Here is a 144,179-nt window from a genome sequence, read left to right on the forward strand (position 1 = left end):
TAAAACAGCCTTTCTGTGCAATTGGGAAACATTTCTGGGAGAACTGAACACATGATTTTCCCTCTTCCTTCCAAGAGCCTCCATTTTGGTTTGAATGACAAAATGAAGAACGAAACTAAATTGGAGCCAGAGCTAGAGTTAGTACTACACAGTAATCCCGGAGACTGTCGGTGTAGGGGGCTGCAGGTGGGGGCTGCTTCACACGCTGTGTCTTGACTGTATTTTTACACTGGTACCAATGAAAACAGTTCCAGCAGAGCTTGTTCAGAAATGGTAACTGATAACCGCTAATAAATCCACCCATTACTGAGACGAGAAACAGAGCCAAAACAGCTGTCGCTGTTAGTTGTTCATAGCTTGCTGCAAGTGCCCTTTCCTCATCCCGGCAACTGAACTGTGTGTGCCATAGTATTGCATTTTTCTTTTGTGACTGGGTGGTTTACTTGCACGGTCAGCCAGGCTGAGGCAGGTCTAACGCTCCATACTGCCACCAGCTCTCCTAGAGACGATGGTCACAGATTATCGTGTTGATTGAAGAAACGATTACAACGCTCGTAGGGCGAGAGTGGGAACAGGCAAAAAAATCTCTTCTTGAATAGCTACAGCAGCTAGAGATTACAAGCAGCAGGCGCAGAAACAGTGGACAGAGAGCACAGAGATGATAATGATGCCATACCACATTAGTGCTGCATTAGCAGATAAGACAATGGGGCAGCTTGCTTGACAGTATTTCTCAGTTCAGTTGACATCTCTTTTTTGTTATTAGTTGGTGGAAAATGAGTAGATAGCCCATCTCAAAAGAGTAGGGGGCAGAGCAATGATGTCAGGCGGACAAAATAAGCTTTTCATTCTGTCTGCATTTGCAAAGATACACACTGTGAATATTTTCCAGGGCATTATTTTTTTTTTAAGCTCCTCACAATGGTACATTTTTATTCACACCTGTGTGATACTGTGTGGAAAGAAGTGGGAGAATTACAAAGTGTAAATAGTTCATTGTAATAGTAGTTAACAGCATGTGCTGCAGCCATTTCATCACCAGGAAGTCATTTTAGTAGCCCAGGCTGATTTTTGTTGAGGTAATACTCAAATATTCCAGGAATGGGTCAACACTCCCCCCCTCCATCTGCCTCCCAAACAGGGGCTTTGCAATCCATTCTACACCAAAGGTTTTTTCTGTCATCCTTTCCATTAAGGCATGCTGGAAGCTGTGTGTTGCTTTCAGGACAGATGAAACCAAATCTCGGCTATATAGACCCTACAAAGACCACACTGACAGAGCTGGAGATAGAAAAGGATGTTGCTTGTCCTGAACCCAGGGGTGACTGTTGGCCCGTGTTCAGCTCAGCTGCTTAGACTGTGTGCAAATCACAATGGCAAGGAGTAGATGTCCTGATTATTATTGTCCAGGGACCAGAGAAAGCACTCTGAGGTCAAACATATTAGCAACTTTCCTGGAATGCAAACACTATACATGTGTGCATAGAATGAATTTACTGTTTGATAAATTCAGGCAAGGTTGATATTAGCTTTTGCTGTCATTTCCCAAGGAAGGGTTCCGCTTGTTGTTTGAATTCACTTGCAGACTATAAAGTTGAGCTTGCTCACAAGGCTGTATGGATTCTGGTTTAAGCCCATATATCTAGGGCTTGTCCAGATTAATATGAAATGCTGCAACTTCTGTGCAACTAGACTGAAGCTAACGAAGCGGATGAAGGTTGTAACACAAACTAGGGGTTTCCTCAGGCTGTTTCCTTGGTGACTTTCACCTGTAAATGATGTCAGTGCATCCTGTTCAGGCAAAAGGCCTTAAGAGGCATGTGCGATGGAGGAGTAGGTAACAGAAATATGCTGAGCGGAGCCAGGCCGGTATAAATCTTTCTCCTCCATGGCAAAGCAGAGTCCCACAGAGAAGTGTTTTCCCATGCACTGTTAGAACTCAGGCCATTACTCATTTGGATGAATTAAGCAGCCTGCCCACAAAATGTAGTGACTGTGTATCTACTGAGATGTTGTTACACTGTGTTTTTTAAAATACAGCTAAAAAACCCTAAAATACACATTTGAGAAGTTTGCTATTAAGGAAAAACTAGCTTATTTAACTCTCAGATGCACAAAACTAAAATGTCTGGACAACACCTTTGTGAAATACAGTTCTGCTGAAGAGAATGTCAGGCTCAGCAGGTGGAGGGCTATTGAGGGCAAAAGAGAGAATATCTTTCCCGGGTTACTACAGGTTATCATTGCTAGTGACAAATCGGTGGCAGCCCACCTCTGCAGCTCCACAGAAAAAAAGCCTTTTGAAAACATCCTGGTCCGGTGAAGCAATGGTCTGCTCCTGTCCCCAGCATTACGAAGGACTCAAGTGCTGAAGCAGTAGGTTCAACAGAGAAACCTAGCAAGAAAAGAACCAAATTGACAGTTGGCTTGAAGAAGAAAGCAAGGAGTATAAAACACCTCACCTCTTTGAATGGTTAGGCTTATGATGTGAGTTCTTCTCTATGTCAGGTCAATCCAGATGTGAGGAAGGGCTTGTGTGCAGGCAAACTTGTCAGTTTCATTTTCAACTACAGCAGTTATATATAATAAAAGCAAAAGTTTTTCCTGCAAATTTTTCTTACTTGCGTCTGCAGATGAGTACAGTTATAATGGATCTTACCATCTCTCCAAAATTAAATCTTCCTTTTCCATCCTGAATACCAGCCTTGGCTACCAGCTAGCTGACTTTGATTCTGCAGAGATGTGGCAAGGAGAAGCCTTGCATCTACAAACCCCCTGCGAAACCCATGGGATGTTTCAGGCCTGTAGAGCTCAGCCTGACACCAAGGCCAGTTTCATTGTGTTATTCTCTCTAGGTTCTTCTGCTCTAGTCATCACTAGAACATGGGAGAGCCCTTCAGCTCTTCACCCAGACAACATGATTCACATCTGTTACATGCTGGCTTTTAGGCTCTCCCCATGGGTTTAAGCATATGTGGTAGAGTGTCATGATTTGTTATGTTCCTTTGAAATATGTATGTAGCTGTGCTCCTCTGCTTGAGAAGGCAAGGTCAAACCAAGTGCTTTACACATGGAGTGGAAAGTGGTAAATTTTGCAATGTTCCTTGCTTCCTGCGCAAGTTTGTGCTACAGAGTCATACTGGTTCTCAGTAAGGCTGTGTCCAGCGGAGAGAGCTTATTCATCTAGTAGAGAACTCAGCTGTGCCAAGATTTCCATCCTGCAGCATTAGGTAGCCTTGCAAATGTCTTGGGCTGACATGATTGAGCACCCTAAAGCCAAAAGGCTGAGAACTGAGTTTGATTCCTAAGTTTTAGTTAGGACCACTGATTGCTCAGAGAGGAACAGGTACTTTCTTAAGCCCAACAGTATCTCAAAACGTACTATATACGTACTATCTTTTGTAATTATATTTTTATATATACATACAAATATATATTTATATATATATACGCATACCCATATGTGGTTGGTCATGACTCATCAATTGATTATGCAGCGGAAGAGAATTATACCAAAGAGTTGGCCTTTCCAAATCAAACATATATATCTTTGATAATTGTCACCCTCTCCAGGAAGTTAAGAATTGCAGCTGGGACTTGAGTCAAATTATGACATTTGAGTTACTGGCAAAGAATTTTCTTCTGGCTTCTGTAAATTTATAATCTGAAGTTTGAGGTTGTCTTCTTTTACAAATGCTTCTTAGATTAGAAGGTTACATGCAGTACCCCAGTGACTATATGCATTCTTACCTATGCCTGAAGTGATGATGAGTGAAAAATGTTCTAAGAAGAATTTTTCTCAGTATCTTCTAAGGACATATCCTCCAATGTGAATCATGAACGACTGCAGCTTTGCATTTTTATCACATACTCTATTAGTGCTCTCCCTTTCACTCATCTTGGGCAATGAAACTAGATTACTCATCTCCAGTTTTATTAGCTGTCGGTTTCTCATTTTTGTGTTGTACTGCAACCCTGCAAGTTTTGGAAAGCACTTATTCCAGGGGAATGATATATCTTGTATAACTTATGAGCTGAATATAAACTTCCTGAGATCATGGGACCTTTGCTAAAGCGAATTTACACAGCCATATACACCAGAAGGTCATTGCAATTTTATAATTTTAAAATACTTCTGAGGTTGTACATTTATCCAGTAGTGGCTCTTTTTGCATTTAAAAGGATCAGGAAAAATTTCTGCTTCTGACCAAAACAATGATGAGTGTGATGCAGAGACATCATGAGAAGCAGTGAGACTGAAGTTCGCAATCTGGTTCCCACTGAACCCCATGGAAAAAGCAATTTTCTGGGACAAGAGAGTATTGTTGCAGAAGAAAAGGAACTGCAGAATGTTACAAAGTCAGTTTTATTTCCTCAAACTGTGGGAGGTATAAGCTCAGTCAGGCATTGTTAGTAAATAAGATCTAGAGCACTTAAAAGAAGGATCCAATCACAAATTCAATTGGTCCATTAACTACATGTAATATTATTTACCTAAGTGGCCCTTCTGGACTATTTAATAACTCAGGTTTATAACCTTTTTAAAAAAGATCAATATTACTGAGCACACAGCCTCTGAGCATGCTGAAAGAGTCAGGCCATTTTAGCAGTTATGGTCCATGGTTTGCAGACCTGAAGTCCAGATTAGAAATGCAAAATGAAGAAAATACTCTGCCTGAAATACGAAAAGGAAAAAATAGCCTTGAAAAGAAGGATGGAGCGAAGCAGGGAAGTAAGATGTGTTGCAAGAGATCAGTTCTTTTATTGGGCTGATACAACTAGAAAATACAGGCAGGTTTTCCAGCACATAAACCCTTCTGCAGATACGAGAAAGAAGATGTAGTGACATTTAAAGCCACACACACAGTTTTGCCAACATGTGTCAGAGTGAATCTCCAGTAGGAGGGAACAACCAACCGCTCTATTTGCAGCTTGGCAGATGGGGTGTTTTGTTGTCTGCCCTAATGTGTGATGTGAGTTGGCTGTGTACTGAGTCCCATCGAGTGGGAAAGGAAAGGTACCTCTTGTCTATTGATCTTGTGTTCAAGACCCAGTACTTGATCTGTTCCTCAGGTAGTCAGATGCTCACATCAGCTGTGAGCGATGAGGTCCTATGTCTTAATTCAATACCCCTACAAGTCTCTGCTGCTTCCATTACACAGGGAGCTCAGCAGTCAGGAGCAAAGGTGCTTTTCTACCTCTTAATCAGCATCATGAAAAGTCAGATGATGATGAAAGCAAATAAAAGCCAGGAAGGTTCTGTTTTATAATGGGCCTAGTGACTACATGGATGTAAACTGGCATTGGCTCCTACCCTGTCACTTATCCCATTTCATACAGGTCATTCTGATTCCCGTGAGACCATGGCATGTGGGAGTGTATACTGTGTGTAAAGTGGGAAACAAGGGGTGGTTCAACTGCCAACACATCCTAAAAAAATTTGTAGTAAAAAGTCATGGAATTTTTAGTGGCAAAAAGCAGTGCTGCTGAGTGACCTTTGACTGTCTATCTTCATTAACCACGTCTCTAACTAATGGCTACTATTCAGTGCTGCTCCCCCGCCCTTCTTTATCCTTCCTCTCTCCTCGCTGATTCTTACACATTGCTCAGGCTGCCCCCCTTGCCTTTTCCCGTGCTGCCACACATCACTCCAAACTTTGTGCAATTTTTGTGATGTTCTCTCTCTGATGAGAAACATTGGAAAGAAAAGCTAATTTGTTCTCTCTGTTGTCTCGTCACCCTCGGTGCTGAAGCAATCTCTGGTTCACCTGGGCGTGATACATCAGTGTGATGAACTGATCGTTTGGTATCAAGTTGTGATCCAGAGTGAGAGACACGCAGGAGTGTTGAGGACAGTGCAGTGTCTGTAGAGAGTGCTGACTGTAGACTTCTTACAGACGGTGACATGTATAAAGCCACTTCTTAGTTTTCAGCAAAAGCCATTGTTTTCAGCCCTCGACTGAAGTAATACCATTCCCTTGTGTCCATCCCAGGAGTCCAGTCCAAAAGCAGGCAGCAGGAGAACCGAACAAACCCATCTGTAGCAGCTGTGGTGCCATTTCACTCTTCTGAGTGAAAAAGGTGGCCCTGTTGGTACAGGGGATAGATATGTCTGAACTGAGTGTTGGAAGATGCAGATAAATTTTTTGCAGGGATAGCAAAACCATTTTGTGTTATTAGACAAAGTAATGTGGCTGGAAACCTTCCTTCCCCAAATCAGACAAGCTGTTTCTGCCAGGTACAGCTGCTTTTTATGGGCTAAAGCTCTCATGTTTGTGCCAGGCAACATAGAAGTGGTGTCAGGCTGAAATGGCTTGAAGATTTGGACTAATAGTTCAGGGATAAGTGTGACCCAACTGGAGAGAGGTGATAGAGTCCAAATTGAGTGGTAAGTCCCTTTCCCCTTATCTTGTGTAGTTTGTTATGCGGTTCTCTTAGTTTTTCTACACCTGTCTGTGCTGCAGGTATCACCACTGCATTAGCCAGTCATTGGATATTGTCTGATGCATCTGCAATCAGGCATAGACTGGAAAAAAATTTCATTGCCCCAAATATTAACTCAAGTAGCAGAAAATGCCTCTCTGTGAAGAGAATTCATATGGAAAATGTGTATTTTCAGGCTCTCTGCGCAGATTCCAAAATTTTAATGTGGCCATGTTTCTGGTTTTGACACCTTTCAAGTACTTCATTGTTTCTTCTCTAGGCACATATGAATTGCCTACCCCTTCTCTTACATTCTCTCATCAGCATTTTTGTCATTTTTTAACTGTTTAGCAGGGGACAGTACCATTCTGGGACAAACAAGTGGTCTACCAGCATTGTCTGTTTCTTTCATCAAGAGATGCTGCCTCCAGGAGATTGGTGGTATTGGGACGCCACAGCTATGGAGCAGTGATCCGTGGGCTCATTCATTCCATCCACATGTTTGACTGATGCTCTGTTAGCCAGTTTTGGAAGAGAAAGACATCACGTTTGGAAGGTCCATCTGTAATTGTGCTGGATCTAGGCTGAGGGGTGGCTCTGCAGCTAAAGGTTTTGCTGAAATCTTTCTTTCATGTAATACAGGCAGACGTATATTTGTTTTGATACTGCATGCTTTCATTTCAAAACCCAGTCAGCAGTGTGTGATTGTTGGGCTATGCTGATAATGGCATGAGAATAATTCAGGGCAAATGATTCATTTTGTGAGTCTTTCCTGTTTGGTTTTATTGCAACTTCTTATGTGCTCAAAGTATTAACAAAATGCTTTCTTGGACTGGGGTTGTACTGGGAGATGAGATCTCACCGAGAAGTTAAGATATCTGAAGCTTTCTTTTCTTTCTACAAAATTGTTGGAAAGGAAAGGGATCCAATTCTGGCATGATGTTTCATAAGGTGACATTTGTTATAACTCATTGCAAATGTTACTCACCATCTACAAAACATTCAATTAAACTGAAGAGCAATGAAAAATACCCAGTTCCACTTTAGCAGCTGCACTTGTCACCAGAATCCCTCAGGTTTTTTGGAGCCAACAGATTCCCCCCTGGAGATGTCCACACAGTGGCTACTGTCCTCTGCCACCAGTCCCACTGCTTGCTGTTCCCTGCTCCTGTGAGCTTGATTGTCACACGAGGACAAAATTTCCCTTCCCATTTGGGCTTATCCAAAAGATCTCTTTGGTCCTTACTTGTTATCAGACCTGTTCTGTTTCCTTTTGTGTCTTGTCAGTATTTCAGTGGGAATTGGCCGGATCCCACAGGGATAACATTTTCAAAAACAAAATTTGAAAAATTACCCGTGATGCTTAGTCCTTTTGAAAAATGGAGTAGTTGGTTATATATGTAGTATATTGAGACTTCAAGCTCCTAAGTCACTCAAGATTGTTCCTTAGTTCTAAATGTTTTAGTGGCACAACGTTTCCATAGAAAATAAGCCAATATATTTATGATAGCTTCTATCCAGATCATAGGTCCTTTTGCCTCTATCACTTTTGTGTGTGTCTTCAGGTTGAAACATATGTGCAGAGAGCTGTAACTCTGGAAATACAACAAACAAAAACTTTTCTCTTACTTGTAGGAAAACAGGGTACTAAGAGAGCACATCTTTTGAGATGCCAAAACTCGTTGTTACAGATCTCGGGCTCCCCAGGAAATTCGCAGATGTAACTTTGCTGTGTGCTACAACCACCCACTGTTTTGTAGTGTCAGCTGGGCTGGAGCTCAGATCCACCCACTCCCGCCGCGCCGGGCCCATTACACTGGAGCTGAAGGCAAAATGCAAATTGGCTCTGCTGAACGTGGTTGCCTTATGGCATGCAGTGGGACGGTAAAAAAAGAACCCATGGCGACTCACTCCCCTTTCGGCACCTGAACGACAAGATCCCCTTTCTCATTATCGCTTTATCAAAACCTCATCTTTCCCCTGCATAGGGCACTAAAATGGAAGAAAACTCTGGCTAATTTGCTGCAGGAAACCATTCAGCTTTGGGCAAGGAGATCGAATAAGTCATCCAATTAGTTACAGCTGTTGGTGTCCAGTGGTCCTGAGTTGATGTGGTTTATTGATGCCAAGCAGAGGTAAATAAGCATTTTTCCTTACGTGTGAATACCTGTCCAGCCCATGTTACCTACGACTCCAGTCACCTGCGAGGCTCTTTAAGCTGCAGGAAGGAAGAGTAATTCATTCCAGGGCAGGACTTACTTCTCATTTTCCTAGACCATAAACAACATCACTGCCTCTGGAGAGCAAGGGTGGTGGCTTTCAACATCAGCCTGTCTTCAGGTCCTATTTATAAATGAGGAGAGTGAGAAAATATGTTTAAAAACATGCAAGCTTTAAAAATAAAACTATGACCTAGTCAAAGAATAAACATTAAGGAAAAATAAAAACCTATTTTAAGAGATGGAAGCAGAGAAGAAGCAGCAAAACCAATCAGAATATATCATGTTACTGTAAATAGGAGGGTGCAAATCAGCAGCTCCCATCACTGACAGTTCAGAGATGCTGAGGACCTGGCTTAGCAGTTAAAAAGGAGGGAAGTGAAAAAAACGTTGAGCGGGAAATAAAGCAAAGATGAGAAATCCACCTATTTGCACATGTGATAGATTATCCATAAACAGCAAGATCATGCTTCTGACCAGATAAAAGAAATCAATGGTATAGTCTTTAAACCAGACTTAAAAATATACTGAGTGTCTGTAATTCTGTGTACCTCTTCTGAGCAGTAGTGTAACCTTTATTTTTTCAGATAGCCTTTTACTGTGGGGTTGCTCAGGGGGTGTTACAGTCACTGCATTGAGAATAAAACAGCTTAAAAAGGGATTGGAAGTTTTTACCATGATGGACCTTTGGAAATTTGTCCCCTGTGAGGAGCAGATTGCTCATCGGTTTTATCACATATGCATCCTTCTTCTTCCCCCATAGGTTGCCCGGTCACTATGAACAATGGCCCAGCTATACTACAAAAAGGTAAACTATTCACCGTACAGAGATCGGATCCCATTACAGATCGTGCGAGCAGAGGCAGAGCTCTCAGCGGAAGAGAAGGCCTACCTCAGCGCTGTGGAGAAGGGGGACTATGCCAGTGTGAAACATGCCTTGCAAGAGGCAGAGATCTACTACAACATCAATATTAACTGTATGGATCCTCTTGGTCGCAGTGCCCTTTTAATAGCCATAGAGAATGAAAATCTGGAGATCATGGAGTTGCTTTTGAGCCACAGTGTGTATGTGGGAGATGCTCTGCTGTATGCAATACGGAAAGAGGTGGTGGGAGCTGTGGAGCTGCTGCTGAATTACAGGAAGCCGAGTGGTGAAAAACAGGTTAGTCGAGTGTTCCAGTTCAGTTTTAAACTATTATTCTGTGTTAGGAAAGTGGTACTGCACAGAGAGGTGCTGTGCAGGAGTCATGAAACAAAGTCCTTAATGTAGATCCATTGCTTTAAATGCCCAGAGTAGACGTGGGCAGTCCTATTTGGATGATAACTTTCCAGTCTGAGCAAACATGTTCTGCCTGACTTAAATACTCAGCATTTTCAATTTCACTCAGTGTTCTTTTCAGTCTTACAGTGCTTGTGAACATACTGATTTATAGGTTGATTTATATACGTGTACTTTGTAAAGGAATTTGGGGCTGTCTGAAATTATATTACAATCTATAAATATGAACTATTGCCATGCTGTTGTACTGATGCTAAGTGGAATTGCTTTTAATAAGTAAATCCTGAAAACACACAAGCTTATAAATAACTGTAAGCAAGCAAACAGTCTGCTAGGTTTCAGTACTTAGCCATAGTACAGACATATCATCTTGGTCTCCATCTCCAGAGAGCTCTAGTTCAGAAATGCTGAGGCAGTACGTAACGTTACAGCAGGAGCTAAGCTGCTATATATCTGAGCAATGAACAACTATGACTTGTAGGAAGGGGCCTTAGCTACAAAGCCATCAGTAAGTTACATAAGGATCTTTGTGAAAACCCAAAGTCTGAGTCCTGTCACTTCAAGTGTCACATATCACACTATCCCTAACTTTTCTTTTTTTTTCTTTTTTGCTTCTTTTCATTTGCAAGTACTACTGCCAGTAACAGTAGTTTATATACTTTACTGACCACTGACAATTTTTGCATGTTCACTGCTTAGAAAGGAACATTCAAACCTTGAGTAATCCTTATATATCAAGCCTTGTTTTTGAAGTCTACGTGAACACATCCCTCTGTGTGTGAAAGAAGAAAATGATTAATACCAGTCAATCATAGAAGAAAATGTTTTTAATGGATAGGCCCCTTAGTACATAGTTTTTCAATAGTAATTTTATGTAGCCAAAGCAAACAATAAGGATCAACTCTGACAACATTCAAGAGTGCTCAACTTAATACTTAGCAGCATTCTGCATGCTGTAGCAACGTGATTCTATGGTGTGGTTTGAGCACTAGAGAGATGAAGAATCTCTTCTATGAGACCTAAAAATTGAAATGTTAGTACTAGGTTTTAGTCTCACAAAATGTAAGTAGCAAAATACAGACCATACGTGGAGAATGAACCATTTTTATCTTGGTCTTCTAGAAAGTTTGACAATCCTATAGGCCAACAGGACAGAAACTACAATAGAAGAAAGGTATTTTAAGTAGCATGAGGAACTGCCAGTAATTTTTGCACAAGTTTCTCCTGAAATGTCATGGAAAGCAAGTGGTGGGATTCACATGGATTTCTATAAGATCTCTTGAGTACCAGAACTTGTGTCCACTTGAATTCACAGCCTTGCTGGCTTAACTGGACAGAGGTCCATGAAATAAGGTTGATATATTGCAGCTGAAATTCAGCTCCATTTCTAGTTCGGTGATACGTTTCATAGTAGGTCTGCTTCATTTTTCTTCATCTCTGTGCGAGTGTGCAGCTATCCTTCTGTAGCTAGGTTTGCATCTGCTGTGAAGTTTACAACTTGAAGGAGAACATGTGTGTGGGAGAAGAGATGCAGTGCCAGTTTCAGTTTTATTTACAAGGTTTGTTACAGGGCCAGATTTCATCAGTACATTTTAAACTAGTACTGGCTTGATGCAAGATCCTATGTACAAACTAGGATTAATTTCCCTGGCTGTGGTTCGGGCTCGTCTGTAGACCGCAGGAAGTGTTTGCCAGTAGAGGGCTGCAGGACTGGACTTCCAATTCAGCAGTTCACTGATTGTTCATGCAGTGATGGTAATTAACATTTATTTCATGTGTAGTGATATAACATTAAATGGAAAGAAGTGCTTAGTTAAGCAAAGTTGGGATAAAGTCGGTTAGCTTGTCAAATCACAAAGCTAATACAGGAAGGGTTCCTGATGCTCGTTCCACAGCAGTATCGATACACGTTCAGTAATTACCTTTGCTGGGCTCTGTCTCAGAATGTCCTTTGGGAATCCCATACCTAATTGCTTTCACAAAAAGCACCTGATAAATCAGATTAGCACAGCTTTGTCCTAATCAACTACTTGTATGTTCTAAAACATATAGAAAACCAGCTTCTTCTGGTTGAGTAGTAACAAAAATTCACACTTCATAGAACGGTTTCTGTCTGGCTGAGAAATTTGTAAGATAGTGTCACAGTACTTCTTTTATATAAGGTTTAGTATAATCTCGTCATTAAATGTACACAAGGTTCCATTTGCCTGAACAAACCTGTGTGAAGGCAGCTCCTTGGCTTACATGTAGCAGCCTATTTCCAATTAGGGGCTGTCTGTCTTTGCTGCGCTCCAGGCAAAGGTGCAGGAGAAGCATCTTCTGATTGCTCTCTCTTAAATGTTCTATACATCACCTTCGTTCATCTGAGTCTGGGGTCTGTGAAAACCTTCTAGTTCCTGTTTTCCTGCTGTCTGCCTCTGAGAGGTTATTATTTGACTCTATACCAAAGTCTTGTTCTCTGTCTGCCAGGCATGAAGACCTGTTCCTATTTGCGTCTGTTCACATCAGCTCAGTTAATTGTTTGCATCTCAAAAGCACCTGAGTAGCATCGTTCAGCATAATCCATTTTATGGGCATGTATCTTTGCTCATTCCCACAACCTTATCATTGTACCACAGTCCTGACTGAAAATGTTACAGTTTGCATTATGCCACTCTTGTGGGGTTACAGTGACTGCATCTAGTTAGCAAAAGATAAACCCAAAACAAGGCAGAAAACAGTGGCCTCTTACAGACTTGACCTGCAAAGCAGTTTCGCTCACCAGCCACCGTCTCTAAAAGGTGATGTGTCCTGGGTGCTCCATACCTCTCTCTTGAGAGCTGCCCGAGGGGAAGAGCTCTGCTTTTCCCCTGTATGATGACCTTTCCAAGGAGCAGAAGTAAGAAAACTTTCAAATATAAGAAGTGACCTTTCTTGTGTTCCTTATGTAAGAGAGTCATGGTCTCATTCACGATGTAAGGGACAGGGAGAAATGGATGAAGAGGTTGGGCAGCAGAGATGCTTGTGTCCTGTTATTAAGTGAACGCAGGCAGCCGTTATTCTGCAAACCTCTGCTAGACTGCTGTTTAAGTGCCATTTACTGAAAATACCATGACAATGGCAGGGGTAAGTCATAGCCAGTAACTATAACAACACTCTTCTCCCACACTGCAGCCGTGCGTGTAAGGGGTGTCTCGGGAGAGGAAGAAATTACTCTGTTTACATGTGGAGCGTATGAGAGCCAGGAGCATGAACCACCTCTCTCTAAAGGCTGCTACAAAGCACATGATAGATGAGTGTGCTGAACAGTGATGTGTTTAAGTAAATGTATTTCCTTTTAGGTTTACCTCCAAGCACGGTTCATGGGCTATTTTAAGAACTTAACATTTCTCCCCAAGTCTGTTCTGCCCGGTCCTGACAACTTAAGCCACTGTTTTGTGTACTGCTCTGTGAGTCTCTTGATAAAGCTGGGGAGAAGACTTCACCAGTTACAGCCAGAATAACTCTATTGCTAATAAAGTTACAGCTGTTTTGAAAGATACTGTCACCTATGGGAGATTTTGGGTTCAGTGAGAGAGTCGTCATAGTGCAAGCATCTTACTTTGATACCATGGGAAGACCATAGAGGTGTGCTGATGTGCTTCGCTCTCAGCAAAGAACAAAGCCCAGGCTTTAAATGACCCATTCTCTTCTTCAGATCAGAGCTAACCTTTCCTCAAATATGCCACACCATGCTCTGAGGTGCACTCTCACTTTTATTTTTACTGTCAGTGTGCAAGTGTGGTCCAGAGCGCAATGGGAGATGCCTGTGTGCAGAGCATGTGGTGCTGCAGGCTGCCCACCCTGCCCACCCACCGCAGCAGAGGTGGGAGCTTTGGTGACCTCAGTGGGACGTGGTCTGGACCCGGCACAGCCCTAAGAGCTGAATTCTCAGGGAAATAAAGGAAAATTCAATTATCTACTCAAAATAGATTAAGTAACAAAAGAGCTTTTCTAGTTCTGTGATTTTTACAAGTTCACTTGCTATTTCCAAACGTTATGTAATTTATTCCAATTAATCCTCCGAGCTTTTTTTTTAAACCATAGTTCACTTTGGTCAGTCACTTTGTATTGCTGATTGGTCACTTAAATTGTAGGATACTTTGTTTTTCCCTAAATAGATGACGGACATTTGGAAAGCAAGCAGCCTATTCATGAATATTAAGAGGAACAACAAAACAGACTAACATTCCTGGAACCTGGAGGGTATGCAAGTGTTGCTTTTCCTGCAGAGATTTGTAGTCAGTGAATATGCATTCTCCAGGAAATAAAAGTGAGCCTAATCTGGTGCTGTGATAGTTATTGTTTGGTTTTCAGGACAGTGAAGGGGCTGATATTGTACTGCATAGAGCCAAAAGAGTAGTATATGTGCTGCATAAAGCCGAAAGAGTAGTATATGTGTACTGCAGACTGCTTGGCATGGCAAATCCATAGTCAGGTCTTCCACACGATGATTGTCATGTTATTTAAATAAAACAACAAACCACTGAATAATCATCAGAAAGAGTGGGGCTAGGATACAAGTAGTGAAAAACAGCACACACAGATGCAGTATTGACTTTGTCCCAGGCTTGTTGAATCAGGTGGCTCATCTCTTTTGGGGTTGGAATGCTAAGCTGCACAGTTGTCTGTGCACAGGACAGGTCCAGTACCTACAATGGCAAAAGAAGATTTTTTGTACTGTTCTATAGGTACGCATCAAAACCAGATCTGGCTGTGGTCCCATGGAGTTGGAATTAACAGGGAACTTGAAATTGCTTCTTTCATTTTTTTGATTCACTACTACTGTAGGAGCAAGGGAATGTATATATGAAGCCTGTTGAACAAATTCTCTTTTACAGTAAAGTCTTCTGTCTACCAACCTATTAGATCTTCGAGTTTTGTCAGAGTTTTTTTCCTAAAAGTCATATCAGAAATTTTTTTAACTATACAAACATAAATACAGTGGGTTATGTTTTCAGCCAGGCTGGAGTCCGCACCTAAACTACACCAGCAAAGAGCAGGAAATATATGTCTGAAAATTCACATTTTCCTATATATTTGATTCACTTTCAGTTTATCATTAGTAGTAGTTGTATTTCCAGACATTTTGAAGCCCACTGAAATCAGTACAAATTTTCCCTTTGACTCCAGATGAGGTCTTCAGGGGCATTTTCTTAATGGCCTCCTGTGTGAATCCTGTGAAGTGGTCCTGGTTCTCCACTAAACATGCATCATAGCTTGCAGGGTAGCGCTCTCAGTTTGCACAGATCTTGCACCGTTTTTTGCCTTGCCACAATGAACGTGTGTGCACGATACCAGACACGGTCTCTGCTGACTGCTGAGCCCTCCTTCGGTTCTTTAAGAACCTATAATCAGCCATCTGAATTACTACATGTTCATAGTGTAGCCATAAGCACCTTTACGGGTAGCTGTTTTCTTCACAACAATCAGAGCTGACATCAAATGTTTACATAAGGATGATACTAGCATCTCTCTGGTATCTGCCAAAATTAGCAATTTGCTCACGGCAGATGGCTCCAAATTAATCTGGTTCACAGATGGGAGTACAAATACAATTCCTCAATAATGAGAATAAAAAGAAAAGGGATCTCAGTATTTATGACCGTGATTCAGTTTGTTTCGATGGTCCAAAGGCTTTCTGAATCAATGAGATCTCAACAGATACCTATCCATATGTCTTCCAAAAGAAGGAGCTTTACAGAAATAAATCCCAGAAGAATATGGCTGTGAAGAGGAGAGAAAAAGGCAGGTTTTCAGTCTGAGTTGCTAACCCTCAGATACCTGCTGCTGGTAGGTTGCTACACTTGATAGTATTAGCGAACTTAAAATTTGACCTCAAAAATCCTCTTTCAGATGAGCTGATGAGTGAAAATCTGCCTTAATCTTTGTGTAAATATCATAGATCAACAGCCTAGAGACAATCTTTTGTGAACCAGAAATTATGTGTTGTGTTAAACCATTTTATTCTTGCCCAAATCCAGTAGCTTTCTTGATACAATGTGGTTTAACTTAATTTTCCTATTCACATAGGGTTCTTTGCCCTGGATGCAGAGTCCAGTGCAAAGTTTAGCTCTTACCACGCATGGCCCTTGATTTGTGCACTTACTGATACTTATTTGATGTACAAGCTCATGGCTGGCATTGTCAGCCCTGTGCTATCACTGACAGGGCTTTTTAAGTCAAAGGAAGCAGATCAGTTGTCAGATATCTCATGACATAAAAGCTAAATTCTGCAGGCAATTAGAAAGAGAAGAGTTTTAGAAGGAGCTGGTGTTCCTCATGCCCTGGCTGAAGAGGTTGCTGTGGATCTGTCTCACCTGCAGGCAACGTGCACAGAGGTACCCTGTGGCAGGACCACAGGATCCGGGGTTTGTGGCTGTGAAAAATGTTATCCTGCTTCCTTCAGTAAAAGGTTTATGTTTCTTTTAGAGGTAGAGACTTGTGGACTTTCAGCTAAAATTGCTAAGCCTTGCAGCACTAGCTCCTAACCTATAAGCTGAGGATGGATGTGGGGAGATCGCTCACATGCAGACTGAACAAAGAAGTCTTGCTTAGTGGTGGTAAAAGATATTCTGGGTGCATGCACTGTTTTTTTATAGAACATCACAGACAAGGCCAGTGGCAGCAAGCATGAAGCGTTACAAAGGTGTGAAGTATAACAAAGTGATCAAAGCAAGCCCAAAGTGCAAGCAGATCTGTGTAGCTGTAGCCTTTCTGCAGCGTTAACCATTGCATACCAGCAGTGTTTGTGTTCTTCTTTGAGTTTAAATCAGTTAGGTCAGGAAGGTGTTGCTGGGCATCTGTATCAAGGAAGTCTATAGGCATGACCGGTTCTCATTGAGTTCTTGCTATTGAGCACTGTAACAGAGAGGGTAACAGGCTGATTGGTACGACTCAGTACAGATACTGTGCCTTTCGGTGTGACTCAAACCAGCCATCTCCATTTTAATATGAGAGTCCCAAAGTGACAAGGGAAGACTGAACCTGGTTAGATACACTCTGAGCAAGAGCAGGTTCTGAAGAACAGAAGCAGTTGAGAAGAACTCGCCACGAGTTCTTAGTATGAAAATATTTGAAAGGCACAATAAGGAAGAAAGATTGTGTCTGAAAACAGAAAACTAGCTGTTACTGCTCCAAAGCCTAATGGCTCTGCTAGCATCCAAGCTTTTCATTATTTTTATTGATGCAGTAATAATTCACAGCTATAGTTAACGTGCCTTTGACATTGGTGGCTGCCTTCGAAATTGGTGGCTGCCTTCGAAACGAATTCCATCTAATTAAACTAAACAACAGAGAAATCAAAGACTACTTCAGTTAATGATTACATTTAACTGGGAACTTCTTCCCTCCCTCCCCACTACCTTCCTCCCCACATAATCTTAAATCTATGAGAAGGAGGTGTGGAGCAAAACAAAGAACTTGGTGATATATTGCATAGACCTAATGAGTAGCATCGGGGATAGGGCTTGCAGGCTGCAGTGCCAGCTACATCTGACAGTGGCAGATAAGTCACTAGCTCCTTCTCCCAGGCCAACATAAAGTCTGTTATTAGTTCCTAGGAGAGTTGGTGGGGTCAGGCCAGGAACTGCATCACAGCACACACAAACATGTCGTGCTTGTAATTTAACATATAGACAGGTGGAAAAGTCGGGAATGCGCTGTTATACGAGATGCTTCCCAGGGAATTATCTTTATTAATTTGTGGGAGTGATCTTAGCACTTGCCTGTGTTCAGCTCACTGTACAGTGTATTTTCAGTCAGGAGCGGGGGGTGCATGGGATTCAGCTGGGTAGACCGCCTGGAACAACCTATTTGTAGGGGGAAAAAAAATCCTGTTTGTCTTCTTACGCAAGGAAACTTTTGGTCTCTCTATAGATCTGTTGATTAAGGAGTTAATTTTCAAAAAAATATATTTCATTACCTATCCAGCCTCCATGAATGTGCCCAGTTTACTCACCACCCTTTGCTCATGAGCCCCAATTACAGCATTCGCTGCTCCTTTACCTCAGCCCCCAGACATCACATAACACATGATTTGCCTCTGGTCTGTATGACTTCTGAAGCCCAGAAGGGGCTTTTGACATGGCTATCTAGATTCATGGATACGAATACGCAGGAGAGTCCGCCTGGTGCAACAGTTGCAACACATTTCCCAAGGGAAGCTTCTTTGTATGGGGATACTGAACGTAACAAATTACAGGCTCCTCCGCTACAAAGCTCTGGGATCTATAAAGAACTGCAGGATGGTTTAGTAATAGTAGACTAGGAGTCCCCTAGTCCTTGTCTGTCTGTTGAACAGAAATGTGCTTGGGTTTGCAAAGTAGAATGGCACCTTTATGGCTTGTTTATCCCTGTGATGGGAAGTCTTTTGGTGGCAACAAGATGCGGAGGGGAATCAAAAAGGCATTGACTGAAAACAATATTCTCCCTGCTCGTCTCCGCATTGTTACAGCAAGGGAATGCTGTAATTCAAGGTCTGTGCTCTGTCATTGGGAGAACATGTTGGAAAACCACTCAAGCACGAGGTTCAGGGTCACGTGCACTGTTGGTACTTAATTCATGGCAGTGCGAGAGGGCTTGTGTGCTCCACTTAAATACTCTTCAGGCAGACAGATGATGAGTTAGAGGCAGTCTCTGAAGCATGAGGAGCATATCATTAGCGAGATGTTTTGAACTACCTAACATTAGAAATAATAAAGGAAGACATTGCCTAAGTGGTAAAAAAGGAAGATCACAACAACACAGATTTTATTCTCACGTGAGACCCTGCCGCCTGTCTAGATTGTCATTTCTTTGCTACTACAAACACTGGGGTCTTTTTCAGAAGCCACAGTATTTTCTTGGTTAGTACAATAACAATGCCAAAAGCACAGCTTAATAGTCAAAACGGGAAGAAACGCTGCCTCCTGCTTTGTGAGCATCAAGACGTGTTTTGTGCAACATCATACAGCGCTGGGCTGGCACCAGATGCAGTCACTCGCTCCTCGCTGTGATGTCCTCTTATGATTGAATCTGATTCTTTTCTTTTTTTTTTTTTTTTTTTAAAGGAACATGATTGACTCAGAACACAACCCCATCTCTCCCAAGCAAAAAGCCCTCCGTTTTCAAGCCCTGTTAGCAATGTATTACCTCACCTAAACTTAATGAAACATCTCTCATACGCACACAATAATAAATTACAGGAAATAGGGACATTTTATGTACAAAGATGACACAAAAAGCTATAGATAGCATGATTATTAGCCTATATTAGCACATCTTGTCCTTGTTACCACTAAGAATAGGAAATACAGAGGCCAGATAAAATTAATTAAAAAGCTGGACAACTCTTCCCTCCCAGAATAAATCCTGGAAAATTTTAGAAAAAGAGTAGCCGTAATAAAACAAAGATTACCTTGAAGACAGAGCCTGCAGATTTCCAGATAACCGTGGACTGGTTTTATTTCAGCATGATTAGGGTCAGGGGAAAGCTCATCCACAAAATTAAAACACATCTAAGGCGCAGCGATGTTCCAAGGCCTTTAGTGTAGTTAAGTAATTTACAGGACTGGATTAAGTAAGCTCTTTAACAAAATTAATTTCTAAACTTAAAAACAACGTTAAAAATTGTTAAGGTTTAGTCTGTATTTTTACCCAAAACAGCTGCTCCTATCACAGAGTAACTCTTAAAATGGTAATGAAGAAAGGTGAAAAAATGAACAAACAGCATTTTATGTTTCCAAATGGGGAAAATAACCAGCTTCAGGCATATATGAACTAGTCTGCCTATCCAAACGTCCAGAGGCAACTCCATTTACTGTCATGCCAGCAATACTAGGCTGAGTTGGTATCAGAGGGTCTCGGGAAACAGATCTAGTGGGCAGCCAGGGAATGTCTACATTCTGGCAAGGCATTGGTAGATCCATAACATGCTGGGAGCCAGGTCCTGATGTCACTTATGACACTTTTTCTCTAGCAGCTTCATTAACGTCTGGATTTGTAACAGTCCCAAACTTATGTCCCTTTTTTGTTTTAACTGGACAAGTGTCATTATTCGGTTGGCCCCAGGCTATGTAAGCTTATGATAAAACTTATGATAGCTGGTCAGATCATAGAGATAACGTGACATAACATGCCAGTTGTCATTACAATGAACTTCTCAAGCATTCTTACACAGCTGAGACGTCATAACCAGGAGAGGGTGCAATTGCTCATGGCACAACACTGGTCTTATTTCTCTAAACAACGGCAGGCACTCGCTAGCTCCTCTTGCTGCTGGATTCAGTAGTTCTTAGCTGGAGCAAGACATGGGAACTCAGGGCAAAGCAGACCTCGAGACTGCACTTCATTTAAATACAAGAGGTTTAAACGCAAGCTAACTCCCTAACAGCATCCCTCTGTGACTTGGAGAATAAACTCCACACTGACTGCACTCTTTCTTCATTTCACCATCAGCTGCCTCATCTTATTTCCTCCATCTGCATCAGAAAGGGAGAGTGGCTTAGAGGAGAGAGTGCTCTGTCTGGAATAAATTGCCATAGGCCATTTAAATGCATATTTGCAAAATCCTTTCCTTCTGAAGGCTTCTCCCTGTATTCCTCTTTTGTAATCCCCAACAAAAGAGAAGTTATGTAGTATCCGCCACAAATGATGACATCCTTTGACAATCTTTCTGGCTGTGGTGCATTTCCTAAACACATGGCTGAACACAACAAGCTCTGATGCAGTTCTGCCACTATCAAATACACTAGGTTTCCATTTAGCTCTGAAAACTAATCCCTTGGGTCTACCTCCATTTTTAAACACATGGATAAGAAGCCAAATTAAAACTTGAAGAATCTACCGCAGATATATCCGGATTAATGTATTTTGCTTTTTGGTTGCAGAGAAAGAAGTTAGTTATGCAAAAATCATAAATGTAATTTTTCACATTATTTCAGTAGTAATTTTTTTTTTGTTGAAAGTTACATACTTCACTGTTAATATCTACCATCTAGTAACCTTTTATCAGCATTTCGCTTTCTACAAGGCACCAAAAGGTACTGATTTTCTCTGTTTTGCAGTATCAGTCTGAAGGGGAAAGACTTTATTTGGCTTTACAGGCATGTAAGTCACTGTGCAGATTTTAGACCAGAAGGAGCCTTTTCTTCAGCTGGATATTCTGGCACAGCTGTATTGAAATCACTGGAATACTTCAATAACAACAGCAGAGCTTGCCTAAAAGTACATCTACAACCATGGGTCCTTTATACCAGAGTTAAGAACTTGTTCATAACCAGTACAAAAGCCCTTGAAGTACATTACTTCTGTTATCAGTTTGCGTTGTTCATTATATTTCATTAACCAAATTACATCGTATTATTCAATGAATTGCTCTTCAGAGAAAAACTATCCTCCCTATTGATATAGATATTGTCATCACTCTGATGCAAGATGTCTCTCAAGGCATCTCTGATTAGATATTCAGTTATTGAAGGCGGCACCACTGCATCACCTAAAGTGAATGCTTAAATTTATAGACACATGCAACATTTTTCCAGAGTCCCACATAAGGAAACAAATGCCCATGGGGTTCCATCAATGAAAGAATTTGTTTATGGATTTAGGCAAGGAGCAGGATTCAATTGGTCATGCCAGTCACAATGTGTATTTTTTTCAAGACTCTTTTGCTGGTAACATGGCTGATCTGCAGTCTAGCAACACTGACTCTGTCTCTCATTCTCTATTTATAGAGCTGCAGCTAGAATTACCACAGGACTGCGATTCTGAACAAAATCACAGTCACTGCTAAAGCTCCTTTGACCGCTGAGCCTTGCACTAAATTGATGTAGTACAAAATCTTCTTTTTAGAATGACAGAAATTGGCTGTGCCTCTTACCATGCTTGTGGATGGCATAGGCACTTCCCCCATAGGGCTGCATGCAGAAAAACAGACTAGAAATAGGAAATCCTTGCTCAATAAGTTACCCAAGCTTTCATTTTAACAAGTGTTACATTTGAAGTTTTCCAGTGAAGTTGCATGAGTTTGTTTTCTTTAGCAAAACATTGTTTTTTGGCAATTGGAAAATCTTTTATAACGTATAGTTGTATCAAAAAGTTATGCAAGCTGAAAGTAATGCAGATTAATAAATTTACAGTTTGTCATGATTATACTTACAGTTCATTACACTGGTCCAGGTGAGGTGCTATTTTATGGAATGGAGATGGCTTGAAAATGTGGCAATTTCATCTGTACGAGGTAAAAGTATTATTAGTTATTTTGAAAGTAGCGGCATTCTCCATGCCAGACAGGATGCCTATATAGACTGTCTGTGACCTGAGAAGGTAACAATTATAGATTAACAAAACTAAGAAATTAAAGGATTTTGTGGTTAGGCTTTGCTTTACTTTCTAGATATTCTTGTTTCAGTTCAGATCTGAAGCACTGAAGGGTTATCCAGGGAGACTGCAGCTGTGAGCATCAGTGAAGGGGAATCCTGAGGCGAGACCTCAACATGGAGACTAGTGTCTGGTAGGGTTACCAGACCATAATCAGGAGGACTGTCAATAGAGAGGGGCAGAAAAGCATAAGATACAGATAGAAACAGAAAACCACCTCAAATAGGCATTAGACAGAGGCAGGCCCTTTTCTCAGAGTTCAAGATTTTGCACTTGACTGGCAAGTTCCTTTGCTGCAGAACAGCCTTTTTTTCACCTAGTTACCCTTTTTTTACATGCATAGATAGATGACAGAAGCTGTAGAAACACTGTAGCTTGCTTTGAAGTCTTCAGGTGTTTAAACCTGCATATTAGCTCCCATGGTCTTTAAAAGGCAAAAGATGCATTCATAGTAGTCTTTCAGTTTGGTTGAGGAGCATGCATTTGGGGTGTACCTGCTTAACCTCCCCATTAACTGCTCTTCGGTTCACATTACTGAGCGGACTAGATTAAGTCCAAAGTAAAAGTCCTAAGAGACCTACAACAAGGCCATTGGGTCTTCAGTGCCAGGTTATTGGGTTTTTTTGCTCTGTAGTTCTCTTCTTACACTGTACTAGTTACTAACGTAAGCAGAGGTTCTTGCTCTTCCTATTCAGAGCTTCTTTCCAGCAGTGCACTATTTACTGGAAAAGTTGTTTTTCTGTTCAGAGGAGAGCTTAGCTATACTCAACAGTGCTTTTATGTGAGCTAATCCTCCATTTTCTTCTCCTCTAATGAATTAAGCTTGTTTCTCCCCCTGCCTTTTTAAATAAAGGAGATTTTTCACTCACTGTAGTATTGTTCAGACCAGCAGTGGTACAGTGGTAAGCAGCCTACCTTTATGAGGATTAAGTCTAGAAAGATGGTAACAAGATTCAATCACTTGTTGTTAATGGTAGCGTTAATTTCTTAAGCGAATGTTGCCAAGATGAAGTACAGACGAGGCACATGCTCCTATGCAAGTAGTGACAATAAGGTTCTGAAGGACTCAGCTTAACAGCTTGTGTCAGGTGATGAGGTTAATGGAAAAGAATTTCTTATTCAGGTCACTTAATGAAAATAACCTTGGAAGGGCTTAGCAGAGCCCATGAGGTAGAATAATTTATTCCTCTTCTGCTTCCATCACTGTAAGTTAACCCAAAACATAGAAGAAGCTGATCTAAACATGACCTCAACCTGTCAGAGCAGTGCAGGAGGAACATCAGCAATTACAATGCATTGCTGTAATCTCTGCTGCCCACCCAATGATAATACACAGAATACAGCCTTCAAAGCAGAGGCTTGATTTGCATAGCCCCATCTTTAAAACAAGACTGTTTGTTAAGATACAGGTTATTGAAACACTGTGCAAGACAACAAAAATATGCACCACAAGACATAGAATTCTTAGCCCATGCATGGTCTTTGGATCAGCCAAGCATAGAAAAGAGAAAGGCCACAGCAGCCATCATTCGTGCTATTCCTGTTCTGTGTTTTGGTGGTTTGTTTTACTGCTCAGCTATAATCAGAAATGAGCTTCAGCCCTGTGATTTGAGGCCTTTCACTGATCTGCCCCCAGACCCCAGAGAGCCTGTATGTCTCTGCACCACCATTTCCCTTCTTATCCCTTAATTAAAGTGCTGCACGCTGCCTGCGAAAACATGCCTTCCACAGAGCACCTGCCTGAATCCTGACAAAGTAGTGCTCCACTCCTGGGGTGAGGGCTTGCAATATGAACCAGAATAACAGATGAGAGATCCTGATTTGATCCCAAACCTTGGGACAACCATTTTAAGAGCCCTAGATCCAGATTTAGAAAACCTCAGGAGTAGTCAGAAGCAGACAAGATTAGCACTGTCCCCACCTGTAACATTACTACCTCGTCGGCAAGTGTCCATTTCATATTCTGAGCAACATGAATACCTCATCTGTGTAAAACTGAAAATCCTTTTCACAGCCCTGGGTACAATAACTTCCATATAGGAAAAACAAGATCAAACTTGACAGTAATAGGAGTGATAGAGGGGGAAACCATTATTCCTTTGAGGCAGAGGCTGTGAATACAGCAGCCAGTGACTGGCTGAAAAAGGAGGAGAAGAAAGATAAATGCAGTTATTCAAGCATCAGGGCTTAAAAAAAATGCTTCTAAGAGAGAGAAAAAAGAAAAACCCGCACCTTTCTCTTGACATTTAACAAACTACCTAAACGAGCTAAGCAAAGGAAAAGAAAGTAAGTCAAAGACCTTACAAAGAGAGCTCCTTTCAGCTGTTTGTTACTAGATATCTTAAAGGACATTTATCCAGCCTTACTAAGAGCCACCCAGCCCTCCATGACCCACAGCAAATTCTCACTGCCATTCTCTCTTCTTCCCATGAGCCATATTTACAGGCTCTCTCCTGGCTGCCTCTGTAGGGACCAGCCTTGTTAGCAAAGCCTCTTTACACCTGTGTGTCTGTAGGCTGCCGGAGATTTAACGCCTTGTGTTCTGCATCCAGGGTAGCAGACTTGTATTATTCCCAAAAATGCCTCTATCCAGCCAGTGAGCCCCGGGTCCAGTAAATGACCCAGCACCTTGGCATGGTGCCGACCTTTGGGAGAGTGTCGTGTATTGTGAACAGGCTCTTGTCCTGCTGTTGGCTGCCTTACATAGTGGTTTATCAATCAACCACAGCTCAGGAGTCTTCAGCTCTTTAGTGCTATAGAGGCACTTAACTCCCGGGGCACTTGGATTCCAGTGGTTAGAGGTTCACTGTCTCACAACCACTCTTAGGTGTATCCTACAGAAGGATTTCTAACTGGTTGCGTCATGCTACTTTATCGCGGCTTTACTTTTGGATTTTTACAGACTGAGTAATGTTTCCTGTCATTAGTACTCTTTGACAATAGTTACGCCTTTGACATTTGCAAGGGGAAGCAGGCCTGCTGTTCACCAAAACCTGCAATCACCCCTCGAGCAGCAGGATGCCAACTGCCAGGGCAGGAGCGGTGGGCACACGAAGTACAGTATGCTTGAGTAATGATTAACATACAACAAAGAGAGCTGCCTGTGCTGCAAATGGAAACACACTGCGTGCTTGGGATGTAAGAGCATTTTGGTCTAATTTTGCAGTCTGCATATAGTAATAAGACACAACAGGGTGTGCATTAAGCTCATCTTTTGAGAAGTGCAACAGTAGCTGAATAATGCACACCCTGCAGTGTCTTATTTGTAGTGGACTATGGCTCATTAATTTTACATTTAAATTTTTTCAGACCCATTAAAAAAAAAAACAAATCTATTCTGATGGCAGTTATGTAATGTATCCTTCCACTGAAAAGTATTTTCAAATAAAAACAGTAGGGAAAAGGTGAGGAAGAGCTTTGCAGACCAGTGTTTGCTTTGTTTGTGTAGGGCCTGCTACGAGCAGGTTCTTGGCCTGCTAATGCAGGCATATAATGCAAATAATGATAGTTACTTAAATCTATTCAGCGTTCACTCTTTTCTAGACTTTCTTTTCTTTTTTTGTGTGATTATCTGGGCCTTTTGTCTTCCTTTTTTCCTGCAAAAGTCCACCTTTTGGTATATGAACCGATACCCATTTCAGAACAGGTTCACATATAGAGCGTTCAGATGGGGATGTGACTGACTTTTACACCAGACTGGGAACTGAATGGTCACAGGTTCCTGCTTATGAGGCAGGCAAGCACAATTTGCAGGAAGATGGTTTCACCAGAATGGCAGTGTGTGTGTGTGTGTGCGCGCGCGTGTGTGTTCATGGATACAGTAGGATTTTAAGAGCAGTGGGTGTTATAAAAACTCTGGTTTGTCATGACATCACTTCAAAAGTATGAAGGAGGGACATGCGATTTCTGCTGTTCCACATGAAATATGACTATTGTTTATCCCTTTATATAGGTTCCAACCTTGATGATGGACACACAGTTTTCAGAATTCACTCCAGATATCACCCCAATAATGCTGGCGGCTCACACCAACAACTATGAAATCATCAAACTGCTTGTCCAAAGACGGGTAACAATTCCACGCCCACACCAGATCAGATGCAACTGTGTGGAATGTGTCTCCAGTTCAGAGGTAGACAGCCTGAGGCATTCCAGGTCAAGGCTGAACATCTACAAAGCCTTAGCCAGCCCATCGTTGATTGCCTTATCAAGCGAGGACCCCATCTTGACGGCCTTCCGACTGGGCTGGGAGTTGAAGGAGCTCAGCAAAGTGGAAAATGAGTTCAAGGCTGAATATGAAGAGCTTTCACAGCAGTGCAAGCGTTTTGCTAAGGACCTTTTGGATCAAGCACGGAGTTCCCGAGAATTGGAGATCATTCTCAATCACAGAGATGATCAAAGCGAAGAGTTGGATCCACAAAAATGTCATGATTTGGCAAAGCTAAAGGTAGCAATAAAGTATCACCAGAAAGAGGTAAGAGTCATCTAAATGCGAAGGTGTGTGAAGGCTTCATGTATTGGGTAAAATGATTCATTTCTCTAGTCCCCATGGGTTTGTTCAGGGTTAGTAGCTGAGAGCCAGCAGGGGTGAGTTTGGATTGAGTGGAGAACCGTGTGCAAATGGGTTAGTCACAAACCAGGAGGTTCAGTGTGCCTTGATGACAGCATGAATCTGATGACAGTTGAGGGCAACAGGGCTGGGACTTGCTGCAGTGGGTTATGGCTTCTACGGCACCAACACTTTCCGTTTTAAGGATACTTGAATCCCATTTCATTGTAACCCATCCCCCTGCAAAGAACAGCCTTCAGAGACTTCCAGGTTTGGTAGCTCCGAAAGCTTTTCCTGGTCACCGCTTTTATACAGGAACCAAAAGCTAGAAGGGGTTGCTTGATTCATAAAGGTCTTGACCACAGGAAATAATGTAATATACAATTCACTTCCTCCAGGCACCAAACACTTCCTAGCACCCATTCAACACTAACTCATAAGGGCCAGAGAAATGACAGCAGTAAAAGAGAGCACTCTCACTGTCACAGGTCTCCACGTTACCAGCAATTTTGTTAGGTGAAGATGCTCATGTGATGCTAGGAAGTGGATCACGTCATGCTAATACTTCTTCACACCTGAGACACCTCAGGTTGATTCTTGCTCCTTGATTCATCCATGCTTTAGGAACTGAGAAGCAATTCCCAGAAATTCAAACTCCTGCCCGTAGTACCAGAAAGGAAAGACATACTTCAGCTAAAGGGCACAGAGCCTTTCAGAAGCCCTGCAAATCCAGAGATTTATAAGCTGATTCAATAAAGGCCATGAACCCAAGGAGAATGATGGCAACAGTTTCATTAGTTGGCTCTGGGTCTTCTTTCTCTTTCCAAACCTGGACAGAATTTAGTAGATGATATATTACTGTTGGCCAGTGATGTTCCAGGTTATCTGAAGGAGGAATTTAGCTTGCTTGGTTGAGGAACTGAATTGCAATGTCTATTACATTCTTCTGCATCCAGAGGGTGACAAGAGTGGCAGAAGAGCCTGCCACATTGCTCTTTTCACTGTCTTCCCCACATTTGATGCTTTGTTTTATGCATTGACGCAGATGAGGACAGCCTGATACGATACATTGCACCTCCCTTAATGGCTGCTCGTGTCATCTGAGGTAAAATAGTCGAGAAGTGAAAGATGCAGATTTTCTTTTCTTCCCTTTGGTCTGTTGCGCCTCCTGGGTACCAGCCCCTTGATGCAACAAGCTGGAGCCAAAGCCTTGAGCTTTCTGGGATCTAACACGTGGTCACTTACTGCTCTTACTGGGCTACTGCAGGGAAGTGTCCGGCTCACCGGCCTTCATGTCAGGTTGTGGTTTTTATTCTAGCTGACAGGGTTAGGTAACACCACAAGTGCTTTAGGGACACGAATAAATAGTGAAGAATTTGTCTGGAGAAGGGTAATACAGTATATCAGGTCAAATGTTCCTTGAATCTAAGAAGGGCCAGAAACTCTACTTCTGGGGTTTTTTTACTGGCCTGAGAGCCACAGACGCTGCATCCCCATACACCCTTCAGCAGCCAGGACACCACTGGCACTGCTGTGTGTAGATCACTGCTGATTTTGATGTCTTGCCACAGTTCAGGCTCACTATTGACATTCAAGCATAAATCTGTGGCTATGCCTTATCTTGTGTTCACGTTAAGAAACTGCAAGCCTGAAGGAGCTCACTATATGTGAAATGTAGTGCTGAACAGTCCTGAAACTCTTTTATTTTAAAGTAACAAATTTTTAATCTTTGCTTGCTTGCTCGACAGTTTTTATCTCTTTTTTTAGGCATATTTGGCTGAATTCCAAGCATATGGACAAATTCCATGTTTTGTGACATATTCATGACAGTTCCAGCATATAAATGATAGCAAATACGCTCTGTGTTGCCAGCTAAAGGCAGTGCTATTTCCAGGTAGAATACTAGTGGGGAGGGACAGAATGAATGAGTTTGGGAAACCAGCACTACTGAACCCCCTCATCCTACCTGGTTATTCACAAATACCCAATGCATCCTGCAGGATGGTGTTTGTACGCAACAAAATATTTTCTTATCATGATAATTAGTCAAATACAAAACACCAAGCAGGATACAAAAGTCATTGCCAGCTTCTGAAAAAAATGAGTAGGAACATTTGTCAGGGAGACACTGAGAAATGCCTTTTAATCATGATTGAAGAGAATTTTTGTGGGGAACAGGAAGGAAAATAGAAACAAGTTTGGTTTTGTGAGAGACAGTTCTGCAGAGAGAAACAGCAGACACTTAAAAAGTAGATCTTCTTGTTCTGATGAAGCTTTTTATGTCTTAACACTATATGGGATTGGATGGAGAAGCTTTTTATATCTTAACATTGACAAAGTTACAAGTCAAATCTCTAGTAGCCTAAGCTGAAAATCCAAAGTGGACCTTAGTTATTTTCTGGTGCTGTAAATCGTTACCGCAGTTGTTAGTTCTTTATATTCAACATAAAGAATGCATAATCTTACATCGATTTTAGACTAACTGCTAGACAAATTTCCTGCAGCTTTTTTTCTTTTTGATTGAAATAAACCTCAAAAATTTCCCCAAAATATGAAATTATTCCATTTCAGCTTAATTGGGCAGATACATTCAACTTCGAGATTCCTTCTAGAGAAGTTGTGTAGAGGGTATTGGCAAAGACATCATTGCCTTTGGATGGAGGAGGGGCAGCACTGTGGGTTTTGGGTTGGGAGTAGATCTTAAAGTTACTTTTTTCTTTGTAACAGCATAAGCAATCTGGGAATTCAAGAGTACTCTTCACCAGACACGTTATTCAGTATTCTTTTCTCCAAGGCATTTCAGATGAACCCACCATGCCTTTTTTTTTCCTTCCCATTGCACTCCCGTACTGAAGAGTAGGTGCTGCTTTGTTTCAGGTACAGAAAAGTAACAGCATTCAGATTTCTAGTGCAAGTTGATGATCTCTGGCAGTGAACACACAGGACTGAAAAAAATCCAAATAGGAAAAGCTAGACATCTAGGGGCAGCGCTTGCTCCAAACTGGGCCATTGGAGGAAAGCTTTTAAAGCTAGTTAGGTTGCTAAATATGCAGGTAAGTAGACAGTAAATTTTTAAACAGAGTATAATCTGGCTAAGCTCCTAAATCCTGTTGGAGATTAGACACTTATCTTGCTGAGGCAATTTGAAATTACACTATGGAATTAGCTGCATTTTTTGGCACCTAGCTACTGGAGAAAAATCTGATCTTGTACGTCAAGTTTTAGCAAACAATCAGCAATCATCACCACCACAGACACAAATCCCTGTTCCCCACACTGAATCCAGTAAACATCCTCATGGTATACACAGCTTCATCTTGTGATCTGGCCTGAGTGCCTCAATCTTCAGCAACCTGGACAAGGGCCAGATTAGCGACAGCGGACATTTCAGTTCAGTCCTACCTCCGGAGAAATACTGGCCTCACCACAAAGGCTCCACCTCAGTCTGCATCCCCAGGTCAATCCCACTGCAGTGCAGTTCTGCCTCATGATGCAGACACGGGTTTCGTCTTTACAAGGGTAGAAAAATCTCCCGTTCTTTCTTTTTTTTTTCAACAAAAAAGCCTGGGAGGTACAAGTTTTGATTTCTCCCAAACATTACATGGTTCAATATTTTATAAGCTGACAAATGTGTCACTCATGAGGAAGAAGACATTTTTCCTTTGGTAGAGGGCCAAAACAATGGAGAAGAAATTTCTTGCTTTTCATGTTTGTTTTTAATAAGCCCATATATCCTACAAGGTAAATTACTGTTTACACAGAAAGAAAAATTTCAATTACACAGGAAAGATTAAAATGTGCCCTAAGGTAGCTTTGTAGCATATTTTATGGTAGGAAATACTAAAACCATGCTATGTGATGTTCACAAGCTCCGTCTCCATCTCATCATAAATATAGAATGGTTGCGTCCTCACTTTTGAATTACAAAAGGCCCTGATCATTTCTGTAGAAGATAGGAAGGATTTAGTAGTTGTGATCACTGTTCGCATGTCAGTCGCAAAATATTAGAAAAAAATTAGGACAGCTCTAGTACACTGCAAAACATGATGAGTTAGATCCAGCACAGACATGTCAGTTTTCTCAGATTACTTTCTAAAGGAATTGTTTTCATAGGATCACGGGAATTCATAGTCTAAGAGACAAGCAGGCTTTTCATAAGTGCTCTGTAGTATATGGCATTTGTCTTCATATGATTACTTTTCAAATTCTTTTATTCATGACTAATTTTGGAAGGAGAAAGGTGCTGAAGACTTAATAAGAAAAAGGACAGCTCAGCTGTTGGGGACCAATCTTTGCTATGCTGTTCTGGCACCAAATTAGCTCTGCATTTGTTAATATGTTTGCATTTCTAAGAAAAGATAGGGAAAAGTCATCTCTTAGGGTCTTGCCAGTCATGTAAAGCACAGTTGTATGTACAGTGTACCTTTACTGTATTGGAGAACCAGAGTATAGGCTGAATGCAAATATAATTTTTGTGTCCTTTAAGGTTTTTTTACATTGCCAAATTAATGTAAAGGAACCATAGCATAGCAGTGAATCGGGTCTAAAAGGGCAGATTTCTCCTTGTATATAACATTCTGCTAAACCACAAGAACAGTAATATGCGTTCAGCCTATTCCTGCTTTCCTGCTCTCCATCATAGGTCATTCACATCTTCAAAATGAAGTAAAACATCACAGTAGTGGGTTTATAGTGCTTTGCATTTTTCTGGTACTGGTAATTGCAAATGGCTGTGCAGGTTTAGTTTATATGTCTGTAAGAAATGCGCACAATACAAGGCACTCAGAAAAAAAATTATTTTGCTTATGACTATATTGCTTAGCACTTTCACTGAATTAGATCAAAGGAGTGTATGAAATTCCCTCTCAGAAACCTTAACCTTAGTCTCTCTTACTCCACTCTAATCAATGACAGAAAAGGAGAGAAGTAGAATTGTTTGCTTTTCTAATTTAGAAACAGTGCTCTTTTTACTGTTTTCTCTTCAGGATGAAGCTTCAAAAGTTTTAGGTCTTTTTTTTTCAAGACATTTTACATAGACAGGTACCTCCTGAGATACAGTACTGGAGTGAATGAATAATCATTCCTGCCATGCTACATATTTTTCAGCTGTGTCTTGACTCTTGTCAACTGTGTGGCTGCAGTTAGAAGCACAGCATCATTCTCCAGGGATTATGCATAAATCTGGCAAATTTCTAATGGCACTTCAGTTAGTGTATAAAAAGAGCTTTTAAAAATATCAGAGATGCATGAAAAATGAAGTGCGAGGTCTGTGAAAATCAAAGCTCATCTACTGCACCTTGTTTACCTGTTTTGAAAGCCATTCAGGTATCTTGATGGATAGCCACAGATCTTTCTTTGCTTGCAAGCAGGGCTAAGTTATTCTCCCATGGTTTTGTCTGTTTTCTTGCCACACTGCCTGGAGGTATAATGATACAGGGCTGAATATTTGTATTGTGCTGTTTAAAGGCACAATGAAAAGCTAGCTTTTCGGTGAGCCTGCACAGCTCAGGAGATTAATAAACGGGCTTTTACTTTCATGTTTCCAGAATGAAATACCATGTCATGAAAAGATCTTTATTAGGACTAGGTGGGGAAAGCAGAGCTGCTCCTTGTGGAAGCTTTTTTTCCTTTCTAGTGACCTGGAACATCTGTATCCCTTAGGATATTAGATGGTGGGGATGGTGTGGTTACACTAGATCTGTCCTACACCACAAATCTGAATGTAAGTTTAGGGATTTCAAAAGCTCTGAATGTCCAAATGTCACCTTTCATTTTCCAACAGCATTCATTTATTCATTATTGTATGCAACAAAGTTACTGTCTGATGTGTGAACAGTGGCCTATGCTCAACGAAACTGATTTTTCTCAAACTCAATCCCAGCAGGCAGATGACCATATTACAAAATCTTCCATGTGTGTGGTACTCACTGAGCTGTTATCAACAGCCTCAGCGGCTGGACCTTGGGGTGGCAGGGGCGGGCACTTATCTGCATTTGCACCCTTAGAACAACCTTTCCTGCTGATCGCTGGTGGGGCAGCAGCGTGAGTGGTGCATGTCTTGGAGCCCCTACTCTGTGGGTTTGTGCAGTTGCCAGATCTATTTATTCAGGTTTGGAAATTAGCATCTGACAGTTGCATTGTGTTACAAAAATTAGGACAAGTGGCATTTATTTAAGTGTGACTTTTCTGCAAACTTGGAAGAAGAATAAGAAACGTTCAGAGAGCTGATGGTTCATTGGTTTGACAAAGTGGACTTGAATGTTTATTTGAGGAAACAGTATTATTTGGTATATTATTCACGTAACACCAAAATGTTCTAACTTGATGAAGGTTAGCCACATATTGCAGCTGTCACAGAACAGAACTGCATAAGACTATCTTTTGACAGCAAAATCATCTCTGACTAATCTTGCCATGCACAAATTTGAAAAAAACAACATAAGACTGTTATGTCAGTCAAGGACAAGGACTCGGCTTGTGTTAGTGTAATGTGTAGCTGAAAGTAAATGCCTGGATCATTCTTTAAGTAATTTTTTGGTGCCTCGTGCCTCTGACTTAAATGATCTCTTGGACAAAGACAGGAAATATGTTGAAAGCTAAAGGGATTGCCACTGTTCTAAGAACATTCAGGAATGATTTAGTGAGTTCGTCAGTTCCCTTAACTTCATGTATCCCATCAGTCTTCTTGTCAGCAAGAGAAGAGGCTTGGGAAGGTAAGTTAAAGTACAGGACGTGATTGATTGGCTTTCTGTAGACAACAGAAACTAGAAAGAAGTGACGCCTTGTATGTTGTATAAGCCAAGTGTTCAGTCTTACCGCATCTGAAGCTCTACAGTGCCTTTCGGAGTCAGCTTTACATCAGTAGTGAAGTGTATAATACGTTATTTCATACTTCACTTTGAACAATACCCTGAAATAACAAACTCTGTGGAAAAGAATATTGCTGTGGATTCTCCCTTTTGGATATAGAAGTGTTCATTGTTATTTACCTGATTTCTGTGAATTTCAGCTTTACTTGTCTCACTTAGTGAAAAGTGTTATGAAACTCTATAAAGAAAAGAACTGAGATTCCACTCCCCTTACACCTCTTATGTAGCTGTAAGGGATCCATCATCATCCAGGCGAGCCATTTAGGTGTCTCATGATTGAGAACGTAGTTACCTCATAGTTCTTCACTCCAAGAAAAATAAGATGGATAGATGGGTTAATCATAATCCCCTCAAACTAAGATGTTGTGCAGAACGGCATTTGAAAGCTGTAACTGCAGTTTTTGTGTTCTTGTTCTTTCTCTACAAACCCCAGCTGGCTGATAAACATCCTTCAATGAAGCATATGTCCTCCTCATCCTGCAACGGTGATATTGCTCAGAAGCAGAGGTAGCCTTTAGAGGTTCCCAAAAATCTGAGAAGTGTTTATAGTGTACTGTCTGTTCTTTCCTGGATTTTGGAGTAAATTTACTCATTCAAGAGAAGGTAAGGTAGAAAGAAAAAAGAAACCGAAATTAAACAGATATTTCTCAGAAAGGAAGCAAATGAAAAAGATTTTTAGAGCTTTTTATTAACACTAATAGGGTAAAGTAGATATGTATTTAAAAATACTTGTGAATGACTTTTAAAATTCTCGTGTTTGCTTTACTTATCACTTATTTAATGTAAATGTTAGAAATCCACTAGGGAGAATAAACCCAGCCTTTTACTTAAAAGTCAATACCTTCTCCACTTCAGCTAAAGCCTGTGAGAGCTCCAGGTATTCATTTGCAAGATCTGTAACTCTTGAAGTGCTGCCTGCAAGAGGACTTAGGAAACTCTGCAAGATTTGTCTTTAAACAGTTTTTAGCCTGAGTGTTTTTTCAGTGCTCCTGTAGGATGTGTCCGATATCCCCTGTTCAGCTCTTGGAAGCCAGTTAGTGTGTTGTGAATTAACTGACTCTCTCTTAGGTATATCACTCATATTTGGCACTTGCTCGTACTGCAGCACTCTGCCTTTGGAAACACAGCCTGTACCTACTTAATCTTTTTAACAGAACTGTATCCTGGAATGTTTGCTGAAATACTTCCTAAAGGAATTTATTTCTCAACTGTAGTCTGCTGTCTGCTGAAATAAATGTTGAAAAGTTTTGCTTATGTCTGGACTCTTGCTCAGGGTCTGACCCAGACGAAGCGTGTTCTGGTGGGGTGTTTGTTAGCAGAGGATGACCTCCAGAAGTACTGTTCAGCAACTTGCCTTTATTCAATGCAGAATTTATGCCTGCACTTAAATCCTAATGACACAGGCCATAAATACAAACCCATAGCTAAACACACATTTAAGCACTCTGAGTAGAGATGGATTTAATTTCAAGCTTAAATACTTTGTTAATTGCTTCTTCCATGGGTAGGTAACCAGGGATTGCAATCCTCTACTTTTGTCCTAGAACATGTGGGACGTCTTTTATTTAAATATTTAGCCAATCCAACATAAATTTGTGAAAACTATGACTCCTATGGAACTGTAGCAGGCTTTTAGAGTCTTTCATTTTGCCAGCATTCGCATCACTGGTGAATTTGCAATTATTACTGCTTAAGCTGAGTTCATGTCTGCTACCATCAAGAGATGTGTTATGGAGACCTTTAGTTAAGGTTCATGTTTCATCATCACTTAAAATATTTTAAGAACAGATTAGACAAAATTCTGTATAATTTGAGGCCGTATGTTCATCTGAGGAGGATCTGGAGTTTGTTTTATTCACCAGCAGAGGGACTGAGCAATTTGGGTAGCACCTGGTTTTCTTGAAGGAGGCTTCCAGCTCAGCTAATGAGCTTCTTAATGGGAAGAATAACTGCCATTTGGATTTGCACCAGTGCTTCACTGTTAGTAGTAACAGGCATGTGAGTAGCAGCTGTGTTTTTGATTGGATATTCATCCTATATTTTCCTGAGAAGAAACTATTATTTCTTGGAAGTGCCTGATGAGGAATGTTGAGTTGTAGTCCCTTTTCCCTGAGTTATACAGCCTCCTCTCCAACTTCTTTGTCTCATTTCTTCCTTTTTTTCCTGTTACAGAAAGTACTTAATTAACAGGATGAACAACCATTAGGTGTTTACCCTCTGCAACTCACACTTCAACAACAGAATGTAAATAACCTTGCAGTCATTAACAAGGTTGAACTTTAAAAAGAAACGTGCTACAAAAGAGGATTTTCTTACTCATCTCACTGTTTGCAACACTGCAAACTTGAGGAGACTGGTATTTCTTATGTAGAATATCTGATCTCATAGGGCTTATTGGCTTACTGCAGCAGACATGAAATTAGGCCACAGATAGTTTCTCTCTTCTGTCTTGGGCTAATTTAGAAATGTAGCTCTTTGAGTATTGCCCACTGGAATTGCCTTTAAGAGCAATCAAACTGATAGAACAACCGCATTTCCTTTCATGCTCAGAAGCTCCTGTCCTGGTCAGGAAGTGGAGGCAGAGTAGTTTGTCTATTGCACTGGAAGCGTGTTGCGCTACTTGGTTCTGAGCAGTAGCATCTGCAGGATTTGGGACTGCAGGAAGAGGATGGATTTTAAAAGTTCATTTCTTTACATGACATTTCATGTTCCTGAAGTCAGAGTTAAAGAGGATCCTTCATTGCACGCGGTGATCCATATGCCTGTTGACGTTGTGCCAAGTGTTATAGCTTGTGTGGGCTATTGGACAGTGTGTATTAAGCTTTGTGTGTTAAGACATGAAGATTTGGCATTGATTGATAAACGCAAGCCTGTGGTAGGACTGACAGTGTAGGAGTTTCCTATATCTTCATGGGAGGAAGGAAATTCTAGCCAATTGATTCTGAACATTCAAGTATGAAAGGCTGTGCTCTTCCCAGTCCATCTGCAGTTGTATTGGGTGGGGTGGGGTGGGGGGGGAGTAGGTACTTCCATGCCTGGGTACGTCACCCTGTTAGTGACCTGGGATGAAGAGAGGCACAGACCTGCTGCCCCCAGCCCTGCCTGGCCACGCTCTGCTCGCCAGCACTGGGGGGAGATGTGTGTCATCAGAGACATCTCCCTTCAATCTGCCAGAGAGTGGGTGCAAGGCAGTACCTCCGCAGGATGGGACCTAGCTTTCTAGTGAGTGGAGAATGGCAATGGCATTTATCCTCTTCATGGTAGAAGTGGATTCACAGGAAATCTACATTCTTTACAGATCTAGCTAGAATATATATGTATGCTACTACATCAGACACTGCAGTTGCCTGATTGTCACGCAGACTGCAAAATCTATCTCACTTCACGTGAAAATCTGCCTTTCCCAAGCCAAAATAGCTTTTAATTGTAGACCTTGCAGGTATTCAGCTGACATGTTTTACATACTGTGGGATACAGTGCTGTTGGTGAGATCTAACCTATTGAAATGAGTGTCAGACAGAGGAACTAAAGTTAATTTCATGGCTCCCATGCCACATTTGGCTCTCAATGGTAACCTCATTGGGAGCTGATGTAGTTGACTGATAGAAGAACTCAGTCCTGCTTATTAACACAGGGCTCAGCAGTTACAAATTAGTGCTTATTCATCTATGAAGAGCATTCACAATCACCATCCGCAACAAGAGTACAGAAAAGAACTCCAACAAACTCCAAACAGAAGAGAATGTTGGCAGCCATCATGATAATCAGAATAAATGCAGAGAGCTACTGTGCTCAGCCCCTGTGATGTCTATCAGGGAGCTATTTCGGTTGCTCCCCGAGGCATTCACATCTCAGCCCATCTGTGTCTGATCCTAAATTACTTATGACTGTGAGAGATAAGGGATTTCCCCATAGATAAGGGGAGGGGGGGGTGGAACATAATTTCTGTTTGATATTTATATTAATGGCACAGCATGCAGAAAGCATTTAATTCCCCAGAAGTAGAATTTAGGTGACATAAAAATATCAGTAAAGATTAGATATTAAGAAAAAGATACTCCATCCAGCAGCTGCTTTTTTCCCTTAAAAATTTTCCCGTTGATAGAGGATCGGGTGACAATGAGTATGATGAACATTGAAAATGAAATTCTCTAATAGCATAATCCAGCTGCAAGCCAAATGTTACACAAAGACCCTGGCAAGACTGAAAGAAGAAAGAGAGAACATAAAAGACTTTGTATTGCAGTAGTCTGTACCCTTAAAGTGCTTCCCAACCATGACCGAAGTTGCTGATCTCACTTCTTGGAAGGGCAAAGATACTTATCCCCGTTCTCAGAAGCCAGGACACTGAGCATCTTGCCCATCAGTGACACAGTGATGTTGTCCTCACGAAAAAGTACTCTGCGTTGCATTTTATCTCCTAGTCATTACGTATCTTCAGCTAGGGACAGGTTCTGCTCAACAGGTAATGGAGAAGGAGCTTGATCTTTGGATTACCTCCACCAGAAATACATCTACAGGCTTTGTCTACAGGTAGGGACAATCCTGGACTATGTTATGGCAGCACTACCACAACACTAATAGCACTGAATGTTTAGTTCATACATGAGCTGAATTGAGTATAAATGCTACCTTTTGGAAGCATTTCTTTTCATTAATGCAGCTGTCAAAACATTCTGCATCTGTCTGCGGAATGATGTCTTGTGCTGCCATTTGTAATAGAGATTGGAGGCTCCCATAATGCAGCAGTCCTGGAAAAAAATGCTTGATACCATGCTTGCTATATACTGGAGAAATACACTGCTTGCAAGTCATATGCTCATCTTCTTAAACAAATAGAGAGCTTCTGGTACGGTACATCTGCCTCTGATTCTGGACCACCTACAAAACCGGGACAATATGCGTTTTTTTAAATGATCACGATCTCTCCTTTTCACTGTGCAGAAACTTTAACTGATACCAAATCCTGTCACATACAGTACGTTCATGTGAAATTATAAGAGACTGTGATATACACATGCACTATTTCTATCTATGGCAAATGAAAGGCTTTGCAAAAAGGTGAAAAAACATATTTGGGACCCTACTTAGGTGGAAATTGAACCTGTACTCAGGAAATGCCTTGGCATAAGTAGTGCTGGAGAAGTCAATTTGCTTTTCCAGATCTCAGTTGTGTCTATTCGCAAAGTAGAAATAAGATTGTTCCCTTAACTTTATGAAGAAATTTGAAATTATGGATGATAACAAAAGTTCCACAATATTATTACAGTTTCAGGCTACTTCATACCTAAAAGGGCTAAAGCACAGCTTTTTCATGTTATTGTATTTTATGTGCATTGATTTAGCAGTATGAATCCTAGACAATCTTTATGAGTTGAGCATTCAGGGTTTAGTCTAGTCAATTAATTTGATGGTTTAACACCTAGAAGCAAAGATGAGGCTGACGTTCACAGGACTACTTCGGGAAATAGCTAGTTTCTGTGTTCTTTCATGTTAACACAAAGTTACTGAAAAGCAATTGGTTCTTTAGGCAGCACACCAAGGGCTTAGTTGACTTCTTCATTATAATTGAGAATTTCAGTGTTTCTGCACACTGGAAATTTTGGTTTTCAGCCAGCTGTAGTCTTTGCATGACTTGAGTTCTAAGCGGCAGTATTTACTAATTTGAAATCAGTGATTAATAAATTGGACTAACATGAGTTAGTAAAAGCCTACGTAGGTAAGTGCTTAGCCTTACCTTTGATAAAGACAGCATTTCGTGGTTTGTGACATTAGGGAGAGTTTCTTTCCGTGGTGTGCTTAAATTTCCCTTAGGCCATGTTCAGTGAGGTTGGGATGGGCTTGACTGGAAAATTTAATGGCTTTTTCCATTTCCATTCCCTTTTGACAAGCTGGTCTTTAAAGCTGCTCTTTCATGATGCATGAATTTCTCTCCGTTTGAAAAACTAACATCACATCAGATACAACCCAGAAAGCAGATTTTAGAAATGAGCTATTAGGCAGAGAAGAGGCACTTTTAAGATGCTTGCAAGTTGCACAGCAACCACAGGAACATATAGTCATTTGATTTCTCAAATGACTCTGACTTTGACTCAAGGGAAAAACAGTTTTATTCTCCCCTTAGAGCTTTCTATCATATGTGATAAAGTGAAAATGTGTTTATGCATTTTCCCCCTAAAAAAAAAAAAAAAGTTGTACCTCATCTCTGAGAAACAGCAGTACCCATTACCATGTAAATTACTGCAGAACACATCCGGTCACAGCTCCTGTTTGTGATCTTAAGTGAGAAAATATAGCAGTGTAACCTTCCGTTTCTTCTAGCTTTTAGACATAACGCACTGACCCTTCTGAAATCATAGATTAAAAACCAACCAAGCAAATGACAATCGATGCTTGCCATTTTTTCAGTTTCTGTAGAATTGTTTCTTTCATCACTGTCACCAGGCTTGGAATTTTACAATAACATTTTCTGATCCTTACAGGCAATAGGTCTTGTCTTTTTCTGGATATCATCATCGTATCAACTGTTGTCCAGTTTCTGCTGCGTGCATGTGTAGATCCATTCCAAATCAAATGCATTTCTGATTTTCTTTTCTGATGTCCTCTGGAGCACAGTGTCACTTGTACGTTACACTCAGCTGTCACGTTTATTATAGTAATAACACATAAACGTCCAGCTTCATAAATACCAGATATTCCTCTTGGAGACGTTATTTTCACTACTGATTTTGGTCAGTTCATATATTTGAAGTACCCAGGCCAAAAATGGTCTGCTTCCGATATAAACAGCCTGTTATAGCATATAAAATACATTCACAAAATCTAAAAATACCTACAGAAATTAATGACTTTATCAGACTGACCAACTAATTTTTCCTTTTGCTTGACCTTGGTTTAGTCATTTTGAACATGGCAGTGATAGTCCTCTGCTGGTATAGAGCATGCTGAGAGCAGAGCATGAATAGTCCTCCCAATATTGGACTGGTTTGGTGGTGAACGAATATTTAAAAGATATGGATGCGTGCTAAAGCTTTTATTAAGAAATTGTCTCTTTCACATTGAATCTGATCTCCTGGTGACTAAGACCTATGGGAAGTTCTAGGTACAAACGCTTTAGACATGATGAGAAGCTGTCTCATAAACGCACATATGATGGCTGATTCAGTATTAACCCAGGCCATGTCTGCACGGAGTGCAGTAGTGTCTACAGAGGAGCTTCTGCCAGGGTTGAAAAAGTCATCCCAATTTGGAATAGCAAAACAATAAGATGGGTACTCCTGTATTCATAAGCCTGTTCCTTTGCTACCATGGCACAGTCCTTCCAAGAGCTGCTTTAAATTGTAGTGGTGAAAGAGTGCTTTGCCTGATAATATCTTCCCTGAGGGGGAAGAAGATCGTGGTGGCACTACATCCCTCCCAGACATCGCTTTTAGATAAAGACAAATGTAAACAGTACTGTCATCTTCAGGTTACTGACTGCTTTGAGTCTCCTTTATAAGAGAGGTCCTTGATAAATGCTGCTAGTACTACTGTGTCCCCTGGAAGCGTGACTCTTTCTGATAAAGCTGTGACTGATCATAGATGTGGTTATATTGTTACAGGAATGTGTTTATTGATAACTGTACCCGTGCTAGGACAGTTTTTCTGATTTAATCACACCAAAATAAGTATAACAGGCAACCTCAGAACGATAGTTGAGATTTTCTTTTGAACTTGCAGAGCCCAGTGAGAAATCCGAATTTAGTAGATCAGAAGTATAGCTTCAACAAGATGGATTAGAAGTCAAATACATAAGGAAACACACAGATGTCTTGGTCTTGCAGACATCTCTAATTAGATATGGGTCTGAAAAGGTTTGAAAACCGTGGGGCTGTCCAGGTATAATCAGGAACATAAAGTCTTTTGGCATAGACCAGAAATATTTTGGCTTGACTGTGAAATTCCAAGGGCTGTTAGGTATTAAACAGTCTGAAGTAGCAACCTGAGCATGTCTGGTATGGAGTCTCTGAGATGCAATAAATCACCATCATAATGCTATTTTTTACAGAGTGAAAGTAAACTTTCAAGTGTCACTTTTGGTACTGTGATCAAAGGTTTCTTTTTTCCTCTGCTTAATCTCTTACATTTTACAACTTCTCTCTTCCTTAATAGCGAGGCACGTTTACAAATGTGCTGTCCTGCTTCCCAACAGATGTCACCTGGCTGAACTTTACATTACTGCATGCTGTCTCATGCCCAGCCCAGCCCACACACACATATGCTGGCCTCCTTGCACAAAACCACGTGCGGCACCCCACACACTTCTGGAGACATTCTCTCTCCCTCTCTCTCACACACACACTCTCAGAGCTTTACACCTTTTCCCTCTTATCTCATCTTTTAGTCACCTCTTAAAGATGCTGACAGTGATTTGAGACAGTCAAAACCTGAAACATTCTGAAAAAAACCATGTTGAAACAGAAACACATGGGAAGAGAAGAGCTCGTAGTAACTTCTGTTGTATCACTTTTGCACGAGGCTTCATGTGTGGTGAAGTGACTGATCTACATAAGGATGCTTCGAATAGAAAAGACCTCATAGAGGAAATCTTAAATGCTGTGTAGAAAAACAAGAGTGAAATCTTCCTCCTTTCTTCCCTCTGTCTCCAAAATATGCTTTCCCACCCCACAGCCAGCCCCAAACTTAATATGAGGGGCTGTGTGGGCTCTAACACATACGTGAGGGGGAGTGCACATGAAGTACCAGTCAGTAATAATCTTTCTTATTTTTTCCTCCTCAGTTTGTTGCTCAGCCAAACTGCCAGCAGCTACTAGCAACACTTTGGTATGATGGTTTTCCAGGATGGAGGCGGAAACACTGGGCAGTAAAACTCTTGACCTGTGTCACCATTGGACTGCTATTTCCTCTGCTATCCGTGGCATATCTGATTGCACCGAAGAGCAGGCTGGGACTGTTCATTAAAAAGCCATTTATAAAGTTTATCTGCCACACCGGCTCTTACCTAACCTTCCTCTTCATGCTTCTGCTGGCATCGCAGCACATCGTCAGGACTGACCTTCACATGCAGGGACCACCTCCCACCATCGTGGAGTGGATGATCCTGCCCTGGGTTCTAGGTAAATCAGAAACACAGAAATGCCTGACTCACACCCATGGCAACTGTGTGGAGACTCATTCCTGATCTCAGTATCATCAGCATGTAAAGAGATTTGGCATCCAGCTTCAGTAACTGCGTAAAACAGCTGGGCTCCTTCTGGAACAACAGATCCTGTTGGCCTAAGGCTTTTCTGCTGTTCATATTGCAGTCTGACGTGCCTTTAGACATGAACCTGAGTAAACTGCAAGAGACACAGCCCTCTCCCTGCTTCCCCCATGCTCCGTGTGAGGAACGGGTTAGGAATTAGCTTCTGGGTCATACTAGTAACAAATACTGTCACTTCTCATGCTGGTTTAGTTCTGTTGGCTGGTACATGCCAGGAGGCAGTGCCGAGAGCCTGCCTGTTCTTCCACCTTCTCACCGATCTGGTTCTAGAGCCAGTGAGCAGGTACCAGGCCTGTTTATTCCTGGGCTCCCAGACAGCCTACAGGAAGGCAGAAAAGGGAAGATAAATCTCACTCTGCCTTATGCCTCTCTGCTGATAAACACTGACCAAGTCAATATTGAGAGCTCTAATATAAGCAGGAGAAGGATGGAGTATTTATTATCAGACAGCTAAACATAAGGCTTTTATTCTGATCTGGCTTGGGCAACCACAGCTGTGAAGAGAGAGAGATGTCTATGTTCCTGAGGGCAGGATGTACGGGTGAGGTAGTGAGACGGGGTGGGAGAAAGCAGATAGAGCAACTGAGGGAGAAGAGCAGAGAAGCATAATTGGATCTATTTTTGACGAGAGAGAAGTATTTATCCTTTCAAACTGAGCTCCAGGATACCTGCGAGTGAAAACCTGTGGGTTCCACTAGAAGCGTGATCTCTCCTCTAATTAAGCTCCCATCTCCCTTGCTGTGCCATTAACATGTAGCACCATTGTGAGCTGGTTTGTAACTAGGAGCCTACTCACAGGCAATGACTTTCACACCTTTCTAGCTTCTGTCTATACAGCCCTGGACATTTCAGTGCAAAACCCCAAAGTCAGGTAACAGTGAATTGCCACTCTCTAGTAGGGGGTCAGTGTCTGGAAAGCCACACTGATGCTTTGTGAGGACACCTCTCCCAAACCTCAATCTTTGGAGCTCACCTTCCGGCTCCTCAGTGCTTCTCACAGGTCCACCTCTGCTTTCCTGTGCCTGCTGGCTCCCCTCTCCTGGTAACACAGCTCCTCCTTTCTGTAGCGGCTCTGGATCAGGCTGGTTCTGTGCTGAACAACCCTAGCTGTTCCCTGTGCCAAACCTAAAATTGCTGGTGGAAAATGAGGAAAGCAAGTAAGAGTTGCAAACGTTCACAAATCACTTTCCATTGTGACCGATGCATATGCTCCCTGCATTGCTCTGCCACAATTTACAAATGGTAACTCAAGCCTCGTTATCTCGTTAAACTGATTTATGGCATTGAAATGCATGTGTTAGAAGAAACTTCAGAATGAGCTAAGAAGGTTAAATGTCTTTTCTGAGTTTAGGTGATCTTTCACTTCATCCTTAACTTCATGGTTAAAATTGAGGGAAATGGTAGGCATTTCAGCAAAGTTGATTTGCAGATGAAAGAAGGCTAATCCATTAAAAAAACGCCTTTGTTTCAGATAAACAGGGATATTGTGGGACTGTTTATTAAATGGAGAAATTAGAACAGTTTCACCAGATTAAAGGTTATTATTTAAGAAATATCTTCCACTATAAAAGGAGAGAACAGGCATGCACAGCATTGCTGTAACTATAGTAACCAGCAATGATAACTCACTATAAATACAGTGTATGAGTTCTTCAACAGGCTCCTCTCCATTGATTTGTTTTATTTTATGTTTTTGTGTGCACGCAAAGATTTGGAGGCAGCTGTAATAAAATTACCTTATTAACCTTGACGTTATGCTTGCCTGACCATTGACCTGCTGGCCGGCAGCTGAAGAGCTAAGATTGGTATTTGGATACTTGCAGCAGTTAATTTCAACATTATCTGCTCTTCAGATTGAACTTTCAGGTCCTAAAACTTGAGTTGCAAGTAGCATTTCAGTGACCACTGCAGTATCCTGTGGTTAGGTATGGGCAGCAATTTGGGTAACTATAATGCTAATGCACCTGGAGGTGTATTTTGTTAGTTTTTCTTTTCACATGTTTCAGGTCTTCATTCATGTAAATTGAGTAATTCAAAATATCTGTAGACTCTAGAGACATTCTCAGAAGCATGTAGATGATGAAGGAGCCTAGCTGCCATTTGCTTCTTAATGATGCTTAGGCTCTCAAAAACACTTAAACAGTCAACAATAAACTTACTTAAAATTAGAATTGTGTGCCAGGTGAGTTTAGCAGTCTGATAATGAACTTTAGAAGCTGCCCCTCACCCCTCCAGCTGCTAGAAGGTATAGTGAAGGTTAGCAAGTGCCAAAGATTATTACCAGAAGGCATTTCAGAGTTGAGATCATGGGCTCATATCCTTGGGAACAAATATTCACCTCGCTAAACCCATACCCATATTTGACATTAGGTGAGTCATTGCTGAGAGATGCGATGCCAGGCTGCAGTGCCCTTTTTCATGCTGAGTCCTGCCTTTTTTCACAAATAGTCCCTATGGGCTTTTTGGGCAGCAAGATGCATAAATACAGTGACTGAGCATAGAGAATGAATTTACTTCTTCCTTCTTTGGTGTGATATTTCCAGGTCAGGGAGGAAATGTACTGGCACGCTGAAGCTGGTACTGGTGTTGCATGTTCTGCAGAGAAAGTCAGGAAAAATCAGTTCCGTCCAGCTGAGCAATGAATTACTTATAGTTTCTATGAGAGCAGACAATCTATTAGAAACTATACCAAATACAGTTGCTTAAATAGTTTATTCATGTACAACAAATTTAATCTGAGCCAATCCACTCATACTAGTTATAATTAACATATGTTTCAAGCAGTCTCCTTCTGTGTATATCTGGAGCCCTGGATATGAAACCTTGGACTTTTTCATATCTCTCTAGACTACATTCCCCACAGAGTTGTAAAATATCTCATAATCGGCAGTATTATACTTTGTAGAAGACAGGAGGGATGAGACATTTTCTCCAAGCTGTTAATTTAGAATTGTCTTTCACTACATCAGATATACACAGTGCTTTAATGGCAAATAATACCTCATCATGACAATTATCTCTTTTTCTTTCTACAGGTTTTATCTGGGGAGAAATCAAGGAAATGTGGGATGGTGGATTCAATGAGTATGTACATGACTGGTGGAATCTGATGGATTTTGCAATGAACTCGCTCTATCTTGCAACTATCTCCCTTAAAATTGTTGCCTATGTAAAGGTACAGTGACTTAGGAGAGAGAATTTGTAACTTGCTTGTGAGAACTGTAGTACACAGGGTAGAAACTGCCAAAATCAAAATTGCAGATTAAAGAGAATAGCTGCTTTTCAAGCAGTCCAGTTTTGAAAACTCATATGGAAAGTTTATTAATTTGTTTAGAGAATGATAATCCTTCTCATCCTGACTCTTTGATTAAGACTGAAGTAGATTGTTTGGGCACTGGATAGAAATTTACAGACTTGCTGTCCATTTTGTAGCTACTCAGTTGCCCAAGATACGTTTTGTTTTCCATACTGATGCTGGACCTCTTTCAACAATGCTAGGCATAATGAAAACATGATTTTTAAATAGAACAGTAAATGAAAAACAAGAATAAGGTTATCTGAAAGCATTGTCAGCCAAGATTTATAATCTGTAGTCCTACAGACCTGTAGATTACTATTCATAAGTTTGGGAAAAGTCTACTAAGAAAAGCAAGCCATCTAGTAAGAAGCTTCCATCCAATATAAAGGAATCAACTTATTCTCTTCAATATATAAGTTTAAACTGTAGGCAAGGAAATGACAAAGGACCATGCTGGAGCTTTGACACCATGTAGATTCTTCACTGTCATGTTCCAGTTATGGTGAGAATGCACATCAGAGCTCCTCCTCAAAAACACCTTTGACATTTATAAACTTCTGATGCTCCAAGTTAGCATATGCACGTGTTTTGAACCCAGAGGATGGCCTGAAGCACTTTCCTTCTGTCTCTCTTTTTCAAAGACGCAGACAAGACACAGATGGCCTCCTGCAAACTTCCTTATGCAGTGGCTCTCTTTGACTTCGGTCGGAGCTGCGTGCTTGGCCCAATTCTTTTCTTGGTGTACTCAGCAGTAAATTCACTATAGTTTGTGTAATTACACAGGTGTAAATCAAGTAACTGGAGACTGCTCCTTGGCCACTTATGCGCTTTCTAGTTTTGCTGTGCTGCTGTGTTGGGTTTCCCCTGGTAGAAGAGTACTACTTCTTTTAGCCCAGCTCCTAATAACCAGGACAAGCACTTCCCCAAAGCAACCTTGTTTAGTCTCACCCTAGCGTGTGTGCAGGCAGAGAGTTTCCTCTGAGAAAGAAGGAGAGGAGAAAATTTCACAAAGCTCATTGACTCCAAAATGGCAAGGCTTTTATAAAAAAAACTCTTTAGCAAGCAGTTCTGCTATGGGGCCTTTTTAAAATCCAAAAGGCTGCATAGTGGTAAGTTAGTTTTTCAAAGGGAAAAGCTTTAAGATAGTTGCTGCTCCCTGAAGAGGCAGCTCAGTAACAGCATCAAAGCAGGAACAGATTACATCTTTTTTCTCCCAACATTCAGAATCTGTGAGGAAATTAGAGACTTGAAAGGTTGGTCTTCAAACTGTGAGCAATACAAAAAAAAAAGGCTGGAAATAGTAAGATTCACGAACAATTCTTAAAATGTTAACAATCTCATTCCTTCTCTTTCTCACACACAAATTACTAGAAGAGCTGTGCATCCACAGATTTATACATCCACATACTGAGATTTAAACTCATGAGCAAACCACACCTACAAAGGAAGTACAGCTTTGTTTATATACTCTGTAAGAACTACAGAAACTTGCAGGCTAACTACAAAGACCTATATGGCAGCACACAAAATAGGAATATATCTGTTAGAGTATAGATTAGACCCACTTGGATTAAACCTGACTGATCTAATAAGGTCTGCTCTTGACGAGGACCAATGTCAGACAATTCTCAGAGGTGCGTAAAGTCTTACATATGAGTAGTTCTGAAACAGCATGCTCACAGAAATTTCCTTCTGACCTCTGTCACTTAGAGGTTGCAGTATGCTCTGAAACACAAGGATTTATAACATTGATAATGGCTTCAAAACCTTTTGCAACATGACTTGTAAACGTTTTTGTTATTTATAGAACAGCCCCGAGCTGGAAAAGGCTGGTATATATGCCAATATACCATATTCTAACACTTCTTAGAACTTCAAAGGATTACATGGACATTTAGCTTTCTGCCAAATATCAGAAAAATAAATGGCATCCTGACACTAATGTTTTCCATCCTTGTTTTTACGTGGAGACTTTTTTTTCTTGATTTGACTGGTTCCAAGACCTGACCTTAATATTGTCCAATACCAAGGAAATCTTCAGGTTAATTATAGGGTAAAAATACTTTGGTAATCAGTTTTCATTTGCTGCATTTAATTATCTTGTAATGAGGAGGGGTAAATGTGACTGCCTGCTGTAACTATCCTGTATACATCTCTGCTGTGTTTCATCTTTATCTTCTGATGCCTAACCCAAACAACTCCAGCCTTCCCAGATACCCAGCTTCATTAAATATCTCTAAAATTTTCTGTGATGCTAGGCTGCTCCAAAGAGGCTACTGTTTTCCAAGAAAGAATATACCATCGGTTTATAGAGGGCCAAAATATGACCCTAACAAGTTGCTTTAAAAATAGATGTGAGATGAAGGAGACCTTTTCACATACCTTTACATGCAGTCAGTGCTAAACCCTAGCGGAGAGCCCCTGGGCTGCTGTGTCCAGCCAGCATGCAGAAGAGAATCGCCAACAACTGTGCAAATCTGCTCTCTAGGCAGGAGAGGCTTTCTGATCACAACCGTCCGCCCCTGCTGCTGGATACTGGCAAAAAGTTAATGTGTCTGCCTGTTTGTAAACATTTTAAGACCCATCTCCAAATCAAGCTAACCGACTCAGGTCATGATGTTCATGGAGTAAAGAACAGTTGGGAAATGTCAGAAGCAATCAGAGGTCATGCTGAAATGCCTTTGTATCATATCTCAGCTCCATACAGAGGAATAGTTTGAAATACCAACTTGCTTTTAGCTGAGTCCTTGGAAAAATTGTAAGCTCGTGTATTGGACCTTCAGATTTAAATAGAATGCCCCTGCAAACTCATGTGTTCAGTATGATATTGATACCATTTCCTTTTAAAAGGTACAAAAATTATTTTAGGAGTCCTAAACACACTGGCTACACTATTAGCTATGTTATTCTAAGTACATTTTTGCCTTTTTATACATGTTAAATGAGCAGAGACAAATGTTAAGAGGACAATTATTCCTTGATGTTAAAATGTCTTTGACTCCATTCTGTTGTGCCGGTGTGCCAGAGCAGTTACATTTATATAGCCAGCTCTTTTGTGTTACCTATTTGCATCTGGCTGCACTTTGCGCAGAAAATGCTTCTGCTTTTACAGTTACATTACAAAGCAAGTTAATGTTATAATTGATGCACTCAAACGTATCCAGTGTTTCAGTTGTAATTATGACCTCTGCGTTAGCAACCCTCCTAAAATTGCCATGACAAATTAACTAATAAGAAAATTAATATGAAGAAAGCATTTTGGTTCTGGGCTGTTGGCACTTTTTTGGAGATTACTAGGGAAGTAAAGCATCCACTTCTTATGCTCAATAGTTCATTGCTTTCCTTCTTCCCTCCCTTCTCCCTGCCTCGCGTTCTTCCTGGAATGTGCAGTGATTTGAATGTGCAGTCATATTTAGGAGGAAGAAATAAAAAAGGTAACTGGAAATTTCTGGCCTGAACCTGCTAAAGGGCATTCTGAACCCCTTTAAATGTTGAAAGAGAAGATTGTGTATGTACCTGTGGACTTGAAGAACCCGCAAACAGTGAACTCAAAATTCAAAAGGCCTGTTTTCTGAATTTAGGCTAAGAACAGCCAACATAACAGAAGCCTCTAAAGAAAGGCCGGTCCCATAGCTACCCATATCAGAGGGTCATAGTCTACTAGGGAGAGTTCATAAGAAGGCATCATTAAACCTAAGTTTCTGCCCTGATCAAGTCAGCTTCAATCCTGAATCCCAAATGTTAGTCTGACAGTAGCTGAGAATTAAGATTTTGAAAGTATTTCTTGTGTCACCAGTACCTGGTTAGTATATATGTGAAGCATTAGTATTAGCAGGTGTGACTCAGAGTAATTACAACATAATTCACTTTTATACCCTTGTTATTTCTTTCAGTATAACGGTTCTCGTCCAAGGGAGGAATGGGAAATGTGGCACCCGACTCTCATTGCAGAAGCCCTCTTTGCAATATCCAACATTTTAAGTTCCTTGCGTCTCATATCCCTGTTTACAGCAAATTCACACCTGGGACCCTTGCAGATTTCTCTGGGACGCATGCTGCTAGACATCCTTAAATTCCTTTTTATCTACTGTCTGGTGCTTCTGGCTTTCGCCAATGGACTGAACCAGCTTTATTTTTATTATGAGACCAGTGCCTCGGAGGAACCCAACAACTGCAAGGGGATCCGATGTGAGAAACAGAACAATGCCTTCTCCACGTAAGACGTCCTTTTCTTTCTGTTTTTAAGGTTGACTTCCAGTGTCCCCTGTCTTACCTGCCTTTCCCTGTTGTCTGTCACTACACTCAAAGTGCCTTTATTTATTCATTCGCAAATATCAGGTGAGCTGGTTGACTATGCGGGAAAGGTGTGAGTTAACTGGGGCAGACATTCTGCTGAGCTTTGCTGTCATAAAGACTCTTAGATAGGTCTGGAAGTGGGAGACAATTGCTTTAGTTCTGGACCAAAAACTCTCCCTACACGATCCTGCAACTTAAGTTTTATTATGGCTGCATCCAATTTCAGTATATTTGAGAAAGCAAGTATTCTTTTGCCATAATAAATGTTTTGTCTGATTCCAGAGGAAAGGAGGGGAAGCTAAACAAAATGTAGAAAACAAGGGATAAACTTATGAAAAAAAGGTATTAATAAATAATGTGATACAGCAACAACAACAAACTCACCTAGGCCATTTTTATGCATATATGATGTTGCAGGCTTCTCTGATTTCTTTGCAGTTGGGTGAGACTAAAATCCCAGCAAAATCCTTTTTGCTGGAAATGCTGGTACTTTACTGAGATGTTGGCATGGAAATTGCCGTGATGACAGCTGGCAGGGCTGAAAGAGATAGCACATGCTGAAAAATAACATGAATTGTCTTTCTGATGTATTTGTTTTAATTACTAATAGTGGAAATAATTATAATAATCAGCCCCCACCCAATTGTTCTTGCTGCTTGCACAGTACTTAAAACACAATGTGAAGAGAAATAAATAAAGCACGGTCTAGAAAAAGGCCTACACCCTGCAAACAAGCAAAACAAAACTGTTGTCCACCACTTTATGCTAAATTAAATAAAACTTGTCATAATGCCCAATAATTCTCCACCCTTCCTCAGCTGAAGGCTTGAGGTTAAGAAAGGATTTGTGACATATTTGCACTGTTATCAAAAGCAGATGATGGCTGATGGAAGAGGAGACTCCAACATTGTCCTGCAGGCTCCCTCCTTAAAAGAAGTGGGGGATTTTCATGGGATAGGGTCCAGCCTTACAAGAGCATCATGACCTGGTAGACCAGACGTGCTGCCGTTTTCCACTGCAGAGCAGGAACACCATAGGCTTGATTAATTTTCTCATTAAACCCATCTATATCTGGAGGAAGTGAATGGAACTGCACTGTGCTAATGAAAAACAGAATTAAAGACTTCTGTCTTTTTTCTATTTTAATTGCTTTGCATGCCCCAGAAATGCGTTGTGCTGCCCTTGCAAAGGAATTAAATAACAAATACTATTCCTTGATCTATGTCCATATTGGTGCAGCAGCCAGAGGGAGAAATGTTTGGCAAGTACAATGTTTGTTAAGTGGCAACTTTTAGCTCATGAAGGGTCAAAACCACAAAGTTTGGGACTAGAGCCTGCCTTTCCCTGGAGCTACAGATGTATTCAGTTCTGCATTCTGGTTTGGACCTGTCTCCATTGCAAACCAGTTGCTTTCCAGATTTCACTGTCAGCAGGTTAGCGGAGAACACAACAGCAGGACTGGACGAAAGAGAAAGAGCGTTGGGTCAGCAGGGAAAAAAAAAGATCCTTAAGTCTGTAAGAAGGTATAATATCTTGGGAACTAGAAATTATACAGAACCACTTAACAGAAAGTGTGCAGATCAGCTTAAATACAGACCACAATTTCTCCCACCCTAACATTCAGTTTAAACCCCCTGCCAAGGAGAATGTAGCACAGAAAGGAAATTGAGGGGGCTCAGCCTTTATGGCAATGGTTTGTTTAAAACAAAGTCACAGTGGGAGGGGATCCATTAGGACTGAGGTCTCCTGGCAGGGGACAGAATGCTCTGCAGTTACTTTTTGTTTGAGGCTTGCTTAAGAAATTTATTTAGCGTGTTCTTAAAAGTTTAAATAGTCGTTATTAACACCCCCAGTACAAGCTGACATTTGGCCCTTGAGCAGATGCACAGCATGGGTGACTGGCTAAGAACGAGCAACCTGCAAAACACAAAATTACGTTGTTGGGCTGAGGAGAGCAAGCGTGGCTGGAGTGAATTCAAGTCAGAGCTGGTGTTACCTCAAGTTTGCTCATAGTTCATCCCTAATGAAAGAACAAATGTAAAGAGCTTTCAATCAGTACCCTTTGATTCCTACCAGCATTTCTGAGCAGTCACACAATAAGATCTAATTTTGTAAGGGAAGGAAAAGCAGGACGCCGCTCATGTTTCTACAGCTTGTTTAAAATGTGACACCTATTTACTGGTGCATTATTTCCTATTACTCCCAAAGGATGGGTTTAATATTTTCTTGGTGAGGAAATTTTCTGCATCGCAAACACAGATCATGGAAAAGTAATATTCCTTTGTGACAGCAATGAGGTGAAGTCATGAATAATTTAAGGTTTTATGCTTTGGCCTCACCATCCCTTAGAAAGCAGAGTGTCTACTGCTTAGGCAAACAATTTGAAAATATGTTTATTATTGTGGTTCTGGCAACTGGAGGAGGGAGAAGAGAGACTGGAAGAGGAGAAGGGGATGGAGGAAGGCATACCTTACTGCCTGCTGTGTTGTTCTCACTGGAGGGTCACACTGGTCGCTGGGGCCATTTCTCCAGCGGCTGCAGGAGGTCTCTAAGCTGCTGTGGAGAGTGGTGGAGCTTTGAAATTTCTCTTGTTTGCTTAAGATCCAAAATACGTTCGGCAGGAGGGCATAGTCTCTCAATCACAATTTCCAAAATTCTTTTTTAGAGTTGCTTCTCTGAAGTAGCGTGAGCCCCACCTGAAACACTGTGAAAAGAGATTGTGGTTCTGGCTTGTCATTAAACACTGAGGAAAGAGTAACTAAGGCTTACTTCTATGTAAAGTTGCAGAAACCAGTTGCTTACTTTTTCAAGGGGGACTACATGTCCACATGAGAATGTATTTCCCTTAGTCTGGGCCCAAATTATTGGTACTTTTACTGCTAATAGTTAAAATAAGTTAAAAAATAGCTAGCTCTCCACCATTTTTTAGTAGAATGCTTAGCATTCTTTGGTTAATCCTTGTTTTAGCACCTCACTTATTAAGTAAATCTAACAAACAACCTGACTTTTGGGAGAAAGGATTTTTGCTTTAAAGAGTCTTCATAATTTTGGCCAGTGAAAAACATGAGATACATCCACAAAATATGAAGAAACTAAATTCCCATATAAAGCATGGGGGTACATATGGAACAGATGCCTGGAGAAGCCGGGAGAACAGATTCCTGGTATGTCAAGTGAAGTATCTGAATTATTTGTACTGATTTTTTTAGTAGAAGCATTTGAAAATACCTACTGACCTCAGACCAAAATGGAAACTCTTAAACAAGTATATAAATGTCATATTTTGATGATATGTCATTTATGCCATATTTTGGACAGCCAAAACAAAGATGCCCAAATAGAGCAATTATTTAGATTGCTGATTATGTATTTGACGTGATTGCGAAAGGTCACTTGTCTCCGGCTGAAGCAAATAGAGACCTGGGATGATCTCATCAGCTGTAAAGCACAGTGAGGTCAGGTCTAGTTCATCTATGGAAAGAAGACTTCAGAAGAAGAAAACCTCTCCAGCTGAATTAATGTGATGACTCTCTTTCATCTGAGTCATTACTGATCAATTGTTGCAGCATGCTATTGAGGGCACTGCTCTGTGGTGGGTGGGAGCTGCTGCACAAACAAGCCACAGCCACCAGCATTTCTGGCCACGTGCATTGCTAACAGACGGGGTCTTAGCACACTGTCCTCGTCCACCTGCAGCCACAGTGATTGCAAGCTCTCAGCGTTTTTTAGAGCAAAGGGGTCAAGCAGACGTGATTTCTTGCATCTCCTACCTCGTGGTGGCTCACTGTTGTGCACTATTTAATTACTACGGTCGTGCTGTACTTGGGGATGGGTTCCCTTGAACATTTAGCCTGCAAACATGTTAACGATGCAGGCGCTGATTAAACAGGAGAATTTATAGATAACAGCAGTATCACAGCATGGCAATTTTAGTTAGAGGGAATATATTGTGGCTGTTCTTTGCATGTGTGTAGAGTGGAAAAGGGAGCCTTGGGTTCCCTGAGGGCAGTTAGGCTCGTTGCATCTCACAAGGATGTGGACAGGGTTCTCTGACAGGTAGCAAATGTTGTTGATGTGACACAATTCTCACAGGCGTCGGCCAATGGGTCACTGTGGCTGGAATGCAGACTGCTTCCCGGGGAGAATAAACGGCTGTACTGAGCAGCCGCTCTGTGGTGTTCCAGGCTCCCGATGTCTATGTGCTCCCCACCTGAACACCACCTGAACCAGGCATTGTTTTCCATTCCCCAGAGTCAGGTAGCCAAGTAAAAATCTGGTTTTATTTGCAGACTTTTCGAGACCCTCCAGTCACTCTTCTGGTCTGTGTTCGGTCTGCTGAATCTCTACGTCACCAACGTGAAAGCCAGACATGAGTTCACAGAATTTGTTGGGGCCACTATGTTTGGGACCTACAACGTCATCTCCCTTGTTGTGTTGCTGAACATGCTCATAGCCATGATGAACAACTCCTACCAGCTCATTGCCGTAAGTTATCTCATTCTCTCTTTTTTCTTTTATTTTTCTCCACGTGCCTCATCTGTTTAGCTTACAGCAAGTGTGTACCTTCTGGGATGCTGGAGACTGCTGCCTCCAGTTTTTGAAAAGCAGATAGCTGGGATTTCTACTCACTAGCCTGAATCATGCTTGCGGAGGAGGTTTTGCTCTGTTTGTAATGCTTCTTAGCTGGAAAAGGCTTATCAGCTGTCATCTGCCCTTGTCTTCTGAAGAGTAACCTCACTGATCACCTTGTCATTAGCAGCTGATTTACTTTGTAGCAGAGAGGGTATATAAAGGGAAGCCTTCCCACTGCTTCCTGATGTTTGGTTTTAACCTGGGGGGTGGGTGTTGTGCTTTTTTTTTTCCTTTCTTCTGTTACTGTTTTCTCGTTGGAAACTGTGTGTGTCGAGACCCAGTCCTGTAATTTCTTATTCCACAGTCTTCCCACTGAAATTAGATCATTTCCATCTGTAACACCAGCCAGTCTCCTGGCAGCTGACTCTGTAGACCCCTCATCTCAGATTTCTGAGTAACCTCGGTGCAGGATGGATCTGAGCTGAGGCAGCCCAGGGCTGCCAGTTGGCTGTAGAGCCAGTTTCAAACTTAATCTTCATTTGAATGTTCAAAACTGGTCTCTCTACTGTAATCTCATTCTGTGTACCTAAAAACCAATCTGTACATTGATGATTAAATTTGTCAACAGATTGAAAACTAACGCAGCATGGCTTTGCGTTTTAAGGCTCTTCAGGTAAACTACACAGAAACAGTATGGAAGGAAACTAAATGTTGTGTGCACAGTACTTAAGGTAAACCAGCGGGCAAGTTGCTTTCCAGTTCTGATGCCAAACATGATAGGTTTAGAGATAGTGAGGTGATGAAGCGTTGCATCCTCTGTGATCAGAAACAGGAGTTTGTGTCCTCAGCTGGTCATTCAGAATTACAAGGCAGAGGAGAGACTTCCTTCTCTGCTTTGGGTGACTCTTGGATTTACTTTAGAAGACGAAGGCTAAAACAGAGAAAAAAAAGAACCAGCACCAGCTCTTCTGTTATTTCCATTCCCAGCGTCCTGGACAAATCTCTGGGGAAATGTATGGGTGAGCTCCCTTCTTGGCTAAAGCACACAAAGAAGAGTATTGAGTTGTCTGCATGAATAGGTTCTACAACTGCTGTTTATCATCTGTTGATTCAAGTGGCTCCTAAATTTTGTTATCCAGTCAAACTGAGCATAGACCCAGTCAAATCGGTGATACTTCCAGACATCTGATCTTTATCACGTTAAAAAGTATGAGAAAAACTGGACCATTGACCTTCCAAATGAGCAGAAAAGCAGCTTATCAGAAAGGAATCGCTGCTTTATCAGTCTGTTTCAATGCTTCAAGTGTTTTCTCTTTGTGCAGTGCTACTCCTCACATTCCAGGGAGACTGGAATGAGGGGCAGAAAACAAAGATAGTCTCCTTGGCCATTTTCTTCCGTTCCCCTTCCTTTATTGTCATCAAATAGGCTTGTCACTGACACAAAGCCCAAACTTAAGATTGGCATAAGAATAGCAGCATTTGCTATTCACTGGGATACAAACCACTCATCATTCTTTTCCCTGAATAATTTGAGTGATGCAATGACACATTACAAACAATCCCATGTGACTTAGAGAGACCATCATAACAATTAACTGAAGTGAATGGTCCAGAGCGGACTGTTGTATTAATGTTTTTGTAGATGGAGCAGTTGGGAACAGTGAATTGCTCCATCAGAAAGTATGGTTGTGAGAGACCTGAGGGTAAAGGACTGAACTCAGCAGATAACCTAGGCATAACACATAATTCAGCATGTGCCCCCTACTCAGAAGAATGACAGTGGAAATGGTACAGGATACTTCTTTGTCACTTACGCTGTCATATTGCAAATGCTACTGAGAGCAGTGACATTTCTTGGGAAGGCAAGAGGCAGTCACTTCCAGCCTCTTCTGCAGTGCACGCAGCTTGTTCTTTGAAGCTAATATTTCTGCATGCTCACAGCATTCTCTCAGGGACAGTTTTCTTCATGAGTCTTCTAAGGGCAAATATCAATTAATCTCTTCCCCGAAGAAAACAACTCATTAATAACTGCTGAGCTTTACAACTGTGGGTCATTTTTTAACCTCCTGTAATCGAGTCTACCCCTTTCTGAATCACAGTACACTGGTTGCTAGACTGGGCATTTCTTCCTCCTGGTATTTATATTACATTGAATGTGCGTGGAATGACAGCATTCCAGAGATGGAGGAAGAGAAAGGACGCAGAAGCCCTTGGAGTGGGGTGGAGGTCTTCTTCTCAAATACATCAGTAGGAAATCTTGTGCCATGTGCGTGACTGCAGAGAAATAAAATGAGCTAGACATCAGGGATGAGAGTGCATCTCTGCTCGTTGATTTCCCTGCAGTGGAGTGGTCAGGACATTTTAATTAATTCCACTTGTTAATGAGCCAGAGTGGCACTGCTGCAATGCAAACAGTCTTTCTCCCCTTCTTCCAGGGACAAATATGTTTATGTGTTTGTAGCAGTTATTCTTCAGGTTAGCTTTTCTCCATTGTCGCCTATATACATGAATTTCTGCGGTGAGGTCAGAGAAAGGAGAATCCAAGCTGCTCTTTCTTCACTCTTCCTTGCGTCTCCCCAGTATGGGGTTTAGGGCTTGGTCGTTAATTAAGCACCCACCGTAGGCACACAGCATGAAACCACAGGGTATCTGCGGAAGACAAAGCAAGGCAAGCAAAGAGTAAAACCTCCGCACAGCTTTGAGTGATTCCTGACTCACAGAAGGAAGAATTTTTCTGCCATAATTTTGTTGGTTTTTTACTAAGCTATTTCAGACTTCAATAAATACATTTTTCTAGGGGTACCCTGAAGCAGTTTCAATCTTGATTTTTTTCATACAGTCCATTTTTCTCTTTTGCCAAACCATTGTCAAGAGCTGGTTACGGGAGACACTATGTTTCACTGACAAAGCACACAAAATCCAAATGCACACCGAAATTTCCATATGCTTTGCGCTGTTTCAATATGTGAAGATCAGAATGTTCTATACAAGCAGCACAGAATGCAACTGGATGTTATGCACTGCCGGGTCTCTCATCTCAAAACCTTCCCGGACATGACAGAAGTGCCATCACCTGATGAATAGAAGAGGAATGTCACGATGACAAGAGGAAGGACAGTGGAACTTATCTGAGAGTAGCCAGGTGGCTCCATCATTTGTAAGTGGCAGAAAGTAACAGAGTGGGTAATGAGGACACTTTATGTGATAGGCTATTTCTCATGGGATTGCCACTTGGCTGCATCTGAAGTTATACAATCCTTCTGCCAGTTTGTAATTTTTTCAAAACAATGTGATAGTGGGTGTTACTGGGGGTCCTAGGGTGCAGGTGCATTTTGGCCTTTCTGGTGCCCTAGGGTGCAGGTACATTTTGCAGGGAATTAGCAATATATGCATATTTTCTGAAAGCATGTTCCTTATGGACACATCTGTGATATTCTGGGAAGTCATGCAGGTATTAGTCACTGAAACTGTACCAACAGTTCTGACTCTGCAGCCACAGGACAATGGGAAGCAGCAACTAAGACCCATCTGCAAGAGGAAAACCATAGGGCTGCGAACTTGTAATCTGAGTTCCAGACGAGTTAGAGCGATAAATGGTGCTCAATGGCACTGCAGCACTAGGCATCCCACTGACATATTAAGGAGAGATGTAAGCACTTAGAGCTTTCTGATCTTTTAGGAAAGTACAGCAATGCTTAATACCTCAGGAATAGCATCGCACCAAACTAGGTCTGAGAAAAATTATCTCTAACTACTGTGCATGAAAGCGAAGGTGTTACAGCTTCGAGTGTGTCGTACATGGTGTACGTGTGATGTTGGACTAATGACTTCATGATAGCAGTATGTATTAAGTTATGAAATTGTTTTGTATGTTGTGTTTTGTATCCTTCTGTCAGTTTTTACGTCTATTATTTCAAGCTAGTTCATCTCAGACAGCTGTCACTGCAAAAGACAGCTGCATGTTTAATTTTTTTAAGGGCATCTCTGTGAGTAGTGTGTATGACCAAACTGAAGCAGAGTTGCCAGTGTTCAGATTGGAGAAATTAGGGCATTGGACACCAAACTAGGAGTGCAGTTTTAAATGATGGAATGAAATAGAGTGGATTAGCACATATTGTGCAGGACAAGAATGCAAATGATAAATATTTTGCATAGCAAAACAAAAGCCGTACAGTAAACAGAAGCAGTTGGTATGTGCAGCTAAAAATAAGTGATCATTAAGTGTAGGGATGTTGTACGTGGAATTTAAAAATTAAAGCACAGCGGAATATAAAGATTTTTCACCTCCCTATTACATTGTTTCCAAGATGACTTTGGATTTCCCCTAGGAAGTAGTATGAAACTTTTCTTGATCTACAATGAGCAAGAACTCCTCTAGTTTTCTGCACCAACTGAACTCCCTCAGCACCATGGCAGTAATCGCTACCCAGTTTAATTCACAACAGCAGCAGAAATTCTCTTTCCCACTGAGATCTACGACCCTTAGGACTGTCAAAAAAATGTTGCACCTCCTCTGCTTGCATGGCCTGCATACGGTTATTACTTTGTGGTTTTGCTAAGAAAGAATTTTACGAATCAATAAACTTAGTTCAAAATAGACAGCTGGACAGTCCCCGCATGTGGCAGGATTTGGGGTGGTAGATTGTCCCCCTGTAGAAGTAAGGCCAGCTCCAAAGCCTGGACTCAAATCTAAGCTACTGTAAAGCATCAGGAAATATTCATCTCACAAGCCCCATTTCAGGATCATTAATTTGAACTTCTTAGGAGAAACTGAGATGTGTCTGTTTTTTAACTCTGTCATACAGCAGGAAATGAAATTATGCTTGTTATACACTTGTTGCCAATATGAGCAATGTCTCTTGAAGATTTTTATGGTGTAGCAAAATAACTAGGATCTAGAAAGGGGGTTAAATGGCTCTTTGGTTTGCTGACTGAATGAAGTATCACTGTTTGTCCCCCAGTTTTCTGTCCCTCAGGGGCTCCAGCTGACCAGAACACACATCCTGCTGGTCACTGCCCCCGTGCAGACCCCGTGTTCTGGGTGCAGGTAGTACGCTCAGGTCTTTTCTTCATTCTATAATGCAACTGTAATTACCCAAATCTCAATTACTGTGCTCCCAAAACTCATCTGTGTCATTAGTAATAATTAATTGAAATCGCAAATTCTCCTGAACTCGGTGCCTTTTGTGACATTTGGACAGGCAGAGTTCTGTTACATTTCCCCATGGAGTGTGATACATGTGAAGAAACGCCGGACCCCTGCTCTCTAGTTCCCTCCCGGGTAGCTGCAGCACATCTTTAGAGGAGTGGGATTGATTCCCAAGGCTGGGTGCTCTCTCTGGAGCTTGTGACTGGACGCGGGGGACTCCCAGCAGATTTTTATTTGAAAGTGAAGGGAAGTATGTTGCAGCAGTGGTGTGCTGTGATGCTACCATACAGCAAATGGCCTGTGTGTGAAATTAGCCCTGCAGCCTCGCTCTAGACTGGCAGGCAGCTTAATTGCTTTTTGTTAGCAAGCTAAAGTATTCATTTGAAGGTGTAGAACTGTTTGTCTTTTTGCTGGCTTTAGTCTAATTACATATAACCCATGGACTTGAATCAAGTTGTTAATATTCATCTGATGTTTGCAGAGCCTCTAAACGGAAGCACTCGATGTGCTCTGACTTCACATGCCGCATCTTTTTCTGTTGTTAGACTAGACAAAGCTAATTCTCCTTCCTAGGGCCCAATCCTGCAACCCCTTGCTCAGACGAGTATTGTCAGCAGAATCAGAACATTAATCCTTTCTGTTGTTTTTAATCTTTGAAAACCCAGATATTTATCTGACCCTGAGTACCACCATGGCCAAACCACTCCAGGGATTATTCAGAGGAGCAGAAACATTACATTTAAGAAAAAACCAAGATGAGCTAGCAATCTGTATGTGACACCTGGCTGGTTTAAGATATTACAGGGAATTTTCTGGCATTTATACGGGTGGGTTTGGTTTTCTTTGGTGTAGTTAACACGCCAGTGCCCCGCATGACAGGTCAATAATTCTCTGCCCATTACGTGCAAAGCAGCACAGCAAGGTTTGCTCTTGCTACATGATAGAAGTTGATGTATCCAGATGGAACCACATAGGTTGCAGCCCCCTGCGTTATCCCATCTTTTATTTAGGCCTGACAAGCTCAATTAGCATTATCTTCTACTTCTGCATCGAGGGGACTTTTGTTAAAAAGGCAGAAGAAAAGAGGAAAAGCAAAAGAGAAAGAAAAAACATTACTGAGGAAAAAGCAGTGAAAAACTAAAAGGGGTTTATCTGGGAAGAGCTTTCACCTGATATTGAGCAATGGGAACAGCTATATTAAGAATCCTCTGAAACGTGACTTTTTAGATGCCAGTGCTTCACAGATTTGCTTTTCAGCACGCTGCCATCTAGCAAATAAGCTGATGCTGATTATATAGGTGAAACAGGATACCTACAACTCCATCCAATTAAATGGGAAGATGTCTAATAACCTGGATGCTGTGCTGTGGCTCCTCATCTGCGTTTCTGTTCTCTGGTCCGGTCCCCCACAGCTCCTCAGCTGCAAATCCTGCTCTCAGAATCTGGGGAAGAAACAGGGGCTTCAACTCCTGAACCACTGCTATCTGCACAGCTCAGGATTCACTTAGAGACTTGAGCGATCTCATACATTTATAATGGTTTCCTTTCTTTTGGCTCAAGGATGTATTTAAATGATGGGGATGTTGAGCTCAGATTTTTTCTTTTTGAACAATTTTTCAATTTTTGGCAGCTAAGCTCATGCACTGCATTTAAGCGACTATGCAAACAGGCTGACTTCCAGAGGTGTCAGGCCCCTGCTTCTCCCACTGGTGCTAAGACCTTTACAGACTCAGTGAACAACAGTTCAGCTCCGTTCCTTCGCTGAGGAAAGGCAATTTATGGCTAGTCATAAAAGAGAAAAGTATTAAAGCATTTGGTACCTGAATACATGTACACGGTTTTATTGCTTAACTATGGAAGTTTGGGAATTATAATTTTATTTTTTTGGTTACTTGAGGAAGGGATATAAGGGCTGTGTATATACGTGCATAAAAAAAATGTAAAGCCTAAGGAGATATAGTGAGGCTCAGAGCTTTAATTCAGGGAAATTGCAGCAACGCATGAAACCAGCTCCCAGGGTCAGCCCAGTAATGAATTTACTGTATTACTACCCTTCAGGTCAGCTCGATGTGACCAGATATTCTGGTAAACATTTCTGTAGCGTAGGAGTGGCAAAAACCATCAAATGTGCTTTGTGATTATTCATACTCAGAGCTCAGATCTAAGAGTTATAAATGGCCCTAAATAACACATTAAATAAACTGTTTCCCAGCTGAAATCACATCCTTTTAATGGCACAGACTGGATCCTGGGATCTGAAATTCACATGTGGATCCAAACTGGAATTTTTCTTGGGGGAAAAAAAAAAAAAGAAACAGGAAATAAATAAAAAGGGGTACAGAGAAGTACCTGATTCTCCTTCGTATCTGGCTCCCACCAGTCCAGCAATAAATTTTAAGACATTTCTTCTTCCTTGGAAGGGTCGAGTCTCAGGCTGACCAGCTATGCAGAAAAAATCAAAAATAATATCCTGTAAAAAGTGCAAGTAGAAATCAGTCAAAGTCCATTTTCTTTTTTTGCCATGGTACTAACAGAGTCATCAACACTCTGTGTTGGACATACCTTCAGCCCACCATTTCTCTAGGGGTACGTGTGAATTACTTGATTTTGACCTGGCTGGAGGTAGTTAACATTATCGGCACAGATGCACCTTATCTCTCTGACTTTCAGCATGAAAAGGGGCTCTTATCGGGCAGTGATAAAGGAGAGAGAATGGATGGCAGGAAGAACAAAGCCTTAGTGATATCTTTCTCATTGTTTCTTCCTGCTGAGGCTTTTTTAGAGAACTGTTTGTCTGCATGACCTTCCTACTGCGCTGATTTATTTGATTATTAAAATAAAAACTAAACTTTGCTGGAATGTGAGTGAAGAAAAAGGTGCTAGTTCAAATAATTTAACTGCACTAAAACCAGCACAGTCCGCAGTTCTCTGTGTTTTCTCAAATATAATATTCCCCGGCCTTCTCATTAGCTATCATTGTTTCCATCCAATGTGCTGGTGGGAGATGAAAGGTAATTGATATATATAACCTAAATACATTGTGGAATGTAGTGCATTGCAAGCTATAATAAAAATTTTAATTACGAATATATTCTGCACATGGAAGATATAAATAGCAGAGATGCTAAAGCATGCATTTTCCAAGTACAAACAAACTGATTCCCCAGAGCTGGGAAAATCATCCAGCTTGCAGTAAGGAGGTCCGTTTTGGGGACGCGATGGCCAGTGCAACAGCTCATCTAATAGCTCTGCTGTGGTGTCACTCGGGAGTGAATGCCCGTGCTCTTTGCTTGACCTTATGTATTCAGAAACCATTAGTGGTTTTCTTTTCCACTGCAACCAGTGACCTGCCCCATTTCCATAATTTCTGAGCCTTTCTGGCTATGCGTCCTTTGTTTCAGTGGCCAGTCTGGCCCAAACCACGACACTATGCTCCAAAGACGGAGTCCTTTATCCACCTTATTATAAAACGCAGTCGCCATGCCATATGTCATGTTGACACTGAACTGGCCATTCCTTTCATCTGTTTGAATTCACGAACCTTGGACACTGCAAAATTAAGGAAGCTTTTCCTAATTTCCTCTATTGCAGTGTGTTCTTTTATGGGCTCTACCATGACTGGGATCTTCATCCAGCTTTCAAGTTTTTAAGGCTTGCAATCCCATTGATGGCTTATCTGAAATGTCTGCTATGTCAAAATTTAGATTTTGAGTTTTTTCTCCCTTGTGCTCTGTTTGTTTTCCTCACCTGGGGGCCTTGCTACCTTTTACCAGATAAGGATAGCTCTTTTCTGAAATCAAGTCTTTACCTGTATCCTGGCCCAAGAATTTGGTTTTCTCGTATCCCAGAGCTAGTATTTATTTATGAGTATTTCTTCAGGACCTGCCTATGCTTGAATGTCCTTTTCCTTTCCTGTGCTGGAGCCAGAAGAGTTTCTGCACCCCCGGCTGAGCTGCTGCCCAGGGAGCAGCTCTCCCTTCCCGTGCCTGTTTGCCTGTGTTGCGTGCTCGTGCACGGGGTTTGCTTTGCGGCTCTCCGGGCATGTCTTCCCTCACATCAGGGCACTCTGTTGCTTTGTGTGTGTTGGTTTGCATCTGCCGTGGGCTTTGTTCTCCCCAGAGCACGGCCACGCGCTCCTCTTCAAAGCCGTGTGTGGGTGGCGTGGGGCCACTGCAGCTTCCCTGGTGTGAACGTCTTGTTGCAGGTCAGGACTCCCTTTGCTTTACCAGTGCAGCGGGTGATTTTGTGCTAGACAGTACTTTGATCTCTTCTCTGGCTGCCTCATTCCCTAACTGTTCTAATTGCTTTTTCTAATGCTAGATTGTCCTCCTTTAGTATTTTTTCTTGTATTATTTTTGAGATTGATCCTATTAAGTTCTTATCCTTCAGTATGTCATCCCCAGCTTTGAAAGCAAAGTCATTTGTTGTCAGCTGCAGCTGAATTACCTATGCATTAATTGCCTTTGTAGGTCCCTGATTTTTCTCACAGACTTTTTTTTCTGTTCTATAACATATTTTTCTTTGAAAAATATTAAGCATCATTTACCTCAAAAAGCCTGCTTGGATTTTTGCTGCTTGCTTCTCTGAGCTCATCATTAAACCCCCAAGCTTTGCTGATGCTATTACCAGTTTGCCCAACACATATTACAAAATTAACAGCTTTGAAACTGCACAAGAGTTGTCTGTGTCGGGTTCTGTAAAGATTAACTTTCTACTGACCCTCTTTCTTCAATGCTTTCTGTTCAGGTCACATAAGGGTACATACATTTCTTGTGCTAGCCTGCTTGAAGGCCATTGCTGATGTATTTTCTGTGCTGTTTTCCCTGCTCTGGGTTTAGCAAAGAGCAATAAAGAGGCACGTGAGAGAGAAATATACCAAACAAAGTTTAACGACTTGTATACTTTGCAGCACAGCTAATTACACAGCAAAAAAGCACCTTTGAAGTTCCTGTGCCATTCAGACAAGGAGCCTGCCTTACTCAATACGCTGCAAATAAGATGTGTCAGTGAGCACCTTGTAAAGGTGAATGCTGCGTCTGCTCTTCCTTCCTAGAGCAAAGTGCTGCAGCTTGGGCACTTCCTAATCTTGCGGGGCTGCTGCTGGCACCTTCTAGGACAGCAGCAGAGAGCAGTTCTGCTACTCCTGATGCAGACATCACGCCGGCTTCTGCCAGTGTTGCCTGCACAACGGGAAAGCTTCCCGTGCCTCCTTCCGAGGCACTCAGCCACGGCCAGCCAGCCTGGTCCCGAGGGCATTGTCACAGCCATCTATATCTGCATCTGACAGGCAGCAGCCTGATTGCCAGCTTAGCCCACTGACTGTTGTATAATAAAACACAAGAAAGGCATACACAGCCCTTTTTGTGACAGCTAGAAAGACACTAGCGATCTTTATATATTATTCCTACCAAATGGGCGTGGGGAGGATTTGCATCCCAGGAACACACTTCTTGGAGGAAAGAGCAGAAGCCCTTGGGCACCTCTGCGTAGCATAGAGGACCTTAAATAGATTATCTTGTGATTGTTTTACAGTGGAAAAGTTTGAAGGTCTCAGAGGCTGCCAAGTGTTACCATCATCTCAGAGTTATGTTTTAGCCGAGCGTTTGTACCATGGGTCTACTCCAGCCTAACCCAGAGCTAACCACGGTGTGGAACAGCAGAGTGCAGGGAGCTGCCATAATCCATTTCAGCCTACTAGTCCCGAGCTGATGTAAATCCCAGTGCTTTCAGGGATGCTGATTCAAGAGTCACAAGATCGGTCTCCCATGCCCTGATTTGCCACAGGCTTCCCACGGGACAGCCCTGTGCTTCAGCTCCTATCTGCTAACTTAAATGTAACAGCATCTTCCTCCATCGGCTTTCCAGCCACAAGGGAGCCAAAATACTAACCACATGAAGAGGCTGAGGAACCTAGAGGCTGCGGCAGTGGTAGCCATCTCATACAGAGAACTGAAACAGTCTCCCATTGCTGGGGCTCTGCTGGCTGGTCAGTACCAGCTGAGAAGCTGGCTGTTATTTGGCAAAGTATGATCTAAACCATATGGCCCAGCAAGGAGATGGTGACGGAAATCTTTACAGAGAACATTTCACAAAATGTAAACAACAGATTTTCTACACAGAGGCAGAGATGGAGATTAATGCTTGAATTATCCTGGATAATTAGTGTAGCAGGTAATTATTTATAATCTGGCACATCTGTGAATACATTACTTTGACTGAATTAGAAAATCCTCGCAACTGCTACGGTAAGATGGCTTCAGCAATCCCATGGGGAAATCTTTATGGGAGATTGATTCTTACTTCAAATGGCAGAGATTTGCAAGAGGATTATATGGCCAGTATCACACATTCGCATTGTGATAGTAAGCGATACAGTTTCTTTTCCCACAGAGAAGCCGAGTGCTGGTTTCTTTGAGTTTATGTGTTCTTTGAGCTTGAGGGCTCGGCCCTCTTAAGAAGTAGAGTGTTTTATAGCTGAAATGATGAGCAGTGCTTGAAAGAAAATGGTGACAAGAACAAGGGCAAGAGCAACAGAAGCTCAAAAAGAGGACAGTGAAATCCAAACTTGGATTTGAATTCCTAAAGCAACAAGGTCACACTTGAAAAGCTACTAGATATGTTTCTTTAGGTTATTATAAATGTTACCAATAATTGTCACCTAAGAACATTGTATAAAACAGCACAGTTGTGTGAGGATCCTGTCCTCACTCCGCAGAGGGCCCGCTCGAAGCTCCCTGCCACGGTGGAGCGCTGCAGGTGTGCATCCTCTGACAGTGCTCCCTGTGGAGGGGCAGAGCTCCTGGGCTCCCTCCTGTCCTCCCTCGTAGGAGACCCACGTCTGCTGAAGCGTCCCAGGGTTACGTCCGCGCTGGCCGTCCCTGGGAGTGGGCTCCAACGTGCCGTCTCCTGTGACCCACCTCTGTAAATCAGCAGCTAGTGCAGCACCGCTGCAGGTGGCACTGAACCTTCCAGCAGCAGGTCTGGGCTCGCCCGCGGCTGCATAGCTTTGCAGGGTGCATGGTGGCCAGGCGCAGGGAAGGGCCCTTGGGTTGGACTCTCGCTGTATTGGTACTCAGGAGCTCACTTTGAGTGCTCACCTACATGCAACCTTTGCAACAGCTTTGATGCAAAGCAGGCTCAGACTCAAGCAGCCCTCAAAAATGTAAATCTTGCCCAGTGGCCTGCAGTCACTGGGGAGACACACCAAAACCCTGGAACATGTCTGGTGGTCCACTGGGCCACATTCACATTCATGCAATGACTGGCTGTAACTCACAAGTGCTTCAGGTATGAATTGGGTATCGAACGATTGCTGAAGCATGGTACTCTTGGTACTCAGCACAGGGAGGAGAGTTGGGAAAGCTGTAGTTTTGTGTGCAGATTTCACTGCTTACAGCACTAAAGAGAGCTCTAACCGAGAAAATGGTGGTTTCCTGGCACACAAAGACATTCTCAGTAAAATTGAAACGTCTCTTTCCAATATTTGCAACACAAAACTGCTGCCAGGAGCTCTCATCTGAATTGCTCAGGTTCTCAAAACATCATGGTGAATAATTGAGACAGTCTGAGTTCGTAAACCCCGCGGAATTCACAGCAATAGAAAAGAGGAAGAAAAGATACTCTAAGCTTTGTACATAGGGTCTGTCTTTTAAGGGAGGTTATATCGCACTTGTTGACTGAGACTGCACAGGAAGAAATACAGGTGGGGCTGAGGCCAGCATCCACCAGCCTCACGCACAGACACATTTACATCAACAGGGATTCGTTCAGACCAACCACAGAACTTTCCCAATGAGAAACTCCAGCTAAGTCTCACAGCAGCGCCCTGCACCTGCATTCAAGCCCCTAGTCAAGCCCATGTAGTCCCCTTAAACTGTTTTAAAATGAAAGAACAAAAAGAAAACACTTTGTGCTGAAAAACTCTTTTAGCCCTTCTCTTCCTTTCCCAGAAACTAATTTGCAATCCCCAAGCTATAGATTTGCCTTATCCTCCTCTACAAACAGCATCCAACATCCACTGCTAAATCACAGCTGCCCAGGACATGCCCTTTTTTTTAACGTGCTGAAGGAAATTGCTGCCAAGTCACCACACCTGATCCCACCCCGCCACTGACACTGGACCTTTGTAAAGGGTCCAAACGTCTTGTTCAAACTACCTTCTCCCTTCTGAGTCCTCAATAGGACATTTACACCTACCTCTGTATTGACTAAGAACTTAAAATATACGTCTCTATCAAAAAATAACAGTCTTTGCACTCTCCTTCAGCTGCTGCCTTACCCTGAACTCCCCAGCTGCCCCCGACAGTGCTATCAGTATTGCCAGGTGTCTGTAGTTCCTGCACACCCTGAGAAAAGCTTACTCGCAGCAGGGATGAATAACTCAGTGCTGGTCTCGTGCAGCCATTCCCCTAAAAATGCTTTAGATGCTTGAACCAGCAATGCCACTCTTCTCTACAGCCTTTCAAGATGCAGTCACCACTGGGTTTTCCCCTGGTACTGAATATGTCCAGGTAGAGCATGGGGAGCTGCCAAGAGAGATCTGATCTCCTGCCTTCCCCACGGGTAGCACGCCCTCCCCAGTGGCCCCTTGCCTCACCTGGCGTGTGATGCCGATCATTTGTTGTCCTTCCGAAGACTGTTTCAACTGAAATTGCCCAGACCAGGAAACGTTCAGGTAGAAAGATGTAAGCCTTTAGGACCGAGCAGGAAGCAGCCAGCCCTGCTTCTGGAAGAGGCTGGGACAGCTTTGCCTTGAACTGTGAGCAGTTATCAGGCAGGAGTTGTCCTGTGGGCTGGTTGTGGAGCTCAGAGCACTAACCCGGAGTCTGGGAAGGAGGAACAGCAACTGCATGGCACTAGCTTCTTCTGCGCCCCTCTAGCTCTGCTGAGCTTGCTGCAGCCTGCAGGTAGAGATAAATGCAGAAAAAGTGAGCAGGACTTTTTTTTTTTCTGGTGGTAATTATTTCTATTGCTGCAAACTTACTTTTTAACTACCTAGAACTTAATTTCCACCAGCATCAGCTTTTAATACTTCATTGTGATGCTGCAGTTTCCCTGCTTACAGGGTCTGATAATGTGTGAGGCTAAAAGGGGCATGGCAGGCAGCTTCTCTACCTATGGCTTGAAAACAGCCCTTTCAGTAAGTTGGCAGGGGATAGTAGTGTTCTGGGCTGATTCAGACCATCTGCAGAGACTAATGTGCCACTGGGCCACCGAGGCAGTTATTTCAAATCAAGAGCTGCATGTAACTTGAATACGCTGCTAAAATGGAGTTCAGCTGTGCCTCACTGTCAAAATGTGAGCGTATTTTACCCATGTCAGAGCACTGGAGCGTAGCCATAAAGCCAGTGTAGTAATTTTTTGGGCATGATGTTCAGCCATATTTTATTAAACTCCCTGTCCTACTCTTCACGGCGTGTTGCTAAGAGGGCTGCTTGTTCCAACCTGGTTGAAATCGCCTCATAAACTTAAAATCCCATATTGTCCTTTTCTCCTACCTTGCACTGTTCCTTAGGCTAGATAATCACAGCTTTGGTTTAATCTCATGTCAGATACTGTTAACCTAAGTGGTGAACAGCTAAAATGTCGTAACCATCAGCTTAGCACTATGCTTTGCAATGATAACGATACACAAATTTACCATTTAAATTCAGCACACTATGTCACTGCTTGGCTTGAAGGCTTCAAACTATGTCCTTCCTTTTCTGTCTAATGTCAGAATTTCTGCAGAACATACAAAACAGTGACATTTTTTAACTTTAAAACTAGCACAAAACAGCGTGAAATCTGTTTTGAATAGCTGCAGTATCTATCTCTCTGAATCCAGGCTGTAGGTAGATGTCTCTGCCCTGATGTGGAAGGGAATATGCAGTTTGTTACTGGGCAGAACAGCCAGTTGACTCCATGGACTAGATTGCAAATAGCTTGATTTGGGGCTCGCTGTTTTGCAGTCTGTAAGGTCAGTGTCTTGCATAGACTCAGTATTCCTTTCCTGGTGACTGTATGGACCGTGTGCCTATTTGTGCAGCTGTAAAAGGATGCTATTAACTTTCCACCTTTACTTTGTTGGGATCAAAAACACTAGAGCACAGCAAGCTAGCATGGTGATAATATAAATGAAAAAAAAACAAACCAAAAAACCAAACAGTAAAATGTCTCCTGTTTTGTGTAAGAATAATGCAGAGACAAGATGTAAAATACGGCATGCATAAAATGTGTCACTTCCTTGTAGGAGCTGAATTAATGGATGCTATAAAAACCAAACAAATCAAAAAACACTATGAAAGACCTTTTTCCAGGGAAGACTGTGAGAATTCATTGGATTTGGACGTGAAAAACAATGGCTTGTGATAATAAAAGTGCTAGCAAAAAGCAAAGAGAAATGTGTTTTCTTACTTCTTGTATTGGCAAACTAATAAGCATAACCTCTAAAGGACAGAGCCAGACTTTAGCATGTGAAGTTACTTTTGCTGAATATTGCTATCATCTCATTTCTCAGCGGTTGGTATTTTACACTCCACCTATATTTCACACTGCATTTTTTTATGTGCACCCCCAGCGACGGAGATGGAAGAAGCGATACTGCTTTGCCTGCAGCTGGAGAAATCCTTTATTGCTCACATCAACTCCTCAGCCGCTGGCATTTGCTCCAGGAAAGCCTGCCTGAAGCTGCTGATCGTCTCTTTCCTTCTCTCATAGGACCACGCAGATATCGAGTGGAAGTTTGCACGGACGAAGCTCTGGATGAGTTACTTTGATGAAGGTGCCACTCTGCCCCCTCCTTTTAACATTGTCCCAAGTCCCAAGTCAGTCTGGTACCTTTGCAAGTGGATTCACAATCAGCTGTGCCCAGGCAACGACTCTGACAATGAACAGAAGAGGCATGAAAACCTCAAAACATTCACAGTAAGGAGCTGCATAGTTTTATACTTCATTTTGTGAGGGTGCTTGTGCATGTTCAGGATCACGAGGGCCACTGCTCTGCTGGTGCAGAAGGTTGCTGGATCATCACTTGCTACGAGCCATCAGGAGCTCTAAAGACAGGACTAAATAGGTAACATATCCGTGCCTTTCTCTTTCCAGGAACGTCACGCTGACAACCTGATTCAGAATCAACATTACCAGGTAAACTCTTCAGCACACAAAGCTTTTACTTGCTGTTTCTTCTTCCTGCTCACTCTCTATTACCACGATTCTTGCTTGCTTCTAGAATATATTTTGATAAGCGTAGATCCTCTTAAGAGAATTTTGCTTACCATGGATTAAAACATTCCCTCATAAGCAATGAGATGGTTCTGTAAATCCCTCCTAGCCTTTCACCCCCTCTGAAGTAGCGGAAAACTTGCCCGGTGTCAGTCTGACTGCTGAAGTCAAAGGTGACATCCCCACTGCCATCAGAGGTACTAGGCTGTCACACCATCCTGATTAAAACTGTTTCGGCAGCATTTTTACACACTTCTGAATCATTCCTCTTCTGCTCTTTTTTTGTAAAGCATCCCTAACTCAAACAGCGGCTGGGATTTTCTTTTGTTTTGGACAGCTCAGGAAGGAGGAATAGTTCCTTTGGTGAATTTTGCTTGTTTTGTTTATTGTCAGCCTGCCCGTCATCAAGTACTCATTATAAGTCAACCTATAAAAGGATGAAACTGCATTAAAAACACCAGCTTCAGTACCGGAATTCAGTGTGATGTATTATGCCAGCATGCTGGAAGGAAAAAAAATTCTCCAGAATGTTTGGTGGTATGTTAGGCTATACTGTCAAAAGCCAGTAGTAATTTGTCTTACTTAAGAGATCTCCTGCTTTTTGAAGAATATTTTAATCTGAAGTTGATATTTAACATAAATAGTCACCTCTGACAACAGACATTTGGTACTTTCTGACCGCAGCACAGCTTACGGGTACAGTCGGTTCTCTTAAAAAACCTCACAGTAAAACTTTGGTATGGAGACCATCTTCATGCTTGGTGTTGCTCAGACTTGTTATCCCTATGTATGAAATGGGGAGATGAAGGGAAGGTTTGGAGTAGCGTCTTCCGTGTGTAGAGAACAACCTCTGCTTACGTTGGCCAGCACAGATAAACATACAAGCTCCAAGTACCAGTTTGCTTATGTAAAGCCAGCAAGGAGGTAAACAAACACAGAACAAAATGGATCTCATCCTACCAAAAATCTGTACTGTAACAAACAGCCTGGGTAACACAGAGGAGCAAGAGCCCTTGGAGAAGTCACTGAGGGTGTGATTCAGTCCTTCCAGCATTGTCCACAGACACTGCAACAGCCTTGAAAGGAGTTTCTGACCTGCCATTAGGGAAGGCCCAGGCAGCTGGCAGATGTCGTTTAACGTGAACATGCGTTGCCCCGCGGAGTCCCAGCTCTTCTTCAGATTATTTGTTGTCAACATGCCCTCCTTGGCTTTCAAATACTTGATAAACAATCTTCAAATGGCAAGCTTAGCCTATCAGGGTACACAGCATACACACACGAGATCAGTAATCTTAAAAATTTCAGCAGCTGAGATTAAATGGCTTGAGGACATATAAGAACATCAAGAATTTTTTCTCAACAACTTTTACCTATATAAAACAAGTACAAAATACCTGTTCATCATAGTTGACAACTGAGCATTCAAGATGGAAAGTATATAACGCTTTCCAAAGGTCTGTTCTGTTTAGAAGAAAGTGTGCTAACAGTAAGTGATTTTCTTTTTAGACAGCAGAGTCAGGATAGCCGCTGTTGGTAAGAACTCAGTGAAGTGCAGTAGGAACAGAGTTTGGTCTGAGCCAGCCACTGAATCACTTGTATTGTTTCCTGTTCCAGGAAGTGATAAGAAATCTTGTGAAAAGATATGTTGCAGCAATGATAAGAACTTCCAAAACCAACGAAGGTTTAACTGAAGAAAATTTCAAGGTAATTTATTATTCCTTAATAATAATTTATTATATTAATTCAAGTAGCCACTTGCAGAGTTCGCACTAAGTTGTCAATGTGATTTGTAACCTGCTGTGGAAATAGGACTATTACCAGAGCTGCGAATACATATGATGCGTATGGGGGGTTTTGAGCAGAGAATATTCTTATCCAGGTGTCTTCTCATATGATCACCTCCCAGATTTTAATATACCGTATGTTATGTAGACAAAAGCTTTGGAAATAGCAGGAATGAAGTACCTGATCTGAGTCAGTATCACATTCCTAATCCTAACCCAGAGAGAACGAAAGAATGAACCTGGGTTAATGGATACGAAGAACACTTACCAACAAAGTTAAAGTTGGGCCTATCAACTAAACAGGATTCCTGCCATATTTTTAAATTTCAGCAGTGTTTCCTCTCTTCTATAACCGTCTTATTTGACTTTTCTTTTTTTGGGGAGGAGGTGGTGGTGGGGTAGGCAGAGGGAGTTGGTCAAGAGGCTGGTCCCACAGCCTTTGGAGAGAAAGATCTTAGGAGGTCTCCAATTCTCAGGATTACCAATACATTCTTTTTGTGCGTCACTGAATAATGAAGATGCATGCGGTATTCTTCTAAGTGTGATTTGGTATCAGTCATTTGCATATCTCTGAACAGTTCTCCCAAGGGAATGTGATCATTCTTTCATGTCACAGATAAAGCTGCTGTTAACTCATTTCTCCTCTTGCCCTAGGAATTAAAACAGGACATCTCAAGTTTTCGCTATGAAGTTCTTGACCTCTTGGGAAATAGGAAGCCCCAGAGGAGAAGTTACTCTACCAGCAGCACCGAGGTGTCCCAAAAGGATGAAGCAAATGAAGATGGTGCTGGAGAAAAATCCAAAGCCAAGAGTGTGTCTTTCAATGTAGCCAACAAAAAAAAGGACTTCAATGTATCTGCTCTAATTAAAACTATGTCCGGGATCAATATGGTGGAAGAGAAGCCAAAAAGCAATGGGATCAGTAAGCGCTCCTTTGTCCGAAATGGAAATAGAGTTCAGAGACTTTCCAGCTCCAAGAAGGAGTCCTTTAAGAGACTGGGCCTGCTTTTCTCCAAGATGAATGGACACGTACCTGAACCAAATTCAGAACCCATGTACACTATTTCAGATGGAATTATTCAGCCACACTACATGTGGAAAGACATTAAATATTCTCAGATTGATAAAGAGAGAGAAGAGAATTGTTCCAAAAGTGAAATTAACCTCAATGAGGTGGACTACAGTGGGAACACAAGACTTACAGGACAGAGCAAGGAGTGCCCTGTGGTTTGTACCAGCTCCCTTCACTGTGCTTCCAGTATTTGTTCCTCTAATTCCAAACTTATAGACTCGTCAGAGGATGTGTTTGATTCATGGGGAGAGGCTTGTGACTTGTTTATAAACCAGTGGAAAGATGGGCAGGAGGATCACGTTACAACTCGGCTATAAGTAAAGCTATCTTAACACTCGCTGGAAAACTTAGCCAATTATTTGTAATTGTTTGCTCTCATCTGATTCAGCGTTACTATTTCCTTTCTATCCACAGGTGAAAAAAAAAAAGTGTAAAACTACTTATGTTAGCCTATTTTATAGCCATCTGCACCTTTTTTAATTTACTTTTTTCTACACTCACAAGTACTAAACTAAAGCTTTCACCATTTATAAGGTCACCATAAACCACAGGAATCCCCTTGGATGCAGTCTTAGTCTTAAAACCCCACAGACTTCAGACACACTGGTGGCCGAGTAAAGGATTTCTCCAGTGCTCTCATCGTCATCCCACTGCCGCTGGGTTATCACTGCTGCTCTCCAACGTGATCGGCTCTGTGTCCTGCTCGATCTTCCTCATCGACCCAACCAGCTGGTGAGCAGTGGCTTAGCAGGAGGCTGAGAATCATACTTAAAATCATTTTAGAAATGGTTTCAACTTATAACTGGCTTTTTGTTTCCCTTAAGCAATATGACCTCTGATTCTTTCAGTCGTGTGTGTTTTTTCAGGTTGTTTGTTATAGTAATATTGTAAACCGGTACTGAATAAGAGATCCCTTTGATCATCCAGCTAGATTATGTTATGATTTGCTTATTTACCTAATTCCCACAAGAAATTCCCCCTGTAGGGAGCAGAATGACTTTCCAGTTAGGCTGACAGTAGAAGCCAGCCCCTGGCGCCACTACCAACTTCTACATAGATGAACTGACCCAAACCCAGCTGCGGCTGCTTGAAACATAAACCTCAGGGTGGTTCTCGTATTTCTAATGGGCTGAACCGAAACCTAGCCCTGAGCCATGCCCTTACACCACACCCCTCGAGCTGTATCTGGCTTGTGTAATTCCTAATCTCACTTCCACGGCTGCATTTGCGTTTTGCTGCCTCTCTGATGGATGTCAGGCTTTAGGAAGAAAACCATCCTCCCGGTATACAGCAAATGCTAAGAGAGATCCTGGGCCCGTGAGCTGCATTTCTGAAAAGCAACAGCAGCTCAAACTGTATCTGGCAGCCTGTAAAGTCTCTGCAGTTCCTTTTCTAAGGTGCAACAAAAAGGAGTGTGGAAGTAGATGTTGTCTTTTATTTCCCCAGTTGTGGTAGTGTCTGGACAGGGCCTAGCAATGTCACTGCTTCTGTCCTAAGGAGCATCAGAGAGGGGAGAAGACAACCCCCATGAAGGGCAAAATGGCTGAATTTTTAACAGTGATTTTTTTTTTCCTTTAAAAATGTTATACTTGAACTCTCTTCTACGGTGTTGCTAAGAAACACAGATGATTGGCATGCACTTACCGCCACTTCAAAGCTGTTATTAGCTGCTTTCTTGAAGGAAGCAAGTCCTGACCAGGAGTTCAGAAATGGCCTTCCCATATGACAGAGCTTCATTACTGCACTCACACAGTCATGCTTAAGGCTCTGTTTCCAGGAGAGGTTACACAAGCTGGAGCATATCCCAAGGGTGGTTGCCAAAAATCACCTCTTCTGTAAATTGGGTTGTGAATTCCATTTGTAAAAGCATAATGCTGGCAAATCTACACCTACCTTCATCTACACACTGGTCAGATTTTACCAGCGAGGGGCAGGAGCAGCTCCCATGGCAGGACAGAGGGTGAGGAGGAGAGGGATTCCCATCCATGAAAACATTCAAGGTCAGAGGCCCATCCAACCTGAGCAACCTGATCTAGTTGAAGATGTCCCTGCTCATTGCAGGGGGGTTGGACTAGATGGCCTTTAAAGGTCTCTTCCAACCCAGACTATTCTGTGATTCTGTATTTTCTCACAGAAGAGATGCTGGGACACCTGCAGCTGAATACTCCAAGTTTTGAACCTGGCTCCCTCCTCTTGTTAAGGAAAACCACCTTGTTGGGGTTTCCCTTTGGGCACCTATACAGCATTACCTAAAGGTCATGATGGAGCACACCTACATCAGAGAGATAAACGGGAGCAATGCAGCCAGCTCCTGTAGCAGCATTGCAGATGCCAACGCACCAGACTCATGGGAAGTTTTCAATACAGACTTCAAGGTGGAGACCGTGGCTCTAGGCCAGTTCTGGTGTCATGAAAAATTAGCAACTAGGAGCAGTGACTCAAAAATGTTTCTGTATTCCTTGCTTATAAATGACACCAGCCTTGTTACCAGCATGCGATATGAAGCCTAAGATATTTAAGCCTCTAGATGTGTTAGTTAAGACAGAGTGAAAAGCATGTTTGTATCAACAGATTTCAGGCTTTCACACTAATTGCAGGGTTAGAGTTGTCTTTGAAACTGCATCTCCTCTTCCTTTATGAAAGGCTGAGCCAACTGACATTGGCGCTACGCAAGGAGACTTGCAAAGTCTGAGGGTCAGAAGCAGCTTGCTGATCATTCGTGAAGAAATCCTGCACCCCTGTCTTTGAAGAGGCAAAGCCATCGATAGGCGAGAGCTGCAGTCAGAACCAACCGAAAATAATTCTCAAAGCAGCTGACAATAAAAGCGCCACAGTTTAATAAACCAAACCAAGCACATTTCTGGAAAGATGAACATTAGCAAGAGCTGCTACAGGGGGATGAAGGAAAGGGTTTGAATCATTTTATGCCTCACTAACCACACTGCAGTTTATGAACTCTACTTGACATGTGGCCAGCAAATCTTTGTGGTATTTCCTGTGTAACGAGTAAGAATGAAAGCAATTCAAGTACGGTTATGCAGATTACATCAACTGAGTTTGAGGCTGGGACAGAAGCAGGTTCATATCCTTGGACAATAGAAGGGCTTTTAAGTTTTCCGCGAGAGCAAGCACACTGCTGCTGGTGATGATTATATTGTGTCATTCAAATACAGCACTACGTAACAGGTACAAATAACAAAGCGAAACGCAATTAACTCTGCAGTGGTGCCCCAAAAAATGTAGAAATGACACTGGGCAACGCAAATCCCTTCTCTGCAAACTGCGTGAGTCATGTTCCCCTGCTGTGTCCTGAAAGGGCGAGGGTAGGAACTGCCACATTGGAGTGGCACGATGGATAATGCAGTCTGCAAAAATCTCTCGATAATGTTATGTTATAGGCAAGAGGTACGTCACATGGCTGCCTGGCTGCGGCTCCCCTGGGATTTGCTTCATGACTCAGATACTTCCTAGCTCCCAGCTATGAGCTAGTTTGAGCTGACTTTGGAATTTAAGACAAATATTTGATTTGGCTGTGATTAATACATGTGTCCAGAGTTTGCAAAACTGTCAGACTGGTCCCCCCAAAGGCAAAATTCTGTTTGACTGCATCTATGCATCCCCTTTGGTAGCAATAGACTTTATAGGAGCTGATGAATTATTATTACTACTCTAAACCAGGAGCTTCAGGGGAGGGAAATTAAAGTATCTTGTGAAAAATACATTTGATAAGCAAAACCTGTTTTTTTTAATTCACTTGCAGTCACAGTATTTGGGATTTCACTAGCATTGCTCAAAAACAAAGTAAGTTTTCGTGAAAGCTATTCTTTCCTTCAGAGAAATCGGTGAACTACCCCTGGGCTGTCTGTGCAAGCGACCAGGGGAGGGGCTGATGGGACACTTCGAGCTTCTCATGTGAGGAGTTAAACTTTTCCTTGGCTTGGGTTCAAGATGCACAGCTGTGCTCCAACTGCCTGGCCTTTATTCTGTGGGCTTCAATAATAATGCTTATATATATGCAAGGAATTTAGAATTAGGAATAATAGAAAACTTGACAGCTTGCCCTTTCTTTAGGTTTCTTGCTTTTGAAGTTGCTTTATTTCTCGCCTCCCATCCCCAGTGTCATTTTCGCCTGGCTTTTTAAAGCAGCACACCTAGAAATGATCACCAACTAAAAAGTTAACAAATAACATCCAGGGTTAAGAATATCAAATAGAGACAGGAAGTGTTCGTTCTCAGGTCAGAGATTAAAGAAGTTGTTTCAGAAACATGAAATTAACTGACATATCTCTGCAGGTTATTTGGATAATTGCATTTGTATAGTATTCACTTACTGGTAAATATGTAAATACTGAAGTATTTGTATATGTGGTCCCTCCAAAGGAAGCATGCACAGCGGTTAGAGCCAGGATTAGAGAACGGGACTTATGCGGGCTAGTCCCAGCTCTGCCACTGACTCACCCGTGACCTTGGGCAAGTCACTTAGCCTCTCTAATGCCTCAGTTTCCCCATCTGTAAAATAGGGATAATAATACTTACCTACCTCGCAGGGGGGGTTAGTTCATTATTTATAAGCACTTTCAGATCTTTAAATTAAAGGCGCTATATACAGTAAGTAATTAATATTCGTAGCAGTAGTATGTACTTTTATTTTCTTACAACTAATTCAGGTTAGGATTTAACTCTATGTCCGTTACAATAGTTTTCCACGTAGAAAACTAGCATGGTTTCCCACGAAGGGAATTTAGGGGACTTCTGTAGGCAGAGAGCAGGAACAGCATACCCTGGAAGCCTAAACTCTAACAACCTTGCTTTTGTCATTTATGTCTCACCCTTAATGTCACCTTACTGTATTTTGTGTTTCATTCTTTTTCCAATGGTACATGTAACATGATTTTTAGCAGAAATAGCCACTGTAAATACTAAGAGTATTTAAATAAATATATTCATGTATAAATATAAAACCTTACCTTTTAAAGAGGTTAAAATTGGTTGATGCAACAGACTTTAAGCATGAGGAGGTTCCACAGGCAGCCCAGCACTGATGCACATGCACATGGCAGGATACCAGAGTAGGGCTATAGGAAAAGTTCACCACATGTCATCACCTCCTTAGTATTCACTTGTCACCCCATCACTGTCAAGGGCAGCACGTCACACAGATGACAAGATGTCACAGGATGGTGCACAATGCGCTGGGGCAAGGGGAAGCTGCAGCTGAAGGAAAATCATCCTGCTGCCTATTTTGCCCTGAGGAGCGGGATATGGCAGCTCCCAGACAGTCACCTTGGGCAGTGGCATGTCACCAACATGATGGCTGCTGGAGGAACCTTTCCTGGACAGCGGGAGACTGTCTCCTGCATCCCTGCGAGGGGACTCTTCACCCCAGTTTCTCTGTAGGTACAATTTAGGGGTTTATTTTAGTGCTTACTCAGGATAAAAGTCTTTGGTTTGAGTGACAGGAGCTCCATGATGTGACTTGCACAGTAAGGGCACTACGAGCATTCTGAGCTCCCTTTCAGGAACGCGAGCAGTTGCAGGGTATCTGCACCGGGTATTTGGACAGTTACTAACAGCGTAAGCAAGGATCTGATTTACTGCTGGGATTTCTAGCAGGTAGAAAACTACATAAGCACCTGCTCCTCTTCCCTTGGGACTGCTCCGCTTCGCTTGGCTTTGATATTTCTACTTTCCTTTTTGAAAGGCCAAAATCCCAAAGAAAAACATATTTCAATTAACCAGGAAGAGGTACCTTTTGGTTTAATTTCTGGCCAAGTTCTCCTTCAGCCAGTTAACTTGTCTGCGGAACAGTGTTGGCACACTGCGGGACATGGCCATGACGAAGCTCTGTGCAGCCTCAAAGGCTGATTTCCAAAGGAACAGGATCACCCTCCCATCTCCGTTTTAATTCCACAGTCAAACAGAATGGCAAAAAAGAAGCAAAACCATCCAAACCACTAGGGCTGCCGAGAATTAATGAAAGTTGTTACTTAACTAGGAACTCTGTGGAGCTGGTTTTGGGGTGGATGCTCTGGAAGGACCTCTTCCTTGCACGACAGACTTCCCGGGCCATCCGGCGCCGCAGCCCCGGCCGAAGTGGGCAGCACAGCTGGTTGGAGCCTGCCCAGGTGTGCTGGAAGCACCAGTCACTCTCAGTCATGTAACGGTAAAATTAATTGGAATCGGTGAGACTACAGTGAATAATAAATCAGCTCACTGGAGAAGCATCTGAAATAAACTGTTACCCAAATAACCTGTAGTTTTCAGTGAATGTGTAACTTGAAGCCTCACAACTATAAAGTCAAGCCCTTACTGGATTTTTTTTTTTTTTTTTGGAGGCGGCGGCAGCGGGGAGCATTCTGGGCTAGCCAGATGAGCATCTTCTCTAAAGATTTATCATTTGATTCAATTTCATTTTCACACTACTTTTCCCCGTTTCAGGCTATTACACTTTTACAAGCAAGTCATTCATGTATTATTCACAAAATTGCCTCCACCCAGAACAACTACCGCTCCAGAGTAAATTTTTTTTTTTTTTTTTTTTAAGATGTGCAAAACAAATGACAATAACAGCAATAGGACGCCCCCCAACCTAGCTCAAACCACCCACAATTTTAAAGCCAAATTGATTCTGCAGTTCTTTCTTTACGTACAGACCCTTTTCCATCGATGGCTCATCAACTACAGAAACAGCGCAGCCCTTTCGTCCTGCCTCGCAGGTCCTCCTTCAGCGTGGCTTATTTTGTTTATTTTGGGGATTTTTTTTCCCCCTCCCCCTCCCATTTAAAGCATTTCCATATCAGCAGTAACTCCTAAGCCAGAAGAAACGATGTGCTTAGGACACGACGTGATCAATCAAGGAGCTGGCCTTTTAGCACATTAGCTAACAGAACACTGTGATACCTTTTGCCAACAGAGTGAAATGCCTTTTGACTATAAATAGTTGTTTTTGAGCAAGGGGGCACTTTTTGGTCTAGCTATTTTTTGGGTATTGTACAGTCTTATTTAAGAACTACTGAATGTGTTTGTAAGGTGGGCGTGGGAACTAGAGGGCTGGGGATCTTTGAGAAGCAAAGGATAGCGGCAGATGCTTAAGCACTCTATTTTCTATATGGCAAGCCCTAGAGACCTGGGCTTACTCTGCAAACAGTTTTTTTAGCAATCAAGTTTTAATATCAAATTAAATCTTCATTAAAAAAAACTATCACAGAAACAGCTTCACACCTGAGCGCATTTTAAAATGCCATTTAACTTCATGCCATATGAAGTTATGAACAAAATGCCATAACTTCATTAACAAAAAGGTGAGACTTTTTTCCCCTCCTTTATTTTAATTTTGGTCAAAAACTTGATGGCCTTTTCCAGGCAAAAGAGCTTTTAGATGTTGTAAAGACAGAGTGGGGAGCTGGGCATTTGCCAGTTGAGTAGTAATAGCCACCCCTAGAGAAAGGGGGGGGAGAAAAGGAGGAGAGCAAAAAGCAAAAACAAACGCTTAGTTTTATGTACTTTTCTACTTGCATCTTTTCTGTCCATAGTGCAGACTCCATGTCATACCCTCGTATAACATGTAAAAATGAAATGATGTACATAATAAATAAAATTATTTATTTTATGTGTATTTTTAGCTTAACTGTAAACTGAAAAAAAAAGCATTTAATTTTTTTCCCAAAAATGTAAGCCTATTGAAATTCAAGGTGTTTCTACCTTTTCAGATGTAACATTTCCAGCTGCCTATTGATAATAAACATTTATGAACAGCAACGGATCTGAAATTTTATCGTTTTTTAAAATCATGTTCAGCACAGGTGCCTCAAGGGTTGTCAGTGGTCAGAGGAGCACTCAAGAGCTCCAATTCTAGAGAGACTTATATTAGTATTTACATAAAAAACGACACGGCACAGTCCTGCTTACCTACAATGAAGTTGGCCACCCAAATTTGAGCGAATGTTCCCAGGCGAGAGCTGAACAGCACCTGGCTGTGAAAAAAAATAAACAACCCAAAACCATTCATTATGTCCTGTCTACAACAAAAATAGCAAACCACTGAAAGTGTTGGTAAATAAAACCACCACATGAATGCAACTGCCCCTCTACAAAGATATCGAAGTAAGCGTAGTGCCATTTTAATTTGCTCCCCAAAGATATCCTTCAGCCAGCACAACTACATCAGCTACACCGGAATATAGAGCAATATAGCTAGTAGTGTGAAAGTCATTAAGCAACAAGATATAACTGTATTAACATAATTTGCTCATGTAAAGCTGTCCTCCAAGCAAATCTCATTAAAGTACTGGGGGCATGCAGATACATTTCAGGTTTCCATCAACTACCAGAGGTTCTTGGTCAAGACTCCAGTGAAACAAGAGTTCACTCAAGCTGAACAGTGGCAATATCCCTCTCCTTGAAATGCAGAAGATTCCTGCACAGGGAGACAACATGGACACATGGAAATAACCAAACTGCACCAGACAATGGCTTAGCACCCCTGCAGAGGCAGACAGATGCGCTGCAGCGGGAGATAGGAGATTTGAGCAGGAAGGGAGGTGGGAGGCAGGGGAGACGTCTTGTGCTGTATTTTGTCTCCTCTTACTTGCACTTTCTGAAAAGTAATACAAATCACGCATTCACATAATCGCCACAAACATTAACTAAAAAGTTTTTGGCTTTCGACTATGACAAATATTAAAAAAGCACTGGTTTAGAAAGAGTCAGAAACCACAGTTTTAGATTTGATGGGAAAATGCAAATAAGCAGGGTATGAAACAGAAAAAAAAAATACATAAAAGAGAGGGTAGAGGGAGATGGATGGTCCATTTCATCATTACAGGATATTTCACTTTCTCTTGAAAGACCATTTTCTCTATCACAACAAAGTCAAGCAGTCATCACAGCTATGAGGACAGAATGACACGTATTTTGGGGTAAACCCCAGCACCCTGAAGCTAGTGGCAAAATGTTCACCTGCTCCAGGGAAGGCAAGATTTAGCATCTGGAATAAAAGTATTGCCAGAAACTGATGCCAACGCATAAACACACCCTGTCAGGTCTCAGGCACATGTCCCTGTTCCTGCAGATCGCGCCACTGGCAGAGATGACTAAATGGCAGTTAAGTGCCTGCGTACGTGCTCTCAGCCTGTGGCTCACGCTGGCTGAGGTATTTCATACTTGCCGCAACTCAGCTGACTCTGAAATCTGGCAAGCAGCAGTGACTCGATCATGTGTAGGAGTTTCTAGATACAGGCCTGCCCTGCAAAATTTAAACGCTGATCTTATTTCAAAGCTATAACGTCCTGGTGCGAGGGTTTTATCTGCCTCCTTTATGAAAAAAGCAGTTACTTGGAAGTCTGGATCTAGATTTATATGCTGAATATCTTCCGTATAAAACGCAGTCTTTGATGGTGTAATTTCATAAAAGAGGAAGGTATCCAGCAGCACTGCAGAGAGAACTGGAAGCTAAACCAAAACAACTGAGCTAGAAAAACAACTTGCTGTAGGAATCGGTTTGGTGTCTTTATGTGACCAAGGGGAAAACAGAGGACCGGAGCAATAGCCAGCGATAGCCCAGCAGGCTAACGCTGCTGGCAGGCAGAATCAGCGTGGTTTTTCTCTACAGTATTTATAATAATTACCTTCAATAACAGATGGATTTTACAATTAAAAAGACTTCAAAAAAGAGACTGGTGCCTCTGGTGAACAGAACTGGTGAGCAATAAGGCCACGGATGTTAACACGCACACGGACGAACGCAGGACCAGCGATACAATGGCTGCAAGGACAGAGGAGGGGGAGCGGGGCAGGCACCAGGAGGGCAGCACCCGCAGCCTGACTGCGACAGAGCACGGGCTTGGCATGTCCTTTGGAGCAAGACCCAAGCACCTCTGCCAAATTACCATGCCATTATTTTCCTGCGTAGCCAGTGGTGCTCAGAGAAGAGAAGTGCATTCTAGTGTCTGGCGACCTGTGGGCAAACACGGTCAGACTGAAGCCTCCTCCTTCTGAGGGCAGAAAGATTTGCAGCAGTTTAGGAGAGACTGACAAAAACACAAGAAGCTCACACCCCAGAGCACAAGAACTGCGGCTGATCACTGCTGCTTTCATCCTGCGGTTTCAGAAGAGAAGAGGCCTGGCTCTGAGGCTGTTTATCAGGGCTATGAAATCAGAAGTGCTCACATCTAAAGAGAGCACTCTGTGGCGCTGCCAGCTCTGGGATCCTTCCTGCACAGCCTTCAGGTGTTAATTTAATTTGACTCCCTGCCTTTCATATATAAAAACATGGTGTGGAAAAGGAGGCGGCAAGCATGACTAGAGCGGACTTGGCTGCGCGACTCTTCTGTTCTCCTTTTTAAAAGCTGAAAATCCATCCACAAAAAATAAAGGAAAATGAAAAACACATTTCAGGATTAACTGCTTTCTTTAAAAATTCATTATTATGCAACATATTTCAAGAAGCCATTAAAGAAAGGAAAAAAAAACAACACACAGTCTGAAGGAAAAGAATTGTTCCCAATAGAAATCAATACTCATGGATTTTTCTGTGCTTCTATTTAAAGATAAAATACACTTATGCCTGCAAGCTATATACTGTTACCCCCGTTCACAGCAAGTCTGAGATTCTGATGGTCATGAAAAACCCAGAGCATCAGTCTGGTACCAAATTGTAACAGAGCAATAACCAAACACTGTGCCACAACCCTGGATGAGCACCAGGCTGACAGTGGGTTCCCACATCGTGGCACCCAGAGTCCACACATACACACACCCCCAACAAAAAAAAACACACTCAAACAAACCCCCTGAATTCTGTGTAATTTTGATATGAATTATCTTACAGCTTCTGAAAAGGCAATGGTTTTGCAGCAATTAGCCACTGGAACACTTGACCACAAAACTAGGAATATTATTAGTACAGGGTGCTGCAGCCAGCCCTAGTAATCTCTAGATGAGGAAACTGCTGAAGTATGAAGCAGGTTAGCTGTGTTTCAGGTAGAGCTGTAGCTTTTTTTGGCAGCTGTTTTAGTAAGTGATGTAGAGCTATTGTAGTACAAAACAACTCTAGAAAACAGAATTGAAAATAAAAGAATCCAGCATTCACTTAAATTTCTGTAACATTCTAAGCTTTTTTGCTGTTAATAAAAAGGCAACATTTCCTGACCTATGGAGAGCATTCATCAACCAGCTGCAGGACACGCTGCTAACTGTTCCCCGCAGCCCCTACTTGCTAGTTCAAAGAGTTAGTTTTGAGCCTAAACAGCCCTGGCTAAAATACATTTGTCAAGTCACAGAGGTAACTCTGTATATCAAATCCATAAATAAGTTAATTGGCCACATATTACATATATTGTTGTATCAATTAATGTAATTTTCCTGTATATCAAAGTGGCCAACGTGGCCATGATAGCCATAGCTAATGCTAAATAATTCAGCAATTAGAAGGGTAAGCAAAAACATGCAAACAACTTGACTCCATACTAGAACTATCAGACAGTGTCTTGAATTAAAAAAAAAAAAGTTGGTTTCAGGAGACAAACTAAGACCAGAAGATAAACCACCAACACTTAGCTATCACAACCTTTTGTGTAGAAAAAAGGCAAGAGTGCCTCAGTGACAGCAGAAGAAAGGAGGCATTATTCACAGCTAAAGCCTGAAAGTAGAAGACACTCACTTCGGGGCTTGACAGCAACTGGTTGGGATATCACAGATTGGCACTCATGACCGAGGTGGAAACACACTTCATGACTGCATCACGGAGACTGTACTTCTTAAGTCTGTTCCATTTTAAAGCTCATAAAATAATTCACATGCTTTACCTAGTTCCTTTAGGAGGTTAGTCCAGTGAATGCTTTTTCAGAGGAAGGTGGAAAAAAATCCGGTGGTATCTTCTCCTTCTCTGAGAAATGTGTGTGCAAGACGAGTGCTCCTCCAGAGACAGAAATACAAAGGCCAAGGTCTTAACTGCCACCAATTACTTTGTAGAATCATTATGTGTGCATGTTTTGGGGTTTTGTGAGGTTTTTTGTGTGTGTTTTTGTTTGTTTGGGTTTTGTTTGTTTTTTTTAAACATCAGCAGCTCATAATCACATTATCTATTGAGGGGTCATTTTCATCACGCTTTGACTTTTTACCTGCCTACTCCATCTTGAAAAGCCATTTTTAAATTGCCAAGTTAAGTGTACAGCAATTAGAGATTTGAGGAGACAAACCACAAGCCAAGCTTGCAACCCCCCCAACAGAGGATTACGTTACCATCTTCTTTTAGGGGAAAGAAAAAAGTCTCAACAGGAAATACGATCAACACCAGAAGCATTGCATGAATCTAAGATAAAAAACTGTAAGGAGTCACTCTGGTTTTGCTTCCATAGTTACTTAAAAAGGATACCGAAGGAAATATAATTCCCCACCTCCCAATTCTGCAGTCAATCCCCTTTTCATCACCACTTAGCTATGTACAAAGAAAAAAAAATAAAACACTAAGATGGGCCCACAAATTCACGGGCCCATGATTTAAACTTTGGCAAATTACAGTTGTGCCATTGCATAAAGCTACTGGCTTCAGCTCCTTATCTAAAGCAGGCTATGTTAGAATTTGGAGGACTCAAATTTGCTACAAGGTCTTTCAGCCATGGCTTTCATAATCCAGCGCAGAAACCCAAATGCCGAAGTCATGTGAAAGTCAATATTTGTTAAATAAGTGTCTTTGCTGGTTTTGATCACCTCTGGCACCGAGCCGCCATAACCCACACTTGTGCCCGTGTTTTTTTCCCCAGGACAGGGCTGTGCCACCAAAATGACCCCAGGGATGAGGGCAGGGCCCAACTCACACCCACTTCTTGTTGATTGAGAACGTATAGTGGAAGTTTCTATCAAGAACGGAGCCTGTGCAGACGTTTGAAAGAACTGCAGTTCACATGCAGAGAGTATACAGTGTTTTCTTCCTAAATACATCAACAAAGACAAAGACAGAACTTTCCACTGTACTTGGGACAGGAGGGAGACAACTCAAAAGGAGCAAGCCACTAAGGCCTTCATCTTAGCCAGACCTCCAGAGCTACCATACAGACCACCTTCTTGCCATTTCCCCTCTTTCCCCTAGACCAGGGCCGTGACTCCACGTTGCTTCCCTCTCCACCCATCTACCACACTTTCCCAGCCCTGCGCATTGTATCTTGCTGCAGATAGGCACAGCGTCGGAAACGCAAACGCCACTCTTGAAACGCACAAAGATTTGTTCCTCTGTGGCTGCTGCCAATTCTCAACTCTTTTACTGTTCAGCATATTTGATCAGGGCAACAATCCACGCAGCTATTTTAGGAAGCGCGCACAGATCCCTCCTTACATCTTACAGCTGTAAGCTTGCTCCAGAAAGTGCCAGTGATTTGGCTGTAACATTGACCACAGTCAGTAAAATATCAAAAATAACCCAAAGGCTCACATAAACGCCAACTTTTTAGTATCCAGCTGAAACTGCATCTACATTTGGAACAAGTGGTTTTCTTCTTTAAAAAAAAAAATATCTGATTTTGTTCTTCAATTGTTTATGCAAATCTATGCAAAACAAGCAAAGAGCTGAATGAAACAGCTGCTCCATAGCAGCGATAACAGTACAAAGGAAGAGCTGGGAGACTGAAGTGACAAACTGATACTGGAAATACTGACGTCTGTGGAATGCTGGAACAGAAGCCAGTACAGTAGGAGACCAGTTTTTGTTTATATTCCTCTTTTAGATGTCTCAAAATCAAGTCAATAGTCACTAAAACAAGACACCCTTATGAAGCAACCGCTGAGCCAAAAAAAAGTTAGCCACCCTGACACGAAAACATGCAGACCATGTTGACTACTCATAACAATCTCATCTTACAGTGCATCAGGACAAAAATCAAGATAAAATTTCTACTGTGCCGGTGGGAGGCTTGGGTCAATCCTGAGCACTACTGCGGCCTCTGGAACACAGTAACACCAAGTCATCTTTGATCAGCAACTCCTTCAAACACAAAGGAGCCGGCAAGGTTGGACACCTAAGGTCAACATGTTAATGAACATGCAGCAGTGTGACAACAGAAGTGTTACATGCAATTCCTTATGTACTATCAACCTTCAAATCCTTTAAAAAAAAAAAAAAAAAGATTTCTAAAGTCTATGCCAAGAAGCACATGGCCAATATTATGGAATGACTCACCTTGGCCTCTCCTTCCTACCCAAAATCTTCTGGACCATGGACAACAGGACCAGGGCTACCCTGGCTGTAAAAAGCAAATTTAGAAGGAGTTTAAAGCCTTTCATTGCATGCTTTACACACACACCAAAACTTACTAGAATTACAATTTGTGTGTCTGTTCCTAGGCACCTTGACTGCAGCAAAAGAGTTGTGGACATGTTTCCATCCCTTACCTTTTGTTCTGCCTAGCATACCTAAGGTAATTTACCCTTGAAGACCTACCACCATCCTGTGCAATACTGTCAAGTTGCCCCCGCCCAGAACTCAGACAGCTTCATCTCAAGCTCCAAGGATGAAAAGGAGGGAGCAGACCCCAGACAACAGCCTAGACTGCTACCCCCCACATATACTCCTGCGTTCCTCATCCCAGAGCATTCCCACCACACCAACAGCACATCAGTTCATCCAATTACTCTGATCATCATGGAAAAAGGTTCTCTTTCTCACAAGTAGTGAAACACATAGATCTAGCATTTCTTAAGCTCACTGCTTCAACACAGTAAAAAGAAATTCAAACCTACCAGGGTTTTGATTATTTTTTATTTTTTTTAATCATAGAATCATTGGGTTGGAAGGGACATCTGGAGATCATCTAGTCCAACCGCCCTGCCAGAGCAGGGTCACCTAGAGCAGGTTGCACAGGAACGCGTCCAGGCGGGCTTTGAATGTCTCCGGTGTTGGAGACTCCACCACCTCTCTGGGCAGCCTGTTCCAGTGCTCTGCCACCCTCACAGGAAAGAAGTTCCTCCTCATGTTTAGGTGGAACTTCCTACGCTCAAGTTTGTGCCCATTACCCCTTGTCCTGTCCCCGGGCACCGCTGGAAAGAGCCTGGCCCCATCCTCCTGACACCCACCCTTTAAGTATTTAGAAGCATTGATAAGGTCCCCCCTCAGCCATCTTTTTTCCAGACTGAAGAGACCCAAATCCCTCAGTCTTTCTTCATAAGAGAGGTGTTCCAGTCCCCTGATCATCTGGGTAGCCCTTTGCTGCACCCTCTCCAGCAGTTCCCTGTCCTTCCTGAACCGGGGAGCCCAGAACTGGACACAGCACTCCAGATGCGGCCTCACCAAGGCAGAGTAGAGGGGGAGGATGACCTCCCTCGACCTGTTGGCCACACCCTTCTTGATGCACCCCAGGATGCCATTGGCGTTTTTGGCCACAAGGGCACATTGCTGGCTCATGGTCATCCTGTTGTCCACCAGGACTCCCAGGTCTCTTTCAGCTGAGCTGCTCTCCAACAGGTCAGCCCCTAACCTGTACTGGTGCATGGGGTTATTCCTCCCCAGGTGCAGCACCCTACGCTTGCCCTTGTTGAATTTCATAAGGTTCCTCTTTGCCCAGATCTCCAACCTGTCCAGGTCTCTCTGTATGGTGGCACAGCCTTCCGGTGTGTCAACCACCCCCCCCAGCTTTGTGTCATCAGCGAACTTCCTGAAAATGCACTCTATCCCCTCGTCCAGGTCATTGATGAATATATTGAAGAGGACTGGACCCAGTACTGACCCCTGGGGAACACCACTCGTCACTGACCTCCAACTAGACTCTGTGCCCCTAATCACTACCCTCTGAGCTCTAGTCTTTCAACCAGTTATCTATCCACCTTACTGTCCATTCATCAAGCCCACTCCTCCTAAGCTTTCCTATGAGGACACTGTGGGAGACCGTGTCGAACGCCTTGCTTAAGTCAGAGTAGACCACATCTACCGCCCTCCCCTCATCTATCCATCCAGTCATGCCATCATAGAAGGTTATCAGATTAGTCAGACATGATTTCCCCTTGGTGAATCCATGTTGAGTACTTCTGATAGCTTTCTTTTCCTCCACATGCCTTGAGATGACACCCAGAACAAGCTGTTCCATCATCTTTCCAGGGATGGAGGTGACGCTGACCAGCCTGTAGTTCCCCGGCTCCTCCTTCTTGCCCTTTTTGAAGACTGGAGTGACATTGGCTTTCCTCCAGTCCTCAGGCACCTCGCCTGTTCTCCAGGACCTTTCAAAGATGATGGAGAGCGGCCCAGCAATGACTTCCGCCAGCTCCCTCAGCACTCTCGGGTGCATCCCATTGGGGCCCATGGACTTGTGAATATTTAATTGATCCCTCACTTGATCCTCCTCAACCCAAAGGAATTCTTCTTCTTTCCCTGTTACTTCCCCCAATGCCTGGGACTCCTGAGGGCTGGGCCGAGCAGTAAAGACCGAAGCAAAGAAGGCATTCAGTAACTCTGCCTTCTCCGCATCCTCCGTCACCATGGCTCCTGTTTCATTCAACAGTGGGCCCACAACTTCTCTGGTCTTCCTTTTGCTTCCGATATACTTGTAGAAGCCCTTCCTGTTGAGCTTGACATCCCTGGCCAGGTTTAATTCCAAGGCAGCCTTGGCTTTCCTTGTTTCATCCCTGCATGCTCTGGCAGCATTCTTGTAATCCTCCCAAGGGGTCAGTCCCTTCTTCCACTTATTGTAGACTTCCTTCTTCCAGTTGAGCTTTTTCAGAAGCTACTTGCTCAACCATGCAGGTCTCCTGTGTCCCTCGGCCAATTTCTCTCTCTTAGGGATGCACCGATCCTGAGCTTTGAGGAAGTGGTCTTTGAATATCAACCAGCTTTCTTGAGCCCCTTTGCCTTCCAGAGCCCTAGCCCACAGGATCTCTCCAAGCAGTTTCTTGAAGAGGTCGAAGTTCGAAGTTAGCCCTCCTGAAATCCAAGGCTGTAATTTTACTTCTTGATGTTTTGTGCGTGGTACCCATGATCCTGAACGCTATCATATTACAAAGATATCGTATATCTATCATATTATAAAGATATCTGCTTTCCTATTCAGTTACCTAAATATAAATTGAACTTTTTGTAGCGTATCCAGCTTTGTACTGGGCTTAGACTAAAAATAAAAGAAAAAGATTTATTTTAAAGCATAATGAATACACTGTGCCACGTTATCTACAACCCGACAGAAAGACTGTTTGAAGAAAAGTCTAGATTTGGAATCTTCTCCTGTTTCTGGAGCAGACAAAACTGTTCCAAGAACAACATGCTAGCCCAAAACATCACAACCATAAACTCAGAGGAACAGCCCAGGCTATCGCTCACTATACAGTTTCTGAATCTAGTTACAGAAATGATAAATTACAGCGTGGCAAACAACTGAAAAGCTTTCTCCCACAATATTTAGAGCTAGACAGACACCCACAGTGGGAAGGGGTTGGCTTTTTGTGTTTTGTCTTCAAACTGCAATAGAAAGGAGAAACATAACTCTACTGTTACGAAAATATTCTAGAGAGAAAACAAATGCTGCTGGTGAGGGGAGGGAGAAAGAAGGGAACAGCTAGAAAAACTGAGGCTTTAAGCAGATCGTACAGGATTTAGACTCACTTCAGCCTTCCCTTCTCAAAAACACGATCACTACTAAAGCTTATTCCAAGGGAAAAAAATACTGCTGTATACTTAGGTAAAGCAGTGCTGCGCATTTGTACAGCTTTCCCCTCCCCCTGCCACCCTCTCTCTCTCTTTGAGAGGTTTTAGCATACCTCTTGTTCATAACTTACTGGTAAACTGGGAAAAGCAGTGTCCTCCTCTCCTTCAATTTCATAGAAAGTTATAGTTTCTTCTGGCCCTTGAGGCTCCTCTCCATTCCCCGGTACAAACCCATACTGACATTCCTTATTTACACACTGCATCTGACGGCGGCTACGGCTGTATGAGCTTTAAAAACAAGAAAGGAGGTTAAGAATCATCACTATTGGAGTTCCACCTTGGTTTCGTTACTCAATTTTAACTCTGTTCTCTTTAGAGAGGCACAATAAACCCATGGTCTCATACTGTGTCGTTAACAGCCAACTCAGCCCTCCACATACCTCTCCCACCATCCTCCCCAACTCTTTTAGAGCAATGGTTTGTAAAGAGGTTTATATTCACTTACCAGGACCTGCAGGAGAAATTGTCATAGCTCTGATAGCACCTCTTTCCTGGACTGGGGTAGAATGCTATTTGAGGGCCAACCATGTTGTAGCCATGTGCAGATACACAGCCAAAAGTAGAAACAAGGCAAGAATCATAGAATTGTTTGGGTTGGAAGGGACCTTAAAGATCATCCAGTTCCAACCCCCCTGCCCTGGCCAGGGACACCGCCCCCTAGACCAGGTTGCTCAAAGCCCCATCCAACCTGACCTTGAACACCTCCAGGGATGGGGCAGCCACAGCTTCTCTGGGCAACCTGTTCCAGTGTGTCACTACCCTCACAGTAAAGAATTTCTTCCTGATATCTAATCTAAATCTACCCCCTGTCAGTGTAAAGCTATTACCCCTTGCCCCATTGCTATATGACCTTGTGAGAAGTCCCTTCTCCAGCCTTCTTGTAGGCCCCTTTAGTTACTGGAAAGCTGCTAGAAGGTCTCCACCACAGAGCCTTGTCTTCTCCAGGCTGAACAACACCAGCACTCTCAGCCTGTCTTCATAGGAGAGGTGCTACAGCTCTCTGATCATCTTCATGGCCCTCCTCTGGACTTGCTCCAAGAGGTCGATGTCTTCCTTGTGTTGGGGGCCCCAGAGCTGGACACAGTACTCCAGGTAGGGGGTCTCACAAGAACAGATCAGAGGGGCAGAATCACCTCCCTGAACCTGATGACCATGCTGCTGGTGATGCAGCCCAGGAGGCACCTGGCTTTCTGGGCTGTGAGCACATATTGCCCGGACGTGTTGAGCTTCTTATCAGCCAACACCCCCAAGTCCTCCCCAGGGCTGCTCTCAGTCTGTTCTCTGCCCAGCCTGTATTTGTACTTGAGATTGCCCCGACCCATGTGCAGGACCCTGCACTTGGCCTTGTTGAACTTCATGAGTTTGGCATGGGTCCACCTCTCAAACCTGTCCAGGTCCTTCTTGATACATCCCTTCCCTCCAGTGTGTCACCTGCATCACACAGCTTGGTGCCATCAGCAAATTTGTTGAGGGTGCACTCAATCCCACTGTCTGTATCACCGAGAAAGAGGTTACACCGTGCCGGTCGCAATGCCAACCCCTGAGGAACTTCACTTGTCACTGGTCTCCATTTGGACATCCAGCCATTGAACTCTCCTAAGTAGTCTGCAGCAAGAATGAATAGAAAACGAGTGGTGATCTCAGACAGGTTTTCAAGGCTTCATAACTTGGAAAATCTACGGTTATATCTCTGAGGAGGATTCTGAGGATGATAGTGTTCTTAAGATGCCATGTTTCCACCACCCTGGGAGCAGTGAATTGGAAGAGAGCACCCCTCACTACTGCCAAAAGTAACTTCCCCCCATGCTCCCTGACAGAGAAGACAGAAATAGCCGAAGTTGTGGTACATGATGCAGTGGCAACACAGGTAACCATAACTGAACTCCAATTCATATCCAGACAGTTTCTGCTCCAGCCCAAACACTACACATTAGGACAAACTGAATCTTGCTATCAAGAGGACAAGCAGGCTGACTAACTTTTCTTTCACAGCCCTAACCAGTATCTCAACTCAGCAGGAAAATTAACTGTAGGAAATAGAAGGAGAAAGAAGCTACCATGAACTTCTATCTTCTAAAAAAGATATTTCTAGCAAAAGACTTGGCATTGATGGCTGAAGGCGGCAAGGTGGAAGGCAAAGCAGAGGTCTCCATTTCCATGCAAACTCAGGGGCAACGGTCCCCTTCAAAACATGAAGCAATAAGTCAGCAGTGAAGTTACAAATACTATTACGGCATTTGAAGCCAAAGCAAGTGATGCTTTTTCTTTTTAAAAAAGCTTTTTAACATTTGTTTCCAATAGGTAGGAAAAAGGAAAGCGAGAGGGGAAGATGTAATGGAAAACTTTGACATCGAAGTCCACAGCTGTAGTATGTACACTACCTGGCCTCCCTATAGAAAGGGGAGATACTATGAGTGGCTGAACTGCTGTTTGTGGGGGAACTGCTGTTGTGACACTGGCTGGAGTGGAGGCAGCAGAATTTGAGGAGAAGCCTGAAGCTGGAGCAGCACAAACACCTGTTGAGGTTGAGACTGCTGCAGCGTTCACCAACACCTGGAAAAGAGTCAGAGTATTCAGTAAACTGCCTCTACAAAGAAGTAAAAGACTTGTTAAATAAGTGTCTTAGCTGGTTTTCATGGCCTCTGGCACTGAGCCGCCATAACCCACACTTGTGCCTGTGTTTTTTTCCCCAGGACAGGGCTGTGCCACCAAAATGACCCCAGGGATGAGGGCAGGGCCCAACTCACACCCACTTCTTGTTGATTGAGAACGTATAGTGGAAGTTTCTATCAGGGACAGAGCCTGTGCAGACAGTCATTTGAAAGAACTGCAGTTCACGTGCAGAGAGTATACAGTGTCTTCTCCTAAATTTATCAAAGACAGCGCCAGAGCTTTCCACTGCACTTCGTTCTCATGCTGAAAGCTTTTGCTGTTTTCTCAGAGAAGGCTAGAGCAGCTTTATCCCACAAAAGACAACTACATTTCTTCAGTCCTGTTCAGCCTTCATTCTTCAGGCTGTTGAACGACTAGTTGTCAGGAACATAACCTGCCAGTGATAAATGACCACTCATTTTCATGTGTTCAATGCTTTTATTATGTGCTATCAGTGCAAACCAAACACCAAGACTACCACCATTTGTGCAACAGCTTTCACAAAACAAATCTTACAGACAAACAGCAATATACAACAGATCAAAACAGTGTTCTTACGCTTTCAAGAGATACGAAACCTAAGCAGAATGAAATTAATCAGGAGGAATACAGCTATTACAATTATGTGACCACTACTGGCAAAGTAGCTTTGTTTTGTGAAATCCGAGAAAGCCAATCTATTTCAAACATTTTCATCCTCTAATGACCCTGTGCCAAATTTTTATCTGTCATTGTAATGCAGCCTATTTCAGTGCTTAAAAAAGAACCAGGTGTGTCTAAGTGTTCCAGTGCAACTCCTCACAGAGGTACATGATGCTACATTCCTTTAGTGATAGCATATGTTTTTACACATACTTTATGTAGTCCAATTCAAGCTTTGTGTTCCCTGCACTATAGTTTGTGTATATTCTTTTCCGACAGTTTCCTACATCAACTAAAACAACATCTTGTCAAGTCAACTATCACTAGCATAAACCTAAAGAGAAACAGGAAATTGGAATGCAGTTTAATCAACTGACCCAGCACCCTAAGACACATTCACAAACCAGTATTAACATATAGTTGACAAACAAGAAACAAGAGAAACCAAGGGCAAACAGTGAGCTTATAGCTCCCAGATTTACATTCCTTGAGGCACATCATGAGGTGCAGGGTTAGGTGAGGCAATATAGCTGACTTGGTGCAGTGGTCCAGAACTTACAGCATTAGCAATTTGTGGAGAGTTTCCATATGGTGGATTTACAGGATGCCAGGTACCAACATAGCGATACGCAGGTACTAAAGAATCAAACCCAGGAAGAGACTGCTGGCTGAAGGGGTCCGACACGACTGGGTAATATACTGGCCCATAGGACAGGGGTGGAGGCTCTGAATTTTGAAAGTTACCTTAAAAACACAGAACAAAAGACACACTCTTACCATATTTTATCTTATCTATGGCCTTTTTAATGCAGACTTTCACTATGGTGAACACAGCATTATTTTGGTGGCCAAAAGGGAAAAATCCATTTAGAGGGTGTAAAATTGTAATCTAATGGAGGGGTCAAAATCACTTTGGGTCCTAAGTTAGACTAGAGGACAACTTGCTCAACTTCTCGCTAAACTCTGTTCAAGAATTGCATAGCAGCATTCTGCTTCGGAGGGGCGGCTTTTTCAACAGGAACTCAGGTAAAGAGCTAAAATATGGGTAATGAGGCACTGAAAGAGACTGCCCTGAGAAGCTGTGGATGCCCCATCCCTGAAGGTGTTCAAGGCCAGGTTGGATGGGGCTTTAAGCAACCTGGTCTAAGTGGGAGGTGTCCCTGGTCATGGCAGCAGGCTTGGATGATCTTCAAGGTCCCTTCTACCCTAACCATTCTATGAATCTATTCTATTTTATTCTTCCCCTATTTGATTTCTGACCATATGACATTAATCTGTGCAAAAGAACCACCCTAGCTGAACAGGCTGAAGCCTTATCAGAGCAATAAGCATCTATGCCTCTGAGCAACAGCTTTGTTATGATGCGCTCCTTTCCAACACTGCCATGTTTCTTAGATTTTAATGAGCCAGGCATCTGACCTTTTTGACATCTTTTTCCTCATTTAATACAGTCCTCCTATTTATCACCAAGTGTATCTACAAGCTTTTTACCAAGCTGCTAGGTGAAACTAAGTTTTGCTGTAAATTTTATGCACAGTAAGAGACACAGCTAGCAATAAGGGCTACTCAAGAGGTAACAGCTGTCATGGTTTAACCCCAGCTGGCAACTAGGACCACACAGCCATTCACTCCCTCCCTCCCCCCAGGTAGAAGAGAGGGAGATGGGTTTCTCCCAAGAGGGAGAAAAAGGAAAACAACCAAACAACAAAAAACCAAAACCCCAACCTTGTGGGCTGAGATAAAGACAGTTTAATATAATGGTAATGGAAGAGAAAAATATTAACAATAAAAGAATATACAAAAAAAAGGGATGCAATACAATTGCTCTCACCACCTGATGATCGATTGCCCAGCCTGTCCCAAGCAGCAATTGCAGATCCCTGCCCCCCCCAGCCAACCCCCATTTATATACTGAGTACAAGTCTATGGTATGGAATATTCCTTTGGCCACCTTGTCCTGTCTATGCTCTCTCTCAGCTTCTATGGGAAGCTGAAAAGTCTTTGACTTAATATAAGCATTACTTAAGACATACTGTTTTACTTGTTGCTCGTCAACATTATTCTCATACTAAGTCCAACACAGCAGCCACTAGAAGAAAAATCCCAGCTGAAACCAGGACAACAGCTGAGGCTAAAATCAAGGTTTGCAACATCTTCCATTTAAAAGTTACCCTGGAGTTGAAGTACCAATGCTCAGGGCTTACCAAAACTCAAGTGTCTCCTTTACTTTAAATACAGGCATGCTGTTTTGATACCATGACTATTTGCTTATCAGTAAGCAAACAGATTCCTTCACAGTTTTAGAAAAAGTTCTCCCAAGATAGCATACCTAGTACAGGCCTAGAACCAATTACTTCTTCCTTTTTATGGCTTTATAAAGCCCTTGACACATTGATGGCTACACCAGTGACTCTGACGTATTTGTAGTATCACAGATAGCGAAGAACTTGTGAGGACCCCTTACAAGGCTTACTCTGTGTCCTCCCAACCTCACACTTCCTACAGAATCGCAAAGCTGCAGGCAAGCAGCTCCTATGAGCAGTCATGCTCTGAAAACCTATTCCTTCAATTCTCATTAGTTGTTTATGTGGCCTAATACTCAGATACTAACCATTTGCAGGTGCTTCCAAGGGAACCTGGTGGACTTCAGTTCGCCCAGCATCAGTGTAGAGCTGAGGTACTGACTGATCTAGGACAGGAGCTGGCTCAGCATATGCTGGATAAACTTCCACAGGTGATGGTGGCAGCACTGGCTGTACATACATCATGGAAGGCCAATAGCTCTGATGACAATACTTTGAGACAAGGAAAAAATACAAGGTCATGCATACAACCATATACACTCCATCCCTCCTCCAAATCACTACGTGTTTCCGATCTAAAATTAGAAGTGCATTTTTTCCTTCCTAGCCCGTTAAGATACTATGCACACCAAAAAACCCCAATACAGCTTACCAGAAAAGGTATTGCAATACCTGCAGCAACAGTCACCTCAGTTTCACACTGCTGTTGTGTCAGAAATCTTTACAGAGAAAGATTCCCACCTATTGACTAAGTCATATATGAAGAGATTGTTCCTATTTCTTCAGTTGAAGAAGCTGACATGACTTCCTTTACTTCCCTGAGCAGCAGCACTGAAACTGCATATGACCACTTGTGCAGAGAAACTGCACAGACTGCTTGCTGTGCTTCAGCAGAGCAAGAGCTCCCAGAACACAGAGAAGTGGTGCTAACCAGTCTAAACACAGCTGTACAAGTCCTGGAAGACTCAAAACCACACATCCCTAATGGTCTTTGAGGTCTTGTCTAAGTACACAAATTTTCCTAAGAATGGCTCAGGTGCCTCCCCTTATCTTCACAGAAAGAGCAGTATTTATCCACCATGCTCCCCAAAAACAAAACCAAAAAACCCAACACCACAACCTAAAGTACAACAACTAAACATACACAGTAGTGTGATTCACATTTTGAGTTAGAACTTCACTTCCTGAGCCATACTTTAATCTCCATCAAGCAAGCCTATATGCATTAATAGTCAAGTGCACAGGATGCACATTTAGCACACTTGGAAGTCTTAAACACATCAGTACATTTGTCAAGAAAAGCAGCAGTTTTTACGGGCAATTTACTATACTCATTTTAAAAGCACTTACTTGCAATCCCAGATTAAAATAATACCGCAAGACCTTTGTATCTGAAATTAAAGAACATTACATTAAAGGGCAAAATAGTATAAACCAAGAAGCAAAAAGATATTTACACACATCAAGAGCATTTTATTTTAAGTTACTCTAACTTAATGAGTAACAGTATTTTAGCACTACTTTAAAGTTTCAAGGGTAAAGAACATATCTTGAATATTAGTTGTTAAAACCAGTTTATCTTTTTAAGCTAATCCAGTTAGATATTTGTGCAATAGTAAAGCATTTGTCTGACCAACTTATTATTTAACTTCAACAATTACATTATCTTTAATTGTGGTTTATTCATCTTTATTACTCAAGTGATAATTGTCAGTGTGTTACAAGCCTCCACTGTCTAAGCAACTAGGACTTAAGCAAGTCTGGCTTCCTATTTAGGGTGGGGTTTTAGACGAAAACGTATTTTATCAACTAAGAATTTGCTTATGAGCCCCTAAATTAAGTTAAGCACTAAAAGCACTCCCTCACAACCTCACTACAGAAATGAGGAAGGATTTGGAAGCATGCAGACAGCCAGGAGCAGCCTTCTCATACACAAGTGACAATTCACTCCCAGTGTACACGTTATATGCACACTCTGCATACATACTGCAAATACCCAGACTGGGCTGGCATGCGAGACAACAGGCCAACTCCATGTAGACACCAGCTTCACACACCTTCTGCCCAGAGTTAAGTCTTGTTCTGCCACTATCTTCATCTTCAGAACTTTATTGAGCAATGACCAGAGACACATCAATGTGGACAACACACAGAGCAATCCTAAAACCTTCAGACCTAGTTTTGGGGGTCCCCCCAATTGTTATATCAAGTCAGAAAATGGGGGGTGTGTGCGGAGGAGAGGAATAAGGAGTATGCTCCTTCCTTCCCCTTCCGCGCAAGGGTACTCAGAGTTCCCTGCTTTCTTGCAAGTAGTCTTTTACTTCTGTCTTCTATGTACTGAATAATTTGCCCCCAGGCAAATACATGATACACTGAGAATCAATCCCAGATGTGTGGAGGAACTTTGAAACCCTGCTCCAAGAACAACAGGGTTTGGACTTGGAAACGCATTTGCAGCTTTCTGAAACCAGTGAAGCAGTTTTCAACCTTTAAAGTTGACCATTGAAAGGGAAACAGAGTGCACATTTTAATCCTAGGATGCAGTTCTGGAACTGCGCTTGAGAAAAATTCTTGATTTCTCAGATTCAAACACAGATTTGTTTTAAAGGCTCAGGAAGAGCAAACCAGCCCATTCCACAGCAGTAGGTTCACGTGTGTGTGCACACACAGACTTTGCTTTAGTACTGCTGGGAACTGAAAGGGACAGCAGGGAGACAACTCAAAAGGAGCAAGCCACTAAGGCCTTCATCTTAGCCAGACCTCCAGAGCTACCATACAGACCACCTTCTTGCCATTTCCCCTCTTTCCCCTAGACCAGGGCCGTGACTCCACGTTGCTTCCCTCTCCACCCATCTACCACACTTTCCCAGCCCTGCGCATTGTATTTTGCTGCAGATAGGCACAGCGTCAGAAACGCAAACGCCACTCTTGAAACGCACAAAGATTTGTTCCTCTGTGGCTGCTGCCAATTCTCAACTCTTTTACTGTTCAGCATATTTGATCAGGGCAACAATCCACGCAGCTATTTTAGGAAGCGCGCACAGATCCCTCCTTACATCTTACAGCTGTAAGCTTGCTCCAGAAAGTGCCAGTGATTTGGCTGTAACATTGACCACAGTCAGTAAAATATCAAAAATAACCCAAAGGCTCACATAAACACCAACTTTTTAGTATCCAGCTGAAACTGCATCTACATTTGGAACAAGTGGTTTTCTTCTTTAAAAAAAAAAATATCTGATTTTGTTCTTCAATTGTTTATGCAAATCTATGCAAAACAAGCAAAGAGCTGAATGAAACAGCTGCTCCATAGCAGCGATAACAGTACAAAGGAAGAGCTGGGAGACTGAAGTGACAAACTGATACTGGAAATACTGACGTCTGTGGAATGCTGGAACAGAAGCCAGTACAGTAGGAGACCAGTTTTTGTTTATATTCCTCTTTTAGATGTCTCAAAATCAAGTCAATAGTCACTAAAACAAGACACCCTTATGAAGCAACCGCTGAGCCAAAAAAAAGTTAGCCACTCTGACACGAAAACATGCAGACCATGTTGACTACTCATAACAATCTCATCTTACAGTGCATCAGGACAAAAATCAAGATAAAATTTCTACTGTGCCGGTGGGAGGCTTGGGTCAATCCTGAGCACTACTGCGGCCTCTGGAACACAGTAACACCAAGTCATCTTTGATCAGCAACTCCTTCAAACACAAAGGAGCCGGCAAGGTTGGACACCTAAGGTCAACATGTTAATGAACATGCTTCACGAGCCCTAAGCTCCATTAAAGAGCGAGACCCAAGAGACACTGAAAACTGGAGCTAACGCAGATGCACCAAAGGAATACTAAGGGACATGGCAGGTTTTCCTCCCAGGTCCAGGACTCCAGTCTACTCCAGCCCAAATACCAAGCCTGCAAGTATCTTCAGTAAAGCGCACAGAACGCTGCGTCAAGTGTACCCAGGTATGTTAACCTGCACTACTCCAAAGTTTATGGATTTTTTAACTCAAAGGCCATATAGATTATAATATAGCAGTGTGACAATAGAAATGTTACATGCAATTCCTTATGCACTACCAACCTTCAAATCCTTAAAAAAAAAAAAAAGATTTCTAAAGTCTGTGCCAAGAGGGACATGGCCAATATTATGGAATGACTCAGCTGAAGAGCTACAGGCAGGGTCTGAAAAGGTTATTAATCCACATCCACTCCAGATTCTTGTCAGTACACTTAATGCCCAATTCTCCCAAGTGCTGAAAGATTCAGTTACGGGCCTTCGACTAAAGCTGAAACCCATTAACTCAGATGTGTGCATAGTATCATCTAGAGCAATACTACTACAACAGGGAATTGGAAAACAGAATATTAAAGATTAACAAAACCAAGAATTAAGAGTACCTCAAGAAAACAGAGTTATTGCAGAGCACGTTAGCAGTACCTGTGAAGTAGCAGGCATTTGAACAGCCACGCCACAGTATTTTGGAAACTTTCTTTTTCCAGATCAACTTCTGACAAGACAAGCATGGTACATTGTAAATGCATCCAAAAGAACCCACAGAATTTCAGCCCAAAGTTGTTCTGTAACCTACCAGATGTAGCTACTCAAACTGTAGAGATCAAGAGCAGCTCTTTATCATATCTGAAATTAGCCCTTTAGGATTAGCACATTGAGGAGGAAAGTCCCACACAGGGTCAAAAGAGATACTTCAGATGGCAATACATTGAATCGAGCATGAAAACAATTTGCATTACTAAAATATTTTATACTCCCTCTTCAAGTCTACAGATTTTGGAATAGAAGCCAAAAGCTTTACATTCTGATGCAACAGAAGTGGGTTTGGGCTTTTTTTTTTGTTTGGTTGTTTTGGGTTTGTTTGTTTGTTTTTTTTTGGGGGGGGGAGGCGGAGGGGGGAATGTGGGGAAGAAATCAAGGCAGACAGTTATAGTGAAACTACACTTTTCAGAACAGTGCAAAAAGGAATACCTGGATTTCACAGACCCTACCTATATGCAGCCAGTTCTTTCCATCACTCATCCCTGAATGAAAAGCTACTCTCTCCATCAACAGAGAACATGGGAGATTCAGGAACCTGAACTAAAGGTAGTAAGTCTGACAAAATCATGTCATCTGCTGTATCTATAAATGGCTATTAGAATAAGCCAGCTATGACACACAGACTTTCAACATAGCCAGTGTATGGGGGATATTTAAAAAGCCTGTGTACTTCAAGCAATGTACAGAGATAACACACATTGCTTGAACATCAGAGACATGTACAGCCAGCCAGTCTTGCACTGCTGCTCTTCAGAGTAGGCTACAGCTACTCTGTCCAAAACTACACACAACCAACAATCCTTATTAGCTAAGACAAGACACTGCATCACAGAATAGATTTATCTGCCTATTTAGATGTGTGCAGCGATGCAATGGTGGCACGCTTGGGTACCACAGCATTCCCCTCCTAGATAAAAACAAGTTACATAGCATAACAGCAAGCAGAACTGTTATTCCTGTAGTGGAGAGGCACTTAGCTTACAATAAGGACAGCAGACACTTGATCTTTCAGTTATGAAACAAAGGTCTATGAATTACAGGCTCCATTTATGCCTTGTGAGACATAAACATGGCAGAATGCGGGGATAAATTAATAACAATAAAAAAAAATCTAATATGTATATGACTGTTGCACTGCTTATCAAGCTTGGCTGTCTGATGCAACCTTGCTCTTACATTTTAAGAATATCAGCATACCGTGCAAGTTGACTAAAGATTACCACTTTCAAAATGAAATCCACTTTCAGCCGATAAAGCTGAAAGCTCTTTCTGAGCTCTCTGCTGGTAGGCACTAAGTTGGCCTTTGCATGCTCTTTGCTTAACAGCTGAAATGTACCTTAAACACTGTCATTATTGATGACAGTATATGAAAAGTCCAACGTACCCAAGGAACAAGATGACCCAACACTTTATCCCTCATTTATGATACCAAAGAATGACATCTTGGAGCCATACAGGAAAACACCACAACAGCCCACTGAACTGTGCAACAGCATGACTTTATAAATACACAGATTTTACGTTTTTTTTTTTTTTTTTTTAAAATCAGTTATCAGAAAAATGATTACTCCCCCAAGAACCAGTATGATATAGGCCATGCACCCTCTCCCTTGGTATTAATTTCTTTAGGATGATGTCTAAAGCTGCAGTAATCACATATTTGAGTCAGGTGTGAACTTGCTATTCAGAACTGGGAATTAAAACATTTTTAGCATAAGCATCCATAGTATTATTTCTCACTCTCTGTGAGCTGCAAAGAACCATTTCTTCTCACTATAGATATGCTGTTAAGTTTCCATGGAGAACACAAGTCAGAAGTGTGCTGAAGAGCAGCACTAGTAAAAACACAAAATACCGTCATTACCTCGAGGCAGATCACTGCCACTGGGATCACAAGAGTAAGGTGGAAGAATGGCACCAGCTTCTCCCACCTCACTGACTGGAGGAAGAGGAGCTGAGTAAATTGGGAATGGCACTGAAGAAACAGCTACAATTAGAAGGAAAAAACAGTCAAGTCAAATTTGCAATGGCATGTCAAACGATGAAGATGCTAAGTTACACAATTAAGCATGCACTGATTTGTCATCTCAGTGTCCCTAAACACAAGCTTTAACAAAGTTCACTTTAGAAATCACTTTAAAAGAAGTCAAAAAGAAATTTAAAAAACAGATGGGAAGGTTCCAATCTCACAAGCCTTAACTGTATGTCTATCAGCAAGCTTCATATTCCAGTTAAGAATAAAGGTCTTTTTCAACCATTTCTCCACACTAGAAGGCAGGCCAGACTTTCCTTACATAACTGTCTGTCCTAGAGCAACAGGGAACAGACAAATCACTTTAAGTGACTTAAATGAAGAGTTACTTTGAAATCCAAGTCCATAGCCATCGTATGTGCACTCTACCTGGCCTCCCTATAGAAAGGGGAGATACTATGACTGGCTGAACTGCTGATTGTGGGGGAACTGCTGTTGTGACACTGGCTGGAGTGGAGGCAGCAGAATTTGAGGAGAAGCCTGAAGCTGGAGCAGCATAAACACCTGTTGAGGTTGAGACTGCTGCAGCGTTCACCAACACCTGGAAAAGAGTCAGAGTATTCAGCAGACGGCCTCTACAACTGGCTTTGTCAAAGATTATGGGAACATCACATAGTTCAAAAATTCTCACTTCACATAAATGCATTTTGGAAGTCCTAACTGTAAAGGCAGCTAACTATCCCCGTTCTTTAAAACTTGGGTTGGTAATACCAGTTTAGAGTTGCAGATACCTGTAAGGCATCTTCTCACCCTTCTGTTTTGCTTATATTTACAGGGAATTGTATTCTTTGCTACAGGATGCTGTAAGAGGCAGGTAAAGGGACCCCACAAATTGGCACTAACCAAGCAGAGTGGTCACCTCTCCACAGCGCTACCACAGTGAAGTACTAGATACTACCTTCTGGGGATAGCTGTAGGAAGCCACTCCATCTTGAGGTGACACAGAGACTGCCCCTTCTTCCTGAAGGGATTCCAAAGTAAAGCACGGTCCATTTAAGAGGCAAAGAAGTCACAAGGCACACACACACACCACACCCCTAAATTTTTTTATTCATTTATGGACTATATACACACATGCAGAGGATGTTTCATAACTTCAGTGAAAACAGTTTTATTGTGACACACATACAGCTGGCTTTCACACACACCGTAGACCAGCAGGTGACTCAAGATTTAGTTTCAGATTAAAAAAAAATATGCCAAAGCCAATTCTATCAGAGGTGAGATCTCTCGAGCCCCACAGTGGTGGAATGAGACTAACTGGAGTAGGACACGAAGGGTAGCGTGATAAAAGCAAGTGCTGTCTGGAGCAGAAAAGAGAAGTAAACAGCACTCAAATATATGCTTTCTCTTTGCGGAGGGGAAGGTGCAAAAGTCATTGACGTATTTAGTACAGTTCAGACTATACTCGCAGACTCAGATAAAAACCTCATCATTTAGGTAGGAAAAGGGGAGTGAGAATATAAACGAAACAGTCATTCCTTTTCTCCAAAAGAAGTCTGACCTACTATGTTAAGCCTACATCCAAGGACAGTTTCTACGAAGAATGCAACACACTTCAAGGACTCCTAATCTGAACAGACAGTGACTAAAGCTTACCAAGTTTGCTGTAGGTTCTGCTGAACTAAATACTGTTGCAGTTTCACAGTCAGGATCTGGAGGGCATAGGCAAAAGTAATTGAAAGAAGCAGCATTAAATCTAATCCTTCAGAAACTTATAAAAAGGTCATAATGAGTGTATTACATTCACCGAGCGTTCTGTCAGTAAAGACAAAAGTGATACTTACCTGGAGGTGCATAGATATATTCTTCATGAAATTTCCCTGCAAGGGAGAGAACAGGAAGCTATGATTCAGGGTGGGGAAAAAAGAATAAAAATAAAAGCTTAAAGCTGAAGATACCACAGTTACATTTCAGTGCGTCCATTAATGACCTGCTTTCAGTATTATCTTGTTTTGTGCAGAAAAGGTAGTGAAACACTGAAGATATACTCATTTTGTTACTCCAACAGCTATCAAGATCACCATTACCAAATTTACACCATGCATTTTTAAGCAGCAACTTAGCTTGCTACAGATCTATGCAATCACAAGGGTCATGGTGTAGCAAGCTTAAACATAACAAATCTCCGTAAGACAATGATAAAAAAAAAAAATAACGCGCTCACAGGCATGTTCAATGCTCACAATAAAGATATTCAGGAGATGTTAAGGAACCTACTTCGACAATGAAAAGCACACTGAAGGTCTTTCTAAACCTGTCTTTTTCTCTTCACACACTAATCATTTCACAACTCACCACTTTCACTTGTTTCTTCTTCCTCTTCTGAGGAATTCAGTGCCTGCTTGTTAGGTGGAACAGAGTTTGGGCCTCTCCTTGTTACCCAAAATCCTGCTGGACCATGGACAATGGGAGCAGGGCTACCCTGGCTCTAAAAAGCAAAGTCAGAAGCATGCATTTAGAAAGAGTTTAAAGGCTCTGCATGCTCTACACACACAGAGAGAGCAGAAACAGGCTGGCAGACCAAGCTTGCTGCAACCAAAACTTACTAGAATTACAATTTGTGTGTCTGTTCCTAGGCACCTTGACTGCAGCAAAAGAGTTGTGGACATTTTTGTGTCCCTTACCTTTTGTTCTGCCTAGCATACCTAAGGTAATTTACCCTTGAAGACCTACCACCATCCTGTGCAATACTGTCAAGTTGCTCCCGCCCAGAACTCAGACAGCTTCATCTCAAGCTCCAAAGATGAAGAGGGAGCAGACTCCAGACAACAGCCTAGACTGCTACCCCCCACATATACTCCTGCGTTCCTCATCCCAGAGCATTCCCACCACACCAACAGCACATCAGTTCATCCAATTACTCTAATCATCACAGAAAAAGGTTCTCTTTCTCACAAGTAGTGAAACTCACGAGTGGCTGCTGGCCGACACCACTGTCTGCACTAACTTGACCCACACATGCAAGCCTGACTCTTCCAGAGAGCAGCACCCATCAAGGACTAAACTTTAACACTTCACATGCCCTTTGCCTTTGCATGATGTCAGGACTTAGTGGCACCACACTTTAAAATACAGAGTTCTCCGAACCAGGAATAAAAGATTGAGATGCTCGAGTAAAAGGAGTTGATTCCCTTGTTTGTGATGGCTAAGCTGACACTCAAAATTCTCAGAAGACATGGTGACTATGAGACCGATAAAGTGCTCAGAGAGGGTTTTAAGATTTCCAAGGTTGAAGCAGAGGTGCTAAGTCAGAAGATTCTCCCACCAGGCCTCTAGTAGGATGGCAGAGTTTTCTGCGAGATGCATCTTTCCCCAGGAAATGTTATATTCCTTTACCAAACAAGACAAGGAAGAGACAGAGAAAAGGCTTTGGCATTGACAATAACAAAGTCACTGAAAAACATTAAAAACTATTCATTAGGAGCTGCAGGTATATAGTCTAGCAATGTGGAGAAAAAACTAGTAAGCTCTATCGATTTCATGTCAGGGGAAAAAAAAATTGCAAGGTAATCTGTCCTTATTCCTTGACACTCTTGGAGGAAAATCAGAGCAGAGATTACATGAGGACAAATGAAAAAATGGCTGCTGCTGAAACAGCCCTGAGCAGATTCTTTCTCTCCCATTTAAATACAAGTCGAGCATTTCTTAAGTTCACTGCTTCAACATAGTAAAAAGAAATTCAAACCTACCAGGGTGTTTTTTTGTTTTGTTTTTTTTTTTTTTAAGAATGATCTGCTTTCCTATTCAGTTACCTAAATATAAATTGAACTTTTTGTAGCGTATCCAGCTTTGTACTGGGCTTAGACTAAAAATAAAAGAAAAAGATTTATTTTAAAGCATAATGAATACACTGTGCCACGTTATCTACAACCCGACAGAAAGACTGTTTGAAGAAAAGTCTAGATTTGGAATCTTCTCCTGTTTCTGGAGCAGACAAAACTGTTCCAAGAACAACATGCTAGCCCAAAACATCACAACCATAAACTCAGAGGAACAGCCCAGGCTATCGCTCACTATACAGTTTCTGAATCTAGTTACAGAAATGATAAATTACAGCGTGGCAAACAACTGAAAAGCTTTCTCCCACAATATTTAGAGCTAGACAGACACCCACAGTGGGAAGGGGTTGGCTTTTTGTGTTTTGTCTTCAAACTGCAATAGAAAGGAGAAACATAACTCTACTGTTATGAAAATATTCTAGAGAGAAAACAAATGCTGCTGGTGAGGGGAGGGAGAAAGAAGGGAACAGCTAGAAAAACTGAAGCTTTAAGCAGATCGTACAGGATTTAGACTCACTTCAGCCTTCCCTTCTCAAAAACACGTTCACTACTAAAGCTTATTCCAAGGGAAAAAAATACTGCTGTATACTTAGGTAAAGCAGTGCTGCGCATTTGTACAGCTTTCCCCTCCCCCTGCCACCCTCTCTCTCTCTTTGAGAGGTTTTAGCATACCTCTTGTTCATAACTTACTGGTAAACTGGGAAAAGCAGTGTCCTCCTCTCCTTCAATTTCATAGAAAGTTATAGTTTCTTCTGGCCCTTGAGGCTCCTCTCCATTCCCCGGTACAAACCCATACTGACATTCCTTATTTACACACTGCATCTGACGGCGGCTACGGCTGTATGAGCTTTAAAAACAAGAAAGGAGGTTAAGAATCATCACTATTGGAGTTCCACCTTGGTTTCGTTACTCAATTTTAACTCTGTTCTCTTTAGAGAGGCACAATAAACCCATGGTCTCATACTGTGTCGTTAACAGCCAACTCAGCCCTCCACATACCTCTCCCACCATCCTCCCCAACTCTTTTAGAGCAATGGTTTGTAAAGAGGTTTATATTCACTTACCAGGACCTGCAGGAGAAATTGTCATAGCTCTGATAGCATCTCTTTCCTGGACTGGGGTAGAATGCTATTTGAGGGCCAACCATGTTGTGCCTGTTTATAAATCGGGCAGATCCCCTAAGTTTAAAGGGTAAAAGGTGCGATTACCAGGAAGTGCTTCTCAGGTGGAACTCATTTGTAGTTTTACCTATTAAATAGCACAAACTCTCTCCTAACTAATCTGCAGCAAGAATGAACAGAGTGGTGATCTCAGACAAGTTTTCAAAGCTTCCATACCTTGTCATTCCAAATCCACGGTTATGTCTCTGAGGAGGATTCTGAGGATGATAGTGTTCATAAGATGCCATGTTTCCACCACCCTGTGAGCAGTGAACTGGAGGAGAGCGCCCCGAACTGTGCTGTAGCCGGGGTGGAAGAACTGGCTGGCCCCTGCTATAAGCCACAGTCATAAAGACTTCCTTTCCACGAACTTTCTTAAGCATTCTCTTCCGTGTTTTCATATCCATTTCTGCAGTTTCAGTTCAGGACAGAAAAGATAGATTTACACCTTAAACAGCTGACTTTAGAGCTCTTTATCATTTGAGAAGAGACAATATTTGGACACGCAGAAAATGGCCTATCCCAGAAAAAGTGCATTTTAAGCATGCAAACTTCATACCCATATTTTGAAGGCTCAAGCAGGTGTTCTAAATTATGAGCAGAACACAATCACCTCACACATAAATAGCTTCCTAACTTCAGCTGATCAAAGCAGTACTCTTGGTGTTAAATCTCTTTATGAAGGAAGGATGCATTTATTTATCAAAAAAAATTCTCCAAATTCATCAAATACAATCCATATTTAATTAGCTGGGGAAGCCCTAGTCTGTCCACAGTCTCTTAGCAGAGGCTAAGGCCAAATCAGACAACCTTTTTTGTTCACAGACCCAGTCTTCATACATAGTTCTCAAGTGCCAAATTTCTTGTTGGCAATTTTGAGCAATACTAACTCTACTATGTATTTTCAATGGATTTGCTCTTTCACAAAGGCAAATTCATCCCTCTGTCTGAAGGGTCACTTTACCTCAAACCTCTGCAGTGAACAAGTTTTGTATCACAGGCTAAATTAAGTCACTTCTAATATCTAAAGACCGCTACTATTAAAACTGTCATGAGTGTCTCCCCCACTCCCCTCTGGCCCCAAGGGAAGGAATGCTTGTGGAAACCTTGTACCAACCTATTCCTGAGAAGTATCCACCTGTTATTTTCTGATAGGTTCCTCCTTTTCGGCTAGGAACCATATTCCAAGCAAGGACAGGTGCCACTTGTGTCACTGGTTTTAAGTTTACCAAAGGAACTGTATGCCTACACGAAGAACACTGATGTTAGCAGTGCCACAAGGATATATTGTTGTGCAGTTAGGCACAGTGTAAGCTGAAGCAACGCTACAAGAAAATAAAACAGAAAAATCCACGAACTTCAGAGTGTAGGGAGCTTGTGGAAATAATGAACAAACAAAAGACGTTTCTCTGACACCAAGCACGCATAATTGTTACTTGTTTATTAAAAAAAAGATGTAGTCTCAACACTATTGACTTCCTGGGTCAAGTCTTTCTTCCCTCATTTGTATGCCTTCAGAGGTACACGGAAAACATCTGACAACATAAGATTTTTGCAATATATCACCAAGCTGAATTCTAAGTTTGGAGGAGGGTGAATGCTTTGAACAGCAAGGTGGAAAAAGTGATTAGACTCACTAGAAGTGCCAATTAATTTGTTTGGATACAACAGAAAAACTCCACAGAAACCAACAGCAGAAGGTAATTTGCTACCCGTGAATTAAGCCCAAACTGCAAAGATCACTTTCACATTCAAGAGAAGAGAGAACAGCAAGATTTCACAGAAAGCATTACAATAATTATTTTGATCATTAGAAATCCAAGAGATAAAGTTTCCTGCAACACTCTATTTGAAGAGTGACAGCCAAAAAGGAAGCAAAGGCTCACTTTATATTTAAAAGTCTAGGTTCTCCTTTCTTTTCAAAGTACCTTAACAAACCTATTTTAAGCATCTATGAATATACAAACTCAAACAGGAAGAGTTCAAACATGAAGTCACCAGACTGCTTACTTTTCTGCCAGCTCCTCAACGAAAACAGTCAACGTGTTGCCATCCTGTCCGACTTCCTGGATATGAGCATTGTAATACTTACCTCCAGGCTCCAGACGCACCTGGAGAGAGAACATGGGAAGCTCTAAAAAACCCCAAACTGTATCAGGCAATTCAGAATACTGTCTACAAACCACTAATAGGAAAGGCTGCTCCTAGCTGATTGCATGTTACTGAGTTGGCCCAGGAGTCTCAAATACTTTTTCAAAATAGCAGGCAAAATAAAAGAGTGCTGTACTAACTTCAGCGAGGAAGGAAAAAAAAACCAACCAAAAAACCTTCTGAGTGACTGAGAAGTAAGAAGATACCTGCCTAACAAGATACCTTTTTTTTTTTTTTAAAAATACACTGTGCCAAGTAGATAAGTACCAAGGAAGATTGCTGTTTAAGAACTTGAGGAGAACGGATGATAAAACAGGAAACTGGAAAGGAAAGCTCTGCTCAGCTAGAAACAAGTCACTGAGTGAATCATCAGCACTGCCTCAAACAGTGATAAAAAATAAGCCCTCACTACATACAACATTGGAATACAAAGAAAGCTGACCTTCCTTTCAGTATCTCCTGGCCAGACCACGCTAATCCTCCCTTTTTAGCTCTTTCCTTTCTATTTTACAAAAATATTTGCTACATTACTGTTGAGAAGCGGAAGACTGCCCAGACTTGTTGGTGACCCCCAGTGAAAATCCAATAGACAACTACCTCAAACGCACACCCGGTGCATTTTGAGCTCTCAGTCTGGTCTGGAACTTCCACAATCAGAATGTACGTGACTGGTTCACAATGAATTTCCAAGCAGCTTTTTCTTCACACTACCCAATGTTTAAAGGTAGACTTTAGAAAGAAATGAAATTGAAAAGAAAGTCAGATTAATAGCTACAAGGAAGAGAATGAGAAAAGCCTTGGAAAATTCTATGAAGTCGAATAATTTGGCGGGTTACCACACTCCATTTAAAGCAGTTTTAATAGTTTATCATAACTGAGTCTCCTTTGAGTACTAACCTGACACTTGTCTCCTAAATAGTACTGTCTCCCAGCAAACACCATGTAGTCAGTTTTTTGAAGCTCTAAAAATAAATGAATAAATAAATAAAAAGGAAAAAGCCTTTAAACTACTGTTCTTTATGTATCCTACAAGTACTTCATGACAGCATCCAACTACAAATTATAGGCCAACTGAGTTAAATATTTCCTATGCACATCTGAACATTCCCCACAGTAATGGTGAAGTAACTGTAGATGTTCTTGTAACAGACCATAACTAGGCTAAGTCACAGGAGATCAGTAACATCCAGATAATGCAGTAAGTATTACTACTGCTGATGGTACCAAGTTAATCCTGCACTTAATACCAGGATTGGTATTAAAAATGGTGGAGATGTCTTTTCTTGCCAGAGTACTGGTGGCATCTGGCAAAAATGAGATGTTATCCAGGAAAAACTAACATTGTCTAAAGTCTCCTTACTGCTAGATTTCAGTAGGTTCCTTGCCTGGATTCTCTGTATGTCAGTACTCTACATAGATAATTAGTTAGTCTACTCTGTTCCAAGAATTTTAATGGCCCTCATTATTGCTTATGCAGTTGTAAAGTGCTGGAATTCTTCAGTATGCAAAGCACTTTGGGTCAGACATCAAACTCCACTCAAAACTTATCTTTCTTGGCAAGTTCTTGCTTTACGGATCAGCCATAGTTTATGTCAAAAAGCAGCAACCTACCCCAAGCCACGAAGACCAAGAAATATCTACAGAACGTTCAAGCCCAGGAGAGCTGGGAAGCAAAAAGGAAATTCATCTAATTTGACAAATCTCAATGCTAAATTTGAGATCTTCATTATTGTACAACTCTGAAGCCAAAAATCATGCTTTAAAAGGCAGAAGTCCTTGCACACATGCTACAACAAACTCTCAAATTTATTTCCAATACAACAGAATGGTAACACAGAGTTCTGTACTCCGAACCTTTTTATTTCCTATAGTCAATAAGTAGCAGAGGTCAGATTTTTAGCAACTTTATCACCATTATAAAGTGTCAGACGCAGTGTATTTTGTACTTTGAAATGAAGCCAAGAAACCAGCTACTAGCAACAAGATTTACTACCTACAAGTATCTGCTGGGTTAACCAGTATCCTTCACGTTTCAGCTGTGAAGAACCAGGTGACGTAGCCTCGTACAGGCAGAGTTGTTTGTTTTTCCCTTTTTAAAGATACCTTTTCTACTGTCCAGCCAAACATCAAACTCCACATTTCGATAGATCTCGGGGTCCAGTGCCTTAAGCACTTTATAAGGAACAGGCATCTTTGATGGATTTTCTGGAGGCTAAAAACAGAGTTGAAATGGAACATTAACAAGTGCATTTAATGTGTTCAGCATAGTCTCTATCCTGCCAGGATCTGCAGACCGTTTTAAGATGTATACGCACTATTTTCCAACATTTTAACTTTCACTATATTTGCCTAAAAAAACTACAGCTCAAGAACAATGAAAAACACATTTAGGCATTCAGAAGTTGAGCAAACAGACTTTGAAATGGTTAGAAACAGGCTCAAGAGTAACATTCAGCATGTTCTTTACTCAAAAAGAATCCAAGGAAGCTAACCAATGAAGCCACAGCTTCAAAAACTGGTGGGAATTTCAGTTACTATATCTGAAAACAGGTTTCTATAGAGTTTCTAGAACTGTTCTAAAGTGATTTATACTGTGTTCAAAACAAAAGTGGACTGATTTAAACCATTTCTCGGAAAAACAAAGAGCATACCAGGAAAGATCTGCTAAGCTTCATCTTTGGGGGGGGATAATATAGTTATCTAAAGAAGAACAAGTGAATTTCAGAAAGTAAGAAGGCTTATACAATTTTATAGAAATTCAAGGGCAAAACCAGAAGACAAACAGATGGAAGAAATAAGCCGCCTACTTTCCAAAAAGTCATTTTTAAGAAGTGGAAAAGAGGGTTTAGCCCTAACAAGGGTAATATCATACAACAAAAAACCCACCCCACCATACGGAATTTTACCCTAACTGACAAACCTTTTCTTCTTCAATGCTCTGTTTGAACTTATCTTCCTGTGGATTGTCAGTATCGTTGCCTTCCCAGACGTCCACTCTAAGTAATTGAAAATAAGATTACAAAAGATACAATGCATAATTTCTAGCCAGGACTAAAATCAACCAACTGTTCGTACAATTTGAAAAAGCACCATGGTGCCATCAAGCGGTAGATTTTGCCTTAAACATCAGCCATGTCTGTGATGCAGTACAGCCAACCCTTCTCCTAGTTTCAAGAACATGACCTTTACTTGTTCCAACACCCACCCTTAACGAGGGCTAATGCTTGCCCTAGGAAAGGATGAAGATGATCCCACTGATTGATTGAACTCTTGCACTGTCAAGTACAAGACGACACCCTGTTCTATGTCCTATCAAACCAACATCATCTGCAAGAATTCAGTAATGGCCAGAGGCATCCCTTTAGCCTTTCTAGTGACTGCAACAACACAGGATATGAGGGTTTCTATAGGTACATTCTGTCTGTTCCCCTCATCCCCAGGGATCCAAGAGACTTGCATAATGCTAGCATTTAATTGTCTATTTGGGGTACAATGCCATTAAAAAAGGACAAACAAGAAAATAAAGCAGAGATTATTTTCTCAGTACGCTATTACCTCTGCAGAGCTAGAGAAGCTCAGAAGAGTAATAACAGTTTCTTACAAAATAAGAAGTATTCTGACATAAGGAACAATTTTATTTACAAATATGCTGTCATTTTACAGAGTAACACACAACCATAACATAGCCAGCAGCAGAGGACGTTCAATTATGTGACACTTTGCAGCTCCAAGGAAAGCACACTCTCTTCAATATACTTCAGCTTTGCATTTGTGTCATGAGATAGAAAAGAGAATTTATACCACATGAACACTCAAAGAAACTTGGAAAAGTTGCCCTTTGCAAGGTTTTTAATTTTTTTTGCTTTCCTTTTACCACATCCCCTTCCCAAAATACTACCTCTTTTCCGATGGATTTCTGGATACTTTTTCATGAAGACAATCAAAGTTTGCATCCTCACTTCCTGCAGAGCCACTGTTTCTGTTCTTCTTGGATCCACTTCGAAACACCTCAACTGCAGACCTTAATTCTTCCTCATCCATGCCAAAAACATCTTTGTACAGGATCTCATATAATACAGCTGAACAAACCAACACGAAGCTCAAGGCAAATTAAGATAATACCAAATCCATAAGAACTACTGCAATTTTCAAGGTAAGCATATCTTCAGATATTATCTGCTGTTACAAGGCACTAGTTGTATTAAATTCAATTAAGGAGAGGATCATAAACTAATTCCAGTGGGAAGAAGGGACCTCTAGAAGTTATTTAGTCCAACACCCCACTTAACAGATAGAATAATGAGTGTATGTATATATTAATATACAATAAATGAGCCTCCATCTCTCTCCTCCCCACCCCTGAAAACCAAAACAAGTACTGCCTATAAACATATGAAAACACATAATTTTCTTCCATAGAAAAATGATTTCAACTTTACCCTGGCAAATAGCAGCATTTTCCTGGAATTGTTTAGTATACACAGAGTCATAATGGCCGTTGCCAGAACAACACAGTAAAATCTGGGAAAATTAAAAAAAAAATAAAAAGGCTTTAAGGCTGGAATGATGTAAAACCTCTATTTGATATCCTAGCTGAAGACTACATTAGTCTTTCATTCTACAGTTGACATCAACTCACCAAGACAACAATAAATATTCTCAATATAAATATGAAAAATATTTAAAATCAGCTTAAAAGTGAATCCTAGGTAAAGTCTCTAAATAAGTTTGTCTATTATACAAAGAAAAACTACCAATCTGTACATCATGCTGCATTAAACATGAAATAAGAGTTTGTTCCCAGCTTACCTCTGAAACCACCAATTGCTCACAGAGTAAAATAAATAACAAGCCATTAAAATACAGTACACCTGAAATACACTGTCCAAGTATCAAAGACACATTTCAGCCTTCCCTACCTGAGGGACTGGAAGAGCATCTACTTTTCTAGCCCTATTAAAAGCCTTGCTTTTAATAAGAATATTATGTTGCCTTTTGAAGACACGTGCTTTCTGCAACACATGCATTGATACACCAAGTAAACGTATACCATCAAACCCCATCTTGGCATATGAGCACAGCTAACTGCAACTGGCAGAAGCCCTTGGGCAGCTGTCAGCACATTGCCAGCAAGGATGCTTCCCAGTGAACCAGCAGAAGGAGCTGGGATGCCAGGGCTCTTAATTCAGTGTGCACCATGTCTTCTGCCAACACAAGCTCTCATCTCACAGTGAGAACGAGCAACACCAGAAAGAGCTGCTGCCTGCGCACGCTGTCTAATAACAGACAGCTGCCAACACTTAATGAGAGCTCGGGTGGTAAAGTCTTCCAGGACAAACACACGTTTAGACCATACTACTTGATTTTTAAAAGTTATCTCATTTTGGAATTAGATTAGCTAGAGGAAACTACACAGGAAAAGAAAGACACGCATGTAAACAACAAGAGGAAAGAAAACCTGCAGCAGCACAGATTTCAGACGAGACTAGCCACTTTGGCAAATGTAATAGCCCATACTGAAATCCATACTGCAGCAACTTCACTGGCATCATGCCTGAGCTAGCCACATAATTGTGGGAGCCCATCTACACGACTGCAGAAAAAACAGGAGAGGTCAGATGGGGGGTAATACAGGTTACTTCTCCTTTATGTTCCTTCTTTTTGCCTCCAGTGGTAATTCTTGTGTAGATAAGCTGTTCCATTAGCTCCCATTCTTAACTGGGCTCAACTGGTATGTCACAGAAATGCATGTTTGTTACTTTAATCCACTGCCATTAAATTCCCCTTTTCAGGAACAAAAATGGCACACTTCATCCAACTTCACGAAGAGAGGTACTGGGGGTTGGAGAGAACACCTTTTCTTTGCCAATATGATAAATATATCTTGTTCTGCTCTTCTCAGATATTTAATTCTACCCTGTCACTTCAGTCAAATTCTCATTGGGAAGTGTTTTTACCCAAAGAGATTTCAGAAACATGAAAGAATATTCTGGAATTGTGATGTTACCTCTTCCTGCCAAAAATAAACTTCTTTCCAATAATAAGCTGGAGTAACAAAAAATTGGCAGGGAACAGCAAACAATCCATTCCTCAGATGGAAAGCAAAGCTACTATAATTGAGTTAACTGATGTGCAAATACTGTGCTTTTTCTATAAGCTGAAGACAGCTTTGGGGTTTTGTTCAGGTATGCAAGAGCACTGGAGTTACAAGACCTCAATTCCAGTGGCAAGTTTTTACAACTAAGCAGGACTGGAGGTAACTAGGATTACCTCCAGTAGGTAGGGGTAGGAAATTGCCTCACTTCTCACCTTCTCTTCAAAGCCATTGTCTGTAGCATAAGTGGGTGGCTTTCCAGGGTACCGATACAGAATGAAGTCTCGCCTAGGTAAGCAGAGGACAAACAAGACTTCAAAGAGCATACTTTTAGTAGAGCCACATTATGAAGAAGTTTGCGGGCAGGTGTTCTAGAGAATCCGCTGTTGGTTTATAGAAAAATCAAGTAGAATACTTTTCCTGATAAATGAACGCTGCCATACAGCAATAGCGAGATGAGCAAACAACACTCGGGGGGGAAAAATTATCTGGGGAAGACCATTTTTAGTCACAGATTAGGTCACGTACTTAAGTCTTATGGCAGGGTGCTCAGACACTGAGACAATTAAGTCTAAGTGATTTGGTCATTCTGTAAAAGGCCTAGAGCCTCCATACGCAGAACTAGTAACTTGTGTAACACTTCAGTTTGTTCCTTTAGTACTGGAACAGAACAAGCCTGCAAAGGGACAGCTCTTCCTTCTACCACTGGAGAGCCAGACCGCTTATTACAGGTTAGCAACATTTTTAGCAAGACAGCAGCACCTGTACAGGCTTATGTTATCTTTGAAATAAATATCAGGGTTTATGCACCAAGTAAGGCGAGTATTTCTCACTACCGGAGCTTTCAAGAACACCCACGTGAGTTTTAGTCATACTAACTACCACATAGTGTTTCCACTACACACCAGCTCCTTGCTTTTTCCCATTTTCCATCCTTCAGCCACCAAAAGGAAACACTTGACTTCAGAGTTTAACATTAGCAAAATGATAACAAATAAACATCGCTGGAAATCGACTCTCCCCTTAACTCACACTATGAGAACTGGGGCTGTGATGGCTCCCATTCACATGTTATTTTAAGTTTGTTAGGGTAGCATTTCTCACCATGTTTCACACATTAGTATCTCAGAGACAAACAAATAAAATGTTCTGAGGCAGAACCCAAACACCATCAAGTCCAAACCAAAGCAAAACTTAAGAAAGAGACACTTACTTGTACATCACTGATAAAGCACTCATTTCCAGCTGGCCAGCACTTTCCTATGCAAGATTATGAGATTACATGAGATAGCAGGGCCGCCTTCAACACACAGAATTCTATTCCACCTCTCTGTAGTATTAAAATACTTAACTGAACTCATGTTTATTTGTTAAAACAATCAATCAATGCATTGAGAATTGAGATATTGGGATTTCCGGGGGGTGGGGGGGGCGGGGAAGAAGTCTGAAACATGGGATGTCCACGATTACCAAGCTGAGTAAAATGGAGCTAGTTCTGGCAGTGACTATTAAACACGTCACTCAAGATACATTTTTGTTAATTAAATTCATTACATTTGTTTCAGAGACTGCTGCATTTACCACACTTATTGGTTCAAGTCTAAAGAAATAATAGTTTGAATTCTAATATTTGAACCTGGGGGTAAAAGCAGCAGCAAGGGATTGTAAAGTCTGATAAACATTTGATGTAAGGTACACTCCATGTACTTTGCTTTTTCCTTCTCTAAGAAGAATTGCAGTTATGAATAAGGCCCACAAGAGGCCTTAGCTTTACTGTCCAGTCTGCACAGATTCCTCCTTTTAACCAACAGAAATTCCCCACTAAAATTGTTACTGTTTATACATGTGAATATTCTGAACAAACCCATAGTATCATCTATGCAAATGAGATCCCAGGATTGGGGTATATTTAGAAAAAAAACCCAACACTGCCCCAATCACCACATTTTAAACCATCACCTAATTACTTTCCTATTCAAGTTTCCTCAAAATTTAACTCGATAAGTATTAGATCAGTCTTACCTTTGGATCTCCTAGTCGTTCAAGGTATTTCTCAAATGATCCTTCCACATACTTTCAACAAAACAAAGAAGAAAATAAATATAAAAATGTAGCCAATTGGAAAGCAAAGTTAAACCTAAACACAATGCCATACATTACTAGCTGTTGAACTGGAGGGAACAGGGCAGGCAGTAAGGACACAGACACCAAACTTGGGACTAGTCTGCCAATTCCTATCATTCTGGGGTTCTGAAGGGCTGTGGTCTGAGTAGGGGTATGACTTCAGCTGTTCCCTGCCTTTGAGCATGGGAATGATTTGGGATCCCAATGTGGAAATACCAAGAGATCCTAAAAAAATTAAGAGCATGAGTACGAGTAACATTCAGTGTCTTACCTCCTTCCTAGATTAGATTAAGCGCTTAACTGCCATTACAGTGGGAAAAAAACCCAACACAACAACAAACAAACAAAAAAAAAAACAAACCACAAAACCCACACCAAAAAAAACCCCAAACAGACCCCAACTCCGCATAAACCACCACACAAAACCCACACCACCCTGGTACAAACTGCCACATGCACCCACAGCCACAAAAACCACCACACACAAAACCAACCATCAAACACCCCCAAACCCATGACTTTATGCAACAGTTAAACACGCTCTGGAGTCTTCCGCTATCTTTTGATTTTTGTTTCTTAGTCCAAAGTCCTACATATTTTCTACGTACTAAATTCTGCAATGGCTGGTGCACAGAGAATATACTACACAAATGACTGTCACTCCACTAGTTACCGGGGTATTAGTAACTCGCTTGATTTCAGGAACTTCAGAAGTATAAAGACAAATAAAACTTGTGTGATTGCAACTCAAATAAGGCAAGCAAGCAATCACCCTGCCATTTCTCTCCTCTAACATGCATCCATCCTGGCAAAGCATGACATGTTTGCAGTGCATATGTTTATGTGGGCATGTTTATGGCTAAACCACTCACCCCCTCCCACATTACTTCCTCACTAAGGGTGCAAGACTGCCTTACGAACACATTACTTACAGATTCAAACTTATCCTGGTGTTGCCTCATAAACAAGACACAAGCTTTCCTAACTTCCACGTGATGAATTTGAGATGAAAACAGCTGAAAGAAAATAAAGGTAAGGAAAGAAACAAGAAGAAAATTGCAAAGTTTAATTTATACTTCACATTAGGATTATTTAAGGACTAACACAAAACAGAGAGAGGGAGACACTGCAGAGGGCCACAGGCACTCGGGGGAAGAAGCTGAGGAAAGCCCAAGTGACCCAGGACCCTGTACCCTTCCCCGCCCGCGACACCTCACTGCGGGCTCCCGGGAGGGGGCTCCAGGAGCTCCCCCCGCCCGCCACGGGCCTGGAGCAGACACCGCCCGCCGTGCCCGCCCCGCCGAGGGCCTGAGGCGCCCCGGCTCCCCCCGAGGCTGTTGCCGGTGCCCACCTGCTCCGAGACGGCTCGGAAGAGACAGGAGGCGTCCTTAGCCGTCATCTTGCGGTACAGCCCCAGGCTACCCAGGTACTCGTCCATAGCCACCTCGCTGAAGGACTTCTGCCCGAAGTACTTCTTCCAGCCCTTCTGCATCTTGCCCGGGCGGCGAGGACAGGAGCGGGGACTCTGCGGGGGAGGCTGCGCGTGGCGGCAGGGCGCGCGGCGGCAGGGCACGCGGCTGCTGCTAATGAGGGGCCGCGCCCTCCGCACCCACCTGCGCGGCCCGGCCCGCCATGGCCCGCCGCGACCGCCGGCATCCCCCGGCCCGCCGCCGCCGGGCCCTGCCGAGTGCGGAGCCCGCCCCCGACTCGCCCCTAGCCCGGGGGAGCTGCGCCCGGTTACCTTTGCCTGCCGCCTGCCCCAAAAGGTGGTCGCGAGCGGTGCGCCCGCAGTGAGGTGCCGCCTGCAGCAGCCATTTTGAGGTGCCCGCGAAGGGTCCCGAATACCTCTGCCGCTCTCCCCCTGAGGAGCTCTTCTCCTCCGGCCCCCCGGCTCTCAGCACAGGTGGGCACCCCAAACCAAATTAAGTCCCAGCGGAGGCCGTTGCCTTCCAGACCTGCCTGGGGAAGAGAATGGAGCCCTTGCTAAGCCAGCTCCTTCCAACTTCATTGCTTGGTGTGCCCATGACTGCAGATAACTGCTGGAAAAATCAGTCAAAACGGTTATTCAGAATTTCCTGTGACATTCCTTCATGCTCTCGGACTGGAGATAAGCTGCTAGCGGTAAACTTGAAGTAACAACAGCTCTATACCAATCCTTAAAGGCATGAAAGTCTTAATTAAAGTATTGGAGGGTCGGCAAAAATCACTCTTGTACAACTGTGCTGCGTGATTTAATTAGGAGAATGCTTCTATGTACCTTTAATTTGCTAGTAAAAATTGCACTCGGGCATCAGATGCACCGATTCAGAAGTTTCTTTTTCTTGTTTTAAGCAACACCAACAAACAAACCCAAACAAATAACATACTCGTAGGGAGGGCAGTTAGCACCAACTAGGCACTTACACAACTCTAGAGTATTGCAGACCAAATAGCCTGCATGAACATTTTAAGTTTAAATAACCGTTGTTTTTCAAAATACTAACTTAAACAAATTGATGGTAGCATCAACACGGTTGACAATTTCAGTACTTTAAATGGGTTGCTCCGATCAGCGTCAAATAGGAAACACTGCTCTTTACAGAAGTCCAAACCAAGCAACGATGGGACAACACCCCGTAAATGGATTGATTGTATTGTCAACACCATTCCTTTCCTATAGGCCATGTTTTACTTTGGGAGTAAATCACCCAAAACCAAGGTGGTTTGGGTTTGGTGGGCAGTGTGGCAGCAGGTTTGCAGCTCTTGATTTTTCCCACCCAGATTCACCACATGCCCCTTTCCCTTTAAAGACATTTAAATCTCTTTTTAAATTCTCTTTTCAGTGCTTCTGTAAACACTTGAAATGAGAGCTGAAGGCATCTGCTTATTTGCAGAACATCACAGGAACCTCAACAAGGACAACTTCTTTCCACTAGTACTAGGTAAATATGGTTAAGAAACCACTATGTATCTGCCATGCCTGTTAAGTAATTTAGTTTGTCCTCCTCACTGGAATTACCAACTCAGTGCATATTTTGTGATGTAAATATCTGCCTGTCTAAGAAGCTAGACAGTTCATACTCCCCACACACACACACTCCCTGCTTATTGGCACTATGATCTTTTAAGCATAAAGCTTGATGACTTCAAACTGTCACTAAATGGGAAACCATTTAATGTTAATTAATATTAACAGACAGTTTCTTTGAGGGTTTGTCCCAGTTGGTAGACTCTTAAGTATGGAAGGCCTTACCAGGAGAAGACAAAAGTTTTATTCTGACATTTTTATTCCTCTGTATTATTTATTGAAACCCAACAACTTTATCCAAGAACAAAGCAAACTTTTCCGGCTGTCCAGGAGGAAAAGGTTTCAAAGTTGACAAGTCCATCGACTGCAGTGTCTCCACAAGAGTGCTGTAAAAACAAATCAGAACCAAAAATTTAAAAAAAAAAAATCCATCCCAAAGGGAATTTTTTCTTCACACAATTTTTTCTATTCATACGTACATAATCCTTTAGCACAGAAACAAAAATAAGGACATGTATTGAAGAAGAGACCCCACAAACCAGCAGGCCTCAACCACCACTGGCTCATAGGCAGCACTGCTGAGAACACACTTCAGCCTGCATCAGAACTTTCACGGACAACTTCAGCTCTAACTTTTTAATCTTCTGTGGTTGCAGTGTTGTACAAGATCTGTACCAGGAAATTCATCCTATTGGAACACATGGCATAGTTCTCCACTTAACACGTAGCCAGAAAGAACAGGTAAAACAACCTGTTAGCTTGCTATTATTAGGCTGCCAATAAGGCTTAAATGCTAGGCACTGTTCAACAAATATAAATAAAAACTCCTTCCTGTCTCCGAAGCTGTCAGAAGCACTGAGATAAGTTTAAGAAACTTGCCCAATATAAACGAATGACAGGCCTGGTCTTTTCAGAAGGCTCTTCTGAAACATATGAAATCCTATTTTCAGGGCAAAGGAACAAGACACAGACTAAATAATGGGAGTTGCATTTCCTCTGCCTTCAATTTAGAGGTCATCTGTTATTTATAGAGTGCAATCCATCGTAAATAATCATAAATAAAAACAGTGAGATATAGTCAAAACAAGAACAAATGAAACTAACAAGAGCGAAGGTGAACACAAACAAAAGGGGATGGGTTTTTTGTTGTTGTTGGTGGGTTTTTTGGGGAGGTTGTTTGCTGGTTTGTTTTGTTAGTTTTTGGGTTATTTTTTTTTCCTGAAGTGACAGACAGTAGATCTGTGAAACTCCTTGTCAGAGGACACGGTGGATTCATGAAGTTTGGTTAAAAGGGCAGCCTGAATAAGTACTTGGAAGACAACAGAGGTATTTAAAGTTACTAACCAGACAGCATCTTGATTTAGGAACCCTCTGAACAGAGTACTTAAGAGCATGGGAAGGAAAGTAATATAAGGAAGTACAATATGTCATACAATGGACTGCATCGAAAGAAGTGTGGCCAGCAAGGCGAGGGAGGTGATTCTGCTTCTCTGCTCCACTCTTATGAAACCCCACCTGCAGTATTGCATCCAGCTCTGGGGCCCCAACATAAGAAGGACATGGACCTGTTGTTGTGAGTCCAGAAGAGGCCACGAAGATGATCAGAGGGCTGGAGCACCTCTCCCATGGAGACTGGTTGAGAGTTGGGGTTGTTCAACCTGGAGAAGACTCTGGGGAGACCCTATAGCCCCTTCCAGTACCTAAAAGAGGCCTACAGGTCAGATGGGGAACAACTCTTTATTAGGAAGTGTAGCAACAGGATGAGGGGTAACAGTTTTTAACTGAAAAAGGGGAGAATTAGATTAGAGATTAGGAAGAAATTCTTTACTGTGAGGGTGGCAAGACACTGGAACAGGTTGCCCAGAGAAGCTGTGGCTGCCCCATCCCTGGAGGTGTTCAAGGCCAGGCTAGATGGGGCTTGGAGCAACCTGGTCTAGTGGAAGATGTCCCTGCCCAGGGCAGGGGGTTGGAACTGGATGATCTTTAAGGTCCCTTCCAACCCAAACCATTCTGATTCTGTGTTCTTGTCCTGTTTCTGCTTTTGGCTGGGCATCTGCATGTGGCCACTGCAAATAGGATATTGAGCTACGTGGACCCCGATCCATATCGGTAAGGCTATTCTTATGTTTTGTTCTAAATGCTCCAGATACTTTTAATTTTATTGTGTCACTACACCTATACAGTCAACTTTAGTGCCCTTTACAAGGAAAATCCACATAGCAAAATGAAGAAATGGAGTCTTAAGTCTGCAGGGAGCAATTTATTCCTTATGGTTCACAGTTACAAACCAATGGTTTGGATTGTATTACTTCTAGACTTCAAAAAAGAATCTGACAACTAATGAGAAAGAGAGAAGCTGTTAGGTGCCTCTAGGATGCTACCTGACTCTTCCAAATTCAACCACTTCTATTTGGTTTAAATCATTCTTCTTCCAATCTGAATACCTGTGCCCTCAAAAAAAAAAAAAAAAAGATTTAAAAGGAGTCATGGTCAAAAGGCTTGCTAAGTTTGCTAAATTAGCACCTACTGTTAACCTATCCACTATGGAAAAATCTACCTTGCAAACAAATGGTTGTTACTGGGAAGGATGTAAATTTCCTTGTTACATTCTCAATAGTGTAATAACACACTGAGCGATGGTGTTGAACACTGCTTGATCAAACAGGACAGCTGGAGCAGCTCCGTACCTGCAATTACAGCACAGGACGTGCCCATCCCTGTGGAGCTGTTTTGCCAGTTCAAGCTGATGGTTGTTCATCAGCTTTTCATTTATTACTACTACTAGTGGTTTTCCTTTTTCTAGAGTCTCCAGACAGCTACCTGCACCTACAGGAGAAACAGAAACACAATGAGTTTTTGCCCTGACAGATGAAATATTTGCTGTGGAAACACACGAGACCCCTGAAGGTGAACATTAAACCACCCAGCTCTAGCTGTGGGCCTGAACAGTCACTGCCAGACCAGCCCCGAGCCGTAGATTGACAGACTTCAACCAACTGACCTCCACTCCTGTCCCCAGGAGAACAAGCTGGGCAATCAAACGGGGCTCTACCTGCGTGGCTGATGACCAGGTCCGCCCTCCTCAGGTCCTCGGCCAGCGAGTCCTTGAAGCGGAAGGCTTCCACCGCCACGGCCTGGCTACTGCGCGGTGCCGGCTTCAGCTCGCCCCGCCCGACCTGCAGCACCAGCTTCTGGTAGCCGCGGCTCTGCAGCACCTGCGGCGGAGGGAAGGAGGGTCGGAGGCGCCTGGGGGCGTGTGGGGAGGTCGGGCGCCAGGCCCTACTCCCAGTTACCTCGGCCCGGGGACCACTGGCACCCCTCCCCACCTCCCTCCCTCCCTTCCTTCCTTCCTTCCTTCCTTCCCTCCCTCCCTCCTTCCCTCCTTTTCTTTCTTCGCCGCCACCTCTTCACCTCACCTCAGCGCCGCACCCCCCGCCCGCAAGCGCTCCCACTACTCCGCGCCTCCCGCTCCTTCAGGCGCCCCCGCCAGTCAGTGGTGGACCGGGGAGGGCGGGACAGCTCCCAGCGCGCACGCGCTACGGCCATGCTGTCAGGGGAAGGCCCGGCCTCGCTGCCCGCGGAGCCCGGCTCTCCGCCGCCTTACCTGCAGGGCCGCCGGGGAGCAGACGGTCGCGATCAGGTCGTCGAAGCTGGTGGTGCCCACGGTGACGAAAACCGACTTCATGGCGGCCGCCCGCCCGCTCGCAGCTGATCTGCGGGCGGGGAGCCGCCAGGGGGCGCCGCGCACCGCCCGCTCGCCTCAGCGCTCCCCAAAATGGCTGCCGGGGGCACGCCCCCCTCTCCCCACGGACGGCGGGAGCTCCTTTATGCCTGCTGGCTCCGCCCGCCCGGGCGGGGGGACGGGATAGTTCCCGGTGCCGTGGGACAGCCGGACCCGCTGCAGCGGTGTGGGACCAGCAGGGACGGCGCCCGCTCTGTCTAAGGAGCCCATTCGCCGGCGGAGATCATCAGCCTCAGCATGGTAGCCCACAGTGTCTCAGTTCTTCAGACTTTCAGGGAAGGGGAGAGGGGGGAAAGTAACCCAAATTTGGAAAAGGGATTAAGAAATTTTTGCCCTCCAGATGTTATTTTAGCACTTGGGGCACAGATCACTGTAACTGGCAGTCTGACTGGGGCAAGGCGCTGGGTGCGTTCTGCAGCCTGCTATTCCTACAGATGGCCAAGCTACCTTTTTTTTAATAGGCTAACTGACCTGGGCTGGGCACGGGATTTCCCAGCCTGACCCGAGCCTCTTGTGCCACTTACTGTGGGAGTAACACCACAAAAGGACAGTAGCAAATAAGCAGTCAGTCATGCTTTGGAGGAGAGATGGATGTTTCAGTGCTGCAGTGAGTCCTGTAATGTCAGCCCAAGAGCGGTGGGCTGACACAGTCCCTTGAGCACTGGGCCTCACAGGGGAGCACACCTTCCTTCTTGTCAGAGCATCTGGTCCCCCAGAGCACCAGGGAACACATCATAGCATTGCAGAGCAAATGCATGGGATACAACCCTACCTTCAAATGACTGAAGGCAGGAGAAGACTGCACGCATTTCTGTCAGCTGAGGTGGTTTTGCTGTGTGGATATCCTTCCACTGATACCGCAGGGACTGGTGAAGGTGGGAGACAGAAGGAAATAAGACAAAAATAGTTTGGACTCTGTATTCTATGTTTTATTTAGATAACTTTAATAATTCTGGCTATGTATGTGCACTGTGTCCACTCAAAAAAAATCACAGAAATACTGCAAACTCCAACAACAATCAGCTGTCTGCTGGCTCTTAGTTGATTCCAGAAAGTCAGGCATAAAAATTATTTGGCCTAAATAGAGGAACCTGTCACCGGAGCCAAGATTGCAGCTCAGAGAAAACCCTGAAAGCAAAACTGAAATCAAAGCCTGGTTTCTTTTCCTCACTTTGCCACTGACCAGTGTTAGCACCTCGGGGAGGTGCTCATCTTGTCTGTTTTTCCACTTGCAAGGCAGTGTTTAGCAATTTATCTCATCTAAACCTTTCTGTGGGAGGTGATTATATTAATTGCAGAGAATTGAGTCCTTTAAAAATCTTTATTGTAGCAAATTTTTTAAAATATTGAATTGGTTTTTTGCCTGCATCCTCCTTCCCTTGGCCTTTTGAAAGATACATTCTCAGTATCATTGAATACAGGTATGTTTCACCTCCTCTCTATTGCTCTTTCTTTAAGCACACATCATTCTGATGCTGTTTCAGGCTGGTCTTACTACCTTCTTACAAGGACTGAGGAAAAGCACTCCCTTGGGCAAAAGCGTGCCAGCTATGGAATGGGATCCTAAGAGCCAAGGGACAGTAAATCAGGCAGGAGTTAAGGCTGGAGATAAAGGCCCTTTCTGAAAAATACAAATGCTATTCAGTGCTAAACCACATTAAATCAATTGCAAAGATGAAGTTACCAGTAAATTTATTATTTCAGGTACATTTCCCCTTTGTGATGAAAACCTGGGGAGAGAGAGGGGGATAACATTTTAATTTTAAAAAAAAAAATCCAAACATTAAATTTGGTAACACAGTTTCATCCACTGAAGGTTAAGAATAACCCCTTATCAGCTGCACAAACTACTAGCAGTTTTCTTTCTTAATTGCAAGTGTCACACAATGTACAATTCTACAAAAAGAAACTACTCAAGTTAGATATCTAAATCTATTTATTCCCTGAATTAAATTCAATAGATGAGGTCACATCTCTATACGCTACTGAGCGTTCCAGCTACTGAGCGTTCCAAGAAATATGCAGAAAAGATGTAGCTATCTTGAGGATACCTCTGATTGCCATGTTAATGACTCATTCACAATGCTCATTAGCCCCCTGTTGCTTTCATTTAGCATAATGAGCCACACTGAAATGTATTTATTTTTTGATTAAAGCAAATGGTGCCGACAGCAGACATGGCGGGTGTGGGTGTATCACTTTATCTTGGGAAACATGCTGTAGAGCAAAACAATATCAGAGTCCTGAGCGCACAGGGCCTTAGTGGCCCTGACCAGCCTGACCCAGCTCTTACTGCTCTCCCTCAGGACAAGGAAGCCAGGAGCTGAGGGTGACCACAACACAAGCCAGGCAAAGATATCTCTAAGAGCACAGTGTGACCACACCAGAGAAAAGCAAACAGAGCAGTGGCAGCAACAAGTCCAGTGGTACAGAGACCATCAGGCAAAGACAAGGTAACAAGCCATTTCCAAGACCAATTCAGGAAACTCAAATAGCAATTCAGGAGCAGAACTAGCAGCAAGGACACCTACAACTCACGTCTGTCATCCCAGTGTAAGAAAGACATGGACCTGCTTTAGCAAGTCCAGAGGAGGCCACAAAGATGATCAGGAGGCTGGAGCACCTCCCCTATGAGGACAGCCTGAGAGACTTGAGGTTGCTCAGCCTGGAGAAGAGAAGGCTCTGTGGAGACCTTATGTCAGCCTTCCAGTAGCTGAGGGAGGGGCCAAGAACTAAATGATCTTTAAGGTCCCTTCTAACCCAAACCATTCTATGATTCTACTTAAAGTCAAATCTTAAATGAAGTCCCTATCAGAGTGTGCGGGTGGAAGCCCCAGATGAGGCTGGTCAGGGCAATTAAGATCTATTAGTGCAGTCAAGGCCCTGAAAACTGATGGATAGGAAGTCAGACTTTGGGATGAAAGGAAGGATGCTGAATTTTTCAGGTGTGTCAAAGACGAGGGTCAGCACATGTATAAATCTTTCTGAGAAAAGGTGAGGACAGGATAATTAAATGATTATAGTTTTTTTTATGAGGATAGAAATTAAATATATCGGAGTGTTTTCCTGTTTATGTCATTTTATATTAGGTTAATTACAGTAGTTCAGGAAATTACTGCTCATTTCTAACTAAAGCACTATAAATCACCATATGCATGCTCTTACTCCACCAAAATTGAAAAATAAACTCACCATCATGATAATTCCACACTCATCCTGCAGTTAGAACAAGTTTCCAGTGTTTGCCATTGTACCTTGCTTTCAACCATCCACCTATAACTTAAAGTTCCTATAAAGTAAGGCACTCTCAAGAAAATATTCCATGCATGAGCAGCAACTTCTTCATAGTTGCACTGTCTGCTCCCTCAAATTTCAGCAGAGTAAAATGTGTTTAGAAAAATGAAGACACTTTTAATAATACTTGTCTTCCTAACCCTCAAGGGAGAGAGAAACTGCAGTACAATCTGCATAGTACAGTGAGTTAAATTCCTGTATTTAGGTTTGCTCTTATTATTAATGTTTGCATACAGAAAAATGCCTTATTATTCCATTCAATGGGTGCCTATTTAGTGGTATTTTCTAAACTCTGCTCAATTATTCTTTTTATTGCTTTAGGGTATTCACACGTTAAATGAAACGTTTGGCATTTTGGGTGAATGACATGTTAGGTGATGTGCACGCAGCTCAAGAAAAAAAAGATTCACTGACCTCTTCTTAGTCTTAAGAAGAGGTTTGGACTGATTTCTGTGTGATCGAAGGGCTGCTCAAAGAGAGGAAAGCATACTGCTCTTTTTCCAAAGTGTAGAAGGCCTGATTGCATAAGAGCACAGTACTTCAAGTTTCAAGGACAGCTGACCATACTTGGCAGGTTGCAAAAACAGACCTAATGTTACTAGCATGTCAAATGGAACCTATCTTTCAGTTTTCTTAATCAAAAATGTCCAGGAGTGAGTGAGCACCTGTCAACAGGGAGTCCTTATGCTGAATCTCTTTTAATACTCCTTGTGGAAGACGTTATATACAGTTTTGTTTGAAATAAGGGTTAAAACAGCTATTTTTAAAATACGATATGTTCAGAATCATGGCCCATCAGGTTTTGCATTTGATTCTTTTGCTTTTTCTTGTATGAGTGCTGAATTTCACTTCTACAGGACCATATTTTGCTCATTTGCTTTCTAGAATGAAGGGAATTCAGAAATAACTGGAATGATTTCTGCAGTATGGAGCAGGTCTGTGTGATTCCAGCATGGTATTTTTAATGTGTCATTGAAAGTCAGTGTCCTCTGCAGTTTGTACTCCCAGAATCATGCTTTATAGGGACTAGAAGAAAAAAATATTCACAAGTAACTTTGCAGTGACTTAAATTTGCATTGAGTTTTCAGTGGAGGATACATTCCACTTGCACATTAAATTAGGCTTGTTAGGGTGATTTAAACTAAAAATAAAAGAGAAAGCCATCCATTATAGGAGTCAATCTCATGCTAATTTGTATCTGCCTTGTTTCTGGCTTCCCCTGCTCTATGTTTCTACAAATACTCATACAACTACATACTGATCCAATGCAGAGAACTGATTTAAGAGGAAAATGATGTGTTTGCAGTTAGTTCCCCGAGTTGCGCAAGTACCACTACTAGCACAAGGAAGGAGGCAGAATTGTGGCACCTTGGATTTAGATTGGCTTAAATGCTGGGAAATGGTAGCAATGTCTACCTCTTAATTGCCATTAGTAGCTGCAATCACATTCTCTGAGCCATGTGGCTCAGGTGGTCGAGTGCCCATTGCCTTTGGGACAAACCTTGTGTGAACCTGTCCCTGCTTGGGCTGGAGAGTCTCTCTTTACAGTGCCAATTTTTTCTCTCCAAGATATGTGTGTGTGGTGTTATCAAGAACATGCAAGAAATACATGCTCAATCTGACATAATGTAGTCCAAGACCCCAGAGAGAGGCTAGAAAAGGGCTAAAATGGAAGATACATTCTTGTAAGAGCTTGTTCCCATCTGTGCTTTTTATGGCATAATTTATATTCTGATATTTCTTCCCATGACAACATCTGGGCAAGAAACTGAAAATGGCATGAGTGCAAGATGTTTTTTTGTTAAGTGAGAAATGATGTGTGCTTCCTCCTTTCTCCTTAGCCTTTATTTGAAATATTTCTGGATGGCTCAGTTTTGAGCACTGTCGCTTTGTATTCAGCTCAGCTTGCCACAGTTTGCCCTGAAAGCTCCATAATTATATTATTCAGGAGTAAGAAAATGCATGAACTAGTCAGTTCACATCTTGGTTTCTGGAAACTACATACTGCCCTTGGTTTGCTCTTGAAGTCTGAAGACTAAGTCACAACTGTTACCATAAAACTCTGATGACCCCTGAAATGCATGGTCTGGAGACAATGTATCAGGTAATGAATCATAATGAATCATTTAAAAATATACACCAGCAGCAAGGCAGGTAAACCTGTAAGCCTACAAAGTCTGATTTTCTTTAAAGGAAAAAAAAGAACCGATGACTAGTTACTTAAAGATGCAACGCTGTCTTTCCTTTACCTTGTATTTTGTGCACAGATTGATTTTCCATTTGACTTAAGGTATAACGGTGCAGTGGAAGACATGAGGCAGAAGAGAGCAACTAAATTTACACTATGTGTCAGTACTTTTTATATGTTTATGAATGTGCAAAATGAGTAAGGATAGTCTTAGTTCTATTTCTAGTTGGCATTATATAAATTTGAACTGAAAAAATGTTCACTTCCTTTTCCTGTCTCATTTAGATGTAGTGTTGTACCAATGGGGGATGATATTTCTGTTACTGTAGGGAAATGTGAAAATTAGATGGAGGATATTTTGGGGAATAATTCCTTCATATTACCATGATTCAGAGATGCTTGGTCTGGGAAAACAGCAGAGGAACAATTTGAACAGAGGAACGTAGTATACTTTGAAATATTTCATCGCAGCATTTCTACATCATTTGAATTGTCTCTTTGTGGGCTTCTTATTTGGCAGTGGTGATTGTCAGGGAGCCTACAGATACACAAAGGCTCAGACTGACTGGAGACAGCGAGGGGGATGTTAGATCACCTCTTCCTCAGGGCTGACTAGCAGAAGGCAGGCGCTGAAGCAGCAGAGAGGAACCGTGTCCACTAAGTATTTCACATTTGAAGTGGAAGGGGGGGCTGTGGCTTAGATAGAATGAGTATCCATGATCTGACAACTCTTATGGATTTTTCTGAATTTTGCAGTATTTGAAGCCCCACGTTCTGGAAATACATAATCATGATTTTTAAGGCCTTATGCTTCTGAAGAGGACACTGAGAAAATGACTCACTGAATCTTAAGGCCCTGAAGACTAACACATAAGTAATATTGTATATCTATAACTATGTAACTTTTTATTACTCCTGTTTTGCTTTGTATTTAAACAATATCATGATTCTTTGAGACCTGACTTCTAGAAGTTCAAAGCTTACTAATTTATGAAAGTCAAGTGCTGCTGGTCTTTGCCCTGCTCATGAAGAGGAGGTCACCTCTACACTGGGATATACCACATACAGTGTTTCAATCCTTGATACAAGGAGTGTGGCTCAACTAATTTGTACCAGCTGTTGAACTGGATCTTTACTGGTGCTTGATGCCTCTGCTAGGTTTGTGTCAAGGGTAAAATACTTGCATTTCAGAACCAGAAAACAGGCTTCACGTCAAATGAAATTTCTCAAAGCTGGTAATTTCCAGTAAGTATTGGGGATATTTGGGAGATTGTAAAGGAAATAATTTGAAGAAAGGTTGCAAAACAGGCCAGTATGCAGACGTAGGAGGGAGTCTGAGGTCTGTCACAAGGAAAGTTATCCTGGCTGTGAAGGCTCGATATGGTGATGTCTCCTGGCAACTGGTCCCTTCAGCTCCCCAGGGAATCTCTGCCTGTGACAGCCTGGCACTACTCCTTGCTGTGTGGAAAACAAACGCCACTATTCCTGCCTACTAGCCACGAGCAAACACCTCCACAGCAATCCACGGTGTGAATGCCCTGCCATTTCATATTCCTGCATAATCCCTCTGACAACGAAATCTATTAAAAATTCATTTTCATCCAGGCAAATCGAACTCCCTGAAATCAATTGAGCTTTGTTCTCTGAAGGCAGCTTGTTCTAGTGCACATGTAATCAAATCCTGAGGTGGCCTTGCATGCATTTTTACAAGCACTGAGATAGACTTCATGTTTCAATTATTCTTTTTGATGTGCATTTTTGAAAGAAATTAGAATATTATGCTCAAGTAAACCAACAGTTTTAGATTTTTAGGAAGGAGCTTCAAGTGAGCAAATTTCCTCCCTTTTCTCAGCTAGTCCCAACTATACAAGTACATACAAATATCTCTCTCTGCCATGCAGCATAAAAATAGGTAAGGGAGTTACCTGTGAACCCAGTCTAAATTTCACCTCTATCCATTTGCCTATTGTTTTCCAATAGCTGGCTCTCGGCAGCAGTAGATTGTGTAGGCATTTTGAACTGCTCTTCCGAAGTCTTTAGGAACATCTAAGTCAGTCGACTGATTAAGTAAATGGATTTTGGAAGTATGTAGACTGGCTGAGTATACTTTGCAATTAATGAAAAGCTACTCTAATTCTGCCTGAAAAGAAAACAGAAGAGCATGGGTGTTGGGCACACATGCTCAGTGGCGTTCATGCCAGTAGAGGGCTGCCGGCATACGCTGCATTGAGGGGATCAAAAGGCAGGGAGCATGCAGGCTCCTTTTTGCTCATCTTTTTAGCATAGTATTAGCATCTTTACATTTGCAATGCCTGTTTTTTCTTCTCAAGCTGGCTCTCAAAACCAAAGTGAAATAGTGAAGGCATCTGAGATTCACTTCCCAGCTGATCAACAGAGATAGCCAACACAGATCTGCACAAGGCCTGGAAGATCAAATGTTTCATGCACTGAGCCTGCCTGTTTCCAGCAAGTCTTATTCAGAGGAACTGTACCTCTGCATCATTTCCAAGCCTTTGCAACAGCAGTAGGGGTGCTAATAGCAGTGACAGTCGTGATTCATTTATCTCTCCTTTTTGTTTGTACTCATAAGATGATAGTCAGCTTCTTATTTACAGGTAGTCCAGTTTCCATTAGACATCAGGGATCAAAGTAGCCACTAGATACCTGCCAAAACCACTGAGCTCCACTTGGAGGTTCTTTAAGAGCTCTGTCTGGGCCACCGTTTTTTTTGTTTGCATGTTTATATAGCAGTGAATCATACTGAGAAGAATCAATACCAGAAACATCTTTGTTTGCATGTATTTCCTGTTTATGGCCTTCTTTTTACGACCAGAAATGCTAGAAATATTTTATGCAGAGGCAAACCAGAAGGTTAATATTATGCGGTGAATTTCACAAAGATGTGAAGATAAAAAATTGTGGCTTTTATTTTTTAATGTCCTAATGATGTATGCAGAGAGATGTGTAAAAGATACATAGTCATGTTTACAACTGGAAAACTGTTTTGAGTGTGTGTGCCTGTGTGTTTTACAAATATTTACTCTTATTTAGGTATCAACATATAATGGTGAATCTTCCCTGATGATTTCTTGCATCATAATTCCAGGATAACATTCTGGATAAATGTTAAAATAAATAATCTTGCTAGAACTTGCTCAGAACTATTGGACCAGATTCATCCCAGGTGTAATTTAAGTGACTTAGATCTAAACCACAGCTCAGTGTTACATTTGGGAGAGCCATTACTGCTGCATGCACTAATGTCAAAACAAGACCGTTTTACAATATCTTGTCCCTAGAGAAAACCTTACTGAACTCACAATAGTCCTGTTTGCTTCACCCTGTAGCATACTTATGCATGGCCACCTGTACTTCCATCTACAGTAACACTTTGTGTACCAATGTTTCCTGTTAGCGGCACACTACAAGGAACTGTTCTTGTCACTGTGCCATATTAAAATGGTGATTCATGGTTAAAGAAATCAGTCCAAATGAAGGCCCTTGGTTTTGGTTTGTCTGATTTTTAAGTATATCACTTAAGGGATATAATTGTGTGGCAGCACCCACAGTTGATACAATGACAATTCTGCCATAACTAGTAAAATAAGTTAATTTTTCTGCATGTAATGAACTTTGATATTCAAGAAATGATTCGTGTCTAAGATCAAAAGGAAACATCTTCTGAAGCAGACAGTGTCCCATTTTTTCTCCAGGGCCTTAGAATTCTGTCATAATAGGCAACATCATTCCCTTTTGTTTCTCTGAACCTGGAATTTTATTTTTTATTTTGTGAGGCAGTGACATGGTGAGAATTCAAGTGAAATCTTTGTTGATTCTGAGACTGGTATTACACAAGGTACTGCGGGGATATATTGCAGGTCCCTTACTGTTTTCTGTTTATGAACAACCTACCCCAAGGTGCTAATTAGCTAGAAGACTTGCATATACACAGAGTACTGTTTTGTTCCTCCATAAAAATACATTTGTAGTTGAGGTGAATGTAACTGCTTGGCTTAATTGTAGGCTGGAAGAAATTCTTTTGTGCATCTTACTTTGACATATGGATATGATTTGTGCCATGACAGGTGTTTCTTTTCTAATTTGAACATCCTTGAGTTCAAGGATGCCTGAACAAGGGACAAGGGGCAAAGCATGGCTGGCTGTAATCTGTTGCTTCTGAGACTAGGCAATGCAAATGCCACTGATTTTAAATTTTCTTTGGGGCATTTTATTTTTCTCAGAGGAAGAAGGTTCAGATCAGACTTCTTAGCCAGATAAAGTCTTGAGGATACTTGTGAGTACTAAATAATAATGATACAACAGTTTTAAATTGAACACTGTGCTTCAGAAGTGGCTGCAATAGGAGGAATCAGCATGATCTCTATGGGTTTATGTAACAAAAATGAACACCAATTACAGTGCATTTTTTCCACTGGGACTTAGCCCATCATTTTGTCTAATTATGGTATGAATCCCACAATGGAGAAAACCCTTCTTCTGTAAAAAACTAATTCCCTCAAGAAATGCTAAAAATCTTAAAGAACTCCAATTATAATACATTTCTCAATAGATAAAGAGAGCCAGAGTAAGCCTGTGCCAGCCATGTACCACAAAAAAAAACAGAACAAAAAAACCCAAAAGAAAAAAAGAAGGGCTACCCTGGGAGACAAAGACGGAATGTGAAGTAGTTTGTATAAACTCCTTCATCTAGGGATGAAAACATCCTTCATCTAGGCTTGTACTAAGTATAAGGACTGATCTATGCCTAAAAGTGTTACTGTCAATTGAGAGTTCGATAGATTTATTGACATATACTCAAGGAATAATGTTGGACTAGAGAGACTTGGGACGAAAATTGCTGAAAACAAATTCTACTGTATTTTGAAGAAGTTCTGAGACACTCCAAATTAGCATGGGTACTCAGACTACTCAGGCATGCAGTTAGCTTCGAGTATTGTGCTTTCTGTCACCAGGCATGTTATATCATGAAATGGGTTGCCTGTGATTGAAAAGGGAAAAGCCTCTGACTTTCTCACTCCCAGTCCTATTCTTCAGCCCAAGTTCCAACATCAGTTTGATTGAATTTCTGCAAACCTGAGATAATTCATTAAGCTACAAAGCTCTGCTGAGGGTTGCTCAAAAGACTACTGAATGGCAAAAAAAGTCAGCAGAGAGAAGAGCTGCAAGGTTTCTTCAGCACAATAGAGGATGATTGTAGATGAAAGTGACAAAGAATAGGCTACAGTCACTCAGGGATGAGATAACCACACGTCCACATATCACTAGGCATTAGTTTACTTTGCCTTATGTTTTATTATGAGTTTTAAACCTGCAATATTAAATAAAGAGGCAGTGTTTAACGTTGAAATTGCCTAAAACGTGCCTTCCCAGCTATCTGATGAAATTGAGTCCAAACTCTTATTTTCATTTAATGGGATGGTCTCACATATTTTATAACACTGAATGAACGATCTTTCCGACTCACAAGAAAGAATAAACAGCCATCCCAAGAGGACGACTGCATGTTGCATTTATTTACAGATTGGTTTACTAAGAAAAACAAAAACAAATGATGATTACTGCTGAAAGATGATACTTTGGAAAGTGAAAACCTGGTATAGCTGGATCTAATCACCTGAGAGACAGACATCATCTCTCACTGCTTCCTGGCCATGGAGATGTTTGTTTGTCATGTTTGTCTTTCCTTAAAGGAAACAATTGAGAGAATTTATGCACCCACAAAGACAAAATCTCCAGAAAACAGACAAAACCTAGCAACTCACAGGTTTTCCTGCCTCTATAATGCTGATGTCAAACCATGTGATAACAGTCCAGGGAAAGCTGGTTGGCTTCTCCTAATTTTACCTTTAAGTTACATTCAAAGAGAATGTAAATTTAAGAATGTTAAGATATTATTTAGATAATTTATTGCAATCAGTCTCCTGTATTCTTTCTTAAGTGGTTGACACAGTGATATGCAAAAGTAAATAGAAGGAGAAGCACATGGAACATGCACAGAGACAAACTAGGTACAGCTCAGCTGCATTTGCTGTACCTGACCTCAGTGTTGTTGAAAGGACTTTTTCAAAGCAGGTTATACTTATTAAAAATAGTCTCATAGTCTGTCTGCATTCCAAAGTCTTTGACTGAATGTGCAGCATTGACTCTTTCATTTAGTTTGGTTATTGCTGGTTTCTCACAGTCTGCTGTGAGAGAAGTCACATTGCTCTAAAGTAAGGAATAAGAAATGACAGCCTGAGCAATCACACCATCCATTCCCATCTGATCTGAGTCTGTTTTATCCAAGTAGAGGAGAAATATGAAGGTTTGTGCAGTTAATTGTGGTGAATGGTATGTCAAGTGCTGTTAAAAAATCAGCTCTAGCAGTAAGAGAGCAATTGATTCTGCCAATGTCTCTGCCTCTGAGACTGACGCAGCAGCATTTGATTTCTTTGAGAAGGTAATCGTTCTGTGAGTGATGCTAGCATCTGTGAGTGATGATAGCATAAGCTTCACATAATTAAATGGGTTACTGACATTGTCATTCATCGCATGTGACAGTTCTAGCCCATAGACAACACCTTTCTTCCAATCTAAGTTCCTTAGAAACAACAACATCATATTTTAATGCCATTTTGCCAATGTGAGCTATTGTGATTTTAGCTTGGCATGAAGCTAAAGTGCTGTATGGTACCTCCTGCTGATGGAGTTGCTAATCCCTTCTGACCATTACTGTATTCCATACAAGATTAGTCCCCTACTTTATTGACCTCTTTGACCAATCTGTTATAAAGGAAGCACATTACAGCTTGTCATAGCCTGAATTCCAACTTAGTGAGCCTTTTCTTGAAACTGTTCAATTTATGGTGAGCTGTTATTTGTTATTGTAGAAAAAAACCCAAACCTTCAATAACCAGTTCTTGTTAAGGTGTTGAGTTTTGAGCTTTATTAATTGAATTGGTTACTTCTTCATTTCCTCTCTCCCATAGGATATTTACTGTTGTGGGCAAGCATCCACCTGTTTTGGAATTCAAAATTAAGCACGCACTGAGAAAGCTCTGATTTGTTCCTCCTGTAGGTCCTGCTTTTCTGTACCGTTTTGTCTGATGTGCAACTGGTCTCCAGATTTGTCTTTTTACTTTGTATGAACATGCCTAGCACTCTGCTGTGATTCATTCCTGATTTACTGTGTGTCTCTTCTGCCTGCTCTTGGATTCAGAGCTGGATCATGAGTAAAGCATACAGTAGGAGAAAGCTACAGTCACACATCTACCCACAACAGACCTTCCTTTGCCTTGCATGCTTGTTGTATGGATTACTATTCTCTGTGTCATGGATACTTGGTGCCTGCATAAACTGGACACTCTGACCTACAGTTTTAATTGTAAGTATCTTGCTCTGTCCCCTGCTCTTGAGTTGTGAGTAATTCCTGTGATCTCAGGTTTCCTCAGTAGGAGAGAAAAAGAGGCAATGATGCTGAACTAATCAGTATTCATAAAATGTAAAGGCTTATTTGAGCCTTTAAGTGGCAGGCGTGATACCAAATTTAAAGTTGTTGTCTACCACCACATTATGTCTGAACTGTGACCTCCTCATGGATATGGAAGGCAGCTTTTCAGAGAAAGGCCTTAAAGATGTCATCTGGTCCATCCCAGTACCTCAAAGCATGATAAGCTCTTCCTAATCTCTTTGTTATTGCTGTTGTCCAGTGAAGACACTGAATTCCCATTAAAGCAGTATCCATTTGGAGATGTTTTAAGAATTCTAAGCCAGGCAATGTTCATCATAAAAGTTTAAATAGAACAAAATCTCACACAGGCTAAGTATAACTCAGTCTGTCAGCATATCTTTCCCAAATTGCTTTGCAGCAAGTTATTATTCAGCCTCATGCCAGCTAAGCTGGTGATGAACAGTCTGAGTGTGGAGGTAAGCCGGACAGTGAGGCAATGGTGTGTTTGGTAGTGAATTGATGGATAGGTACAAGCAAAAGTCAAAAAAGGAAAAGCAGCCTCAGCATCCTGATCCCAGTGGTTTCTTCTTCCCAAGTAGCTTGCAGATGTGTGTATGGAGAATGTTGTCGTGCTGTAGTTATCTGTTAGCTGTCCCTTTCAGTGTTGGTTATGCTCTATAACAATAAACAGCTTTGAAATTCAGGGTGTGACATAGCACATTAGCCAAAAATAAGTGTGTTCAGAATGCTTGTCTTGTTTCCTCTGTTTTGTTGGATGCACTCAACAACAAGAAGTCACACTTCTTCCCCACTAGGTGCCAACATGAAGTAAATGCAAAACGGTGTGGTATTATCACCTGGACTCCACATGCTGACAGAGTCAGTGCCGAAAGGGCTGTAGAAGGGCTTTTTCAAGCTGTGGAAGCATGAAAAATTTGTGAACAACAGCAAACCCACATCTGTTTGATTCTGTAGTGACAAGCTGTAAGATTTGCCAATGAGCGTATTGCAGCAACTTCACACAGGCCCAGATGTGAGCTTCCTGGGGCATTATGTGCTGCTAGTCATGCCACAGCTATTTGGACAGGTTCCTAGTAACCTAAGGATTATGGAATAATATTATAAAAGATGCTGCATATTAACTGCTATGAACATCAGTTAGTTTGAATTAAGATTGCTAAGGCATAAGGAGTAAAGGGGAGATCTTCCTAGTAAATTTTGCTTCAGCAGGTGGCATCCAGGTTTGTGTCTTTCAAGCTAATAATACAGGGTACGTAGCCTTAAAAAAATCCACCTTCAGCTGCTCTGTGCACCACAGCACTGGAAACACCCACTCGTGAGTTCTGGGCCAAAGACAGGATTCCGATATGTTCAAAGGAAATAGGAAGAATAGTAGGAAGGTGCTGGGGGATGCCAAAGCCTGTAATACACTCAAATTCAGGTCATGGTTTTGTGTTGTCCTGTAAAGAGTGCCCCAGTTCAGCACCTTGCCACGCAGTTCAAAGGGTAGCCCAAGACAAGTTTCCCTCTGAATCTTCCCTGCATTTGAAAGAAGAGCTTGTCTACCTGATGTTTGCTCACAGATAGGTGCTGCTTCCTCCTCCAGTATTGCTGGTAGGTATGTGTTTTTTCATAAAACTACATGAATAAACATCATCCAGTAGCTATTGTGGTGCAAGTGTTTCAGGACTTGAAGAGGAACTAGCTTCAGGACAACAGCCCAGATTAAATAAGTTAAATTTATTGCTTGCAGAGAACAGATTTCAAGTACCAAAGAATGTCGCTGAGCTCTCATTTGACTTGCAGGTGCCTGTTGTTGTATCTTAATCGGTTGCTATTAAATGGGACTGTAAGAGTAGGACTATGACCATGAAGACAGAATTAATGCAGAGAGTCAGTTTAGGAAGTCTATGGCTATTAGCTTGATCAAATTATACTTTGAAAATGGGTTAATCAATCTAGAGGAGAAGGAAAGGAGGGAAAGGTCTTCTGAATTATTCATCATTTGTTTCCCAGTTGACAAGTTTACACAGACATGAATTTAAGGTGGGAGTACAGGGAGTGGGTTATTAATTACATATGAATTGGACAGACCTTTCCCTCTTGTATCCAGATCTGCTTTCACAACTTAGCATTGCCTAGAGCTGGACAACTTCTTTTTGCCTTCAGCTGAAGAAATCCTAGAGTACCCCTGAAAAATCCAATACATCAAAATTCAAGTTCGGTTTAGGATTATTTTTCACACATAACATCAACTGCCCTAGATTAATGTTTAACTGTTCTCTCTTATGAAAGGACTGAGAGGAAATTTTCATATACTGCATTCTAGAGAGCAAGCGTGCAAGGAACAAACTTATCATGGTGATTTTTCAGGCTTTGTTTTGATGTCTGTGCCCACAGAATGAACATCAGCAATTGAAGACTGCTCTTATTTGTGCTGGAACTTCATGATCTTCTGTAAAAGCCTAAGGATTAAGATCTCAGAGAGCTTTATGGGATTAGGCTTTTGGTAGATGGAATATATAACATGCAGTTCCTCTTTGTGAACAAATGTGAAATCTGTATCAGGAACTGTAACTGAAAATATCATCTTTACTAATCCTCAAGGATGTAGTCTTAAATCTTCTCTTGTAACTTTAGCATTTGTTTATAGAATTATGTATTTGGATACTTTTTATTTGACATTCTGTGTAGTCTTTTTTAAGCCCACTGCATCTACCAAGCAGATTTCACCATCTCTAGGTTTATTTTTCTATCAAAATCGCAACAACTAAGTTAACAGCTCATGTACCAAGAAAATACCATTTGGGATTTTTTCCCTTTTCAGATATATCTGCATCTGAATTTTTAGTCATGCATGTCATTGTAAGACTGCACGTTTTTTGCAGGTACCTGAATAAACAGAACTGTGAACAAGCTTTCTGTACATACCAGAATTAAGCTGAAGTATAGACACACCACAAAGATATGTCGTATTTGAAAAAAAATACAACCATTCCAACAATCTTGCCTAATTTGCTACCTAATCTGTAGCAAATAAGTTGACTTGTGGCATTTACTATTATCAGCGGGTAAGTAGCAGGAGGAGTTGTCTGCATCTCTCCTAATCTGCGAAACTGCTTTAAAGCCACAGCTGTCTATCTGTCTGCACTAGGATGTTACCTCATAAGTAGTTACCACGTTAGTAACTGGAGGGTAAGGACATTATTTCCTAGAGAAGACAAGGCATACAAGAAATTTTTCATTAATGCTGACAGTTAAATGGATGTGTGACATCACATATTTTTTTTCTTTCAAACATGTTCTATTTCTTTTTCAAGTAAAATCAAAAAAGGTCCTTTGGGGAGCTCAAGGTTGATCCTCTGCTGAGTTAATGCTATTTGCAAAATTATGTTCTTCTCTGCAGTCCTGTGAGGATATGGAAATATACATTTATGTTTATATATTCTGACACAAAGAAGGAACACATTCTACATATGAACCCTTTCTGCTCAATACTTAAGGGTTTGTTAATGCAGAAAATTCATGGATGTGAATGGAAATCATGTGGATGAGATTACCCAAGCATAAATCCTGTAGAATATATATGGTTTGGTGAGTTACACCACACTCAGGTCCTGACACCTCCTAGACTAAATACCCTCGGGAATTGGGAGCGATGGTGGTTTTCTGATGGCTGTAGGCTTACTCTGACCTCACAGTCCCACCCACAAGGAATGGCAACATGTAGTCATTTTGCTGCTCTTTCAGAACAACAGGTGGCTGTCTTCCCCTGCAGGTAGGGAATGGAGGAGGTGATGAATTCACTAAATAGTCATATTTATTTCCAGTGTTTAAGATGGGAGTAAAGATGGTAACAAACTGTCCTGGATCAAGTCGTACTTAACACAGACTGGTATGGGGTCTCCTTACACAGATGCCTCCTGAGGCCAACAATTAATTTGAAATGAGTGGCACCACTTGAGCCTATTTCACATCCATACGTGGAAGTAGTACAGAGCAGTCAGTGACTCACCATTGATAGTAGCGTGTCTCTTTATTTTTGTAAAAAAACCCAATTTTCTGTAGCAGACGGACAAGTGGGAAGGGAACAGACTGCTGGAGGAGAAGGGAGTGGATGCGACACCTGCAGTTTTCCAAGATCCATCAAATCCATGCAAAAGTTCCAATAACCACTCTTTATAGCCAAAGAATACCCAAGTCCACTAAAGCCCACTCAGCAAACACAGGTCAATGCATCTGAACAGTCTCTTTTCTCAAAGCCATCAGGTCTTGGACATTACAAATGAGACTGAAAAAGGGGAAAAGGTATTCTTCTGTTTCTCAATGAGAAAGGCTTTAAAACTTGCTGGCATTGTACAGACAGGTGAGGTATTTAATTACCTCTGGGACTGTATATGTATCAAGTGGGACAGATACTTTGCGTGAAACGAAGCTTTAGAAAGGAAAACTTGCTATTTTTGTGTTAGATGATAGGGCTGCTTTCCTTAGCAGTATTATATAGAAATACAGAGTCTGCTCAAAGTTATAACATGATATAATGTAATGATATATAAAGTGATTGCTCTTATTTACAGTATATTTACTGAATAAGTTTTAAAGGGTTGTGAGACTATTCTGAATTAACACACTTTAGTATGAAGGAAAGAAACAGAGTCTTGACGCCTGCCTCTGGCGGGCTTTTCAGATGAGATCAGAGCAATAAGAATTTGGATCCCAACCCAGATGACACTGTCTTTTTCCATTAGTAGGTTTGATATTTTATGTCAATATTTGAATCTTTCCTGCAGCTTCTTGGAAATAAGGCTTTTTCACAGATAGTCGTGCTGTAAGGCTAATGTGGTTTAGTTGCTGATTTAGTATGTTAGAACATTTACAGTCTAAGTTGTAGCTTTCAAATGGCACATCAAGAAAATTGGGAGGGCTAGTCTGCCTCATGATGGCTGAATGAATGACACACACCAAGCCAACTTGA

General features: G+C 42.0%; 2 protein-coding genes across 2 annotated transcripts; one reads left to right on the forward strand and one right to left on the reverse strand.

The window, feature by feature from the left end:
* Positions 1 to 9,426: 9,426 nt before the first annotated feature.
* TRPC5 (transient receptor potential cation channel subfamily C member 5) lies at positions 9,427 to 74,669 on the forward strand. The gene is made up of 10 exons (XM_054215008.1): positions 9,427 to 9,804; positions 26,252 to 26,773; positions 42,497 to 42,833; positions 46,015 to 46,154; positions 50,171 to 50,493; positions 54,863 to 55,058; positions 70,993 to 71,199; positions 71,377 to 71,418; positions 73,111 to 73,200; positions 73,935 to 74,669. The coding sequence occupies exons 1-10, from the start codon at positions 9,427 to 9,429 to the stop codon at positions 74,667 to 74,669; spliced, it is 2,970 nt and encodes a 989-aa protein (XP_054070983.1).
* Positions 74,670 to 95,134: 20,465 nt separating this feature from the next.
* On the reverse strand, positions 95,135 to 126,333 carry ALG13 (ALG13 UDP-N-acetylglucosaminyltransferase subunit). The gene is made up of 29 exons (XM_054214756.1): positions 126,135 to 126,333; positions 125,583 to 125,745; positions 125,218 to 125,356; positions 122,812 to 122,916; positions 120,875 to 121,325; positions 120,456 to 120,539; positions 119,422 to 119,472; positions 118,613 to 118,659; positions 117,615 to 117,687; positions 115,745 to 115,826; positions 115,204 to 115,384; positions 114,226 to 114,301; positions 113,409 to 113,517; positions 112,203 to 112,267; positions 111,165 to 111,265; positions 110,272 to 110,399; positions 109,332 to 109,563; positions 109,059 to 109,172; positions 108,685 to 108,841; positions 106,511 to 106,643; positions 106,000 to 106,035; positions 105,812 to 105,867; positions 105,111 to 105,173; positions 104,577 to 104,753; positions 104,475 to 104,487; positions 104,045 to 104,167; positions 98,977 to 99,017; positions 97,935 to 98,118; positions 95,135 to 96,067 (listed from the first exon to the last, which is right to left on the reverse strand). The coding sequence occupies exons 1-29, from the start codon at positions 126,213 to 126,215 to the stop codon at positions 95,802 to 95,804; spliced, it is 3,531 nt and encodes a 1,176-aa protein (XP_054070731.1). The 5' UTR covers positions 126,216 to 126,333; the 3' UTR covers positions 95,135 to 95,801.
* Positions 126,334 to 144,179: the final 17,846 nt, after the last annotated feature.

Source organism: Rissa tridactyla, chromosome 9, assembly GCF_028500815.1.
Source record: "Rissa tridactyla isolate bRisTri1 chromosome 9, bRisTri1.patW.cur.20221130, whole genome shotgun sequence".
In the NCBI taxonomy this organism is placed as follows: domain Eukaryota; kingdom Metazoa; phylum Chordata; class Aves; order Charadriiformes; family Laridae; genus Rissa; species Rissa tridactyla.

Bases quoted from the DNA above. Each gene is read 5' to 3' on its own strand.
- TRPC5 (XM_054215008.1), top strand. From the start codon at position 9,427: ATGGCCCAGCTATACTACAAAAAGGTAAACTATTCACCGTACAGAGAT. The intron at 26,774-42,496 runs GTAAGAGTCATC...TTTCCTCCTCAG, and splicing joins TAAAGTATCACCAGAAAGAG to TTTGTTGCTCAGCCAAACTG. The intron at 46,155-50,170 runs GTACAGTGACTT...TATTTCTTTCAG, and splicing joins AAATTGTTGCCTATGTAAAG to TATAACGGTTCTCGTCCAAG.
- ALG13 (XM_054214756.1), bottom strand. From the start codon at position 126,215: ATGAAGTCGGTTTTCGTCACCGTGGGCACCACCAGCTTCGACGACCTG. The intron at 104,754-105,110 runs GTAGTATCTAGT...ACTCTTTTCCAG, and splicing joins CCTACAGCTATCCCCAGAAG to GTGTTGGTGAACGCTGCAGC. The intron at 98,119-98,976 runs GTAAGTGCTTTT...CTTGTCTCAAAG, and splicing joins ATTTTAATCTGGGATTGCAA to TATTGTCATCAGAGCTATTG.